Here is a 144,179-nt window from a genome sequence, read left to right on the forward strand (position 1 = left end):
ACTCACACAGAGTCGTGCAAGGAAATGCGAATAGAAAAGGTTCTTGTGTGAAATTAAGCAAAACTAGGCACGAGAAAGGGGACCAGACTAACAATTTTGACTGAATTTTGAAGATATTTTGCAAGTTTTAGATAGTTTTGGATAGATTTTTTATTATGTTTACAAGTTTTAGACAAAAAAGCAGGATGGTTTTCAAGTTTTTGGACAGCACTTTGTTTTCAAAAAGAAACTTGTTTTTAGATAGACATGGGAAGCAAGCAGTAGTCACAAAAAATGCAACCGAGGACAAAGCAACTAGGAGGGATGGGGAGTCTTGACATTTTATTTGTTTGATAAATTTGGAAAATTTTAAGACTCAAGAACAAACACACTTTATCCCTAAAACCAAAAATGGTAGAGAAGGCAAAACCTTTGTCTCACAACTTATGTACATGCACGCACCTCACAAAACTGTGTCACCCCAGTAGAGGGCACCTATATTTTTGGTGTATTCTAAGGGCTTAATAACATATACACTAAATGAATACCCTTGTGGTAGGGGTCAAGTGCATATACCACCTTCCAATGCCCATGTGCATGCCTATGGTGAGTATCTACAGGAGAGATTCTTCCCCCTCCTTACACAAAGATTATCCCCCCTTTTGGAGGTGAACTGAGTAGCAACTAAGAGGTTTTTACTTGGCTTCCATTTATATTAACCTCTGGTGGCTTTACTAATGAAGTTGAGGCCAGTAGCCCACACCAGCATCTAAAAGTGCACACACTTGACTAGCAAGACTAGAGCCAGCACTGGCCAGTGCAATAGACAAAGCCTCTTCTTGATATGCAATATCAGAATGAAGAAAAGGAAATTAATATGGCTTTGGAGTCTTTTTCTCTACAAAGCTTCTTTATTATAGTGAGTTGGAATCTCCAATGAAAGGAGTGTGCTCACTTGGGCCATTCTCGGAGGTTGGATCGCTCTGGCAAGTCCTCTAAAGATTGACTTGGAGTGGTGGTTCTGATCTAAGGTTCCAAGTTTTTTATTTCCCTCAAGGAGAAAGAGCATACTCCTCTATTTTATCACCTTACCCAAACACACAAGACATGTTAATCACTAAGTTAGCTTAATTGATCCCAACTTGTCATTTCTCAAGATTTTGACCTCCTAAACAAAAATCATCATCCCTTCATAGAAAAGACTCATATAGGAGAACCACTAACTTGCTTGCTTCCCTTGGGTACTACCTTTTAGAAGCTTCTAGGTTTCTAATTTTCTCTCGGGCATCACTTCCAAGTAGTAAAGAGCATACTCCCTTATTCCCTTATCTTGCACCCTACGAAGTTCACAAGCCCTATTTATACTATGTGTGAAAAAGCAATAAAAGAAGACATGACATTTAAGTGGGTTTGAAATGGGTCTTTAACATGTGTATCTTTGACAAACGTCCTATAATCACATAATCAGTACATGTTTCAAGTGTTTTGATAAGGTGTCTTTGAAAAGCGTCTTGCAAACCACTATTAAGATGTAGAAAAACAAAAATCGAAATGAAAAATGGTTCAAAAAAATACTGTTAGTCAAAATATAATGATAAAAACTAAATTCTAGAAAACTATCTTTTGCATGTGTTTTTGCAAAATTTCACACGAGATCATTCACAGGCTCGCGCAAGCGAATGATGTGCACTACGCAAGAAACTATGCATTTATGCACTTTTTTGTGCAAGGAAGTGCAACTAAAGGGACAAAATCTTCAGTGCTTCGTGTGAAAATGATATTTCTCACGTGAAAATTTGGAAAATGGTATGGATGACCACGATAGAATCATTAAAAATGTAAAAAGTAGAGTAAATAAGGCTAGAAAATTTGATTTCTCAACCCCACAATGGGCACTAGAAATGTATATGTGAAATGTGGACTTCAGATCCTCACATACACTTCAACATGGTCATTACCTGAAAGATCATCCTAGAATGAATATGAGATTATTCATCTGAGTAATCCAATAGGTCAACCTATTGCCTTCTAACAAGAAGGATTTTTCATTTTCTCTTAGAATGAGAAGCCGGCAACTAGACCTCTTAGTACGAAGAATTTTATAAGAACTATATGAGAATGCAATTAATCAATATGAAATGCATTTTAACCTAATAAAAAAAGAAAGGTATTATGCTAAGTGAATGCATTTTAAGCTAATATGAAATTCAAATACAAGAAAAATTTTAATCTAGCAAATGTATGAAACTGAGTGTATATTCCAACATAAATTTGATACACAAGTAATTCAACCTCTGTAATGAGGAATGGGAGGCTCCTTACATAGAATCCCATGATCGATTGAGATTCGAGATCAATTGGAACAAATGGTCAAGATTGAAGATGAGACTCAGTCAGAATGGAAAATTCCTTATGCAGATGAAGTTAATTGTTTTAGATCTAGATGTGATGAAGAGTTAACTGAGTTTCACCTGAGTGTGAGAACAAGTTAACTAAGTTGATTCTATTTTGAGAGATAGTTCACTTAGACTTTCCATTCTAAAACATAAGAGAAGATTTGAAGAGATTATTTAAGTTAATAAAATGAGATATGACCTCATAAATGCATAAACTTTAATTAATTAAATAATTAAATTCAATACATAAAATGAGGACATTATTAAATTAAATAAATTTGCTTCCTTTGTACATTAGCTAAAGAAGTAATTTAATTTAATTAAAGTATGAACACTTATAATTAAATTAAATTTAATCAATAGGTTTAATGTAGCTAATCTGATTCAATACTTAGGAATTAAATAAAGAGTGTGATTAATGCAAATTAGGGTTTTTTGCATTTGAAATTTAACTCAAGTAGCAAGTATCAAAATCAAAATTCCCAAGTGAAATAGGACTTAGGAATCATTGAATAGACTAGAATTGGTTAACATAGCAATGTGCCAATTTCAGGGTATTATAATGTGAAGCAAGGTTATCAACTACTCACTAGATGTCCATACTCCATCGGTTGGCTATGTTGTCAAGAAAGCTTGAATTGATGTCTCTACATGGGGACCACCACTTTCTCCTCAAAGCTCTATTCTTCACAAAAGACAATAGTGCAAATGAATTGAAAATGACCCTTTGGCCTTATATAGGTTTTGACCTAATTGTTCAAAGTGCTCTTATTGGCGTGAAAATCACCTCCTGGCTAATTTGACTGCTTTGAATCAATTTTTGGGATCAAATTCAAAATCTAACACACTTAAATAGCTCAAAATCACATTTTAAAATTTTGGGACTGATGAGATTGAATGCTTGTGATGTCCATTTTTCTGATACTTTGTGCATCTTGACATCTTTTCAAATCGCAATTTCTTTAAATTTTTTAAAATTTCTAGAAAAGGTCAACTCAAGTCAACTCTAGTAAGCTTTAGTCAAACTTAGTCTTCTGGACCTCGAAATCGCTTTAAATTGACTCCTGATGGGAACACAACCCAAGCACAGAATGGACACAACAGGAAAGGGAAAATTCTATTAACTGTGAAAATATGCTAGTACATTCAATATAGAGAAAATAGACTTAAAAATATTCCTTTCCACTTGACCAGATACTCTTCATACTACCTATTTCTGGTACTCCTACCCACACAATGATCTAGAATGTCTTCTATCTCCTCCTTCTTAGAAGTAGGAATTGGACATGGCTCTAATATCAACTCCTCATCTGCACCATCATCATGATACTCTATTAAGTCTGCAATGTTGAAAATAGGAGAAATGTGAATACCATCTGGCAACTCCACCTCATATGGATTTCTTGAGTCATGTTTCTTTAGAATTTTGCAGGGACCAAATTTCTTCATTTTCAGCTTGTTGTAAGTACCAGCTAGAAATCTTTCTTTTCGTAAGCGTACCATGACTAGATCCCCTACTTGGAATTCCTTATTTCTTCTCCTTTGATCAGCCCTAGCTTTATACTCTTGATTCATCTTGGTAATGTGTGCCTAAACCTCCTCATGTAGACGCTTAATATGTTTAGCAAATTCTTCAACTTCAGCACTTGTCCTCTCCCCTTGCTCTATCTTCCTCAATTCTGGTGTAGTCCTTGGGCTACTTCCATATAAAATTTGGAATGGTGATTTTTCAGTACTCCTATTTATAGAGTTATTGTAAGAAAACTCTGCTTGTGGTAGAATCAAATCCCACCCCTTGGGCTTATCCCCAACTAAACATCTCACCAAATTTCCCAGACTTTTGTTTACCGCTTATGTTTGGTCATTAGTTTGTGGGTGATGTGTGGAATTGAATTTCAAGTCTGTTCTCAACTTCTTCCACAATGTCCTCCAGAAATACTCCACAAATTTAGTATCTCTGTCAGAAACTATACTCCATGGAAGACCATGTAGTCTTACCACCTCTCTGAAAAACAAATCTGCAATATGGACAGCATCATGAGTTTTGTGGCATGCGATGAAATGTCCCATTTTGGAGAACCTATCAACCACCACAAATATTGAGTCATTACCCCTTTGTGTCCTCGGCAATCCAAGAACAAAATCCATACTTATGTCCTCCCATGGCTTTGATGGAACAGGCAATGGCTAATATAGTCCAGTATTGTGACTAAATCCCTTGGCAAATTGACAAATCTGACAACTCTGTACAAACTTCTTCACGTTTTGTTAAATTTGAGGCCGAAAATAATGTTCTCTAAGAATGGCAATGGTCTTATCTCGACCAAAATGTCTTGCCATCCCTCCACTGTGTTTCTCCTTAATCAAATTTTCTCTCATGGAACTCCTTGGAATGCAAAATTGACTACTCTTGAATAGCATACCATCCTGAATTAGATAGCCTAACCACTTAGTTCTGTCTACAGCAACAGGTTTTTTACAAGCTTTCCACACTTCAGAAAAATCAAGATCCTTAGGGTATAGATTCTTGAGTTCATCAAACCCAACTACTTCAACCTGCATTACTGTAAGCAACAACTGTCTCCTACTTAGTGCATCTACAACCCTGATAGATTTTCCACTTCTATGCTTCAACACAAATGTATAGCTCTACAAGAACTCTACCATCTTCATATGCCTCTGATTCAATTTACCTTGGCTATTTAGGTACTGTAATGTCTGGTGATCAGTATATAAAATAAATTCCTTTGGCAATAAATAATGCCTCCATTTCTTTAAGGCCTGAACTATTGCATAGAACTCTTGATCAAAAACCGAATACTTCTTTTTTGCACCATTCAATTTTTCACTAAAATATGCAATAGCCTTACCTTCTTGGCTTAATACAGTTCCAATAGCACTGCCACTAGCATCACAATCCACCTAGAACACCTTTCTAAAATCTGGAAGTGCCAACACAAGTTGTTCTATCACCTTCTTCTTCAGCAATTCAAAACTTCTCGCAGCTGCTGCAGTCCATTTGAACTCTTTTCTATCCCCTCTTATTGTGTAAGTCAGGGTGTACATATGCCACTAAAATTCTTAATGAACTTTCTATAAAAACTAACCAGACCATGAAATAATCTTACCTCAGTAACAGACCTTGGAGTAGGCCATTCCGAGATGGATTTTACCTTCTCCGGATCCATTTTGAGACCTTCAGGTGATATAACAAACCCCAAGTAGACTAACTCCCTTTTTGCAAAGATACACTTCTTCAACTTAATTAATAGTTTCTCTTCCCTTAACCTTTCAAGGACACTACGAATATGCAATAAATTTTCTTCCAAAGTCTTGCTAAAAATTAAAATATCATCCAAATAGACAATAACAAATTTTCCCAAGAACTTCTTAAATACCTCATTCATAAGCCGCGTGAAGGTGATTGGGGCGTTTGTCAATCCAAAGGGCATGACTAACCACTCATAAAGACCCTCCTTGGTCTTGAAGGTTGTTTTCCACTCATCTCCTTCTCGTATCTGTATCTGATGATAGCCACTCTTGAGATCTATCTTTGTGAAGTACTGAGCTCCACTCAAGCAATTCATAAGATCATCCATTCTTGGCAAAGGAAACTGATACTTGATGGTTATCCTATTTATAGCTTGACAGTTTGTACACATCCTCCACTCTCCATCCTTCTTTGGTGTTAGTACTGCAGGTGTTGCATATGGACTCAGGCTCTCCCGAATCAAACCCTTCCTTAATAACTCCTGAACCTATCTATTTAGCTCCTCAGTTTCAGTAGGAGTCATCCTGTGAGTAGCCTTGTTAGGAAAACTAGCTCCTGGGATTAAATCTATCTAATGACTGATTTGCCTTACTGGTGGAAATCCTTCTGGAACATTATTAGAAATGACATCTCCAAACTCTCCTAGTAAATCTGAAACTTCAAGTGGTATTTCACTACTACCTTCTTTGTCTTTATTAGGAATCAAAGCATACCACATACGCTAATGTTTCATGCCATCTAAAAACTTCCTTCCATCAACAAGACAAATCTTAGCACTGCTACATACCTTTTCGCCTTCCTTTTTCATGGGCTTCAGTTTGTGGCAAACTCCATCCTTTTTTAGAGAGTGTGTGTTTGCATGACCATCATGTACTGCATGCCTATCAAACTGCCATGGTCTTCCCAACAATAGATGGCAAACATCCATTGGAATAACATCATAGAGAACTTCATCTTGGTAACTCCCAATTTTGAATTTCACTAAACATTGTTCACTTACTAGAACCTTATGATCATCCTTCACCCAAGCAATCCGATAGGGCTGGGGGTGTTTCTCCCTCTTGAGCTTCAGCTTAGAGACCATCTCCTCTGATACCAAGTTAGCAGTGCTACCACCATCAATGATCACATCACAACATTTATCCTCACATTTGCATCTGGTACGGAATAAACTCCTCCTTTGTCCAGGTTCAATCTCACCACTTAGTAGGACCCTTTCATTTACTAAAGTCTCTCCTCTTTCTACATCCTCTGAATGTGATGATTATGCATCCTCATCCACATGAGCAACCCTAGCTTGACCCTCAACTCTCCTATTTGTCCTTCCTTATCGTTGAGGGCATTCAAAGGCACGATGACCTTCTTCATTGCAATGGAAACAGGTACGATGGAAGCCTCCTCTTCCTTGTCCATGTCCTCTACCTCTTCCTCTCTGATTTCAAAAGTCTTGATCATCGGAGCGGTTGAAACCCTCGTTCCTCTAGTTCCTGCTAGTACCCACATTTTCATTTTTCTTTTGCATTTCATTTCGACCTCCAAATGACCTACCACAACCCCTTCCTCCTTGACCGCACCCTCTTTGTCTCCTTTCAAACCTTTTATTTAGCTTTTATTCAACTTGTAGGGCAAACTAGTATGCTTCTTCAACGCTAGTCATTCTTACCAAACTTAATTCCTCCTAGATGTTAGGTTGCAACCCACTAATATAACGAGCAACCTTCTCCTTATTTTCTTCTGCATGCCCTACTCTAATCAGAAGTCGATAAAACTCCTCTGTATATTCTTGGACTGATTTTTCTACTTGCTTTAACCCATGCATCTTCTTAAACAAATCAAGCTCGTAGTAACCAGGAATGAATTGCTTATTCAATTTGTCCACCATACGATCCCACCTTGTGATCTTCTCCTTTCCTCTTCTGTTTCTTTCCAATTGAACCTCTTGCCACCATATTTTGGCATGGCCTTTCAGTTTGGCCTTTGCAAACTTAACCCTGTCTAGATTCCTGATATCCTCATACTCAAATACCTCTTCCAGTTCATTGATCCAGTCGATCAACTCATCTGGTTTCAGATTTCCTGAAAATACACCCACATCAATCGTAGGTCTTTTCCCAAACTTAGTAATGGCCCTAAAAAGCCTTTCCTCTGCCTGATTCAGAACCTCCTCGTCAAATTTCCCTTCTGGTCCAATTTCTTCTTCTTCATTTTCATCCTCACTTTCGTTGCCTATGGAAACATTTGTTCCTCTACGGAACTCCTCTTGCAATGCTTGTACTTACCTTTGGAGGGCGGTAAAAGCACAAACCTGTGTCACCCTTTTATAAAGAAACATGATATCAAAATGTGACAATTCAACATTAATGACAAAATAATTGGTATTTGTGTTTAAAATATGAAGATGATGTAAACTGATGAAATGAGTAGAATTATATGAATTTTATGCCTATAATTTTTATAATTTTATTGACTAAGAATTTATTCATTTTATTTTATTTTGAAGTCCCTTTTTTAACTATAAAAAATATAGGATGTAGTTCCCGTAAAACAAGTATGTGCAAATCATCTTTTTTTGTTTTGATTTGAAAATATTTTATAGATGACATATATAGCTAGTGAACAAAAAAAGAAATAATTATTTTTTATGTATATTTTCTTTGTTATAAGTGCTCAAGTTCGACCTTGTTAGAATCTAACAATTTTTTCCTCCCGTCAAAACTTCCCTATCAAATCTATACCTTTTTGAAAAAAAATTACATATTCATGAAGAGGATTCTCTCCTCTAGTGATATATATAATTTTTTTATTTTTTTAATATGATTTACTATTTTTTTCATTTTTTGAGAGAGCATCATCTGAAATGTTGAAATATCGACTTATAATATTTTGAGATTATAACATATTATAACTAATCAAAATACTCAAAAATTTATATAATGATGATATTGAATGTAAGATCTAAGAGGGTACTTTAGTTTTTGAAAAAAATTAAGTTTTAATAGAGAAATGAGATTTGACAAAAACAGGTTTTTGTATCACAAACGGTGACACAGATCTGTGCTTTTACCCAGTGTGGTCCTTCCACCATGCTCTCTTCATGGAGGCATCTTCCTAATTAAAATCCAAAACCACATAGTCCTAGTGCAAATTGCCTCACAGTCGGCGCTCTGTCTACACACTCAGGAAAACTAGCTCTGATACCACTGATGGAGGTATGCTCTGCTACCACTAACAAAGGTATGCTCTGATACCACTTGATGGGAACACAACCCAAGCACAGAATAGACACAACAAGAAATGGAAAATTTTATTAACTGCGAAAATATACTAGTACATTCAGAACAGAGAAAATAGACTTCAAAACATGCCCTAAGGGCTTACAACATTATAAGTCTGGAGATAATTTCTCCTTTTAGTACCTCCTCTCAAACTCCACTCCGAACTGCCTTTTACAATGCCAAAAATGTTCTTAAATAGACCCCGAAGGTTTAAGGATTAGGAGTACATTCTAGAAAGTGCTAGTTGGCATCCACCAACCAAATAGAAGGCTCCAGAAGCTAAGTTAGAAGTCGAAGCAAATCTAGAAAAATCTAGAAATGGTAACTGAACTTTCAGGAGGCATAACTTTTGAACCGTAGCTCCGATTGAAAAACCGTTTACATTTCTAGAAAGCTCTCAAAGTGCTCTATAGCCCTGTGGACTAGCTTTGCTCGTCCCCCATTTTTTGGCCCTTTTTGAGGTCATTTAATGCCCCTAACCTAACTTTGAAGCATTCTTAGGAGGTCCCCAAAAACTAAAAAACTGCAATAACTTTCAAACCGTGGGGCCTTTTGACCTGATTCTTTTTCTAGAATGCTCTAAATTACAATTACATTCATCTGGCCAATTTACACCTTCTAGTTCACCAAAATGATGTCTCAATTACATACTCCTATTTTTTCGGCATTTACACGTATCCCAAGGTGATTAAAAATTCTAACCCAGAACACTAATAGTGGAACTGTGAGAGTTGGAACCTTTATTTGACCCAAATGGGTATCCAAAAATGAAAACACATGAAACAGAAACTAAGTCTAAGTACATTTTTTTGGTTGACATAGGATTGCCCTTATACCTCTGCATGCTCCTGCATCAACTCCAAATTTACTTTAGATCATTCTGATCTCTTCTACATTCTCCTCAATCTCCACTTTATTTAGTGTATCTTAACATACTGCTCTACATCACTATTTTGGTGTATCATCTTTCAATTTCGCTCCTAAGGGGGGAGGATGATTACATCATTAAATCTTTCAAAATTGGTTGCAACTCAACTTGAATCGTATGTCCTCATCACTCAGGGCATGTCATCACTTGGGGCATCTTCTTCCCCTCTATCTGGCATCTATTTTAGCTATTTCATCTTTTGATCAACTGACCACATCTTATAACATTTTTGGTCAGAGTTCGATGGACGAGTATGAAGACAATCTAAACCCTAACTCCATAGGATCAAGCCTCATTTTGGGAATGATTCTATGACCCATGATTGGATCTTGTTATCTTTTGTGCACCAGTATTCATATGTTCTATTTGGACTCTAAGGGATTAAGCTCCATTAAAGAGATAATTCCAAATTCTCATTGATTATTAAGCTTCGTTCTAGAGATAACCCTATCTTTTGTTGAGAATTAAGCCTCGTTCTAGGGATAATTCTATGAATTTTGAATAATCATGTCATTTTCTAATGGATAGGTATCGAGACAGTCTAAACATCGACTCCTAAGAATTGAGCCTCATTCTAGGAACAATTCTATGAAATTTGACAATCTTTATGATGTCAATCTTGGTATCTAGGTGTTCTATCTAGATCTCCTAAGGTTAAGTTCCATTATGGAGATAACCTTTAAAAGTTTATCATCTTGAAATCTAGGTGTTCTATCTAGATCCCCTAAGCTTAAGATCCATTATGGAGATAACCTTTAAAAGGTTATCATCTCAGTATCTAGGTGTTCTATTTGGATTCCCTAAGGTTAAGCTCCATTTTGGAGATAACACTTAAAAGCTCATTACATCTTGGTATCTAGGTGTTTTATCTAGATTCCCTAAGGTTAAGCTTCATTCTGGAGATAACCTTTAAAAGCTTAGCATCTCGATATCTAGATTCCATAAGGTTAAGCTTCATTTTGGAGATAACCTTTGAAAGCTTATCACATCTCAGTATCTAGGTGTTCTATCTGGATTCCCTAAGGTTAAGCTCATTTTTGGAGATAACTTTTAAAAACTTATTATCTCAGTATCTAGGTGTTCTATTTGGATTCGCTAAGGTTAAGCTTCATTCTGGATATAACCTTTAAAATCTTATCACATCTCAGTATCTAGGTGTTCTATCTAGATTCCCTAAGGTTAAGCTTCATTCTAGAGATAACCTTTAAAATCTTATCAATTGGTCTTCATATCATCAAATTTTGGAACCAATCTCATTTCTTGATCTATGCATCATACTTATGATTTCTTTGAATCGAACGTCATGCTCACACATTCATTCAAAGAGGGGAAATTGTAATACCCCAAAATTGGAGCATTGCCATGTTCATCAACTCCGGTCTATTCAATCATTCCTATGTCTGCTTTCACTATGCAATTCTAATTTTGATACTCACTACTTGACCTAAGTGTCAAATGCAGAAAACCCTAATCTACATTAATCACATTCTTTATTTAATTCATAAGTATTGACTAAAATTAGTGACATTAAACCTATTGATTTAATTTAATTTAATTATAAGTGTTCATACTTTAATTTAATTAAATTACTTCTTTAGCTAACTTACAAAGAAATTGAAATGTATTTAATTTAATAATGACCTCATTTTTGTTATTGAATTTAATTATTCAATTAATTAAAGTTTATGCATTTGAGAGGTCATAATTCATTTTATTAAATTAAAAACTCTCTCCAAATCTTCTCTTCAGTTCCATAATGGAAAGTCTAAGTGAACTATCTCTCAAAATAGAACCAACTTAGTTAACTTGTTCTCACAATCAAGTGAAACTCAGTTAACTCTTGATCACATCTAGTTCTGAAACAATTAATTTCATCTACACAAGGAATTTTCTATTATGACCGAGTCTCATCTTCAATCTTAACCTGATGGGGACACAACCCACGCACAAAATGGGCACAACAAGAAAGGGAAATTTTATTAACTTTGTAAATAAGCTAATACATTCAATACAGAGAAAATAGACTTCAAAACATGCCCTAAGGGCTTACAATAACATAAATCTGGAGATAATTTCTCCTTTCAGTACCTCCTCTCAAACTCCACTCTGAACTGCCTTTTACAATGTCAGAAATGTCCTTAAATAGACCCTGGAGGGTTAAGGACTAGGACTACATTCTAGAAAGTGCTAGTAGGCATCCACCGACCAAATAGAAGGCTCCAGAAGCTACGTTAGAAGTCGACGCAAATCTAGAAGAATCCAAAAACGATAACCAAACTTTCGGGAGGCATAACTTTTGAACCGTAGCACCGATTGACGAACCGTTTACATTTTTGGAAAGCTCTCGAATCGCTCTATAGCCCTATGGAAAGCATTGCTCGTCCTCCATATTTTAACCCTTTTCGAGGTCCTTTAATGCCCCTAACCTAACTTTGAAGCATTCTTAGGAGGTCTCAAACTCAAAAAATTGCGATAACTTTCAAACTATGGGGCCTTTTGACCTGATTCTTTTTCTGGAATGTTCTAAATTACAATTACATTCATCTGGCCAATTTACACCTCCTAGTTAACCAAAATGATGGCTCAATTACATACTCCTATTTTTTCGGCATTTACATGTATCCCAAGGTGTTCAAATACTCTATCCTAGAACACTGTGTCATGCCCAAAACACACACAAGTTTTTTTTTAATCTTTAAAAGTGATAATATGATTAAATGTATTAAACAAGTATTCAAATAAATTCAATTAACTTCCTCATGCACATGTATAATTATAAAATTTAAGCACAACTCAAATGCAAATTTTCTTAACATACTTTAAACTTAAAATTGCATAGCTAAGTATATATCAACATGCTATCTGATTAATCTTATTTAAACGAATGTGATTACCAATCATAAAAATGTGCAGTACGGTAACACCATCACATCTAATTGTTTTAAGTTACATATGCAAAACTAAAAAAACAAAGCTATAAGACTCAATGCAAGCATATATACTCAAACACCATTTTATTGGCAAACCTAATTCAAAGGCTCAGCCGGGAAAGAACCAGGAAGAAAACCCGGCGTCGTTGCCATTACAACAAAGTGATAAATACAATTTTCATAGGATTTCAATCCCAAATTTTCAACAATCAAATAATTTCCTTCATGTCCCTCATCAAGGATCCATATCATTTTGTGCAATACATTGCTAAGATCGTGGAGAGAACAAAATCTGATCAGGTGACAAACAAGCATGACCAAGAGACAAAACCAAACATGCATATTCATACTAAGTTTTCACAACAAGATTCACAATGGATCAAAACTAGGGAAAGGTGGATTCTTCCAACCAGGAGAAGTCAAGCACAACACCAAATAGATGCCCAATCGGGGCTATATACCAAGAACTTCCGTTCTTCCATTTCAACATACCAAAATCGTACCAGGTTTGTGCTGACAGGTAGGGGCCCATAACACCCTACCCTTTCTCCCTCTTCTCATCTTGAGAAGAGACTCTACACTGGATGGAGTCCGACTAAACAGACCTCTCCCAAAATTGGTCACGTCTGCCCTCTCCAAGGGTGAGTAATACCAAAACACCCATGCAAGAAAAAAAACTCAAAAATTGCAAACATAAACAAGAAAGGAAACAACCAAAAATGACATGGTTTTCAAATCTTCCCACATACCCACAAACATACAATAGTGAAACAACAACAAGGTAACATGAACATGGAACCAAACATAAAAACTGAATAAGGGAGATGAGAATTTCCTACCTTCACAAAGAGGTAATGGCAATGAACAAGTTTGAGTAGAGTATCCCTTTCCTTCCTTCAAGCTTCAAGAAATCTTCTCTAAATGTAGAGCTTGGGTAACAACCTCCACACGACCAAGAAAGGCCTCTAAAATAAGCCTCAAGCTCAACCACCCAAGGGATCAATAACTATTTCCACCCACTAGCAATTTTAGAAACTCCTAACTCCACCTACACCATGGTTAAACCCTAAGTGGAGATGAGGTGAGGTAACACAAGATAACCATGGTCAATTTTTGCACAAAGGCAAAAAGGGACTTTTTGAGTGACCTCAAAAGTCAACAAAAGGGGCTTAGGGGTTGGAAAAGACCCCTAACCCATACCCATACCCTTTGGGTATAATAATTTCATGATTTAAAGCCTTAGGAATATGTTTAGAGCCAAACAAAAGCTAGGAAATAAAATAGGACCAACTAACAACTCTAAAATGAAATTTAAGCACTAATCCAGATTAAGGGTGTCTAAACTCAATTAAGAACCAAATTAGCAAAAGACACCAACCTAATCCGACTTAGGTCCAAAAGTTACAGAGCTAACCCTAACTAGCACATTGAAGAACATAAACAATTCACGAGTGTCAAGCGACACTAAAAGAACATAGTTACAAACATTAACATTTACTAAACATGAAAGATACTTACATACATCTCACAATTAATTTAATTACAAACAACAAGGTTTCCACAATTAACACATAGGGATCAGTTTTGTTCCTCCATCAGGTTTCTCGGCTAAAATATCCTGCACACTCATTGCACACATCAGTAGTCTTGTAAAATCACATGTACATATGTATATACATATCAGAAATTCACATAAATTGAAACATAATTCAATTAGGGTTTCTTTCATCCTACTTATATCCTTAATCATAAAGATTCCAAAATCAAAGTATCAATCCTACGTTTACTAATTTCATCAACATACATATACATAACACATTAAATGATGAACATCAAATACCTGGAAGTCACATCACACAGCATGAAATAATATAATATGTTCTAAGCATCAGATAATGTCTCGACATCTCGAGTTGTGAGTATCAATAGCCCCAAAAATCACACATATATTCAAAGCTTATTTGGATCGTTACATAAATCAAAACATGAATCTCTCACATAATTAACTATTTGATTGATTTCTACTCACATTTAATCATCAAAAATCACATAATCAATAAAACATAACTTATTCATTTATTTAGATTAAAATGCTAGAAAATCATTGTTAGCCATGCATATACCTAACATCATAAGCATTGCCATTTAAGGAATACTGAACTATTGCGACATAAAACTTAATCGTCAGGATGTCAAAATCAACACCCTTATCATCAGGTGAAAATGCCTCGTATCATCTTTAGTAAAATTTTAATGTTTAAATAGTCAAGATAATGTAGTTTGTTCTTGCATTACTTAATTATTTAAAACATGAATGTATTAGGATCTCAATTCTTATTAGGACATCTAAACCATAAAACATTATTCCACTTCCATTCTAATCACCTACAAAAAATTGAACAAGGAAGTTCATATTTAATAAGTACATGTGAGGAGGGGCCTTACACACTGATAGTGGAACTGTGAGAGTTGGAACCTTTATTTGACCCAAATGGGTATCCAAAAATGAAAACACATGAAACAGAAACTAGGTCTAGGTACATTTTTTTTTATGACACAGGATTGCCCTTATACCTCTGGATGCTCCTGCATCAGACACCCAGGGTAGATTGAAAAGTGACCCTGCCACTTTATGAATGGTAGAGGAAATCCCAAATGGGAAACCTCAGCTGCTGAAATCCAAGTTGAGTCCTCTATCGGCCATCCTTTCCACTTGACCAAATACTCTTCATACTGCCTATTTTTGGTACTTCTACCCACATGATGATTTTGAATGTCTTCTATCTCCTCCTTCTTAGAAGCAAGAATTGGACATTGCTCTAACACCAGCTCCTCATCTGCACCATCATCATGATACTCTGTTATGTCTGCAATGTTAAAAATAGGAGAAATGTGAACACAATCTGGCAGCTCCACCTCATATGCATTTCCTGAGTCATGTTTCTTAAGAATTTTGCAGGGGCCAAATTTTTTCATTTTTAGCTTGTTGTAAGTACCAGCTGGAAATCTTTCTTTTCATAAGTGCACCATGACTAGATCCCCTACTTGGAATTCCTTATGTCTTCTCCTTTGATCAGCCCTAGCTTTATACTCTTGATTCATCTTGGTAATGTGTGCCTGAACCTCCTCATGTAGACGCTTGATATGTTCAGCAAATTCTTCAGCTCCAGCACTTGTCCTCTCCCCTTGCTCTATCTTCCTCAATTCTGGTGCAGTCCTTGGGCTACTTCCATATACAATTTGGAATGGTGATTTTCGAGCACTCCTATTCATAGAGTTATTGTAAGCAAACTCTTCTTGTGGTAGAATCAAATCCCATCCTTTGGGCTTATCCCCAACTAAACATCTCAACAAATTGCCCAGACTTTTATTCACCACTTCTGTTTGGCCGTCAGTCTATGGGTGATGCGTGGAACTGAATTTCAAGTCTGTTCTCAACTTCTTCCACAATGTCCTCCAAAAATACCCCACAAATTTAGTATCTCTGTCTGAAACTATACTCCTTGGAAGACCATGTAGTCTTACCACCTCTCTGAAAAACAAGTCTACAATATGGACAACATCATGAGTCTTGTGACATGGAATGAAATGTGTCATTTCAGAGAACATATCAACCACCACAAATACTGAGTCATTACCCCTTTGTGTCCTTGGAAATCCAAGAACAAAATCCATACTTATGTCCTCCCATGGCCTTGATGGAATAGGAAATGGCTGATATAGTCCAGTATTATGACTAAATCCCTTGGCAACTTGACAAACCTAGCAACTTTGTACAAACATGTTCACATCCTGTGAAATCTGAGGCCAAAAATAATGTTCTCTAAGAATGGCAATGGTCTTATCTCGACCAAAATGTCCTACCATCCCTCTGATGTGTTTCTCCTTAATCAAATTTTCCCTCATAGAGCTCCTTGGAATGCACAATTGACTACCCTTGAACAACATGCCATCCCGAATCAAATAGTCTAACCACTTGGTTCTATCTACAGCAACAGGCTCTTTACAAGCTTTCCATGGTTCAACAAAATCAGGATCCTCAGGGTACAAATTCTTGAGTTCATCAAACCCAACTACTTCAACCTGTATTACTGTGAGCAACAAATGTCTCCTACTTAGTGCATCTGCAACACTGTTAGATTTTCCACTTCTATGTTTCAACACAAATGTATAACTCTGCAAGAATTCTACCCACTTCATATGCCTCTGATTCAATTTACCTTGGCTATTTAGGTACTGTAATGCATGATGATCAGTCTACAAAACAAATTCCTTTGGCAATAAATAATGCCTCCATTTCTTTAAGGCTGAACTATTGCATATAACTCTTGATCATAAACAAAATACTTCTTTGCATCATTCAATTTTTCACTAAAATATGTAATAGGCTTACCTTCTTGGCTTAATACAGCCCCAATAGCACTGCCACTAGCATCACAATCCACCTGGAACATCTTTCCAAAATTTGGAAGTGCCAACACAGATTGTTTTGTCATCTTCTTCTTCAGCAATTCAAAACTTCTCGCAGCTGTTGCAGTCCATTTGAACTCTTTTCTATCCCCTCTTATTGTGTCAGTTAGGGGTGCACATATGCCACTAAAATTCTTAATAAACTTCCTGTAAAAACTAACCAGACCATGAAATGATCTTACCTCAGTAGCAGACCTTGGAGTAGGCCATTCCAAGATGGCTTTTACCTTCTCTAGATCCATTTTAAGACCTTCAGGTGATATAACAAACCCCAAGTAGACTAACTCCCTTTTAGCAACGATACACTTCTTCAAGTTAATTAATAGTTTCTCTTCCCTCAACCTCTCAAGAACACTACGAATATGCAATAAATGTTCTTCCAAAGTCTTGCTGAAAATTAAAATACCATCCAAATAAACAATAACAAATTTTTGCAAGAACTTCTTAAGTACCTCATTCATGAGCCGAATGAAGGTGCTTGTGGCATTTGTCAATCCAAAGGGCCTGACTAACCACTCATAAAGACCCTCCTTGGTCTTGACGGCCGTTTTCTACTCATCTCCTTCTCGAATCCATATCTGGGGATAACCACTCTTGAGATCTATCTTTGTGAAGTACTGAGCTCCACTCAAGCAGTCCATAAGATCATCCATCCTTGGCAAAGGAAACCAATATTTGATGGTTATCCTATTTATAGCTTGAGAATCTGTACACATCCTCCTCTCTCCATCCTTCTTTGGTGCCAATACTGCGGGTACTACACATGGACTCAGGCTCTCTCGAATCAAGCCCTTACTCAATAGCTCATAAACCTATCTATTTAGCTCCTCTGTTTCAGTAGGAGTCATCCTATGAGCAGCCTTGTTAGGAAAACTTGCTCCTGGAATCAGATCTATCTGATGACTAATTTGCCTTACTGGTGGCAATCCTTCTAGAACATTATCAGAGATAATATCTCCAAATTCACTTAGTAAATCTGAAACTTCAAGTGGTGTTTCACTACTACCTTCTTTATCTTTCCTAGGAATCAAAGCATAGCACAAACGCTGATGTTTCATTCCATCTAAAAACTTCCTTCCATCAACAAGACAAATCCTAGCACTGCTACATACCTTTTGACCTTCCCTTTTCATGGCTTCAATTTGTGGCGAACTCCATCCTTGTTAGAGAATATGTGTTTGCATGACCATCATGTACTGCATGTCTATCAAACTGCCATGGTCTACCCAACAATAGATGGCAAACATCCATTGGAATAACATCACAAAGAACTTCATCATGGTAACTCCTGATTTTAAATTTTACTAAACATTGTTCAATTACCAGGACCTATTATCATCTTTTACCCAAGCAATCTGATAGGTCTAGGGATGTCTCTCCCTCTTGAGCTTTAGCTTAGAAACAATATCTTCTGATACCAAGTTATCAGTGCTACCACCATCAATGATCACGTCACAACATTTATCCTCACACTTACATCTAGTACGAAACAAACTCCTCCTTTGTCCTAGTTCAATCTCACCACTTAGTAGGACCCTTTCATTCACCAAGGTCTCTCCTCTTTCTGCATCCTCTGAATGTGATGATTGTGCATCCTCATCCACATGAGCAACCCTAGCTTGGCCCTCAGTTCTCCTATCTGTCCTTCCTTGTCATTGAGGGCATTCAAAGGCACGATGACCTTCTTCATTGCAATGGAAATAGGTACCATGGAAGCCTCCTCTTCCTTGTCCACGTCCTCTACCTCTTCCTCTCTGATTTCCAAAGTCTTGATCACAGGAGTAGTTGAAACCCTCATTCCTTTGGTTCCTGCTAGTACCCACATCTTCATTTTTCTTTTGGATTTCATTTCAACCTCCAGATGACCTACCCCTTCCCCTTCCTCCTTGACCATGCCCTCTTTGTCTCCCTTCAAACCTCTTATTCAGCTTCTCTTCAACTCGTAGGGCAAATTGGTATGCCTCTTCAACACTTGTCATTCTTACCAGACTTAATTCTTCCTGGATGCTAGGTCGCAACCCACTGATATAATGAGCAACCTTCTCCTTATTTGCTTCTGCATGCCCTACTCTAATCAAAAGTCAATAAAACTCTTCTGTATATTCTTGGACTGATCTTCCTGCTTGCTTTAGCCCATGCATCTTCTTAAACAAATCAAGCTCGTAGTCCATAGGAATGAACTGCTTCTTCAATTTGTCCACCATGCGATCCCACCTTGTGATCTTCTCCTTTCCTCTTCTATTTATTTCCAATTGAACCTCTTGCCACCGGATTTTGGCATGGCCTTTCAATTTGGCCTTTGCAAATTTAACCCTATCTGGGTCCCTGATATCCTCATAGTCAAAGTATTCTTCCAGTTCATTGATCCAGTCGATCAACTCATCTGGTTTCAGATTTCCTAACAATACATCCACATCAATTGTAGGTCTTTTCCCAAATTTAGTAATGGCCCTAAAAAGCCTTTCCTCTGCCTGATTCAGAACTTCCCCGTCAAATTCCCCTTCTGGTTCAATTTCTTCTTCTCCATTGTCATCCTCACTATCATCACTTGCGGCAACATTTGTTCCTCTACAGAGCTCCTCCTGCAATGCTTGTACTGCCTTTGGAGGGCTCTAACCTCCTCAGGATTAACAACTCCAGCCCTTCCACCACGCTCTCTTCGTGGAGGCATCTTCTTTACTCAAACCCACAACCACATAGTCCTGGTGCAAACTACCTCATAGTCGGCGCTCTGTCTACACACTCAAGAAAACCAGCTCTGGTACCACTTGATGGGGACACAACCCATGCACAAAATGGGCACAACAAGAAAGGCAAATTTTATTAACTTTGTAGATAAGCTAATACATTCAGTACAGAGAAAATAGACTTCAAAACATGCCCTAAGGGCTTACAATAACATAAATCTGGAGATAATTTCTCCTTTTAGTATCTCCTCTCAAACTCCACTCCAAACTACCTTTTACAATGCTAGAAATGTCCTTAAATAGACCCTGGAGGGTTAAGGACTAGGAATACATTCTAGAAAGTGCTAGTAGGCATCCAATGACCAAATAGAAGGCTCCAAAAGCTGCATTAGAAGTCGATGCAAATCTAGAAGAATCCAAAAATGGTAACCGAACTTTCAGGAGGCATAACTTTTGAACCGTAGCTTCGATTGATGAACCGTTTACATTTTCGAAAAGCTCTCGAAGCGCTCTATAGCTCTATGGACCAGTGTCGCTCATCCCCCATTTTTTGACCCTTTTTAAGGTCATTTAATGCCCCTAATTTGACTTTCAAGCATTCTTAGGAGGTCTCCAAAACCCGAAAAATTGCGATAACTTTCAAACTGTGGGGCCTTTTGACCTAATTCTCTTTCTGGAATGTTTTAAATTACAATTACATTCATCTAGCCAATTTACACCTCCTAGTTAACCAAAATGATGGCTCAATTACATACTCCTATTTTTTCGGCATTTACACGTATCTCAAGGTGTTCAAATACTCTATCCTAGAACACTGATAGTGGAACTGTGAGAGTTCAAACCTTTATTTGACCCAAATGGGTATCCAGAAATGAAAACACATGAAACAGAAACTAGGTCTAAGTACATTTTTTTTGGTGAGACAGAATTGCCCTTATACCTCTGGATGCTCCTGCATCATAACCGTTCATTCCAATTGATCTTGACCATCAATCAATCATGGGATTCTATTTAAGGAGCGTTCCATTTCTCATTACAGAGGTTTAATTAATTGTGTATCAAATTAATGTTGGAATATGCATCATTTCATACATTTGCTAGATTAAATTTTCTTGTATTTGGATTTCATATTAGCTTAAAATGTATTCATTTAACACAATATCTTTCTTTTGTTATTACATTAAAATGCATTTCATATAAATTAATTCCATTCTCATATAGTTCTTATAAAATCCTTCGTACTAAGAGGTCTGGTTGTCCACTTGTCATTCTAAGAGCAAGGGAAAAATCTTTCGAATTAGATGGCAACAAGTCAAACTATTGGATTACTCAGATGAATAATCTCATATTCATTCTAAGGTGATTTTTATAGTAATGACCATGTTGAAGTGTATGTGAGGATCTAAGGCCCACATTTCACATATACAAGAAGTATGTTAGACACATTTCACATATACAAGAAGTATATTAGAAATTCTATATTTAGAGGTGAGTAAACTTACCAAATGTTAGAGAGACTTCTTAAGATTGTGCACATTCTTACACGTCTAGCTATGTGATAACTTTAGATGCTCTAGACATAGCATTGGAGTAGAGCCTTTTTAGAGTGTATTCTTCCAATAGTAGATATTTAGCAGTTCAAATACACCTTGTATTATAGATTGATATTCTATTGGATGTGAGGAGATGAGATAGTATGGAGACGATACCTCCATATGGTGGAGTTCTTGAGATAGCATACCGGATGAGATATTAATAGAAGGGGAAACTCCTAGAGGCATGGAAGAGTCATGTTATGATGTCGTACTACTACCAGTATGTACTGTCTCAATTCTAATCTATAGTAGGACATCCCTAGCCTGATATCATAGTATATGCATCCCATTAGGTATATCCAAAGGCTTGGAGCCATCCCTAGACCTTTAGTAGCTGATATCTTCCCTAGTGATACAAAGGAGGAAGAGGATATTCTTGTAGAAGCAGAAGAATATGATTGTTGCACTACAAAATAAATCTACTACTAGACAAAAAAGGGACTAAGACTCATCTTCCTAATAGACTATCCCATAGGTGATCAATGTCCATTCTATAGAAGTTAGAAATGATCTAACGAAGAGGAGGATGAGGGAGTGAGAGAGGATAAGGTGATGTAGGATAGGGACTAGCCGAATGATGATGTAATAGATGAGGAGATCATGGGGATGGAGTAGAAAGTTGGTAAGGAAGAACACCCCCAACATAGGAAGAAATGAGAGAGAGAGAGAGAGAGAGAGAGAGAGAGAGAGAGAGAGAGAGAGAGAGTAGAATAGATTCCCCTAGTAGGCCATGCAATTGATAAGGAGCCAATATTTATTGTACTTGCTATACCACATCAAGAATGGTGGTCATGCTCATAGAATGATGCACCACTACCATGATCAAGGTATTGAGTGCATGGAGAGATTATTCATTTCATTCCCCCACCCACATCATCAGAGAGAGACATAGAGCATTAGGAGGGAGATCTAAGTATGGTAATTTTACATATGGTTGGATGCATTGTGAAAGAGTGAAGGAGATTTATTACTGAGGTCCTTAAGGACTTGACTATAGCATTGAGGATACCATCTACCTGGCAACACAATTTTATAGGATAGAGAGATCCATGTAGACATGATGATATCTTTACATCTATTGCATTAGAGTTGAGATTGAGACAGGAGAATGAGGAGAGACTCAAGCGACACATAGAAGAGTAGGAGACAAAGATTTGAGTGCTTATATGAGCACAACTCATCCAAGATCCATTCTCACAACACTACATCATATGAGCCAACCTCCTCACACTAGAGAACAGAGAGGTTTGGGAGCCATTACCCGATGGAGCATATAGAGGAAGATAGATATGATGATATATTAAAGGAACATGTATAATGCCTTCATGTACTAGAACTTGTGATGATACATACATATATACATATTATAGTATATATATATATGTAATATGTATATATAATATTTATATAGATGTATGTGTATATATATGTATATCACATGTATATACATATATATGTATATATTTAATATATGTGTGTGTCTATGTGTGTCTTTATATATGCGATGAATTATTAATTAATGACATAAAATAACAATAAAAGAGGAAATACTAAGGTTTCTAGAGTAATATCTTATTTACATAAAACATTATAGAATGATAAAATATAATAAAATGTTTTAATTAGGAGAAAATTAGTATATGAAGAAAGAAATATGTTCGACACAATTTAATGCTAAAGATGCATAATATTAATGGGTTTCTTATGATGAATGACATCCATATCATCAATCTTATAAGCATGTGAACCATATACTTCAGTAACAACAAAGGGTCTTAACCAATTAGGACTACATTTCCCTTTTTGCTAGGTAAAGCATTCACATTCCTTTTGTTCTCATACAAAACAAGATCACAAACAGAAAAATAGCATTCAAGAAACTTGTTATTATAATTATTTTGAAGAGATTTATGATAGGCTCCTATATGTTCTAATGCTAGTTCATTGTTCATCTAGCATTTCTAATTCTTGTAAACATTTTTACCTAAAAGTGTCATTTCCAATTATCCCATGAAACAATACTTAGAGAGAAAAAATCTCAAATTCCAAAGGCATAAAAGCATTGGTTATCCCCAATTGATAATGTTAGTAATGTTTGTGAAATAATCATATTAGTTATTATGTTATCATTGATGTCAAGCCTGATTGGTAAGACATAATGCTAATTCTTTAAAGTGCCATATTATTTAATTTGTGAAGAGGATTCAAAGAAAGTATAATGATGAAGAAAGTGTCGATAAGTGTATGGATTTCAAAAGGCACTTGATGAATTAGAACTTTATAGAATAGTATTGATATGATTGTTTTACATGATTTGATTAAGTGTTGAGATCATGTATAAGCAAGTTATGAAGTCATGAAGTGAGAAAACAATGAAACAGTAAGCTGCACCAAGCTATTCAATAAGGTCGGTGAATGAAGAAATCAGTGGTTAGCAAGCTATTACAGTTGTCACCGAGAAAGCAAGAACATTGTTGTTAGAGTGGGTTTTCCAACCACTCAACTCATAGTACACAAGAGGTAGTTAATCCCTTGTCATGAATCTCAAGGAGAGTACTCAAAATTTTTCCAACAATCTCCCCCTCATAATTACTCGAGGATCTAAGAATTTGAACTTGTGACCAAGCTCTAATAGCACATGTTAGAGTGGGGTTTCCAACCACTCAACTCAAAGTACATAGGAGATGATTATGCTATTATCACAAATTCTAAGGGGAACATTGAACATTTTTCTACCAAGCTTAGTATTGACCAAGCGAAGTGTAGTAGTAACTAAGAAAGGAAAAGGAAGAGAAATTTGGAAGAGAATTGATTTGAGGGATATTTTATAGAAATATATATTGTTCAATAAGTTTTGAAGATAAGGACAAAGTTAGTTATGAGATCTTCAACTAGAGAAATTCAAAGAAGGTCTAATGAAGGATATTTAATGATTTGAAAAGAAGTGCACATTTTAAGATGAATGTGTGACACCTTAGTGTTTCTAGATTCCATGAATTTGAGCTATATGAAGACTAGATGATAGTGATTAAGCAGAAAAACAAGGAAGAATTTGGTGAAGTGGCAATAAGTTGTCTATTTAATGGATGAACAAGATGTTCATTGTTGCTAATCAAGTTATATGTGAAGAAGAAGATAGAATGTGAAACCAGATAGAGCAATATTATGAGATCTAGCAAGTTAAGTCTGAAGTTCATGTGTATGTGAGAAGCTTAGTCAGAAGGAAGAAAGATGATGGACAAAAGTGATGAAGGGTCCTCCCACTAAAACCATAAACTCATAATAGAAACATAGAAACAACAACAAATGCAAGACAAAATATGGACTTCTTATTTGTGCTAAAAATGTGGTATTACAAAATTCACAAGTAAAATATGCCAACCCACATGGGCACCTTCATTATAATAATCTGCAAGACAAGCTGCAAACTATCACCCAAAGTTGTCCTAGACAATGTTCGGGCCTTTCTTAAATAGGCAAATTTGTGCTGCCTAGGAAAGTTCTAGACAATGAAACTTAATACCTAGGGTAGACAAACCCTAACAATACATATAAACTCGGCCAAATACATCTTTGACAATTATTTTAGATATCTCAGATAGCCCAACTTCGAAAGGCCATAACTCACGAATCATTGTTCTGATTGGCTATTATAACAGTTTTTAAAAATGCCAGCTCTTGATCTACAAGCTCGAAATAGTGTAAGTGCCCTTCCATCAAGTTTTTAGACCTCATTCGGGCACTCTAAAGCCTCCATCAGTGAACCTAAAAAAAATTCTACTAAAAATCTATAATAGCTTCTCCGATACTTATGCTTGAGTAATGAAATTTTTATTGTAGGCTTACAACTCTAAAATGAACATTCATGTAGAAAAAAAGAATATTTCGAGCTCATATGAAAAACTTACTAAAAAGAGCAAGTTCCCATAAATAGTAACCACCCTATCCACTAGTCCTTATTAAAATAAAAAATAGTGAAATGAAAAATACTTTTGGGTGATATAAGATTGCTCTTACACCTAGGATGCTCCTACATCAAACACCCGAGGTAATTTGAGAAGTGACCCTGTCACATCTCAGGTGTTCAAAGGAAAACAAATATAGTTAACATCCTTCTTTACTAACCATGATGAATCCTCAAATGAACTCCCTTTTCCATTTGACCAGATATTCCTCATAAGTTATGTTTCTGGTACTTTTACCAACACGATTGTTCAATATCTCTGCAATCTCCTTTGTAGCCAAACTAGTCGCTGGAATGCTCCACTATGCTTCTACAACTTCATCTCCATCACCTCCTTCATAATACTCTGTCAAATCTGAAATATTCAATACTGGTGAAATATACAATTCAGTAGGCAACTCCACTTCATATGCATTTCCAAAATCATGCCTTTTCACTATCTTGCACGGTCCAAACTTCTTCAACTTCAACTTATTATATGTACCCCATGTAAAATGCACTTTTCTCAAATGAACCATGACTTCGTCTCCAATCTGAAATTCCTTATAACTTATTTTCACATTTTCCTTAGCCTTATATTGTGTATTCATCTTTATGATGTGATTCCTCACCTCCTCATGGATGTTTTTCAAATGTTCAGCAAAATCCTCTGCTTCAATACTACTTATCTCTCCTTTATCCAACTACCTCAATTTAGAAGCATTTATGGGACTACTCGCAAATAAAATCTAGAATGGTGATTTACCAGTACTCCTATTGACAAAATTATTATATGCAAATTCTGCCTATGTTAAAATCATATCCCATCCTCTTGGCTTGTCTCCAACCAAACATCTTAGCAAGTTTCCCAAACTATGATTCACAACTTCTATCTATCCATCAATTTGTCAATGATGTGATGAACTAAACTTCAAATCTATGTTAAACTTCTTCCACAATGTATGCCAAAAATACTGAACAAATTTGGTATCTCAATCTGAAATTATACTTTTTGGCAGACCATGTAGTCTCACCAATTCTCTAAAAAACAATTCTACTACATATAGTTTTTTGCAATTGTCCTAGATGTCATCACAATACCAATGTTGGCATCATAATTGCAATGTTAGCATGATTATAAAAAGTAAAAATAAAAATAAAATGACTTTGATCATTCTAATTTGATCAATTGTGGAGAGTTGCATGTGAAATATTGTGGAGAGCTCTAAATGAGGGTATAGAGAAGTTGCAAAAAAGTGTGGAGATCTATGATTTCATTACCTAGTTGTGCCCTTGCTCTACATTTTGTTTCCCTTGCTCTACATTTTGTTGTCATGTCATGCCCTTGCTCTGTGATTGTGTTGTCCTATCATGTCCTTGTGACCTTCGTCCCCTTTCTTTGCATTCTCCGAACACAAGACATTATCAGTGAGTATTATTGTAGTCTTGGTCTACATTATCAGTCTCATTTAGTTCAACATGAACTATCTTATATGGCATGTCTGCTAGTTCTTTGTGGTTAATATGAGCAATGGATTAGGTTTAGGGCTTCAAAACTACATGATGAATTATAGGGACAAATTTTGACTAGCAAACAATAAGAAGCGTGCAAATTTCACTTTCCATAATACTATCCTGACAGTAATATAGCCAACTTCAAATATAATAGTTGTTTTATATAATCATTAATGCAATCATAGCATAACAATTTCATGCTTGGTTATCAATTTGATCATCAATCATTTTGTTTGAAAAATATCTTCTCCTTATAGCATTGATTTGACTTTCCCAATTATATGTAGCCAAACCATTGAAATAGCCATTGGAGTAGCAGCTCCACAACACTAGACGCTCTACATTAAGTTGAAGCTAATTTAATGGTGACAGATGCTACTTTGAGCTTGTTGAGATCAGATTCATGGATGGTAGTATTGTAGATCATATCCACTTCCATCACTTTGTAGAGGGAAAAATCAATCTGTAAAATCACCATTATGGACTTTGCCTTGCAATTTATTGATTTTTGTACTCCATAACAATAAAGTTAAAACCATGATTCATGGGATGCCCCCTATGATAGTGCATAGATCATAGTTTAGAATCTGATGTACATTAACCTGTAATGAAAATATATGAGAATAAGATATTTAGAATGCATATTCCTACAGGACAAAATTAAATTAAATCTTGTAAAGAAAATATTTTAGGTTTACAATAGCTATAAACAAATCCTCTTTTATTTACTTATAGTGTAGTGAGAATAAAATTTGGACTTGATAAAGGCATAAAAAATAATACATTTCTTAAAACTTATTTTTAATTTGTCACGATATTATTTAATATAATTTTGAAATATTCAATCCATCACGAAGGAGAATAAGTGCTTCAAATGTATTTAATGATCAATTAAAAAATTCAGATTGGAAAAATATTTAAGCGTTCATCAAATGAGTATCCTTATTGCTTTGGAAAAATATATACAAAATCATACAATTTGGAACTCTTTGCATTGTGATAAGGTTATGCACAAAGAAATCGGTAGATAATCACTTTAATAAAGTTTTTCATTTCTAATCTAAAGTAATTAATGAAATATATATTCCTCAACTTTAGAAAAAAAAAGGCAAAGATATTTTATTATGTATTAATTATAGTGAGGTAAATGAAATCAAATATGAAAATTTATGGTTCAGAAACACATACTTGAGATGCTTCAATATACATACCTGAGGAATCTTCAAACATATTTCCTTCTAAACATGTATCTCTTTATATATACAAATAGATCTTTGTAAGGTTCTTATTACATCTTAGCACAATAGAAAATTTGATCCAGTTGCATACATATTCCAAAATCCAAATAATAGAACAATAAAACTCTCTCAACCCATGCTAAGAGACTTGACTCAAGATCCTGCACAAAAATAATGTACACCAGGAAAAATGGGTAGAGTTCGCAAGAAATTTTACAAAAACATATCATAGAAGATATTTTTAAAAAGAAACAAGCCATAACCCAATTATATTGGTCTAGTTGTTGATTAGCTGGGCTGATTACAAATTCATGTAGAACCTTCATCAAATTACATACAATAAAGCAAACAAGCAATTGTTCCTAGCTAGTAGGATCAAATACAATTTTCCAAGGTGACAAAATTGCATATGCAGATGCACTACTTGCATGCCAAGCATGAAGCTCATTCCCCAACTTATAATGAATGGTTAGATATAAAGGCTCCATATGTTGGCATAGTCTTCCTATGAGGATCTCAAGTATCTATTGTTGTTTTTAATTTGGGCATTACTATATGATCCAAAATGTTAAGAAGTTTTAAAGCCAATAGCAACTTCTCGCATGTCTCCAAAAAATGTAGCATAGGTTCAAGGTCCCTTAGCTCCCAGGAATTTGTAGCAACTATTCTCATTGCTAGAAGAATAACTTTAGTGAATAGTTGAGTGTAAGGAGTTGAAGAAGCAAGTTCTTCTATGTAAATACCATAATCACCAGGCTCATTCCCTTGTAGTAGTCTCTGCCACAATGAAATTACCTCTAAACCATGCAAAGGATATTGAAGTGGTTCCCAACCTTGAAACACTTTTATAAGTAATGGCAAAGCAATTGCAAATGCAAGACATGACAAATTGCACAACTTGTAGTCCCCCTGATATTTGGACTATAAATTCTCAAAGACACTTACAAGTGATTCCAATGTCATAGTACCTATCGCAATATTTTCAGGATTCTATCACATGCTCCCATAATATCCTCTATGTTGTCTAGTTGTTGTTTCAGTCATGTAGTCTCTTTCTAAAGTTGCTCGTCCTTCTGGTATATTGTCATAAACTCTCTCTTGTGCCTTAAATTTTTATCAAACTTCTAAATATTTACCTCTACCATATCTAAAATCAACTTCACATTGTGTTGTAACTCTAGCATAGGTTCTTGATCCTCAATATATTTCATTTCTATTTTCACAATTTAAGTAAATAGGGAAGAGAATGAGTATGGCTTGTGATCATTTGGATCATTTGGGTTTCTTTTGAGATATGTCACTTGTATTGACTTCAGTATTGAATTTAATAGAGAAAAATAGCTAAATTTCTTTTGAGATATGTCACTTCAATTTTAATATCGATTTTAATAAAAATAATAGTTGGTTAATAGAAAGGAAAATTAATAAATAAAGATTAATGATAAATAAATTTATTAATAGAAGTAGTAATATAAAATCGTTACATATAGATTTTAGTATGCTTTTAATTGAATAAATTCCTCGTGTAATGGGTAGGAAAATTAATAAGTTATTTCATATAGATATAAATTTTTTTTAAAATTATCTATTATTTTATAATAATAATCAATGTATATGATATATGTGAGCACATGTTAATATGTATATATGTGTGTGCATGTACATTTATTATATGCATTTTCTTAATGGCCCACAATCTATTAATATTTCTATGATTTGTCATCGGAGATAGCCGCAAAGGCACTTCATTGAGAACCTTCCATCCATCTAGATGATTTAGAGCTACATATCATTATTATTCATTAGATGTTAACCGCAAAGTTTACTAGTCCAATAATCAACATACAATTAAGAGTTATCATTTATCATTTCATTGAAAGGTTAAAACAAAGAAAAATAAACATTAAAAATGTCGTCAAATACTCTCTCAAGGGGAAATGGAGATTAAAAAGTCAAGTGTAAGTTCTAAAATCTCTTGTACCAACTACTATTTTGGAAGATTTAAATGGAGTTCACAAAGATCCAAATTTAGACAAGAGTAGACCTACTTGAATAACTTGATTTGGTGAGAGGGGAATGTGGATATTAATGTGAGGGTAGTGATTAAATTATAGAAAAAAAAGAACTAAATAGAATAGTACTCACATAGTCCCATCAAGGGAGGCAAACTTGCAAGCTTTGCATAGCTTATGGCCTGTATCAAACATGGAAGATAAATACATTTAGCATACTGAAATTGAGAAACACAAACACTAGAGACTCACAAATATTCCAACTCAAAAATCTTTGATGATTCTATGATATCGTATGGTCAAATTGTATTTATGTGTCTGGTGCCCTGCAACCCGTAGGCACATTTTAATGCAATTCACTAAAGAAATACATGGTGATTTAATGCAACTCAGTGAAGAAATACATTGTTCAATAATTGTACCATCTTCAAAACCATATGTGCGGCTATAAACATTAAGTGCAAAATGTCCAATATTTTTGCAAATATACACATTAATTACACCAAATTTTTTCTTTCAAAACCATATGTTTAGATATAAACATTAAGTACAACATGTCCAATATTTTTGCAGATATACACATTAATTACACCAAATTTTTCTTTCAAAACCATATGTGTAGATATAAACATTAAGTATAACATGTCTAATATTTTCTCATATATACACATTAATTACACCAATTTTTCTTTCAAAACCATATGTGTAGATATAAACATTAAGTACAACATGTCCAATATTTTTGTATATAAACACATTAATTAAACCAAATTTTTCTTTCAAAACCATATGTGTAGGTATAAACATAAAGTAAAACCAACTCAATAAGGGTACAAGAATAAGTTATTCCTATGAAGAAGGATCATGTTAGATAATACAAGGAATTTGATCAAAATAGGGAGACAATCACTAGATTGTTGTTTAACTTTCAAAGAGAATACAATGACAAATGTTATTGTCCTTGCAAGAGTTGTAATGACTTAAAGGCAAGAAGAATCAAAATAAAAAAAGTTAAGAGATATTGTAGGGAGAATGATCACATTGAAGGGGAGTTTGATTATCATCCATTGGTAAGTTGTTTGTTATATTGTTTTCCCAATTAATATACATATGAACCATGGAATGGGGGTTTGATTATCATCGTTTTTTTATACTTCGATCTCCCTAGGATAGTACATGATATGGACCACCACATCTCAGAGGAACATGCAGATGTGAGTATTAAAGAAGAAGATCATGATCCCATGGAAGATGATAATCATATGCTAGAAAATACATTTGAAGATGATGGTACAAATGCATTGATCCATGACACATTTGGTATTGGTGTTGTTGTTGTTGTTGATGATGATGATGATGAGGATGAGGATGAGGATGATATTAAGGCCATCCATGATATACCTCTCCTTAAGAAGGAAAATATGACCCTTTATAATCAATCCCAATCAACTTTTCTCTCTATTGTATTGTTGTTGGTGAATTTGAAGGTTATGAATGGTTTATCCAACATAACAATGTCACATTTTCTTATATACATTTTAACATAAATACCCTTATCTTTGATGGAGACACAACCAAATACCAGAATGAACACATAGGAAAAGGGAAATATTATTATCAATGAAAAATGCCCTATGGGCTTACAATAGTAAGATTCTGGAGAAAGAAATCCTCCACACAATACCTTCTCTCTAACTCCACTAGGAACTACCTTTACAATGCTAGAAATGTTCTTAAATAGACCCCAATTTGTTTAGGATTAGGAATTCATTCTTGAATACACCGATTGGCATCCATTGCCAAAACAGAAGGTTCTAGAAGTCACGTTAGAAGTTGGTGTAAAATTAGAAAAATCCAAAAATGGTAGTCCAACTTCCGAGAGGCATAACTTTTGAACCGGGACTCCAATTGACAAACCATTTACATTTTCGGAAAGCTCTCGAAGCACTCTACAGCCCAATGGACTAGCTTTTCTTGTCCCCCATCTTTCAGCCCCGTACAAGGCTATTTAGCAACCCATATCTGACTTTGAAGCACTCTTAGGAGGTCAGCAGGAAACTTAAAACTGCAATAACTTTCTAACCGTAAAGTCTTTTGACTTGATTCTTTTTCTACAACACTTTAAATTAAAAGAATAATCATTCCTCCAAATTACACTCTCTAACTCATCATAATTTTGACTCTATTACAAAATAACCTATTTTCTACATTTACACATATCCCAAGGTGCCTAAAAACTCTAACCCATAAAACTAATAGTGGAACTCTGAGAGTTGGAACCTTTATTTGACTCAAATGGGTATCCAGAAATAAAAACACATTAAATATAAACTATATCTAAGCATATTTTGGGTGATACAAGATTGCCCTTACGCCACTGGATGCTCTTGCATTAGTCTTACAAGAAGTTGACTGTGGCACAACCACTTGGCAGGGAAGAATTACTTTGCAAGCTTCCACTCCCAATCCCACCAATCTATTAGTTCCACATGCACCTACCACACCATCCACTTTGTAGAGACCCACTTCTCACTATGATGTCCTATCTCAATTAGGGAAGACTACTGCACAAATATTCATTCTAGACCTTCTCACCACCTCACCTATCCACAAATAAATCTTTGATACTTCTCCTTTAGAGTCTCATGTCCCTAAAAACATCAATGCATCCTAATTCACTACCATGATCGAAAATCTTGCTACACAACAACACCTTGTCTTCATAGACAAAGATTTTCAAGGTCTTGATCACCACCACAATTTTTTGCTCCATATTGAAGTCCTTATATACAGACAAAAAATAAAATGATTCCTTGTAGATAATGGATCTAGTTTAAACCTCTATACATTGAAGATGATCTACTTCTTGGGGATTCCAAAAGACCTCCTAGATATCAAAAAAAGGATAACCATTAAAGCATCTGATGAGAGAGAAAGAGAATCAAAAGGGGTTATCATGCTACCACTACAAGTCAGACCGGTTTTAATCAACACTAAATGTCATGTCCTAGATTTGGACTTACCATATAGCATTTTACTCAATCGACCCTAGATACATACACTGAAAGTGGTCCCATCTACTTATCATCAATGCTTAAAATTTCCCCACTAGGGAAGAGAGGTCACAATTCTAGGAGATCCTTTTCCTTTTGCTTTTTGTAAGAGATTGGAAGGTGCCCCAATGAATTTTTGTCTAGTCAGTGAGTTTGCTAAGGTTATACCTATATCTCTCACCATAACAGAAACACCTTCCACAATAATTCCAGAGTCATCCAATATTGATTCTAGTTCCCGTAAAGGAAAAGAGAAGGTTGAAGCTATCAATGTCAATACTGCAATCAAGATGGTTACCTTTACCAATTGAGAAATGTGAGAGTATAAGTTTGAGAATGCCTTGTGTGTTGGACAACTACCACTCTCCACATGATCCTTTGGTAAGCCTTCCCAAATACCTTCCTCTACAAATAAGGATATTATGCATGTTAATAAAACAACCTTTAAACATTTGGGTTCATTTAGTGATGAACACATGGAGTCTAATATCTTAGATTGGCTATATTATGACACAAAAGATGATCCTGTGGAATTCCCTAAAGATAAGTATGTCAAGGCTCCTCCCATCATTGAGAACATGGGGTATCACGGTACAAGCCTTGGACCTAAAGAAGATGCAACTAGAAAACCCCTTGAGGCTACTATATATCCTAAAGGACGAGGTTTGGGCTACATTAAACCCAAGGTATCCTTTGCTAACAACTATTGTATGGTTGAACCTGATTTTGAGATGGAAGAGGAGGAATTCTTTGATGTTCCTTTCTAATACATTGAGGATGACCTAGATAACTATGTCCATGCCATCACCATAGTTGGCCTCTCATCCACCAACCTACCCCTCACTAACCCTAACATCAAGAAACACCACCACCTCTCAATATCTATAACTTTGATGAAGCAGTGATGTCTCATTTTGGCCTCAAGAATATCCAAGATTATGAGCATGGAATACAATACAATGAGAAAGCCTACTTTGGTAGCCAAGTCAATTATCTTAGTCACAAAAGTGAAAAAGAAAACAAAAATAAAAAAATAGAAGAAACATCCTTTAGTGAAAAATATTTTGGACCACTCTTGGATCAAGAAAAGGATAAAATAAAGGATGCATCTTCTGGTGAAAACCTCCTAGAGGCACCAAAAGAGGGAGAGGTTGACTTTCCATTTAGAACTCTACCACCAAAAAATTCATCAATATTGAATGAAGACACAATTCTAGTTAACTTGGGTATTATAGATAATTAAAAAATCACCTACATTGTTGCTACCCTAAATACAGAAGAACCAGAAGTGATGACTCAATTCTTACAAAAAAGAAAAATTAATTTAGCATGGACATACAAAGACATGCCTGGCTTAGAAATAGACTTAGTCATTCATCACCTAGCAGTGGATCCAAAGATTAGACCTGTTAAGAAAAATCTATGTAAGATGCATTCTAAGGTGGCACTCTTGGTAAAAATGCAATTGCAAAAAAAATTAAAAGAAAGGTTCATCTGACCTATTGATTATCATGAGTGGGTTCCCGACATTGTTCCTATAGGAAAAGCCTCTAGGAGCAAAAGCATATGTTCATATTTTCAAAACTTGAATGTCACATGTCCTAAGGATGATTTTTCACTACCCAACATAGACATTATAGTGGATTTGACTACTAGACATAAAGTGTTATCTCTAATGGATAGTTTCTCCGATTGCAATCAAATTAAAATTGTAGAAGAAGACCAACACCAAAATGACATTTACTACCCCATGAGGAAATTTTTTTACCTAGTCATGCTTTTTGGTTTAAAGAATGTTGCTGTGACCTATCAACATGTAATGACCACAATGTTCCATGATCTTTTACACGTAATAGTGGAAGACTATGTTGATGACATCCTAGAAAAATGTAAGACATGTGATTCACACATTGTTGTTCTTACCACCATATTTGAAAGGTTGGATGAATACAAAGTTTTCCTTAACCCCGAGAAGTGTGTTTTTGGGGTGCAATTAGGAAAGTTGTTAAGTTACATAGTGTCAAGAAGAAGCATTGAGGTAGACCCTCTAAAAGTAAAAGCCATCATGGAAATGCCTCCACCTACTACATTGAAACAACTCTGCAACTTTCAACGGTGGTTACAATCCATTAGATGGTTTGTGTGTTGGTTAGTAGATAAAGTTCATCCACTCACACACTTTCTTTGAAAAGACACCAAGTTTCAATGTGATTGCCTACGTTAGAAACAATTTGAGCAAGTTAAGGTATACCTAGCTAATCCACCAGTACTAGTCCCTCCAATCATAGGTCAACCATTAATTCTCTACATTTTTGTCACTTTAGTTGCACTAGGTTCTCTTTTACCACAGTTAGATGACAATGGTAATGAGAAAGCTATCTACTATCTCAATTGAACATTAGTTGGCTATGAGTTGAACTGCACTACTATCAAGCGATTTTGTTTAGCTATAGTCTTTCGCACACAAAAACTACACCATCATATGCTTAATCATACTACACACCTCATTGTTAAGATAGACCCTCTCAAGTACTTTCTATCAAAAGATTCCCTCATTGGTTGTGCCGCAAAATGGGTTTTGATTTTAGGTGAATTTGACATTTCCTATAAAGACCACAAGGCCATAAAGGGACAAGCCATTCTCGATCAACTTGTAGAAGCTCCTCTTGAAGGAGACAATCCTATCATACCATATTTTCCAAATGGCGACACATTTATGACTATTACCACTAGTATACAATGGAAACTATATTTTGATGGTTCTTTCACATAGAAAGGATTGGGGGTAGGTATTTTATTTGTTACACTACAAGGAAACCTTATCCATAGGTCTTAAAAAAATTCATTTCCTTGTACAAACAACATAGCTGAGTATGACAGACTAGTAATAGGGCTATATCAAGCTATCTGATGGAGTATCAAGAGCCTACTTGCCTTTGGGTATTGCCAATTGGTCATTAGACAAGTTATAGATGAATATCAAACAAAGGATGAAAAGTTGTTGCCATATCACTAGATAGTATAAGATCTTAAACAATATTTCATTGAGATAGTCTTTCAATAGATATCAAGGACAAATAAAAAAGTAGTAGATGCTATGACCACCATATCCTTAATGATCACCACACCTAAATATAGTCCTAAGTTTGAATTTCTTGTTGAGAATCATTTTCTTCCTACCTATGAGCAATTGAAATCAGAGCTAGTGTGTGAGATTTTTGTTCCTAAGTCTCCATAGTACTCTAAAAATTTTGCTCACCTTCATCATAAAACAATCCCCATATCCCTTTCCAAAAACTAAACTAAAATCTCCATCTGTCACACTACCCAATACACTATCCTAAGTGACACACTTTTCTGAAAACACTTTGATGGAACCCTCTCCAATGTCTCAATACAGATGAAGCCATAGTGGTGTTAGAAGAGGTTCACCAAGGAATTTGTGGTTCCCATTCTAGTGGACTTACATTAGCAAACAAACTTCTCACAATAGGTTATTATTGGCCTACTGTGGAAGTTGATTCCTATCATTTTGTGAAATAATGTGTTCCTTGTCAACAACATGGAGATTCGATACACGCTCCCACCCAAGACCTTCAATCTACCACCACACCATGGCCCTTTTCCTACTGGGGTTTTGATCTTATTGGTCAAATATATCCAAATTTTGCAAATGACCACAAGTATATTATTGTCACCACCAAGTACTTCACAAATGTCAGTCAAGGCTATCCATTTAAGCTACACCATTGGAAAATAGGTTTTGAAGTTCATCTTGAACTACATCATCTATCATTTCGACATCCCCCAAGACATCATAATTGATAATGGGACTTCTTTCAAAAATTAGGAGGCCGCCATATTGTGTATGAGATTCAAAATCACCCAACATTTCTCCACCAAATACTTCCCCCAAGGCAATGGCCAAGTTGAAGCCACTAATAAAACCAGTTTGAAAATCCTAAAGAAAATCGTTGATGCAACTGGCCGTGACTAGCACCTCCAAATTTCTCCCACCCTTTGGGCTTATCGCACCTCCATCCATACCCCCATAGGAGCCACTCAATTTTCCCTTTTTTATGGCTCTAAGGTTGTATTGCCCATCAAAATTGAGCTCCCTTCCCTTAGAATCTCTCTTAAGAATCTGATGTGCGAAGACGAATATCGAGTTACTCACTCACAAGAGCTGCAACTCCTCAATGAGAGACACCTCATTACCTTAAACCACCTCAGTGTGTATCCAAATAGCCGTCAACTCCAGTTTCACAAAAAAGTCAGATCTCAGGAATTTGAGATGGGTGCCTAGTGTTGCAGCATAACATGAGGAATCTCTAGAACCAAGAAAAGAAAGGAAATTTTGAAGCCAATCGACTTCGGTCCATTTATCATTACAGCCAAGTATGGTTCTGGAGTATATCTGATTGCCACTTTATAGGGAGATCCACTCCCTAAGCTTGTAAATATTCAACACCTCAAGCAATTCTATGCTCGAGTTCTACAATTCCTATATAGTTTTGATAAAGTTCTACGAAAATCCAAAAAAATCAAAAAATTAGAATCTCCAAAAACATTTGTAAAACGTTCCTGAGGAAAAGACTACAAAAAGAAAAGAAAAAAAAATTGTTGTAAAGTCAATAAGGTCCATTATCTGAAAGACTCATCTCACTTAACTACATTTTCTCTAATTCATCCCATGTTTGTGCAAAAGACCTATATGGCTTGCGCCTTTCATGCATCCAATAAAAGACCTCTTGTATGTGAGGCCTTCATCCACTTTCATTTTTCAAAAGACCTCTAGTCTATGAGGCACTTTCCCATTGAATGGTCACCCTACTCCCATTATCTTGATATTTTTCCCACAATAGTGACTGCAACAGAACCCAAACAAATCACCATTGAGACTTAATGATTCGAGAAACTAATTCTTTCTACAGGTTTTGGCTACAAACACTCACAACAACGAGTTAGACAAATAAACTTTCATAGGAAGACTCCTTTCTACACATGGCACCACAACCTTCAATCTCGAACTAACAATCCTAGCAAGAACTATGGATTGAATGACTACTTGGTCATGCAATCTCTTTTGGTTGATTTCATCTTTGTGTGTTAGTAGTAGCCTTCTACAGTGTGCCTCGATCTTCTATATCTTGGTATCACCTAAATGGTTCCAACTGACTACACGTGTCATTTTACGTATGATCTATTATTAATGCTTTAGTACATCTATGTTAGTTTTAGAGTTATGACTATCCACTACTCACTGGGAGCATCAGGTTAGCACACTTTCCACCAAGATCCCTAAAAATAATTTAGGTGTGCCTAGACCTCTCTAGTGCGTATATGTCATTTGTTCCCACATGACTATGAAAACTACATCTATTGTCCTAAAATCTCTATTCTTTTTAGAGTCTAGTCCACGAAAAGTAATCTTGTCATCTACGCTACTATAGAATTTGATGCATAACTACTTTTGCAAAATCAAACTAGGGTGTGCTCTCCCATATAAACACAAATGAATCCCATGATATCATGTAGTTAGGTTTCATGTAGTATAGGGATTCATTATGCTCTAGTTAGACAAGGGTTTTTTTTATCCCACCCCCTCCTATGTTAGGCTACTTGATTCCTATGAGCTATAGTCTGACACAAGTTCATCCTTTAGGTCTCATTCATATTGCATTTTCATGTCTCACATTTACACTCTGTGTTGGAATCCTTTTATTTTGCAATTTTTTATCTCATTTATGATTACTGTGACTTGCTATGTTACTAACATTTACCTTTAGGACACATTCATTGCATTCCTTAAACCTATAGTATGCATCTCATCATTAGGTTACATTATCTATTCATGATATTAATCCATTAGGTATCATCATTATAATCACTACAATTAGTCACATACATCTTTTTAATTAACACAAATCATATAGTGAGCCCATACATATAAAACAACAAAATGCATACATCTCATACATTGCCATCATATAGGACCTACATCATCCACAAGTTAGGCATTGTATATGCATCATCGAAGTACTACATCACATCACACATATGCTACATCGCAATGCCAATAGCCATATCATAACATCATGCATCACATATAGTACTCATAAAACCTCATAAACATAAACATCTAAGAATCCATAAAACACCATCATACATACATATTTAGGATCATCAAATCATGTCATCATATATATCAAAAAACAAGTGTCCATGTATAGTCCATATACAAAAAAATCATGTAGTACATCATACACAATACATCATCAAAAACTTGCTACATCTACATAGACATCACTGCATCAAAAATTGATCACTTTAGGGATCATATGTCTAGCTATGAGGGCCCTGCTCCTCCTATACTTCCTCCTTGCAACGGCCTCCCTTGTCCAACTAACGACTCTGATCTCTGTCGAACACCTATGGTCCACAAGATGGATGCCTCTTGGAACTCTAGTTTTCACTACTCTACTGGCACAACATCATGATACAATGTCTGATAGTAGCATGCCTCTCATAGAGCTCATACCTCATCATTGTGTGTAGTTAGGGCCTCCTACATCATAGTGACCATTACCATATCCTATGTCATCAACATCATTATGTCTCACTAGCCACGATAATCATCCACCCGACGCTACAAGGTCTCTCTGTTAGACTAAATGGATGCCACATCCTATCACACAACATCTAGCTCTACCAGCTCCTTCGCATCTGTGTGCATTGTAATATGGTTGAACTCGCTAGTGTTTATCCTCACCTGTAATGCTTCCACGGCCTCCTACACACTATCTGCCCTGGCCCGCTCTACTTGTACCTCTCCCTGTAGTTGAGCCACCTCTATCTAGATGCTATCCTGCTCTACCCTGACTATATCCACAACATTCTGTTATGCTAGAGGTGGTCCCTTTGGTAGCTATATGTGTACTCTTTGTGCCCCTTGTCCCTGTACCTATGGACCCTGTTGTGTTCCCTACGTTGGTGGTGGCTGTGTTGTTAATTGTCCTCCTCACTGAAAAACTTATCATCCTTGTGGCCTTGGTAGTTGGGGTTCATATCCCTCCTCTCCTCCTCAACCACATATCCCCCACCTTGTGCCTACTCTGTTGGTGGCGGTGCCCCTAGTACTGTCAGTCTCAGCGGCTGATACTTTTCCCACCACTGTGTGTAAGTTTCATCCCAGCATCTCCCTCATCCTGTCCATGAATCAATGGTACTAGTAGCATAACATGCCATGAAGCCCTAACCAATATGATCATGGTCCCAAATCCACACAATCGACCCACCTCTCGAGACACCACTGGATACATAAACCTATTTTCCACAACATCTTGAACCCATCTAAATTGTTTGTGCACCCTAGAGGGCATATAGCACATCACAACGTATATGGTCTAGTCGATCAACCAGCAATCTAATTGTACATACTGCAAGTAGAGATGATCCTCTGAATCATCCTCTCCATCTATAGGAAGTATGCCCTGTCACACTTGCAATCTACATATGGTGTCCAATCAAACATGATAATCTCATCCAAACACTGTCACTAAAATCCTATTGACTCAGTGGATGTATACTAGATGGGTGACTTGTATCGACATGTGTATGGCTCTATGGGCTATCATGTCTTACATTGAGTAATAGTTTATGTCATGCCTATATGCTCCCATGACCATACCATGAGTAGTGTCAATCATGGGCCTATGGTCATTTATGTCTTGTAGGTGCACATGTACAAGTCATAATATAGGTGGGCCAAGATGGTATGGCCCCAGCAGAAAACTATTTTATCATCATGTAGTAGAGTGCTCAGCAATTGCGCCCATCAAATTGGAAATCCATGCCCAGGATGGTCCGGTACCATCCTCCATATCAAAGAGGACAAATAAAGGGCTAGCCATGACAGTCACTGGTCTAGAGCCTCTCTCCATGTCAGCCATGACCGCTAGATAGGGATTCGGTGTCTTGTTTGCCTAAAGAACTCCCACAAATATGGATCTACTCCCTCCAAAATGTACTCTAGGTATCTTTTGTGGATCAAAACTCAAAGTATCCACCACACGTCCAACAAAGTAATCATTGCTTCTCCTATTAGCAGATGGAAGCTCGAAGTAGGTGTATGCCATCACTCCACTAATGTTGATAGTTGCACTAAATGTGCCATCAAATCTAGCCATTCGTGGACATACTCAAGTCCAGAAAGCCACACATGTCCCCACTATATATATGTCAATCTATCACCTAAGACCATAGTCATTGGATAGTGCTCTTGTGACCAAAATGTCACTGTTGGCTTCTACAACACAGACATGCAATAGTCAACCTCCCATTTTTTCAATCTTCATATTCTTTATCTAAGCATGGGGCATCTTAATCTATCAACCCCCGACCATCTCTATTTCCTGAGTCCATTGATACGTCCATATCAGTGAAGACGCTAATCCATGCAGACATGAATTTGTAGAGACACCAAATTATAAATATGTCAATCAAGCATCTCTGATGGCTTTGCAGAAGTTGGTTTTCTTGCCAACAACTATAGTTTTGTTGTCTTTGGAGATGATGACATGAAGATTTTCATCTCCACCCTGTTGATCACCTTGTTCTTTTGTCTGTTCAAATGACATGATGTAAACTATCATCTTCAAAGATGATAGGATGTATCCAATTGTCTTCACTACGATGATTTCCCTGATTCGTCGTTTATGGAGACGAAAAAGTAGAGACCCGTCATCTCCACCCCGACCCCAATTTTACTTGGTTTCACTCCCTAAAAATGCATCATTTAACTGCAAAAGAAAAAAATTGACAAGTTGGATTAGTCGACTAACTGGTAGTCCCATGTTGTTTGATCTCTAGTGCACTAGAATGCGCTCTCCAAATTTTAATCTCTCGATAGGATCCATTCTTCGCTCAGGTTCTCTTCTCTCTAGGTGTGCAAATGACTCTTCCAAGAGCCCCTTGGAGGCTTATATGGGCCTCTTGAGGTCCCCTTTTGAGCTTGTCACCATTCCTTGGCCCTATCTACCCTAGTTTATACCCAAGTCATGCAAAATGTTCATCTATGTCTTCTCCCTTCGCTTTCTTTTCTTCTTAGATCTTTTTTCGTGAAAATTGTGCAAAATTTGATTTTTGCTCTATTTTTGCAAAGGGGCACCCTCCTCCCACGTCCGTGTTATGACGCAACTCTTAGGACTTCTCTCCTCTATGGGGAAACCTATTTTTTTCTTTGATATAATGTCGTCCTAACATCACATCAAAGAGGGACTAAATGTGGATGCTTAAAATCGTCCACAAATAATATATTAATTTATTATTATTTCCCTTGACAATATAATTTATTATTTATTAATTAATTATATTTTTCATGTTCTTTTTATTATTTAATTACATTTATTTAATTAAATAGGTTCACTTCCCTAATGTACTTAAATTTATTTAATGCATAGTGCTCCATTAACCCCATTTTAAATAAATTTCAAGTTATTTAATTTCCCTCCACTTTATTAAATTCTATAAACCTATGATTAAATTAAATCATATTTAATTTAATCTTAATCCCCCCTAAAACCTAGCCTACCACCCATCACTCTCATCCTTCTAAGCCTACCCACTAGTTAATCTCGCTTTTATATCCTAAATACCCTCTTAAGCACATTTTAGCCCCTAAGTGGTTGCTCACACATGTATGAGCAACTCAAAGCCCAAGAAACCCCCCTTTCACTAATTCCTCCAAAAAGCCTCTTACACCCTTGTCCCCACATTCCTTTCCCCAAGGTTGCTCACACATGTGGGAGCACACCTTGAGCCATCTTAATCATAAAAGACTTATGTTGACCTTTGCATGGCGTGTCCCTTAGCCCATGTGTCTCCCTTGTGGCACCTATGTGGATGCCACATGAACGTCACCTCTTCAAGGTCTCCCTCAAGCCTATAAATAGAGCCCTTGCCTCAAGCATTTTTCATCTCCTTCATTGCATTGTTATCATACCAGTTTAAGTTTAGAGAGTTTTAAAGATTATTGCTAACCCTTTGGTAGTTGTTTGATTTATTGCATTGTTCTTGCATTTTCATTTAGCATTTCATCATTAGATTTACTTGTTGCCATCACCTTCACATCCTTGAATGCTTTCAAGTATGGTTTCTTCCCTAACCATTGTTTGAAGTGTTCTTCACTCATTTTAGCATAGGTTCATCATCTCATTTTCATACTTTCATTATCGTGGGATTCATTTATATTTGTGTTTGAGGAGAGCACATCCACATCCCTCATTATTGAGCACACCAACAATGTCTCTTATGGGCACCCTTGTTGAGTTGTTCCGACGTTGCATGAGACTCTTGTATTTCGGTTGCATTTGTTTTGAAACTCAAGCAAATTAGTTATATTTTGATTTTACTTGAATTTTGATATACATGTACAACTAACCCTTTCATGTTTATGCTTGTTCCCGACATATTAGGTTTTCATGTATAGACACGTATGCTAAGGTTTATCATATACATCATTATAGTCTATACAAGGTGAAACATGTATCATTAAGATTGTTTACACTACCAACTTATATTTTTAATCCTCAAAATAAATATGTGGCAATTCATCTATTTACTTGTGTATAGTTGTTAAAGAGTGGGATGCAATACATTTTTTTATTACAAACAATCAATGATTAGATGATGGTATGAATTGAACTATGTCAACATTTTGGTCAGAGATTAAAACAAGAAATTGTTTCCACATTGGTTATACAAACTCATTGTAATGGAGATCCCAATGTTACACAAAAGGAAATAGATTTACCATATGGTTTAAGAGATCTCCAATTACTTATAAGTTTGTTAATAAACCGTATGTTTTTGAACTCGTGATGCAATCATTTATACATGTTTGACATTATTGTAGGTGAAACACCACAAGGCTATGTTATGCGATGGTTATAAATTTTGTATCAAATATTTTGATGACATGAAGATAACTTGTGATTATGGGATAAGTGCAATCTTCTAGGTGACCAATATTTCATCTAGAAATGACTTACATCCTCCAGAATCTCAAATCGATATCATGGCTTTTTGGTTGATATACTTGATTGTGACTTTAATTCCTTCAAATTAGGTCTCTTTGTTGTCAAATGGTATCGAATACAAGTTAATAGAAATGATCCTAGTATGGAATACAAGTTAGGTCTCTTATTTTGTGGAGTGTAGGTACTAGCAAATAAGTATTTGTCAGATTTGTCTTCCTCAAGTGGGGAAACTATAGGAATGGAAGAAGAAAGTGAGATATTTAGTATGTCTAAATCAAGGAGATCAACTTGAGGTCAAAATATCATAAAAAAATTCAATAAGTGCATGAAATTTTTCCTTGCTCAAGGGGGGTCATCTTCTCATGATGATGAGAGTGAAGGAATATTTGATGTGCCCTTTAGGTACAAACATCTACAAAAACAAGGGGTCCCTGATGAACTTCCTCCAATAAACATTAATTTTTGTGTTGGACAGAGAGCGTATTGCATAGCACTGTCCTCATTACATGGTTTGGGCCTATTTTCCATCGATGGCATAAAGGTCTATTACAAAAAGGTTGTTGAATTGATGGAGTATGTCAGACCTTGCTATGATTACAGTAGTTGGATGCAGATTGTTAGATATATAAAAAATATGTGTAGGTATGCACTTGCGGAAAATTATATACAACAAAAAGTTAGTGAACAAAGTAATAGTAGCTATATACATTGATAAAAGGCCAAAAGCATTAAGAAATATTATAGGTTTTATAAATAGTACGCAACCTGCATCATCTAAGAAGAGACCTAATTGCATATTTGAGGCATGCGAGGGAAATCATGTATTTGTATGTGCAATAAAATCAATACATGGAGGAGAAGAGCTTCTTATTTATTACAATTTGAATTTCATAGATACAAACAAAGACACTATCATGGGCAAGGTAGTATGTACTATGCACATTTAAATTCAACTCCAATCAATTAATCCAACACACAATTAATTTTTTATGTTGTTTTTTCTTACTTAGAATAATAAATGTGTTTTAACATGTCTCAATAATTTTTTTTAAATATAGGGCTATAGTATGGATCAACATCCATAGGATATGCATGGCGGCGATGGTTCTCATGTGACTTCTTCTTCCCGACATGTAAAACTCATTGTTGTAGTACAAATTAGATACAAGAAATATGTTAATACATATTTTTTATTATGTTTTATTCTTCACTACTATTTTGGATTGATTATAAATATAACACTAATAATATTGTTCTCACAAATGAGTGTTGATCATGAACAGGGAATAACTACAGTGCACTATCAAATACACTAACCTCATGTGCAATCCCTTGCAATAACTACTAATCCCATTATTATTTTGTAGGGAATAATCCATTTTATGAAAAACTTAATAATGAATGCTTGCATCTATTTGGGCCGACCATATTTATAGGGTATGGTATTTTGAATTCATTGCTAGATCATGTTTCCCTTGATCAATTTCTTCAAATAAATTAAAAGGTAGCTTCAATTCATTTGTGAATCTAATAGCTTTTTTCTTTTCTTAAAAGGAAAAATTTGCAAACTAAAGAGTTAAAGGATAAACTCATTGATGTCATGATAACACTTTTTGGACCCAACTATCATGCCAAAAATATTGATGCAAAAACACACGATTTTTTAATAAAAATGTTAAATAACACCATGTTTAACACATACAAATTTGAACAAGTTACATAGAGTTTAAAAGGACTAAAAGTGAGTACCTATTGTGATTCAAAATGATGCAGAGTCGACAACCTGGTTAAAGTGTGAATTTGAGCAAAGCCCTTAGTTCTTGGGTTATAGTTGACTTGATATGCTCGACTAATCACTTGAGTCACATTAGGTTTCGACATGATGCTATATATTCATTTTACAAGTTAAAATTATAGTTATACTGAACTATTTACATATGATTGAAAGGATCATTTGAGTAAGAGAACTGAGAATTGTTGAGGAAATGTTTTTCAATCATTGCTTTGTTACTGATGTCAAACCTGCTACATGTTGGTAAGACAATTGCTTATATGTTTCAAGCACTATTACTTAGTTGATTGATGAGGAGGATCTGATCAACAAGATGTAGCAAAAGTACCTAGAGGAAAGGTTGAGTTATGATTATGTATTGAAGTGCAAGGATCAATTAAGACAGTGATAACATAATGTATTGACGTTCTACTTGAGGTTACAAAATGATTGGCTACACTTAGAAAGTTTGGAAGAAAAAGGTTGGACAAAGTTCATTTGCTAAGCTTGACCAAGTTGATAGAAGGTGTCGAGCAAAGTTAGTGCAAGCCGAGCAAAAATTAAGTTTGAGTTGAGTGAAAGCAATTTCGAGTGGATGTCCAGCAAACTAATAGGTGTCGAGCAAGGATGCCAAGTGATTTTTAGTTGATGTCGTGCACTAGTAAAATCTAGTTGATGTCGAGTGATTTTACAATAGAAGCCGAGTAATACAGTATGTGTCGAGCATCAGTAAATTGATAATGTCGAGCTGCTGCATTATAATAAAGATCAAAGATTCGCCAACTAAAAGCCGACAAGTTTTTTTTCTTGCAACTAGTAAATTAGGAGGAAGATAAGATTGATGAGCTAGAGGCACAAAATCTTATGCAAACCATTTTGGAAGCGATTTCAAATGGATTCTAGGAGAAGTTTTTGGAGAAGACAAGATATGGGGCAGATACATTATATCTTACCTAATCCATCGAAAACCCTAATTTTTGAGATGGATAATGAGTAGGAAAAAGAGTTCTAATTCCATATATGTAGGGATGTCTGGTCATGAAGCAAAGTTGGTTGGAGATCAAAGAGTTTTTGAAAGAAAAAATCTAACAAGGTGAAGGAAGAGGGTTTTCTTCATCAAGTGACCAGAGTGAAGAAGTATACAATGGTGAGCTAAGCAAGAAGGCTAGAAGAGAATGAATGCTTCAACGGTGAACAAGCTGCCAGAACTGCAAAGATAGGAAGCCAAGCAGAGTTGAGGATTGAATAGTGATCTGTAATCTGCAAGTAAGTTTGTAAGTTGTATCAGATCAAAACTCTATTGTTACTTTCCAACAATTGTATCAAATTAGGGTAAATCCTTTGGAGAAAGATTGACTTAGCAGACATTGGAAAATCCTTTAAAAGGGTGGCATTCCAAGTGAATGGCCTAAAGTCCTCTAACAAAGCTCACTCTTAATAGGGTAATTGAAATCCCTTAACTGGATCACATTTAATAATGTGTGTTGTAACCTTTAATAGGGTTGGCCTTTAACAGGACATCACTTCAGAAGAGTGAAAAAGGAGTAGCATGTTACTAGTGGTTTTTCCCAAATTGGGTTTCCACGTTAAATCATAGTGTCAAGTGTACTAATGGATGTGTTGTGTTTTATGTTTTACATTCCTACATGTTGATTTAACAATAACATATCAGTTTTGGTTAACACACAATGAATGCATGCATGCTTAAGTATGTTATATGGGTTCACTAAATTGTGAAAAGTTTTATTTTATACACGTGGACTCCACAAGAAGCAAAGCTTATAAGTGTTTAATCACTAACACTAACAAAATTGTGGAAAGTGCAAATGTGAATTTCGATGAGTTTACAGAACCACATGAGGCTGAAACTACAAAACAACCAGAAGACTACAAGACATTTGCATACTTTTATGAAGGAATTCCTATTGAAGAAGATTCTACAAATCATGCAGCAAGTCAACAACTGCGAGGTCACATCTTGTGAAAGTCGAGTTTCATTCAGATGTCGAGTTACAAAATGAGGAAAATGCACAATTTGACTCTGAGATTAGCACACATGAAAGAGATGTTGAAATACCTGACAAAGATGCACATAGTGATACTGAAGTTGAGAGACAAAATGCAGCAACAAGAATAGAGCCTAGACTATCCAAATATGTCAAAAGACATCATCTTGCAAATCAAATCATTAGAGATAAAGATGCAAGGCCAATGACAAGAAATAGGTTGAGAGGTGAAGCATGTTTATTAAGTATGAAGGAACCTAAGATAGTGAGAGATGCATTAGAAGATGATGATTGGTACAAGGCTATGGAAGAAGAAATTCAATAGATAGAAAAGAACAAGACCTAGAGCCTAGTTCCTAGACTAGAAGACAAGTATGTGATTGGCACAAAATGGGTATTCAAGAACAGAAGTTAGATGAGAATGGTGAAGTGACAAGAAACAAAACAAGACTAGTTTGAAAAAGGTATGCACAAGAAGAAGGAATTGACTATGGCGAAACATTTTCTCTTGTTGCAAGAATGGAAGGAGTAAAAATTCGGCTTGCTTATGTTGCATACAAAGGTTCTAAAGTCTATCAGATGGATGTTAAGTCTACATTTCTGAATGGAATATTAGAAGAAGAGGTCTACATAGAATAGCTAGAAGGATTTGTGGATAAAACCAATAAGAACATGGTATGTAAACTGCACAAAGCTCTATATGGATTGAAACAAGCACCAAGAGCATGGTATGAGACACTTCACACTTATCTTGTTAAGATTGGATTTGAAAGGAAAGATGATAACAGCAATTTGTACATGAAGACAGATGAAGAAAAAGGTATACTGTTATCTAAAATATTTGTTGATGACATTATATTTGGAGGACAAGATGCTCTGTGTAAAGATTTTGCAAATTAGATGAAACGGGAGTTTGAAATGTCAATGTTTGGTGAGATCAAATTCATTGTGGGATTACAAGTCTATCAAATGAAGCATGGTGTATATATCACTCAGTGAAAATATGTGAAGGAGATATTGAAGACATTTAGACTTGAGGATTCAAAACTAGTAAGTACACCTATGGTAACAACAATCAAGCTATCAAAGAATGATGAATCAGCTGAAGTCAATCAAACATTATACATATCCATGATTGGCAAATTGCAATATGTAGTACACAACAGACCTGATATTGCATTAGTTGTGGGGATAGTTACTAGATTCTCTATTAACCCTAGAGAGAATCACTTGATGGTAGTAAAAAGAATAATGAGATACTTGAAAGGAACAGAAGAGTATGGCTTATACTATCAGAAGAATGAAAAGTTTAAATTAAAAGCCTACACTGATGCTTATTGTGCTAGAAATATTGATAATAGAAAGAGCACCGATGGAGCGGCATTTTTCTTAGGTAGAAGACTTGTTACATGGACAAGCAAGAAGCAGAGTTGTACTTCCTAATCCATTGTTGAAGCAGAGTATGTTGATGTTGTTATTAATTGCACAAATATTGTGTGGATCAAACACCTACTAAAGGGAATAAAGGAAGAGATCACTGAACCAGTTACACTTTATTGTGATAATACAAGTGTTATAAATATATGAAAGAATCATGTTATGCATACAAAGACAAAACACATTGCAATAAAGTATCATTATGTAAGGGAGTTGGTTCAAGACAAAGAGGTGAAGATGGAATATATTAACACAAAGGAGCAAATTGTTGATATCTTCACCAAAGCATTACCTAAGGATGCTTATGAGTATCTAAGAGGTAAATTAGGGGTGATAACCCTATCAAAGGCTATGTAAAAGACAGAGGGAGTACTCTACGTCAAACAAGTTGATATTCATTTCATACAAAGTGATGCAGTGAACCTTACTTTAGGAAGTTGCCTAAAGTAATCACAAGAGCTAGAATTTCAAATCAGTCACAAGCAAGGTGACAGAGGGAGCAAATTGAAGAGCCTGCAAAAGCTTATATCTGCATATAACATGATGCCAAGTGTTCAGTATTTATCTTTGGCATTGTTGTCAAAGAGGGAGAACGTACAGTAAATTGATCAAGTGCATACTAATCAAAAGGGAGATGATCAAAAGAAAATAATTAAGGGAGAAAGAAGAATTCATCATTAGAAGATCAAAAGATTGAAAGCAATAAAGAGGGAGCATGCAGAAAGAAAAAGAGAGAGATATTCTGATATTTTTTTGATCCATGACAGAAGAGAATAAGATAATAAGGATATTTTGTAACCCAAGAAGGAGTTGTTGATAGAGGGAGAAGTGTTATTCACAGATTTCTTTTTGGTATTGCCTTATTGTTTTAACCTAGATAGTTTCATAGAATAAGATGTTCATCAGATTGTTTGACTAGTTGATCAGTTTGGTTTGCCATCAATGCCAAAGAGGGAGATTGTTGACATATGAATGAAAGGATCATTTGAGTATGAGAACTGAGAATTGTTGAAGAAGTGTTTTTCAATCATTGTTTTGTCACTGATGTCAAGCCTGCTACATGTTGGTAAGACAATTTCTTATATGTTTCAAGCACTATTACTTAGTTGATTGATGAGGAGGATTTGATCAACAAGATGTAACAAAACTACCTATAGGAAAGGTTGAGTTATGATTATGTATTGAAGTGCAAGAATCAGTTAAGACAATGATAACATAATGTATTGATGATCTACTTGAGGCTACAAAATGATTGGCTACACTTAGAAAGTTTAGAAGAAAAAGGTTGGACAAAATTCATTTGCTAAGCTTGACCAAGTTGATAGAAGGTGCTGAGAAAAGTTAGTGCAAGCCGAGCAAAAAGTCAGTTGGAGCCGAGTGAAAGCAATTTCTAGTGGATGTCAAGCAAACTAATAGGTGCCAAGCAAGTTAGTAGATGTCGAGTGATTTTCAATTGATGTCATGCACTAGTAAAATCCAGTTGATGTCGAGTGATTTTACAGTAGAAGCCAAGTAACATAGTATGTGTCGAGCATTAGTAAATTGATAATGTCGAGCCATTGCATTATGATAAAGATCAAAGATTTGTCAAATAAAAGCCAACAAGTTTGTTTTCTTGGAACTTGTAAATCAAGAGGAAGATAAGATTGATGAGCTGGAGGCACAGAATATTATGAAAAACATTTTGCAGTTGAATTCAAATGGATTCTAGGAGAAGTTTCTGGAGAAGACAAGATATGGGGTAGATACATTGTATCTTACCTAATCCATTGAAAACCCTAATTTTTGAGATGGATAATGAGTAGGAAAAAGAGTTTTAATTCCCTATATGTAAGGATGTCCGGTCATGAAGCAAAGTTGGTTGGAGGTCAGAGAGTTTTTTAAAGCAAAAATCTTACAACGTGAAGGAAGAGGGTTTGTTTAATCAAGTGACCCAAGTGAAGAAGTCTGCAATGGCGAGCTAAGCAAGAAGGCTAGAAGAGGATGAATGCTTGAAGGGTAAACAAGATGTCAGAACTACAAAGATAGGAAGCCAAGTAGAGTTGAGGACTGAATAGTGATCTATAATCTGCAAGTAAGGTTGTAAGTTGTATCAGATCAAAACTCTATTCTTACTTTCTAACAATTGTATCAAATTAGGGTAAATCCTTTAGAGAAAGCTTGGCTTAATAGTCATTGGAATATCCTTTAACAAGGTGGCATTCCAAGTGAATGGCCTAAAGTCCTCTAACAAGGCTCACTTTAAACAAGGTGACTAAAATCCCTTAACTGGGTCACATTTAACAATCTGTATTGTAACCTTTGACAGGGTTGGCCTTTAATAGGGCATCACTTCAAAAGAGTGAAAAAGGAGTAGCATGTTATTGGTAGTTTTTCTCAAATTGGGTTTCCATGTTAAATCATTGTGTCAAGTGTACTAAGGGATATGTTGTGTTTTATGTTTTACATTCTTGCATGTTAATTTAACAATAACATATCAATTTTGGTTAACACACAATGAATGCATGCATGATTAAGGATGTTATATGGGTTCACTAAATTGTGAAAAGTTTTATTTTGTACATCGGCACCTTGAATAACTGATTCACCCCACCCCCCTCTCAGTTATTCTAAAAGAATTCAAATATGAACTATGTATACTGTTTTCCCTAGCAATACCTTAACACTTTGTCCTGATTTATATCTAATCATGTAGGATTAATTAAATATTCATTATGAAATCAATTTTGACATCCATTCATATTGCAATAAAAATCTATACCACTACCACTTGTAAAATATGACCCTTTAATACATTATTAATCTACCACTTATCTTAATACTTTACCGAGAGGTTTATTACTTAAGAAAACTTTAATGTTTTCACTAAATCAAATAAATGAGTAAATAAAAATTTCTATTATCAACCTTAATTAAGCAATTATCTACTATACAGCACTTAATGTATTACTTCAATCCTTAAGACAATATAATACTAACCCATTTAACTATCTAACTCCTACAAATTTCATTTTAAAATAATTAAATATTTAAAATGAAAACAACTTTTTTAATAAAACCTATTACTAATACTAATTTCACTAATTACTAAATTCATAATCCAATTATCATAAAAAGAAGATACATTAACTATCACTAATTTATCATCCCAACTAAGTAATCCTAACTAACAAACTCATTTCACTTTCATTTTGAAATAATTAAGTATTTAAAATGAAACAAACATTTACAAATTTATTAAATAATAACTAAACATTTAACAAAAATACAATCCTACTAAATAAAATCATTTAACTGCTAACTACCAACCCAAACTAACCCCTTCACTTTTTAAACACCTAACTCCAAACTAACTCTATCCCTTACTTCCCACTTGCCATGGGCGGCTTCCCACATGGGCACACTATCTTAAGCATTCTCCATGATGCTCAAGCCTTGGCAAGCATTCCAAGGCTCGACCTAGACAGGGTATGATGAGAATGGGAAAGCAAGTAATGTAAACAGGCAAGGGGGTAATGGTTAGACATAAGTTTTAACTCCCATCTTTGTCCAAGTAAATGCCAAGTCAACTAGGTCTATAGTACGCATGGGAAGAGGTGCATATGACATCAACATGTCTGCCAGCACCTCACGTGGGGTTTGAGGGAGAATAAAGTGCAAAGCCCAACGCATGTAAGGGGAGTAAAGAGTGTTTGGAGGAAATTTTCATTTATTACATTTGTCTTTATGCCAAGACATCATGACCACTCCACACTCTGTCTTGCATCCAAGATCACGTGGGGGGGAACTTAGGAGTTATTGGGGGGAGTAAAGATTTAAAGTTTTATAGGTGGGTGGGGATAAGATAAGGGTATGATAGAATAGGTTTATTTTTATTTATTATTTTTATTTTATAATTATATATTTCTTATTTAATAACGTGTCAAAAAGATTTAAAAAGGAATCTTACAAGAATATTCTTTGTTACTAGAAGAGAACTAAAAATTTTTCATACATAATCTAGAGAGTATTTTGGCTTTCAAATAGATCAAAATTATGTAATTCCTTTCTCTTCTAAGGTGTTAGGTTTCCCATAGAAATTTTAGTAGTGGCCTAGTGCAATAATGATTAGTTCATTTTGTTGAATGGATTTGTAGGATTAGTTTTGATGTTAAATATTGTATTTAAATTATGATTAATTTTTAAATAGTTTATAAACAATGCAATATAAGGTAACATTCATTGAATTAATGAGATTTATATTAACTAAGTTTCCAATATGCAAGGAAGATAAACATATCTAATTTGAACATTGATTTACTTTATTTTTTGAATCTAATGGTTTCAAAGCACCATGAAGTTTTCGAATGAAACTTATATAATTTTCAATACACTTAAGGGTAAGATTAAGTCTCAAAACTCATGAAAGGTCTATTGATCGCATACTTTGTTTAATACAATAACCCATATTTGCATTGCCAGATTTAAAATGTTCAACAATTGATCTATTACATATGTAATCATCAAATTACATACTTTTTAATTTCAAATTTTACAATGTGTAGGGAGAAGATATCAAAGTGGAGAAGTCTCCATGACAAAAAAACTCAATGACACCATGACGATTCTTAATCGAGTTTTTCTCCACTACAAGTTATACTCCAAGAAATCTAGAAAAACATAAAGACAACCATGGAGAGCTCGCCTCCCAACCAAGGTCTCGATGTGAGGGCACACCCCGAGCTAGGAGAACCAATAATTAACCAAATGGCATTCAAATAAAACCACAATGACACACTCAACAAATAAATCTCGTCCAAGGTATGCACAACAAGTTCCATATTGAACCAAGACTATGGAGAATGTTGATTTTTCCAAGTAGGAGATGTCAATCATGAACACAAATAATATGCATCTTTCAAGGCTACCAAATCACAATAAGCTTTCATTTATTTCTCTCCTTATTTCCTCAAATAAAATTTGTTTGTATTGACAAGTAAGAGCCCATAACACCTTACTTTCTCCCTCTCCTCAACATGAGGAGAGACTCTGCACTAACTTGGAGTCCAACTAAAGCCCTTCTCTCGTATATGGCCACTTCTTCCCTATCCAAGGGTGAGTAATGCCAACACACTGTTCAAAGATTTTCCAAAAAAAAAAAAAAAAAATGAAAAGAAAGCAAATAGAAAACTCATAAACACTCATCCCTCACATGTTACAACACAAACATGAAATACACACATGCAAGAGATCTACATAAGCAAGCAATGAATATTGAATGAAGAACATGGCAATGGAGAATGCTATGTTCACAAAGGTTATGGTAATGGATTTTTGAGATGAATTAAATCCTTCTTCCTGTTCATTTCCAAACTTGACTTCTCTAAATGTAGAGAATGGGTGAACAACCTTCAACTCTCAAAATGACCATTAAATAGGCTTCTAAACTTATCTACCCCAAATAACAATAACTCTAGACTTTGCTTAAGCCTTCTATGGTCATCCCACTTGTTCATACCATGAAGAAAACCTTTTAAGAGAGCTCTAAACTTGACTAACCTCATGGAAATGGTCCATTTTCGCACAAAGGGAAAATTGGGATATTTTAGGGATCATAAATGCTATTAGGAAATTCTAGAAGGGTGGAAAAGGTCCCCAAACCATATACAAACCAATTGGGAACTTGAATAACATTAGATTTGGCCTCTAGGATCAATTTATGACCTATACAAGTGGCTTGAATTATTTGATCTCCAAAAACCCGAAGGATGTAACATTTCAACTAAACTCTAATTAGGGTAATTAATCTAGGTTACCAACTTACTCAATCTTTGAGTAACAAGTTATATTGTTAATCCTAATTAACATGTTGATACACATACATATTATGAGTGTCAAGTGACACCATAAGATTCATTGTTACATAGCATTTGACACCTTACAAAATACAGAATGATACACACATATTAAAATTATGACACAAATTAAATACTAAACAATGAGGTCTGCATCTCTTCATTAGACTTGACCTTGGTTTCACAGATTATACATAGGGTCAATTCCTAATTATTCTATTACTTCCATGGTTAATTACCCATCTTTTTCCACCTTAGCGAAAACTGAATGAGCATGTTAGACTTGACATCTATAGACAGTATGTTATCACGACATGGAAGAATCCCCTAGGTGGGCTCTGTCCATGCATGGCCTTCTATGCTGAGCACTTTCTTGATATCCAAGACGAGATCATCTTACATCCCTATTACCTCACTCGTCGTTGGACTCATGTTCTTCACATCTCCTTGGGATCTTTTAGGGTGGGATCCCACTAGCTACATATTCAGACTGATCACCAGATTTGTAGGGAGTAAAGGATCTATTGGCTTTGTCTCCTCAAGGAGGTCGAGACCGAGTCTCACTTTATTTTTTGTTGTCCCATTTACTATGGGATCTTAAGGAGATTCTATTGTTTGTTTAGAGAGTCTTGGACTCTTCCCTCATTCTTTAGATATATTGACCAGCACTATCTTGCACTCTACCTTTAGGAGACCATGCAGCTTCACGAGCATACTATATAGCTCCAACTTTGCTCGACTTCAACCCCTACATAGCTCATCACCTCTTTCTTTAGTCCTACAATTCTTGCCTAAGGATCAAAGCAGCCTCTTTGCACTATCTCAGTTTACACCAGATCTCTGAGACCCTGCAGAGATTATACTTGGCAACGTCCCTCTAGTAGACCTTAGACGCGACTTTCCAGAGTGTCTAATTGCCCTAATGTCCACCTTTCCATTCTGGGCTACTTCTCACCTGTGAGAAGTTCTTAGCTGTTGTTATTTCCTTTTCTTAGTTCTTTTGTTGTTTTGCTTCCACATTCTTTCTACGGACACCATTTGGTGCTCTCCCTGCTAGTGTTTGCCCTTTGTACTATTTCCAGTCCCTTAGACACTCATTGGTCTCTTTGTGGACATTAATAAATTTATCTTATCTTACTTATCAACTGAATATTAGTAGCTTGAGAAAAATCACATGTATATATTTAAAGCACATTTAAATAATCAAATTGATCAAAACATTATAACTTCCATTTAAATACCTTTTTCTCATTTCTATACACAGACTTATCATTGCATAAATAAAATATTGATATATTCTGAATTCTGAATTATTTATTGAATTACATCATCATAATGCTTGTCTACACATAAAACATCAAATAACCTAATTAATCATTTTTAAAGTAAAGTACCATATAAAATAATATAAATATTGTTCAATTAATCAATAATGTCTCAACATATTGATTCATAATGTATTAAAATAAAATGTATCAGATGTGTTAGGATGGATTGGGGTGAGGCCTCACATTCTCCCCCACTAGGCATGCACTTTCTCCAAGAGTTTATTGAAAAGGTATAGGTAGACCTCATCTGTGTTTCATCCTCCCATGAAGTTATGACCTCATCATAACAATCCCACTAGAGCCTAACCTACTCCATTTCTCTCCCTTGAAGAGCTAGCATCCGTTGAGCAATAATATGAATAGACTCCAGTGCTAATTGTGTGTTCAACTCCACCTGCAAGACAACTCAATCTATAATGTGAGCCTCATTATATATATATATATATATATATATATATATATATATATATATATATATATATATATATATATATATATATTCTCTAAGTACAAAAACATGGAACATATCGTGGATGTGTGATAGGGTAGGTGGCAAGACTAGATAGTAAGCAACTGGTCCTATCCTCTCCAAAATCTCAAATGATCCAAGGAACTAAGGTGTCAACATAGAGTCCTTTTTCGAATCAGATAAGACTCTTATGTGATCACACTCTTAAGAAGACTCTGTCTCTGACTCTATACTCTAAATCAATCCTCTTCACATCAACATACTTTTTTTGTCTATCATATGCCTCTCTAAGGTGTTGTTAAATCAAAGTCACTTGTTGCTCCATCTCTTTGACTATCTAAGGACCAATAGATACTCTATCTTCAATCATGTCCCAACTTAGGGATGTCCTGCAAGGTCTTTTATATAAGACCTGATAAGGTGTTATACCTATAGAGGAATGGTATCTATTGTTATAGGAAAACTTGACAAGATGCAAGTATTCCTCCCATTTGACCTGATGGTCCATTATGTACATGCACAACATATCTTCCAATACCTTATTCACTCTCTCAGTCTAACCATCGGTTTGAGGATGATACATTGTACTAAAATTGAGCGTAGTGCTCAAAGCTACTTGTAACTCTCTCTGTAAGGATGATGTGAACAGTAAGTCTCTATCTGAGATGATCTTACGAGGGATGCCATGAAGTCTAACAATGCCCCATAAAAATACTTGAGCTATGTCTCGTGTTGTGAAAGTAGTACACATGGGTGAGAAATGGGCAACCTTAGTCAACATGTCAACCATCAATAAAATGGCATCATAACGGCAAGAAGACAAGGGAAGACCAATAATAAAATTCATATATATAGTATCTCACTTCCACTATGGAATCTCATGAGGCTGAAGAAACCCACCGGGAAGATGGTGTTCTGCCTTCACCCTCTAACACTTGATGCATCTCACAATAATACTAGCAATCTACACTCGTATGCCTAACCAATGATATAACTGCCTCAGATCTGCATATAGCTTCTTAACACTGGGGTGCGCTGCATAAGGTGCTTTGTGAGCCTCAAATACAATGAACTTGTGCAAATCCCCAATGGAAGGTACATAAATGCATCCTCTATGATGCAAAAGTCCATCAGACTCTAATGAATACTCTGAGTACTTCTCTTTTAAGGGTCTTTGAGAATGCACCAATTGACTAACCTCTGCATATAGCTCATCTTTAGAAATGATGTAGGATACACTCTCTCAAATTGATGCAAGTAGTTACAAATGAAAGGTCATGGTGCATTCTACTTAAGCCATCTGCAACTACATTCTCTTTTCCCTTGATGTAATGAGCACCAAAATCATACTCACAAAGGAACTCCATCCACCTTATTTTCCTAGTATTAAGGTTTGAATATGTAAATATGTACTTCAAGCTCTGATTGTTAGAATGAAGGCCAAATCTATGACCTAGAAGGAAGTGTCACTACCTCAGTAAAGCATGAGCAATTACTAAAAGCTCTAGGTTGTGAGTAGCGTAATTAAGTTCATGATTCTTCAACTTCCTAGACTTATAGGAAATAGGTCATCCATTGTGCATAAGGACTCCCCCTATACCATCTAAAGATGCATTTATGCACACCACAAAATCTGCAAAAGGATTTGGCACTATAAGGATTGGTGCACTCGTGAGGGCACTCTTCGGTTCCTGGAAACCTCTCTCACACTTCTATGTCCATTCATTGTTCTTCCCCTTTCTTTGAAGAGATGTAATTGGGTTACCCAATTTAGAGAATCTTGTAATAAAGCATTAGTAATATCCTCCTAATCTCATAAAACTCCTCACCTCTGTGACACTAGTAGGTGATGGCCAATCCATGATGGCCCTAATCTTTGATAGATCTACTAAGACCCCATTTCCTGATATAACATGACCAAAATAATATATCTCAGGTCGATAGAATGCACACTTCGACAAGTTTCCATACAACTGGTTTTCTCTCAACTTCTGCAACACTTGTCTTGGGTGCTCTTCATACTCCTCATCACAAGAATATATCAAAATATCATCTAGAAATAGGATTAAAAACTTATTCAAAAATGTATGGAATACTCCATTCATAAGGCTCATGAATATAGCTAGAGCATTAGTGAGGCCAAATGGTACCACTGTGAACTCGTAGTGACCATACCTCGTACATAATGCAGCCTTGTGGATATCACTCTCCACAATCCTCAACTAATGATAATCTGACTTTAGATTTATCTTTGAGAATACTTAGGTACCCTATAACTAGTTGAAGAGATTATCAATCCTAAGAAGTGGGTATTGGTTCTCAATGGTTGGTTTGTTTAATTATCGATAAACAATGCACAAATTAAGTGATCCATCATTCTTCTTCACAAAGATCATTGCTACACCCCAAGGTGATACACTATGTCGAATATACCCTTTCTTTAAGAGTTCCTCCAACTAAGTCTTTATCTCACCAAGCTCATGAGTAGTCATCCTATAAGGTGCTCTCGATACCAGCTCAGCTCCTGGCACAAGATCTATGTAGAAATCCACTACTCTAGGTAGAGGCATACCAAGGAGCTCTGAAAGAAAAACATTTGCAAACTCTTGAAGGATAGGAAAATCATCGAGGGATGGCTCTCCCTCTAAATCCTCCTCTCTATTACTAATGGTGATAGCAAAAAACTGACATCCCTTTCACATGCACCATCTAAGCTGCATAGCAAAAATCATATGAAGAGATACTGGTCCCTTCACTTTGAAGATCACTCTACAGATCTCATATTCATCTACACACTCTACCCTCATTTGTCAACAATTCATCTTGGTGTTGTGGGCATAAAGCCAATCGATGCCAAGGAAAACATCATGTGAACCCCGAGGGGTAATGTGTAGATCAAACATCATGGTCATGTCTCCAATCTAAAGCTGACAAATCTAAATCATGGGACTGACTGACACTCTGGCTCCTAAGGCTAACTCTACATCCTAAATAACATCATGTCTAACTGTCACTAGCCTGCAATGCTCCACTATAAATGGAGATATAAAGGATTCAGTAGCTCCAAAATCAAATAAAACAATAACCATAGTACCTTGTATTATACATGTGGCCTCAATAATTGTGGCCTAATGTTACTCTGGCACCACTACAAACATTGTAGGATCTACCAATACAAAAAATTGTAGGCTCTGAGGTAGCCCCTCTTTGACCATCGATTGTCTGTCCCAATGGACACTCTTTAGCTAGGTGACCCATGCCACCACAAGTGTAACACGGTCCTTAGGTATAAGCATGTACGCCATATGATTTGAACTGTTGTAGACCTCCAAACCTACTAGAACCACTGTAACCACCCTTGGAAGACTCTTAAGTCTTCATTGGTTGTGACTATGGGGCCTATGCCTTCTGATCCTGTTTAGGACCTTATGACTATCACTACTTGGTTTAAGAGACCTAATACTCCTATGATAGTTTTTTCCGAAAGTCTTCTTATGGTTTGGTTTCTACTGCTAGGACTATTGGCCCTTAGAGGACCCAGCTAAGTAGTTTTGATTCCCTTTCCAAGGGGGTTTTTGTTGCCCTAACTATTGGGTAGAATTTCAATTATGAGACCGATCCTAAGACTCATGTCTACCTCGAGTATCCTTAGTAACTAGTGTTATCTCAACCACCTATCCAAAAGTAATAGGGAAAACCAAGTGAACTACACCTTGGAGAGATAAATTAAGGCCCATGATGAAATGGTGAATTTGCAATTTCTCTTCCTTCATGTATTCAACATAAGGAAGGAGCTTGAGAAATTGACTCTCATACTAGGGCACTGTGAGGCCCTTTTGTTGTAGAGAATGGAACTCCTCTATCTGCTTTTGTTTAAGGTGCTCAGGAAGATACCTCTCAGAATCTTGCCAAAAATGTTTCTCATGTGAGGGTGTCAATCCTCACTCCTCTTATAGATTCTTACTATTGCCACTAGTTAGAAGCATTCTCCTGCAATAAATGGACTGCAAGTTTTTCCTTTAGATTACTCTCATAAGGATCTAATCCAAAGTACCTCTATAGCTCTATAACCAAGCTGTTAGGAATAAGGTGTCTCAACCTTGTATAATTCCTATTCTTATTATTTGTTTTGTAAAATGTATTTCTTGCAAATAATGTTCATGTGTCGACATCTTGAATTGTGTGTAAGGAGATCATGACTAAAATGGTTATGACAGATTCCTATGACATGTAAGAGCTATGTTAGGAAGATTCAATGATAGGTGAAGACATGTGGCAACTAAGATATTTGAGTGAAGTGCATGTTATAAGTGTTTTTAGGATTGCAAAGAGATGTGATGCAAAAAGGGTGTATTGTTGGTACTGCGAGTAGCTACTGGAGTCTTATGTTGTTGATGTTGAACTTGCATTGAAAGTGTATTGTAACCTTGTGTTAAAGATAATAGATTGTGCAGGTTCTGAAGGGGTGGGGTTGTTTTACCGAAAGGTTTTTCCCCACCGGCAAATCTTTGTGTTATGTGTTCCTTTCTCTGTCTATTTTCTATATGCATGGTTGGCTGCAATATTGTTATTTACATGATATTGAATCTGTAAGTGTAGAAGATTTTAATAGGATTTGCATCATACTTTCCTTATGAGATTAGTGTAGGAAGTTGTTTCCGCACCTAAGTTTCCTTACACAAGCCTCTACTACTGCCCTGTCTGTGAAACCCAGAAACAATAGTGGTTGGTGTCATATCAACTCCCTAGTCTCATCTCCTACATGTCTACAAAGTCTATTGGGTGGTGGCTCTAACTGATGCACCGACTTGCCCTCGTGATCGCCCTATCCCTCAACTTGCCTCGATGGGGAACTCCTACTTCTCTCTCTATCATCTGCTCTACCTCCTTTGGGTTCATGTGCTTCCCCTTTGAGAATTTATTGCTCGAGTTGTACTATGGGTGGTAGCCTCTACTGGACTACTCCAATTAGGTTTTGGAGGGCATTCAAAATATCCTAATTAGGGTTGGTGATGGTGGTGGTGGAGGTGGTCGTTGAGGTGGTGGTTCCTCCTGTTCTACTGCAACACCTACAGCTCTATGACCTCTACCTCATCGGACATTTCATGTGATGGGAGACATCCTACAAAAAATTGAAGTTTAAATAAGTTCTAATGCAATGGGTATAGGTTCCTACAGTTGAAACTGGGCTCTGATACCAAAATGTCATGCCCAAAATATCAAGGCAAAAACACACTTTTTTTTTCTAAGTTAAATAACACCATGTTTAACACATACAAATTTGAACAAGTTACGAAGGGTTTAAAAGGAGTAGAAGTGAGTACCAGTTGTGATTCAAAATGATGCATAGTTGACAACTCAGTTAAAGTGTGACATCATAAATTTGGGAAAAGCATTAGGGTTCCTTAGTTCTTGGGTTATAGTTGAATTGATATGCTTGACTAATTACCTAACTCACATTAAGTTTTGACATGATTTTATATATATTCATTTTACAAGTTAAAACTATAGGTGTACTAAACTGCATACATAGGTTGCCCTAGCAATACCTTAACACTTAATCCCAATTTATAACTAATCATGTAGGATTAAATTGTTACATTTAAATTTTCATTATTAAATCGATTTCCATAACAATTTGTATTGCAATAAAAGCCTATACCACTACCACTTATTAAATGCAACCCTTCAATGTATTATTACTCTACCACTTATCTTTATACTTTACCTAGAGATTTATTACTTAAGAAAAATTTAATGTTTTCACTAAATCAAATAAATGAGTAAATAAAAAATTATATTATCAACCTTAATTAAGCAATTATCTACTATACATCACGTGATGAATTACTTCAATCCTTAAGACAATATAATACTAACTCATTTAACTATCTAACTCCTACCACTTTCATTTTAGAATAATTAAATATTTTTAATGAAAACTTTTTTAATAAAACCTATTATTAACACTAATTTCACCTAATTACTAAATTCATAATCCAATTATCATAAAAAGAAGATACATTAACTATCACTAATTTAACATCCCAACTAACTAATCCGAACTAACCAACTAATTTCACTTTCATTTTAAAAGAATTTAATATTTAAAATGAAACAAACATTTACAACTTTATTAAATAATAACTAAACATTTAACAAAAATACAATCCTAGTAACTAAAAATCATTTAACTACTAACTACTAACCCTTTCTCTGTTTAAACACCTAACTCCTAACTAACTCTATCCCTTACTCCCCACTTGCCATGGGTGGCTTCCTGCGTGGGCACACTATCCTAAGCATTCTCCACACTGCCTTGCATTGGCAAGCATTACAAGGCTCGACCTGGATAGGGTACAATGAGAATGGAAAGCAATTTGTGTAAATGGGAAAGGGGGTAATGGTTAGACATAAGTTTTAACTCCCATCTCTACCCAACTAAATGCCAAGTCAACCAAGTCTATAGTACGCATGGGAAGAGGTGCATATGACATCATCATGTCTATTAGCACCTCATGTGGGGTTTGAGGGAAAATAAAGTGCAGAGCCCAACACATGTAAGGGGAGGAAATAGTGTTTGGAGGGAAATTATGCCAAGACATCATGACCATTCCACACTCTATCTTGCATCCAAGATAACATGGGGGGGGGGGGACTTAGGATTTAGTGGGCGAGTACAAATTTAATATTTATAGGTGGGGTGGGAATAAGGTAAGGGTAGGATAGACTAGGTTTATTGTAATTGAAATTTGTTATTTTATAATTATATATTTCTTATTTAATAAGGTGTCAAAAATATTTTAAAAGGAATCTTACAAGAATATACTCTATTACTAGAAGAGAATTAAAAAATTTCCATACATAATCCAGAGAGCATATTGGCTCTCAAATAGATGAAAATTATGTGATTTATTTTCTCTTCCAAGGTGCTAGGTTTCAAAAAGAAAATTTTATAATGGCCTAGTGCAATAATGATTAGTTCATTTTCTTGAATGGATTTGTAGGATTAGTTTTGATATTAAATTTTGCATTTAAATTTGGAGTAATTTTTAAATAGTTTATAAACAATGCAATATAAGGTAAAATTTATTGAATTAATGAAATTTATATGAACTGAGTTTCCAATATGAAAGGAAGATTAATATATCTAATTTGAACATTGATTTACATTTTTTTTTTTTGAATCTAATGATTTCAAAGCACTATGAAGTTTTCAAATGAAACCTATACAATTTTCAATATACTTAAGGGTAAGATAAAGTTTGAAAACTCATGAAAGTCGTATCAATCACATACTTCATTTAATACAATAATCCATATTTACATTCTCAGATTTAAAACGTTCAACAATTGATCTATTACATATGAAATCATAAAATTTTACAATTTTACAATGTGTAGGGAAAAGACATCAAAGTGGAGAAGTCTACATGACAACAAAACTCAAGGACAGTATGACGATTATGAATCCAGTTTTGCTTCACTAAGGATTATACTCCATGATGCAGGAGCATCCAGAGGTATAAGGGCAATCATGTGTCACCCAAAAAAAATGTACTTAGACTTAGTTTTTGTTTCATGTCTTTTCATTTTTGGATACCCATTTGGGTCAAATAAAGGTTCCAACTCTCACAGTTCAGCTATCAGTGTGCTAGAAAATCCCGAAAAAATAGGAGCATGCAATTTGGCCATCATTTTGGTGACCTAGAAGGTGTAAATTGGCCAGATGAATGTAATTGTCATTTAGAGCATTCCAGAAAAAGAATCAGGTCAAAAGGCCCCACGGTTTGAAAGTTATTGCAGTTTTTTCGAGTTTTGGAGACCTCCTAAGGATGCTTCAAAGTTAGGTTAGGGGCATTAAATGACCTCGAAAAGGGCCGAAAAATGGGGGACGAGCAAAGCTGGTCTATAGGGCTATAGAGCGCTTTGAGAGCTTTTCAAAAATGTAAACGGTTTGTCAATCGGAGCTACAGTTCAAAAGTTATGCCTTCCGGAAATTCGGTTACCATTTCTGGATTCTTCTAGATTTGCACCGACTTCTAACGCAGCTTCTGGAACCTTCTATTTGGTCGGTGGATGCCTACTAGCACTTTCTAGAATGTACTCCTAGTCCTTAACCCTCCGGGGTCTATTTAAGGAGATTTCTGGCATTGTAAAAGGCAGTTCGGAGTGGAGTTTGAGAGGAGGTACTGAAAGGAGAAATTATCTCCAAATTTATGCCATTGTAAGCCCTTAGGGCATGTTTTGAAGTTTATTTTCTCTATATTGTTTGTACTAGCTTATTTCCTCAGTTAATACAATTTCCCTTTTCTGTTGTGTCCATTCTGTTCTTGGGTTGTGTCCCCATCACTCCAAGAAATCTATAAATACATAAAGAAAACCATGGAGAGCTCACCTCCCAACCAAGGCCTTGATGTGAGGCCACACCCCAAGCTAAGACAACCATAATCGATCGACTAACATTCAGATAAAATCACAATGACACACTCAACAAACAAATCTCATACAAGGTATGCATAATATGTTTCATATTGAGTCGAGACTAGGAGAAGGTGGATTTTTCCAGATAGGAGATGCCAATCACCAACACAAATCATATGCCTTTTCCAAGGCTACCAAATCACAATAATCTTTCATTTCTTTCCCTCCTTATTTTCCTAAACAAAATTGGTTTGTATTGCCAAGTAACGGCCCATAACACCTTACTTTCTGTCTCCCCTCAACATGAGGAGGGACTTTGCATTGACCAGGAGTCCAACTAAAGTCATTCTCCCATACATAGCCACTTCGGCCCTATCCGATGGTGAGTAGTGCCAACACACCCTTCATAGATTTCTGAACAAAACCAAAAGTAAAACATGAAAAGAAAGAAAATAGAAAACTCATAAATACCCATCCCTCACATGTTACAACACAAACACAAAATACACACATGCAAGAGATCTACATAAGCAAGCAATGAACATTGAATGAAGAATATGGTAATGGAGAATCCTATGTTCACAAAGGTTATGACAATGGATTTTTAAGATGAGCTAAATCCTTCTTCCTCTTCGGTTCCAAGCTTGACTTCTCTAAATGTAGAGAATGGGTGAACAACCTTCAACTCTCAAAATGACCACTAAATAGACATCTAAACTTATCTTTTACTTAAGCCTTCTATGGTCTTCCCACTTTTTCCTACCATCAAGACAACCTTTTAGGAGAAGTGTAAACTTGACTATCCTCATAGAAATGGTCCATTTTCGCACAAATGGAAAATTGAGATATTTTAGAGGTCATAAATGCTATTAGGAAGTTCTAGAAGGCTGGAAATGTTCTTCAACCCATATACATACCACTTGGGCACTTGAATAATATTAGATTTGGCCTCTGGGATCAATTTATGACCTATACAAGTGGCTTGAATTATTTGATCTCCAAAATCCCTAAAGATGTAATATTTCCACAAAATTCCAATTAGGGTAATTAATCTAAGTTACCAACTTAATCAATCTTTGGGTAACAAGGTATATTGTCAATCCTAGTTAACATGTTGATAGACATATACATGTTACGAGTGTCATGTGAAACCATAAGATTCACTTTCCATAACATTCGACATCTTATAAAATATAGAATGATGCACACATATTAAGATTACGACACAAATTAAATACTAGACAACAAGGTCTGTGTCTCTTCAGTAGACTTGACCTTGGTTTCACAAATTGTTCATAGGGTCAATTCTTGGATTAATTTCATCATTAATTATCCTATACACTCAATTGAATATAGGTACCTTGAGAAAAATCACATTTATATATTTAAAACACATTTAAATAATCACATTGATCAAAACATTATAACTTCCATTTAAATACCTTTTTCTCATTTTTATACATAGATTTATCATTGCATAACTAAAATATTGACATATTCATAATTCTGAATCATTTACTGAATTACATCATCATAATGCATGTCTACACATAAAACATAAAATAACCTAATTAAGCATTTTTAAAGTAAAGCATCACACGACATAAAATAATATAAATAATGCCCAATCCATCAATAATGTCTCAACATATTGAGTCATAATGTGTCAAAATAAAATGTATCAGATGTGCTATGATGGATCAGAACCTAATCTCATTATTATTTTACATGGAATAATCTATTTTATAAAAAAATTAATAATTGATGTTTGTGTATATTTGGGCCGACCATACACATAGGGTATCATATTTTGATTTCATTGCTAGATCATGTTTCTTTTAATCAATTTCTTCAATTAAATTAAAAGTTAGCTTCAATTCATTTATAAATCAAATATTTTTCTTTTCTTAAAACATGGAATTTGTAAACTAAGGAGTTAAAGGATAAACTCGTTGATGCCATGATGACACTTTTTGGACCCAACGTCTTTCAAAGACTTAGGCTCCTTGAGAAAGTGGACCAAGATTTGAAATATATTAGGTACTACTACATGACCCACATGAAAAACAACCCTTGTTATAAGCGGCCCCCCTATATTCCTATTATTGAGTGGGAGAATCTTAAAATGGATGCCACTGAGGAAAAAGAAATACATGGCGGAGAAATAGTACCACCCAAGGAAAGAAAGTATGTCACAATATTAAGAATAAAATTATGTACTAATTACTCTTAATACTTAGACGATCTAACATATTTCAAACTTTAAATTGGTTGCTTGACACATCAAAGGCAACCGAAGCAAGAAAACAGAAGCACGGGCAGCATAAGCTCACCTCGGGTGGATATTCAGAGCTTGTTGCACAAATTGTAGGTATAAGTAAATGAAAAATTATATGCAAATATTTATAAATTGCAAACAATTTTGTATTTGATGAAATTGATTACAAAAAAAAATTCATGATCTAGGGCAAAAGTGTAGGCCATGGAGTTTTAAAAAGCAACTTCTCAAGAGGACAAGAAATTAGCCTATAGACAAGGTTATACAGTTGTGGTTGAACAACTCAGAGCAATGAGTGCACAAGGTTCTTCTCCTAGATCTATCGATGAGGTAAATAAGTCAATTGATTTTTATTTCAATTGAAGACTTTAACACTTATTGTATTTGATATTAAGTTCAAAAAATATAAGTCATTATATTTGAATTAAAATGAATGATTAACATTTCTAAGTATTTGTCTTGCATTTATATGTATATATTGTTGATAAATGCACTAACTATTTACATTGGATTGAAGCCTGCCAATCTTGATACACTAGCCGACCACCATGGAGGCATCAATTCGAATGTGGATCGTAGTACTAAAGGTATATATTTTCTATTCAATTTTTAATTTTTGAAATATTACTATAAGTAAACATTTTAAATTTAATTTGGTATAGTAATACAAATTTAACTATAATATGTGTTGAGATTAAGGAAACATCTTGTATTGCAGTTGCAATGGATGTAGAGGTTGTTCCTGATGAGTGTGTTGGCATTCAAGCCGACGGACAAGACAATGTGGTTGGACAAGATAAAGAGCACTACAATGTTCTTTAAAATCTTTAAAGGCTCAAATTTTTTTAATTTAACCATTTTATTTGTTATTGCAGAGGACCCACCTTTGTAAAGGACAACAAGATCACATCCATGGGTGAGAAAAAATATCGATGACAACATGGATATGCCTCTACAACAATATAGGGAATGAAAAACAAAAAAGAAAAAGAAAAAAAAAAAAAAAATTCATGTGAGTTTGTGTGACTTATTTCATAATGATTGATGTTTATGTCTAGATGTTTTATTTATGTTCTATTGAATGTTGATGTGAATGTTCTAATGAATCTTATGTTTTAATGTTAATGTGAATGCTCTAATGAAACTTATGTGTTAATGAATGTTATCATGTGATAATTCATCAATGTTACATTTTATTAATAGAATGAATGGATTTTAGATGTTAATTGGGGAATTAAGAGGGGGGGGCAGGGGGAATTTAGATGTTAATGAGCTTCCACCTTCACGTGGTTACCCTTGATTAGGATAGCACTATTAAACTATTCTTGAAACCAAGTGAAGCTCAACATTAACCTATGATTGCATGACAACTAATTGTGTGAATCTCTTGATTTCAGGCAATGCAGAAGGAGGTCATAGTTCAATATGCAATCTCAATTTATATGCATACAACATCAAGTGGAGCTAAAAAAATGTAACAGGTTTGTATTTTTGTTAGAGGTCTTTAATTAGGTATTATAAGTTATAGACCATCACAAACATTCTAATATTCATGATGGTCTATAATTTTAAAAACTTAATACACCTATTAAATAAATTTAAATGTGGTGGGTTTTTTCAGCTCCACCTATTGTCCATGCATATAGAACGCAGTTGCACCTGCATTCTAGATTCAAAGTGGCATTCAGAGTAGGGTGGGCACCTGCAACTTGAGAGATGATTCCTCTATGGGGGAGATGGCATTATCAGTTGAACCTTGTAGCTTGGACACTCTATGGCCTTTTCTCTTTGCAATATGGAGACGTGGAGACCAATTTAAGGATGACCTAAAATAGAAATGATTACGTGTATAAATTTTCTAGAACTTATGTCAATTGTTTTAATTTGAAACTTATGTCAACTTTTGTAATTATGATTGTTTTCTAACATTAGATTTTGCTACTCTAGTGCTTGTTGATGGTGACAAATGCATTGTGCTTGCCGAATATAATGCAAACAAGTTTACTAGGATTGCATCAAAATATGAAGTGAGGCATGTAGTATTTGGTACTTTTCTAATCTATATAGATAATAAAATCTATAGATAGAATTTAAGAGTTCATTATGCCGAAATATGTGTTACCTCAGTTAAGAGATCATAAAGTTATTTCTTTCAAGCAAGGCCTTGAATGTTTTGTAAACCATGCTTATGACTTATGGTATATGTGTATTCTAGTCTAAATAACTTAAGGACTAGAATAAGGGACTAGAATAATCAATTTAATAGAAATAAGGGACTAGAATAATCAATTTATCACATATGAAAAATTCATAAGTTTTAAGACCTCCATCTTTGCATGATATTTATGGAGATTTGTATTTAATTCTGGTCTACCACTGAAAATCAGATTTTTCTACTCCAGTGCTTGTTGATGGGGATAAATGGATTGTGCTTGCCAAATTTAATGCAAACAAGTTTACTAGGATTGCATCAAAATATGTAGTGAGGAATGTAGTACTTAGTACTTTCTTAATCTATATAGATGATGAATTCTATGGATAGAATTTAAGAGTTCATTATGCTAAAAATAAGCAAGATTAGATTCCAGTAATTTATTGAATTAGTGCATGTCATTCTTCTTATCTAATTGGCTTTATCCCCATGGAAGACAGCCTGAACACCTTATAAAGCTTACGAATAACCAAATTGACACAAGGAAAAAACTAAGTGAATCCATCAAGACTAGTATCACTTTCAATTCTTTGATCATAGTTTTGTCCCAACAATGATGATGAAGAAAAATCCAAAGATTTTGAGATCTAAATGGATGAGTTAAAGATATTTTATCAATTAAGAATCTAAGATGTGAGACCTTTTGGCACACTGCTAGAAGTTACATTCCCTGAAGCATACAAATATCATTAAATGCAAGAGGTAAGAAGGTTTTAAATATCAACCAATGCATATGTGATATGCTTAAATTCTTCCTATTTTTTTTATTATCTAAGATGTTCTAATACTATCTACTGTGTACTATTTCAGTGAATGACTTGATGATGTGTTAATGTTACTTGTGAGTCTGAGGTTGCATCTTCTTAAGAAATGACCACTTGAGGCATTGCAATTCTCTTGTAGTTAGTTTCATTTAATTAAGCAATAGTTAGAATTTTTATTTTCTTCCATTAAATACTATTAAACTTATGATTCTTAAGTGATATAATTCAATAATGAAGTTAGTAGTTAGAATTAGCAAATTATTTGAGTGTTATGTCAATATTGTTGTGTAATTAAAAAGTATAACAAATTATTTTATTGTATGTGTAATGTTGGTTCTAAAGTGCACAAAGATCAAACAATTTGAAAATTGAGTCCAAGTTACTACCACTTTGACAAAGAGCTAATTAATGCAGACTATTCAATTTAACACTGAAGAGGATAAGCTATGGAATGTTAGTTTATTTTTAGCCAACTCCAGCATTCACGTTGTGGTAAACCATTTGTGGAAAGAAACTTCAATATCCAATATAACTACAGCTTCTTTGTCTTTTTCATATTTGAATATAAGTGGGTAAGTTTAAGTATAGAAGAGTTAATTATAAATTATACGAGCACTTGGAAATTGTATCACAATCTTTGAACTTGGAGATCATGAACGAAATGTCTTTTCTAATTATTAAGATCTACATGCTAAACCTTTCATTGGCTGCAACAAAATGCATCTAAAAGTTGTTCTTCTTTTAAAGGATAGAGACTTCACCAACTTTGGCAACTACTCAATCTACTCCAAAATTGGCTATGTAGACATCAACTGCAGAATGAGGACTTTTCAGTCATTTTATGCATCTAAATTGGTTGAAGATTCAACTAGGATGGAGAACTTAGACATGTAGTTTCACTTTCCATAGCTTTTTTCAAGAACATACTGAAGATGATGTATTATCAATGCAGTCATCAATGCTTTGTACAACTTTAGTCTTGCAATCATCAACGTTAGTCTTGCAATCATCCATAGCTTTCTCTTTGTCTAACAAAAATGATAAATGTTTGTTGTCTTATAATAAACAAGCCATTTATAAGCCATGTAGGTAGCATTTATGGAGACCTATTATGCATGTTTTTATTTTAATGTACTGCAACAAGAAAATACTGGTATTATTTTTATTTATAAAAAAAAAAAAAATTTAAAAGCTTTGTTGAACTCTTGTCCCTGAGTTCAATCTTTAAGTACACCAATCATGCCTCTTCATTTTATGACATGCCCATTTCTCTATTTCACTTAACAACATAATATACTCCATCTCCCCAAATTAAGAGAATTTTATTTCACAATTTTTTGCACAAACAAGATACATTTCTTCTTGGGTTGTTTTGTCTGTTAATGATATTTTAATAATGATTACTTGGCATAGTATAAAATTCCATAAGATTCATGTGGTAGTCATCTGATAAAAATTGCAGCCTGAACTATGAAATCACATAAGCAAATTTTGTTTTTCTTTGTTGTAACATATATGTACATATATGTATGTACATATATGTACATATATGTACATAATATATGTACATATGTATATGTGTACATAATATGTGTGTGTGTGTGTGTGTGTGTGTCTTTGTTATTTTCCTGGCTCCTTCTATATTGTGACTTATTTCTCTATGTCATTTCTTCATATTAGTGTTCATCGTGGCTTTCATATGTTGACATTTAGTCTCTTATTTACTTTGTCTATTACTAGATTGTGTTGCCCTTGGAGGGCAAGCTAGAAAAGTTGATTGAAGAAGTCAAAATCTAGAGAAAATGCAGTAGCTTTGATTGATCAGAGATGTTTCAATAGAGGAGATTAAATAAATTGTGGAAAAGGTCATGCAAGTACTGACAATCTGGTGTCAGAAACGATGGTCACCAAGTTGAAGCTGAAGAGATAGAAACACCCGCATCCATACCATATTGCTTGGGTGAAAGATGACCACAAGGTTATGGCCAATTAGTAGTGCTCAGTGAAGTTCAAGATTGGAAGCTACCAAAATCAGGTACTTTTTCCACTACATTCAAGTCTGAACAAATGAATTTATCAAAGGATGTCTTTGTTGCAAGACAATCCTCTACCTATTGCTCAATCGTGGTTACCTTTACTGATAGGTGTTCCCTTAAAAGTGAGAACCTTTTGGTGATCCTTTCTTTTTTAACTTCTAATAGACTTATTTCATCATAAGTCTTCCTAACCTGTGTTTCTATTTCTTCAACCTTAACACCAGGTTGGCTGAGTTGATATGCTTGTGCCTTGATTTCATCATGGTTTTTCTTCAGCTCTTCATCAATATCCTTGGTGAAATTAAAGGATATGGAAAATTTAGCATATAGTACCTTGCCTTCAAGTTCAAACCTTCTCAATTCCTTGATGCAAGCATCAAGAGCTCCCAAGTCATTTATGTTGTTTTGACATACAGTATCAAACATCTAAGCATCATGCTTTGATTGCACTTGAGCTACTACTACCTCTAACAACTTTGTGAAATTAGCATCAAATGTTAAATCACATCCTTAGCTCTATCCTCTGAATTAGGATCTAATGATTTTACTATTAGTGTTCCTTGTAACTTTTTAGGTACATCCATAAGAGTTTTTTGTAAACTCTTTACTTGTTTGTTCTTGCTGATAATCTTGTTGAGAGATGATATCAACTCTATTTGATCATCATCATCATATGAACCTGTTAGTGTAGCTAGGGTGAGAGAGGTGTTGTGTGCACTTGCCTTCTCATCCTCCTCTTATTTCTTCTTCCTTTTTTTTTCTTCTTCCTTTTTCTTTTCCTTGTCCTCTTTCTTCTTCTCTTCCTTCCTTTTAATTTCTTCCTCCTCTTTCATCTTCTTCTTCCTTCTTTTTCTTCTCTTCTTCTTTCTTCCTCTTCTTCTCTTCTTCCTCCTCTTTCTTCTCTTCTTCTTCTTTCCTCTTCTTCTCTACTTCCTCCATTTTCTTTTCTTCCTCCTTTTTCTTTTTCTCTTTTCTCCAATTTCTTCTTTCTCTATTCTTCCTCCTCCTTTTTGTCAGTCTCTTCCTTCCTTTTCTTATCTTCTTATTCTTTATTTCTTCTCTCTTCTTCTACATCTTCTTCTTCATTAGAACTAGAGTATCTAGTTGTATTTCCAACAATGTTTGGCCCAAAATCCTTAAAAGGATCTTCTGCAATGTTAACTATAACCTTGGTGGCACCAATTTGCATGGTGTCAGTCGCAATTAAGATCTATAGAAATAAGTTTGTCATCTTGGTGTCCTTGACTTCAATTTTTGTTGATGCTAGTGTAATTTTCTCAATAGACATAGGGATTGATCCGCCTAACTTCACGCTCTTTTCTACAATTCGGGGTATAGAAGTCATGTATTTGGAAATGACTTCCTTTGTTTGTTTATTCACTTCTTCATAGTTTCATCCCATTAATAGAATGGTTCTTCTTCATTATTTCACTCATGTCTTCATCATCATTAACTTTGCAAATTTTCTTTATTAGATTTTCTATGACTTTCTTGTCTTCAACAATTCTTCTTGTTTTGTTAACAAGATTGGACTTTTGAAGTAAAGCCCACAATCAACAATAATTCAGCTGGTATATCACAGTCTCAAAATTGTGTAACAAATGAGGGATTTTGTCTCAAAAAAAAAAATTCTTGTTTTTGAGACAAGAAATTCTTGTTTTTGTGTTTGACGAAATTCTTTGAGCCTTTAATCAGCATTTTACGGTCAAATTTGAGTAGGGTCATTATTTGTATGAGATTATTATCAGAGTGGTCAGTATTTCTATTTCCCAGCCATGGATAGATACAGTAGGTCGATTTCATGAAGTCGACACAGTAGTAGAGGGAATAGAATAGAGTTAGATGCTTTAATGGAAAGTGTCAAGAAATTAAGATTGCATCAGCAGCAACTTGCAGAGAAATTTTCAGATCCGGCTACAATTGATAGGGCAGTGAGATATTTTACTTCTGTTTTTAGTAGGCCGACATCAGGTTCACAGGGGAGAAGACTTGAGTTTTCTTCGGCCGTTGATTGTGATGCTGATGTACCATTATCTAGTTCAGCACCTGCTATTACCATCTGTAGTGTTGATGATAATTTTGTTGCACTAGACTCAGTGGATGTTTCTGTGCCACTAAAGGACAGTAGTGTCGAGCTTCATTGGGTTGAGGCTCAGGAGATAGTGTTATATTCCTATGTTGAGGATGTGAGCATGGAGATTTCTAGTGATGGCACTCAGGATGGGAGTGTTATAGATGTTTTATTTTATGAAACTCCATGTTACAGTATAGCTTATCCATAGGTCGATGTCGAGTTGTGTACGTGGTCAAAGTCGGTAGAGGAGATGCAGTTAGAGGATATATACACTAGCATTCCAGATTCATTTGTTGCTGTGAGTGAGGATGATGAATGTTGTAGTGTATTTGGAATTTTATTTCTGACTTTGGGCATAGATTTAGCATCGACAGTTGTGAAGATGGGTTCCTTCATTTAGTGTTGTCGGAACCCATAAATGAGGATGAGCTAGAGTCTAAGTGGCAGGAGTTTGTTTCAGCTAGGGCTACCTTGTTAGTTGAGGGAGTTACTTTGTCAGTGACCCCTAATGATATTTTTCAAGATCTAGACTCTCAGTTAGTTGCAGAGGATGAGGGAGCTGGACATTGTGATGATGAGATAGTTTCAACAGTAGCTTCTTCGGAGTTAGATGAGGATAAGTCTGATGGTTGCGTTCAAAGTGTGGAGGTGTACTCAGATGTAAGTACACTGAGCATTGGTGATCTTGAGGGGAGTTCATTTGATTTAGCTTTCTCTCATAGTGTGGACAGTGTATTTGAGACAATTCATAAGAGGCCCGTAGTGCAGAGTCACCATGTGACTGGCCAGTTGAGAGTTGGCAACAGAGATATCACTACTGCTCTTGAGCATTTTGATACCGCTTGTCAATTGTTGGTCATTATTGGTTGGGGTGCTTCTATGACAGATGAGTCCAGTGGTGGTTACCTTTCTTTGGCAAAGGTTCATGCCTTACATGAAGCTATCAGGGTTTTGAGATAGGATTACTTACAGTTGGTAACTGACTGTGATCACCTAGTTGAGTGGGGGAGTACAGCATATGAGGCACTCTTGGATTGTGAGGAGGAGGTGAGTGAGCTACCCAAGAGCTCACAGCGACTACTGAGGCTTTGGAGGACACACAATGAGATCTACAGGAGTCATAGTTTCAGTTAGAGGAGGTGACCGTGGAGTTGGAGCATTTGCGGTCTACACCAACCCCGGACCCAGTTAATTTGTATATTGAGGTGGTTGGTGGTGAGCATGCTCCTGCAGTTGTTAGTAAGGAACATGTTGTTGGGGCTGACACACATGTTCAAGATTTGGGAGTACCTGGTCCTAATGACCTTGGGATACCAGTGGAGTCGAGTCTCCAGATTGATTCTTCTCACACAGATGATAGTGTGGTATAGTTGACCGTGCCACCTTTACAGAGGGATCAGTTGTGGTATGTGAGGGAGTATGTTGATGCTTCCTCGTATAATTTTTACTTCATTGAACTGTTCATTGAGTATTTGCTAGATATTGCAGGTGTTCATCTGGACTCACATAAAGTGTCAGAAGGTGTTCTTGTCCGAGGTACTAGTGCTATTCGCAAATTGGTTGGGGAGATTATAGTGAACCTGTCTACTATGCTACCTCATAGGAATTTTGAGGTGGTGTTTGTTGAGCGGATTCCACAGGGTCCTATCCAGCCGATAGCCACTCGGAATCAAAGATTGGAGCCATCTGCTAATTCCCAGTTAAGTGATGGTGAGCTAGTAGCAGAGCTTGGGGGTTCCTACTGGAATTATACGGTGGGGTATGCTCATCATTTTTCTTTTGACTCAAAGATAGAAGATTTGATTTCACGCAGGTGTAGATTGGCTCTAGTTTCTTACCATCCATTGTGGGATGGATTGGCACTATCTTTTGCAAATGGAATTGGCAGTTGCAAGTTACACAGCCTGTAGTATCGACACACCCAAGAAAGTTTATCAGAGATTGGATTTGGTGGCAGTGACTCAGGTACCTATGATTGTTGTCATATCCACAGTGCAGTTGGGTGTGAGTGTCAATTAGACAGGGACTTGAGTTTTGACAAAGTTGATGTTTTAGTTGGCTTGAGTTCCATAGAGTGGTTTCTTCTATCAACATCTATAGTTGGTCTTTAGATGATTTTGTCAATCATGTTAGTTGTTTGGGTGTTGAGTGCAATTTCTCAATTGCTGATTTTTGTACTGTTGATGCTGATGATTTCTTCATAGGAGCTATTTGATGAGGATTGGGACATTACACAAGTCTTCACTTGGGATCCAGGTGGAGGAGAATGGTACTTGTTGCTGAGATTGCTTGGGGACAAGCAATTTCAGGAGGGGTGGACTGTAATGTCCCCATTTTGGAGTTAATTTGATTTAATTAATTTAATTAATTAAGTTGTCCAAAATAATGAATATTTTATAAGGATGACTAATTAATTATTTTAATTAAATAAATAAATGGTATTAAGTTAATTATTTATAAAGTTATCAGATAAATAAATATTAAAAGGTAAGTTTATATTTAATTAATTTAATAAAGTGACTTAAATAAAATAATATATCATAAAGTCACTTAATAAAAATAAAATAATTTCTAGAAGCTTCTAGATTTTGGGCCAACCTCTTGAGGAAAAAGTATAAATAGACATCATAGGCCTCATTCTCATCATCCAGGAATTGATGATTGTTTGATGTGATTATTTGGTGGAGAAACCAGCTAGGGTTTCAGCCATTGGAGGATCTTTGGGGACAAAAACCCTCATTGGTTACACAATTTTGAGGCTGTGAGATACCAACTGAATTATTGTTGATTGTGGACTTTACTTCAGAAGTCCAATCTTGTGCTTCACGGTGGAGATTATTTGAGTACAATAGTTGATGTATTATTGTACTTGCAACAACTCATGTATTGTTGCATTTGATGGAGAAGTTACTTCATTAGCTGATGTATTGCTGAGATTGATTATGTTATTGAGCAGGATCATTACAAACCTTCATAATCTACTATCATGGAGGTTGATCAGTCTATGTGAGTCTCATGTTTTTGCTCATACCTTTCGATTGAGGAGGCCAATCATTTTGGGTATTGTTGCATTCAATTCCTATCGTCGAGAAAATCATTTTAGGGACAAATTGGAAAGGTGTTTGGTGCTTCAATTAATTATCTAAACTTTTGCCAGGCACGAATAAGGGCACCAGCTTGAGTATTTTGATTTGAGCTTGGAAGGTGCCTATCACATTGAATTTTTATTATTTCTTCATCAACAACATTGGGCATCATGATTACTAGGTTCTTCTTGCATTCCCTAAGTAGTTTGCATTGTCATCATAGGCATTTTTAATTGCTACTATAAGTGAATACTCAGAAAATCAAATTTGGCACTATTGTTAAACAATTGTAAGCCAAGAGTCTTGACCAATTCATAGCATCATTGTGGTAGACATTTTATTGCAAAGAAGGAGATATAAATTGTTGGTCAACTACTATTGTAATTGAATATGTTATTGCCATTCATGATCAACTTATTAGTTTCCATGTCAATTGTTTGTCAAAATGTCAATTGGTTGTAGGTTCTCTTTTTTTGGCATAAATAATGTTATAGTTATGCATACTAAATGTTTGTTAAAATACCACTTGCCTGTAAGTGCATAAATGTCATCTTAGGTTGCATCCAAAGTGTTTGTCATAATAAATAGTTATTGTAGCTGCATATTGCAAGTAGTTTCAGTCACATATATGCATTGAATATTGTCAAAATAAGTTGCATATTCGTGTTAGGTCATTGTTTAGTCAATTTAGAGTCATTTTTAAACATTCTCAATGATGCTAATTGAAGAAAAAAATCATTAAAGCAAACTGAAATATTATATCAGTCATATGACCCTTGTATGTGAAGTGTTTGATGAAATTCTTCGAGCCCTCAATCAATATTTTATGGTCAAATTTGAGTAGGGTCATTACACTCTAGGATGATCTCCACATAGCTTTCCATAAGATCTTTACTCATTTCATAGCCCATAGGATCTATGAGCTTAACTCTAGGTTCAACTACTTCCATAAATTGACATCAATTTCAACAATGAAACATATGTGATCATTGTAGTTTTCTACCAGTCATGGAGGGATTCTAAAACTCTTTTTCATTTCAAATTGGAAACTCTTCATCATTTTGGTTATATCTTGATTGATTCTTTCTTTTGATTGTCTCCTGTAATGATAAGTGATCAAGTTCATTGTGCACTTGTTTCCTTTCCATTCATGGTCTGGAATATCTGGAAACTTTCTAATAACTTGAAAGAATAAGCGAGTTATCAATGATTCAAATCTGAAAATTATATTCTTTGTCCTTTTCAATTTCTCAATGTTGTCAAGCAACTGTTGCTTCACAATTTCGAATAGATTAATCTTTTCCCTTTTCACTATCATTAGGTATGTTGCATGGATAAATCCAGTAGGTACAGAATTCAACCTTGAACAAAGGTTCATCTTGTAATCTATAATTTTGTTAATGATTCTTAAATCATCATCCTTAATCAGATCAATTCTCATGTTTCTTCCATATCACTTGGTCTTCATATTGGTTTCAACTAATTTCTTAACATTCTTTTCATTCACTGGATTGGTCCCTTCATTGCTTAATCGAATAAGCCTATGGATCATTTCATTGTCAATCATGGCAGGGATGTTTCCTACCCAAAACGTTCCTTCATGGATTCTACTCAAGATTATTTTGCTTTATGGTTACCAAACTTTGTATTGAACATGTGCCTGATAATGTTCAGTTCTTCTAAATGCTGAAAATCTTGCTTCAAATATAAATTATTCTTACATCCCACATCCAAATCCTTGTGAATATCATTGTCACAAATAGTATCAAACTTGCAGTGAATGTATGCCCTTACATGCTCTACGTACAATACATTCAACGGAACTTGTGAAAATGCTCTCAAAGGATCAAGTGTATTCATTCGAGTGTATCTGAGAGGTATGTGGTAAAAAAAGGTACCTCTTAGCTCCGATGAAATGAATGCTATCATTATGCAATTAAACAATGCTGACATAGATGGTTGTGGTGAGCCACAAGAAGTTCAAGCTATGGGTAGGAAGAGTTCTTATACTAATCATATACCTGCACTCAAATCATCTTCCAGTGACAAAAACAGGTGTTTTTTGAACTTGTACCATGGTCTCTCACTAACATCACTTACAACAAGATTTTTCACCTTAACTAATTCAAAGATTTTGAAAACACAATTGAAAACTTCATAAAATACATGGAATTCGCATAACTAGAGCTTTCTTACTTCCCACTTGTAAATGCTTAAAATTAATCTTTACTTCATTGTCAAATCGCTTTAAATTCCTTCTTAATTCTTCACACAATGAAATAGCATTCACAATCTTGTTTGCATCCTTTAAATCTTTTCAAATCAAACTTCACATTGATTGCACAACTACTTAATCTATAAAAGTTGTTATATGTTATCCTTCAAACTTATTTTCATTCTTATAGCCTCATACAATCTCCAAATGATTTGCACTCTTAACCAGAGCTTCCTTACGATCTAATTTTCCTTCCATTAGCTTTGCAACTTCTAACTCAATCTCTAACCTTTGTTCTATCTTTTTGATATTTTGTCTTTGATAGAAAAGTGCCTAATTCAAATAAGATGAATCACACATGGTGGTTGACTTCAATCTCTCATCAGGTGCATCAAAATATTATTCTTCTAAAACTACATGTGAACTTGATGGATCATTTGCCTTCACAAATACTTCCTTGAATTCATCAATATGCTCTTTGACTGCTTCTTTTTTGTTGTTATTTCTAGTGTCATTCCTTCTGTCACTTATGTTATTGTTTCTTTTGTAGTTTGAGTTCCTATTGATGTTCCTCATATCTATTCTGCAAAATCTTGCAATGTAACCAAAGTTATTGCATAACTGACATACATGTGTACTCCTTCATTGATTAGGTCCAATCTGATTGATTGGTGCTCTACAATTCCTCACAATGTGTCCGAAGTTGCTACACTTGTAACACACAATGTTTCTCCTAATTCCATTAGCTCTTTCTCCTTCATTAGATCTCCTTTCATTTCCTGTAGGGTTAGGATCCATAAACATTATATTATTTCCATTATTACTATCAAACTTAGGTTTCCTACAATCTACTACTTTATGTTCAAAACCATGATAGTTATAACAATAGAAATCAGTAATAGGTTTGAAAGAGTTATTTGTACAATCTCTCTTCATACAACCAACTTCATTACATGTAAAGCATCTACCTTTGAATTCATGTCTTACTTCTTTAGGTGGTTCAACTTGCTTTGTTTTGTTGGCGTTCATCACATTTTTTAAGATTGACTTACTTGCTCAACTTCTTTAGATACTTCTTCAGATTTACTTGGCTCAATTTCATTCGAATCATTCTTCTTAGGTTCAATGGTTTCAACAACTAGATCTAGTTCTTTTATAGCTTCAACTTTCTTTGTTGATTTTTCTCCAATAAGATATCCAAGGCATATGTTATCATAATAAGATCTCTAATAGAAATGTTGTTCATCAATTTTCTCAATAGTGGAATATAACTTCTCTAATTGTTTCTTAGCCTGGGTCAATTCTCCTTTCACAATGATATTGTACTTTTCGAGTTTTGCACGCCCTATTTTGATAAAATCTAGTTCAAATGTCACTTTTGTAAGATAGGATCTCATATCTATATTCTCAAATTTCATATCTGATTCAAATTTGCTATCATCCTAATGAAGGGTGCTCCCCTAAATAACATAAACACATAATAGAAACAAAGAAATAACAACGATTTGCGAGAAAAAAAAATGAGCTTCTTATTATCGCCACAAATGCAGAATTACAATATGTTAAACCACATGGACACCTTCATTACAATAATCTGCAAGACAAAGGTGCAAACTATCACCTAAAGGTTTCCTAGACAATGTTCGGGCATTTCTTAAATAGACAATTTTATGCCACCCGAGAAGGTTCTAGGTACTCAAACTTAATACCTAGGGATGACAGACCCTAACAATGCATATGCAACCAGCCATATACACTTTTGACATTTATTTAGGGAGATTTAGTCAGCCCAATTTCAGAAGGCCATAACTCTCGAACCGTTGCTCTGATTGGCTATTATAACCACTTTTCGAAAACCTTAGCTTTTATTCTAAACACATTGGTATGCACAAGCACCTATCCGTCAAGTTTTTGGGCCTCATCCATGCACATTTAGGCCTTCAACAGTGAGCCTAAAGTTTATATACCAAAATTACAAACCAAAAATCTGCAATAAATCCATAAATACACAGGATATGGTGTTGAGAATCAACTGGTAAGCTGATATATCCAAGATGAATATCCACCTCTAAAATTAGGACATTTTGAGCTCGTATGACTGCCTTACTAAGTAGCAAGCCTCCACAGATTTGCATTATGACAACCCTTATTCCAAACAACTGAAATGAAATATTTTAGGTTGATGTGAGATTACTCTTACACCTAGGATTCTCCTGCATCAAACACCTAGCATAATTTGAGAAGTGACCCTACATGTCTCAGGTATTCAGAGGAAAACCAAGACAGTTAATCTCCTCCCTTGCTAGCCATGGTGAATCTTCTACTAGCCTCCCTTTCCATTTGACCAGGTATTCTTCATAAGTTTTGTTCCTTGTACATTTTTCAACACAACTATCTAATTTCTCCTCAATATCCTTTGTAGCCGAACTAGCTGTTGGAATACTCCACTATGCTTTTGTAGCTTCATCTCCATCACCTCCTTCATAATACTTTTTCAAATCTAACATGTTAAAAAATACTAAAATATTCAATTCAGCAAGCAACTCTAATTCACGTGCATTTCTAGAATCATGCCTTTTCACTATCTTGCACAATCCAAACTTCTTCATTTTTAGCATATTCTATGTACCCAACGGAAAATGCTCCTTTCTCAAATGAACCATGACTTCATCTCCAATTTGATATTCCTTATGTCTCATTTTTACATCTTCGTTAGCCTTGTACTATGTATTCATCTTTGTAATCTATTTCCTCACCTCTTCATGGATATTCTTTAAATATTCAGAAAATTCTTTTTCTTCAGCACCACTTATCTCTCATTTATCCAACTGCCTCAATTCAAAAGCATATCTAGGACTGCTCCCATATATAATCTGGAATGGTGATTTATCAATACTCCTATTGACAGAATTATTATATGTGAATTCTATATGTGGTAAAATCAGATCCCATCCTTTTAGTCTATTACTAACCAAACATCTCAGCAAGTTTCCCAAACTATGGTTCACAACTTTTGTCTGTCCATTAGTTTGTAGATGATATGATGAACTGAACTTCAAATCTATCTTCAATTTCTTCCACAATGTATGCTAGAAATACCTACCAAAATTGGTATCTCGATCTGAAACTAAACTCCTTGGCAGACCATGTAGTCTCACCACTTCTTCGAAAAACAACTCTACCACATGAACAACATCACTAGTCTTCTTGCAGGGAATGAAATGTGTCATCTTTGAAAACTTGTGAACCACCACAAAAATAGAATCATGCCCTCAATAATTCCTTGGTATCCAAGAACAAAATCCATGCTAACATCATCCCATGGCTTCTCTAGTGCAGGTAAGGGTTGATACAACCTTGTATTCTTCTTAACTCATTTTGTCATCTAACATACTCTACAACTTTGTACAAACTTCTTCACATCTTGCTACAACTATGGTCAATAATAGTTCTTAGCAACCAAAGCAATGGTCTTATCTCTCCCAAAATGTCCAAAAAATCCTCTACTATGCTTCTCAATGATGATATTCATTCTCATTGAACTTCATAGAATGCACAACTAGTTTCCTTTGAACAACATACTATCTTGGATCACGAAATCCAACCTTTTCTTCCTATCAAGTGTAACAAGTTTAATGCAAGCCTTCCATGCTTAACCAAAATCAAGATCATCTGAATACAAAGTACTGAGTTCCTTGAATCCAACCACCTCTATTTGCATTTCTATTAGCAAAAGTTGTTTTCTACTAGGAGCATCTGCAACTCTATTAGAATTCTCACTCCTGTATTTCAAAACAAATGTATAACTCTGCAAATACTCAACCCACTTCAAATGTCTTTGGTTCAATTTTCCTTGACTATTCAGATATTGCAAAGCTTGATGATCAGTATACAAAAAAAACTCCTTAGGAAGAAGATAGTGTCTCCACTTCTTCAATGCCTAAACTATAGCATAAAATTCTTGATCATAAACATAAGAATTTTTTTGGCATCATTCAACTTCTCACTGAAATAAGCAACAAGTCTACCTTTGTGGCTCAGAATAGTTCCTATTGTGGTACCACTAGCATCACAATCTACTTGAAACACCTTGTTAAAATCTAGAAGTTGTAAAACAGGCTGCTCTATAACTTTTTGTTTCAACAAATTATAACTCTTATCTACTCCTACAATCCACTTAAATTTTTTCCTATCCCCTCTCATTGTTTTAGTCAAGGGTCCACAAATACTACTAAAACCTCTTCTGACCATTCTATTAAAAGTGGCCTCCATAAAAATAGCTTACCTCTATAACATTCTTTGGAGTAGGTCATTCAGGGATAGCCTTCACATTCTCCAAGTCCATTTTCAGACCTTTTGCTGAGACTACAAATCCTAGGTACACCAACTCCTTCACAAAACGGCACTTCTTTAGGTACACCAAATCCCTCAACTTATCAAACACCTTTCAAATATGAATCAAATGCTCCTCCAATGTCTTACTAAAGATCAAAATATCATCGAGGTAAACAATGACAAACTTTCCTAGAAACTCCTTTAGTACCTCATTCATGAGCCTCATGAAAGTGTTTGGTGCATTGGTTAGCCGAAAAGGCATGACTAACCAATCATACAGTCCTTCCCTTATCTTGAAGGTAGTCTTCCATTCATCACCTTCTCTGATTCAAATCTGATGGTATCCACTCTTTAGATCTATCTTTGTGAAATAAACAGCTCCACTCAAAGAGTCCATAATATAATCCATCCTTAGCAATGGAAATTTGTACTTGATTGTGATCTTGTTAATCGGGTGAGAAACTATGCACATCCTCCATCCTCCATTCTTCTTTGGCACTAATACTGCTAGCACAGCACATGGACTCAAACTCTCTTGAATCAAACCCTTCTACAACAACTCATGAACTTGTTTGTTCAACTCTTCACTTTCTCTCGGTGTCATTATGTGTGTTGCCTTGTTTAGAAAACATACTCCTGGAATCAAATCCATCTGATGATTGATCTTCCTCACTAGGGGTAATCCATCAGGTACATTATCTAACACAATATTAGAAAATTCTCCCAACATATCTGCAACTTTTGCAGGTACCTCTTCTACTTCTTCTTTACCATCTTTTGGAATTATAGAAAAACACATATGCTCACACTTCATACCTTGGAGAAACTCTTTTCCATCAACAAAACATATTCTGGAAGCACTACATACCTTTTCTTCTTTCTCCTTCAACGGCTTTAACTTATGTTTCACTCCATCCTTTGTCAGAGTGTAGGTATATATTCACCCATCATGTGCAACATGCTTGTCAAACTGTCATGGCCTACCCAACAACATATGACATATGTCCATAGGTATGATATCATACAACACCTCATCCTGGTAGCTTCTAATCTTGAACTTCAATTAGCATTACTCACTGGCCATGACCTTGTGGTCATCTTGCACCCAAGCAATACAATATAGACATGGGTGTTTCTACCTATTTAGCTTCAATTTTGTGATCATCATTTCTAACAATAGTTTGTCAGTATTTCCACCATCAATGATCACTTCACTACACTTATCTTTACATTTGCACCTAGTGTGAAACAAAGCTCCTTCTTTGATCAAGTTAATTATTGCCACTTAGCAAAACTCTTCAGTTAACTAGGACTTCTCCTCTTTCAACCTCTTCAGAATGTGATGATCTAGCATCTTCATCAACATGCGCAACTTTAGCTTGGCCTTTTGTTCTTCGATCAGTTCTTTCTTGGCGTTGGGAACATTCGACTTCTCTATGCCCTTCTCCATAGTGAGAGCATTTTCCACGAAAAACCTCCCCTTCCAGATCTTTTCCCTCTTCCTCTTCCTCTTTGATCTCTATCATTTTTGTCATGGAAACGATTGGAATTATTTCACCTCTAGTTATGACTGCTACTTCCAACCTCATCCTTGATCTTTTGATCATCATTTTGGCCTCCATAAGACCATCAGCTAGATCTTCCACCATGACCTCTACCACTATTTTTGTTAACAAACTTCTTGCTTAGCTTCTCATTTCTTAAGGGAAAACTGGTACATCTCCTCAATATTGGTCACTCGAACAAGACTTAGCTCCTCTTGAATACTTTCCCTTAACCCATTAAGATAATGGGCCACTTTCTCCTTATCAACTTCTGCATGGCCGGTTCTAATGAGAACTCAATAGAACTCTTCTGTATATTCTTGAACAGATTTTCCTGCTTGCTTCAACCCTTGCATTTTCTTCAACAAATCAAGCTCAAAGTCGACGGGAATGAACTATCACTTCATTTTAGCTACCCTCTTATTCCATTTGGTGATTTTTTCCTTTCATCTTTTATTCACTCCAACTAGATCTCCTGCCACTAGATCTTTGAATGACCTTTCAATTTGGCCTTCACAAACTTGACCTTATCCGAATCGTCAATATCTTCATATTCAAAGTACTCTTCTAAATCATTGATCTAGTCAATCAATACCACTAGGTTGAGATTTCCCAAAAATGTGGGAACATCAAACTTAGGTCTTTTTCCAATATTAGAAATGGTCTTAAAAAGCTTCACATCCTATGGGTTAAGAACCTCCTCTACTACTGCTTGCTCTACATTCCTTCTTCTTCTCTTTCATTGTCACTTACATCATCTCCTATGGAAAGATTCATTCCTCTGTGCATCTATTCTTGTAATGCTTGCATTTTCCTCTGGAGGGTTCTAAAGTCCTCAGGTGTAACACCTTTGACTCTTCCACCACGCTCTCTTCGTGGGGGCATTTATGTGCTTCTGCTGAAACCCTAGTACAAACTACCTTACAGTCAACAATTTGTCTACACGCACAGCCCAAACCATTATCCTAGTGTGAAATGCTTCAGAATTGTTGATCTATCCACACACTTAAGAACTCCAACTTTGATACCAATTGATGAAGTCTACTCCCCTAAATACAATAAACACATAAGAGAAACAAAAAAATAACAGCAATTTGTGAGAACAAAATATGGGCTTCTTATTATCGCCGCAAATGTGGAATTGCAGAATTCACAATTACACTATACTAACCCACATGGGCGCCTTTGTTACAGTAATTTGCAAGACAATGTTGTGAACTATCACCCAGAGTTGTCCTAGACAATGTTTGGGCATTTCTTAAATAGGCAATTTTATATCACCTGGGAAGGTTCTAGATACTCAAACTTAATACCTAGGGCCGACAAACCCTAACAATACATATAGAGTTAGCCAAATAAACTTTTGACATTTATTTTGGGAGTTTTAGTCTGCTGAACTTCGGAAGGCCATAACTCTTGAACCATTGCTCTGATTGGTTACTATAACAACTCTTCAAAAACCTAAGCTTCTGATCTACAGACTTGGATCTATGCAAGCGACTATTTGTCAAGTTTTCAAGCCTCATCCAAGCACATTTAGGCCTTCAACAGTGAACATGAAGTTTATATACCAAAATTATAAACCAAAAATTCACAATAAATTCATAAATACACATGATATGGTGTTGAGCCTTGACTAGTAGGTTGATATATCCAAGATTAATATCCACTTCTAAAATTAGGACATTCTGAGCTCGTATGACTGACTTACTAAGTAGCAAGCATCCATAGACATCAACTCTTCATTAAGACAATCCTTATTTTAAACAACTGAAATAAAATATTTTTGGTAGATGCATGATTGTTCTTACACCTACGATACTCCTCCATCACATCCTTCTTTAGACTCAGTTTTAGTTAAACAATCTTCAATTCATGTTTCAAAATCTCATTTTCTTTATTTAAGGTTGTTATCTCATCATTATCATTTGTCTGCTCTCAAGGTTCTTTTCTAGATTTGAGACGATCAATCTTATCTTTTAGTTTCCCAGTGTAATCCTTTGCATCTTCATACCTTTCTTTCAGGTTGTCTCTTTCTTCAGTAAGAAGATCAATTTGGTTAAGGGCTTCTTCAAGATTCCTCTTTAATTGTTTCATATTCATAGAGATCTTACTCAAGTTGTTAAGTCTCTTCTAAGTAATTGTACTCTAATTGTTAGAAATAGATAATATAGAGACAGGGGTGAATCAATATTCTACAAATGTTTTCCCACAACTGAATATTGTTAATTACTTTATCACATGCATATGAAAGTAAACCAACAACGTTGAACAGTAAATAAATCCATGCACAAAGAGAACTCATAACACCATATTTAGTTATTTGGGAAACCCTAGCCAAGGGAAAACCCCAATGGGGATGGTACCCACAAAATGATCCACTAAACAAAAGAATCATGTTAAGGATATTGACCATATTAGGAGTGTATGAATTACATATAGTGTCTCAGTCCTTGTTAGAGGAATAGGCCCTATTAAAATCCTCAACCCTGTTAGGAGTTGCTTCAACCTTGTTATGAGTTGGTATTACAAAATGTATGCAAGTTGAGCCCACTGCCCAAACATGCAATTATAAAATGTAGTTCTTATAAGATAGATACAAAAACATCTTTACTGTTGGCTATTGTACTTTGCATATCTCTGATCTTACATCAAAATTCACATCACATAGCCTTCACATAATTTCACATATCACATACATATTTTGCAACACTACACTTTACTTCACAAATTGTAATCTTCCTTTATATCTTATATTTTAACAAAACTCTATAATGTTGGCCTTCAAGCTATCACACGCTTGGCATATTACAAAGATAACTCTTGCTAACATAGGGTTAACATCTAGGATGTCATCCCTAAATAATTAAGTAATTATTTCATAACCAACATAGTTCCTTAACCTGTTATTCACCTTTTACGGTTGCACTCTATTCTACTCTGTTCATTGCCTTTACTGATAAAACTAATATATCTTATGTAGTATTGTCTGTGCCATATTGTGCACTTGGCCACATCATCAAGACACTCTGTACTATATGACCTTAATTGCGGACGTGCCAAATATTTCTATAGACTGTGCATTACCAAAAACTGTCTCTATGTTGTTAGTGAAACTATCTAACACTTAGACAATTTTAACTGTACATTATGATATCTCATCCTAGGATATATGTTTCCATAAATGAAAACCCTAACTTATCCTTCTTAACCATATTGCCAACTCCTTCACCACTAGAAATGCTCCTTGCTCTGCCCTCTAGGCCTCAACTATGGACCTTCAAGTTTGATGGATCCCAAGCCAAGGGTGTAGATGGTGCAAGGGTAGAATTCATCGACCCAAGAGACTGATCTTTAATTGTACATCCTACCATAGACTAATCATAGACTGATCATAGACTGATCTTTAACTATACATTCTGCCATAAACTATCATAGACTGATCTTTAACTGTACATTATGCCATCTCATCCTGAGATATATGTTTCCATAAATGACAAGCCTAACATATCCTTCTTAACCATATTGCCAACACCTTCACCACTAGAAATGCTCCTTACTCTACCCTCTAGGCCTCGACTGTGGACCTTAAAGTTTGATGAATCCCAAGCCAAGGGTGGAGATAGTGCAAGGGGAGAATTGATCGACCCAAGAGAAAGATATTTCCTTGCATCTTACCAACTACAATTTGAATGCATAAATAGAGTGTCAGAGTATGAAGCTTTGGTGTTAGGGCTTCTCTTTTCCCTATTTAAGAGTTGCCCGCCTTTGGGCTATGGGAGACTCTAAATTTATTGGAGCTATGAAGATTTGAAAACATGACACATCATCACACACTATACCACTCAAACCAAGTACCAATCCCTTTCAACAAAGACAATGACTTGTAAACCCTTTGATAGAACCCTTGATTTATTAAGAGGTTCAGAAGCTATTGTTAAGAAGAATAATCCTCCCCATCTGACACACTAGCTAGGTAGCTAATTTGGTCCTGGTATAGAAAAAGACTAGAGAAATTTGATTATGTGTAGATTTTTGGAACTTGAATAGAGCATTGATGAAGGATAACCATCCACTACCCTCACTAGACGAAATTTTGCATCTTGTAAATGGAGCACAAATGATGTCTTTCTTAGAAAAATACTTTAGTTGTAATCAAATTATGGTAAACCAATAAGATCGATTGAAAATGATGTTCACCACAAAGTGGGCATTGTTTGCCTATAGATGCACAATTCAGGCTCATCAATGTTGGTGCTACATTTCAAAAGGCAATATTGATACGAATTTCAAGGGCCTAGTCAATAAATGCATAATCATCTACATGGATGATTTGACAATCTTTTCCCAGGATAGGAATGACCACCCTACTCACCTTAGATTTACAAGAGACACTGATGGTCTGGCATCTCCTTGAACCCTAAGAAATGCATATTCAGGGTAACTGAAGGAAATTTATTAGGACATATCATCTCTGAGAAGGGTATCACCATTCACCCCGAGAGAGTAGAAGCATTATTGACTTTACAAATGCCTGGTAGCAAGAAAGAAATGAAGTCTTTCTTTGGAAAGCTAAACTTTGTCCGATGTTTCAGCATTGGATTTACTGAAGTGTTGAAACCTTTGAACAACATGATGAAAAAGGAAAATAAAATTGAGTGGAGCACAGAGGCAAAACAAGCCTTTGAAAAGAGAAAACAAGCGATCACAAAGGCCCTTATTCTCAGGAACCCTGATTACAACCTCCCATTTTATATTTATTCCTTTGTATCTGTGCAGTCCGTTGCTACAGTTTTAACTCAGAAGGTTGAAGGAGAAGACAAACCTATCGGTTTTATGAGCTCTCCCTTCAACAATGCCTAAGTCTGGTATTCCACCATCGAAAAGTAGGCATTTTGTCTTGTTAGGACAATAAAGAAATTTTGACACTATATAATCAGAAGAAAGGTACACACAATCATTCTAGACCAAGTGGTCAAAGCTAGGTAAATCACTGAAATGTTTAAGGTCTGATAGAGGTGGTGAGTTTATGTCTATTGAATTTACTAACTTTTGTGCTAAGAATGGTATTAAGAGAGTTGTTGACACTAAGGACACCACGCCAAAATGAATTTTTTGAGAGAAGAAATAGATCAATTGGGGATTCTACAAAGGACACTAAAGATTGAAATTAAAAGAGGTTGCACATATATTCTAGAGTGAAGCTATTAGCATTGTTTATTATACTCTCAACTGAGTTCAGTTGAAGAAAGGAACAAATAAGTCACCCTATGAACTATGGTATGATCATACTCCTAATATAAGTTACTTCAAAATATTTGGAAGTAGATGTTACATTCATAAAAATACATGGAATGGTAAATTTAATTTGAAAGGAGATGGTGGTATATACCTTGGCTATTCATCTAAGAGAAAATCTTATAAATATTTGAACAAAGCTACTAACAAAATGATTGGAAGTGCAAATGTGAGAATTGATGAGTTTAAAGAAAGGAATTATATGGAAATCAAAAGGGAACCTAAAGATTATGACAAGTTTGTGTATATTTTTGAAGAGGCACTAGGCACACTACCCAAGTTACAGCCAAGAGTTACTAAGCATCAGACAATATTACCTAAGTCAGGAACTGCTTTACCCTAGCACCAAATAGTACCACTTGAGTAGGAAGTTGAACACCTACTGAGTGAAGAAAATGCTATGAATGAATTATTACAACCTGTGTTAGTCAAATATTTGAGAAAGAATCAATCACCTGAACAAATTATTGGTGACATAGGCACTAGAGTATAGACAAGAAGTAAGGAAAGAGATAGTATCCATTTGATTGTTGATCTTGAACCAAGAACAGTTAAGGCTACATTGGAAAATGATAATTGGATAAAATCTATGAATGAATAAATTGATCAGATAGAGAATAACAACACATTGACGTTAGTATCAAGACCTACAGAGAAGAATGTGATAGGAACAAAATGGATTTTGAGAAATAAGCTAAATGAAAATGGAGAAGCAATAAGAAACAAAGAAAGAGTAATTTGTAAAGGTTATTCTCAAGAAGAAGGAATAGATTATGATGAAACTTTTGCACTATTAGGATCAACCACAGACATAAATAACATTTACATGCAAATATAACCAATATCAAAAAATAAAAAATCACATAGAAGAGAATACAAGAAACAATGATTTAACATGGTTCACCCAATCCTTGGGCTACATCCACTAACAGCAAGTCCAATATTATTATTATCTGGTGATTACAATTCACAATCCTTTACAACTAAATACCACTGCAAGAAGCTACAATCTTATCATACATAATGAAATCCCTAACCCTAATACATTTTATACAAGCTTTTGTCACTTAAAAAAATAGGATTAGAATATGTTGTCCAATAGAAAAATAGCAACCAATGCCATTTACAATAGCAATCATTTTTTGCTTCAGGGGCGCTACCCCCGAAAACCCCATCTTAGGCGAGCTACCCCCGAACCCCCATAGAAATAATCTAGGGGTAAACCATGTTGAATAAACCTCTGAGTTTGATTAGGCTCCACATCACAACAATCTTCCACTTGGAGATTGATCAGACTCCACAATAGTAACCTCCCACTTTGAGACTGATCGTAGCATCGCTAAACCTATAGCTCCCACTAGAATATCAAATCATCCTGGACTCTGATGTTCTTTTATTTTGTTCAGTCTATAAGACCAACCAAAGTTGAGGAGGAGTTCAACTTCTCCCTTGTTAATGCCTTGGTATACATATACTATTGGATAACTATTTATTAGTTAATTTCTAATGAAGATGTTTGTGAACTACTGATTGGCATGCTGATTGAAAAATAGCTATAACTTTTAAACAGTATAACATTTTTGAAATCCAAAAGTTGTCTCACATTCTATGCTTTGCTTAGTATAAGAAAAAAAAGAAAATAATAATTTTGCAAAGTTTTCAATTAGTTAAGGTGGTCAAACACGGGAGATTTTATTCTAAAAAAGTTATCGTAGAAAAATCATGTTTAATTACTTATTTGGAATAGAAATACCCAAAAATATGCATCACATCTGGTCATGAGTCTACTTTTTATATCGGTAATTATTTTTAAAAATATTATCATTTGGTTTTGATTAAGGTGGTTAGACATACACCTACTTTTTATTTTTGCCCTGAAATTTTTGTAATACTGCATCAAAATCCAAAATTTTGACCAATCAAATAATTTTTTCTCCATATAAGGCCTAGTAGTTTAAAACTAAATTCAATTTCCTACAAATTTTTTTCTTAGAACTTTTCAATATAAATCCCATAACTATTTTAAAATTAAGTGTCAAGTTATCATAATCCTGACTTGTTGGTATTTCACTACCACTGAAGGCCATAGTTTGGTTGACCATGATCTTACACATACCCTGGTGCAAAACTATATATCCAATTCAATGGTGGCAGACTCATCAACTGATATAAATTAAGCACCATCAACCATAGACATACAAAGTACAAAGAAGACACTAACAATATCTACGATCTAAAAATCGGTTGTCAAAAGTTAAAACCATATATCACTCAATATCAAATCATTGAATATGAGATGAAAGAGTGAGTAATTAAATTCTACATCTTGTGCACAATATCCTTGTTTGGATATTTTATGTTAGGAAAGATCATCGAGTATCTCAATGATGGAATGAATAAGCGACTAGTATATGCAGCAAACCATCACATAACTATGCACATAATGGGAACAAAGGAATATAGGTAGGAAAATAATAGATATATTATTCAAAGAGGAATAGAGATTGACTCATCACTGGCATAGTGAATATATATGTCAATAGGCATAGTTACTTTACCTTATCGATATGATGCTCAATCAAACTGCCAGCCTAGCATTGAATTCTACTACCCTCCGAGCTGTCCAGATGCTGACTAGGATTCATCACTTGGTCCATTAATTTTGGCTTCCATGTCACTATCTCTAATTCATCAGGACTTAGAGGATTTGATTATTTTTTTAAAATGTCTGATATGCTCTTCATTTTGTGACTTTTGTGGTGCTTGACTAAATCATCACCAAAGCATGGGATGTTGCAACCTCTTGAGATATGTAGAAGATTTGGGTCATTTAAGGAAAATGTTGATATTTTCTTTATATTACTTTTAATTTGGATTGCCATAATAAGGAAAATGTTCAAATAACATGTGACGGGCCCCAATAATCAGGCAAGTACAATAAGGAAAGCAAGAATAAGGACCCATTCCATAACAAAGTGGATCAGTAAATGCAGTACACAGGCCCACGCGGGCAAGGAGGGAATTACACTGAATTGGTACAAGCCTACCTTCTATTGGTAGCATCTCCACATCACCCAACTAGATAGTGACAAGGTAGGATCAAAACTCACACCCATATATGTGTATTGGTAATTAATGAATCCCCAAACGCATATGTCTATCATGTAAGACAAGGTAGAAGGTATGATTATATTTTACTTTTCATACATCATTATATGTTATTTACTATCAAGGTATGTTTAAGTGTTAATATTCAATTCATGGGATATTATAAATCAAAATATAAATGGTAATAAATAATATAAATACAAGATGGAATATGTGTGTGCGCGCGCGCGTGTGTGTGTTCAATGTACATATTTAAATTAGATATCTATCTATATATTGAAATCTCAAAGTATGATGTTTGATAATTATCTATATCCTATTGGAAAAGATCTTATATTAATTCAATAAGTACTATAAGAGCTATTTCTGTTGATTTTTTTTCGAGAATGTACTTGTAGGAAAAGGAAGATTGACTTCAGATTCAAAGGGAGACGTTCGATACTTTTTCAAAGGTATAGGAGCTCAGAAGATTCATGTTTAGAGGGAGTTTGATGCATTTGTCTGAAGGAGCAGATGGAGGATATGATTCAATCAACCTCCAGTGATTTCAATCATATTGATTCAGATGGAGTAAACCATGTTCAAATGGATTCTCCATTAATCAATAAATTATAGCAGTTAAGAGGAGAGTGATTCATGAATATACCTCATGACTATGTGATTTTAATTGGCCTAACCCCCTGTGTACATCATGACGAGGTGACGACTACCAAATGATGTCACTTGTATTTGCAGAAGTTATTGTAAGGTGATGACCTTACAATAGCTTATATCATGAGATTAAACGATTTCAGTATATGGGGAATGTCTTACATCACAACATTCTAGAAGGCCATTACTCAAAGAGTATTATTCTGGGAGGCCAATACTCTTGATATCAGATGCGATATCAAAACCTTTTGAGTACTTGGTGAATACCATTTATATTCTCAGAGGCCAATACTTTTGATATCAGATGTAATATCAAAACCTTTTGAGTACTTGGTGAGTATCGAATGTTGATATTCTGGGAGACCAAGACTTGTGATATCAAACCTTATTTGAGTATTTGGTGAATAAGATGTCTTCCTTATATACACTTCAATCAATAACTACATGACAAGTCGGCTCACATAAAAGTTATCTTCAGAATTATCACATTATATCTTACGTCAGCCAAATATTGATGCTTGGGCAATGTTGTGCACTTGATCTTCTATTGATGCTCGAGCAATACAATGAGCTCAGGTGACACTTTTTATTAGATGCTCGGATAACTCTATGACACTCGAGTGATACAGGAGAAATCTAACTTGAACTAATTAGCTTAGTTCAAATTGAGAACTTGGCTAACACTGTGAAACTTGGTTCACACTAGGAACTTGGTTTTCACTGGCAACTTAGGTAACTCGGTTTATATTGTGAGCTCGGTTAACATAGTATATCCTTCATCTTCTCAGACTACACTAAAATCTGCTTACTGATGAAAAGCTCGGTTAGAGTTTAACCGACCTTCTTGGGTAGCTTAAGTGGTTTGTCACTAATTGACAATATGTCTTGCCATAGGATTAACACTTGAAACCACTTGTGTGATGTTTGTGGAATTCATGTTGATCTGAAAACTATTTCAAATTGTATCAGTTAGGGATAGGTAGTAAAAATCTAGAGTAATTGTGATGAGGAGAAACAATATAAAAGTTAGAATTTGATAGGTAATTGTAAATAGGTGACGAACAAATTTTAAGGTGAGGACTCATCATTTTAGATTATGGAGGGATATTTTAAAACAATCAGCATAATTAATTTATAGGGGGATGTTAGAAGGCATAAATTAATCGTGTTTACATGTGTTATCAAGACAAACAAGAGTCGACTCTAATCAACTAGTTGCCCAACACATTTAATTGTCCACCGCACTGTCCACCATCAATTCTTCAACTAACTTTAGGCTATAGTCTATGTAGAATTTAATATATTTTCTTATAAATACAATGATTGGGTCTATGTTCGATAGATCCCATTTTTTAGTTTCTCCTCTTATTTCTCCTTTGTGCCCTATTTTCCAACTAAATCTACTTAGTAAGTTCTTCAAATCCACATATTTTTCATTTCTCTTTCATTTTAAGCACTTGAAATAGTTTTTCTTCATCCATTTATGATATGTTCATTTACCCTATCCATATTTTCATAGATTAATTTTTAGTTTTTGCATCTTTTCATTCCCATTTTATATTTTTTGTGTACTCTACATATGCAAGATGTTAGCATGTTGCAATCATCTATCAATCATATTGTAGTCCTCTAAGTTGCACATTGTATGAGGTAGTAAGCCAACGAATTTTGTAGTTTATTTATGATTTTGAGTTCTTTTGATTTTGATAATCCAAATACCTTTATCATTTTTATTTTATTTTTAATTCACGATTAAATAAATCACACTCACTCTTAGCTTTAATCAATTAACTTTACATTCTCACAATCATACTTTAAATATACCTTTTGTAACAAACCAAGTCTCTAGCCTTGGAAGAGTCCTGAGGGACTGAAAGCAATTTGTTTGGAAGGCTTGGAAGAAGCCTAGTTATAGAGTTTGGTTATAACAATAACTATCACCACCTCCTCCTTGCATCACTAGCACTCATAGTTGACATTATGAGGTGGTTTGAAGGAAATCGTGTATCATTTGAGGCTTTAACCAGCTTCTAGGCTATTGCATTATTTTTTCCCCACATTTTGGTGAAACTAATGTGAACAACCACTTTTCTAAAAGGACATTGAGAGTGTTACCTTGCATCAATGGTGATCATCACACATATTTCGCCACAAGTCTAGAGGGTTCTCGAAATGAAACTATCCTTCACCCCTTGGACAAGCCCTACAATGTAGAATGTATTCCTCTCTATGTCTTGGCTACCATCAATGGTCCATTTCCATTAGAGGTTTATTGATGGACCCTTCAAGTTAGGTCAATGTTATCATAGAGGATATAGTTTTTGTAAATGGATTAAACTCTTTGTGAATGGCTTAAATTTGTTTTCATTTACATGTACACTGGAATGTCCTTCCCTTGTTTGGGATCTACCAAATTGACCATTGGGTGGGATCCAAGGGTTTCTTCACCACCTTCATTGTGGTCCCTAAACTGAACCTCTTTTAGGTCAAGCTAGATATTCCTTAGTAGGAATCTATGTGTGTCATCCCCCCATTGGTTCACAAGTACTTGAAGTTCTTGCATTAAGGAACTATCCATATAGTCCAAGGCACTAGCTACCATCTATTGGTGTCCCATGGTGGCTTCACCCTCAATCAGTTTTGGCCTAAGGCAATTGGGCCCCTACATCCCTAGTAGGATCTCACATTCTTTGCATATCAAGCATATAAAGTTGGGAAAATGAGTATGTGTGTCATGGCCACCTTAGGCATCCCTCGCTATTGCAAGGCTCAATATACAACCCCAATGAGGTCCCTTCTTCATATGGGGCCCAAGGGAACACATGCCTTGTGGGAAGCCTCCAGGACCACCAAAGGAGTCACAATCCCTAAAAGTGTCTTTCGTTCCTGCATCCATCTCACACATGGACAAAGGAAAGGTATTGATGTTGCCTAAATCCAAGGTGCATTCACCACATGTCATTCCCATTATCCAAACATTCATTGCCCCATTGTTTATGGTCAAGCCATGAAGACCCATTGAATTGCAATGTCACCCTTGGCACCCACCACTCATCTTTCAAGGACTCCTCACGTCCCCCTAGTTACTCACAAGGGAAAAATGGGAAGGTCACCCATGACTACGCCATCATAACCTTGGTCCTTAGTCCTACCCCATCGATGGTACCCTCTACAATGTTATCCATGGCACCACAAGTCTATCCTATGATGCTAGATGACACTACTATACAATCATCTCATCCAGGACCCCACTTACCCGAAACCAACCTGCACATAAGAGTAGCTAACATAGGTGGGACAAGGCCCTAGCTCAAGAGGCCACTACAAGGGCGAATAGTGCATCTTTAGGACCTATATACATACCCACTTTAATATTTACATCTAGCTCCTCCCTTGCACCGCCTCATCCTCCTACAGTTTTTACCTTGCTTCCCTCTACACTAGGAGTGACCATTGAGCCTTGTGCTAAGCAGGTCCAAGTCTTTAACTATCCCTCATATGTGTCACCTCTCATTGCATCCCTATCAAAAATCCCTCTATTTTCCAAACCTTTGAACATGATATGCACACAGTTCATTTTCAATGCATTCATGCCTACTCCTTTCAACCCACCTACACCTTCCAGTCATCACCACACCAACTACCTAGACATCCTGAAGCCAGCCAACAATAGATAGGAGGACCACATCTCTATCTTGTGATAACAAGATCAAGCAAGGTTGAGAATATAGACATTACAAGTCTACATCTGTAGACCATCTTTATGTCTTAGTACTCATTTTGTGGATAAAGCTCTATCTTCTCTTGAGTTTGCATCCTTGTAATGAGCACCTTGGAAATGCCCAAGAACTAACCAATTGATGAAAACAATTTTAATGTCTTTGCATAAGTTTCAATTCACATAACATGAGCAAGAAGGAATTTATACAAATCGAAGATTGAATCGCTGCTAAAATATTATTAGTTCTCAAAATGATAAAATCAAATACATAGCAATGTATTCCAAAGGCCAAACCCCAAGCGAATGATGTCTAGAATGTTACAAGAGAGGATGAATGTCCTCTAATGCCAAGACCAAATCTCTAACTCACACCTCCAAGCTTTTATCAAATACAATTCACAATCCTTCGATGCTAAACAATGAGGCTCTCACCTCTATTTATACTTTCCCTACACCCTTCTAGAAGGAAATAAAATATTAATTAATTACATTCACTAGAAGCTTCCCCCTTCCAATAATTAATGCATTCTATAGAAACTCCTCCCTCACAATACAATAATTAATTGTGCTTCTAGAAAATTAAATTATTAGATGCTTCTCTCTTTCTAATAAGTAATTCACTAGAAGCTTCCCCCTTCCAATAATTAATGCATTCTTTAGAAACTCCTCCCTTACAATACAATAATTAATTGTGCTTCAAGAAAATTAAATTACTAGAGGCTCCTCCCTTTCCAATAATTAATGCACTGTCTAGAAGCTTCTCCTTGCAATACAATAATTAATTAAATTAATTAAATATAAAGTCACCTTTTAATTTTTAATTTATTTAATGACTTTATAAGAAATTAATTTAATTTCCTCTTATGCTTTACTTAGCCTCTAGAGAACATGAAGGCTAAGAACTCCACTTAGTTGCTAAAAAGATGGGGACATTACAATCCGCCCTCCTTGAAATTGTTTGTCCTGAAGCAATCTCAGTCCTATTTGTTGTAGCACCTGCTCACTCTCCCAAGTAGCATCTTCCTCTGACAGATATCTCCATTTGACTAAATATTCTTTAATCAACCTGTTTCAAAAAGTCCTTTCCCTAGTATCTAGAATAGCCGCAAGAATCAATACAAGATTTCCCTCCTCATCTAATGGTGGCAATTCTACAAAAGGCACTACTCTCTTACCGATGGCTTTCTTAAGCCTCAACACGTGAAACACATTCTGCACCTGACTGCCGTCTAGAAGCTCAATCTCACAAGCAACCTCGCCCACCTTGTGAATCACTTTGTAGGGGTCATAAAACCTAGGCCTCAACTTCTCTGCTATGCTCTTCTTGAGTGATCACTGTCTATATGGTTGTAGCCTCAGGTAAACCATATCCCCAACCTCAAAATTTTGCTCTATCTGGTGTTGGTCAGCATACAATTTATGCTGATTTTGGGCTTGTTGTATATTCTCCTTGAGCACCCTCAAAATGTCCTAACTATCCTGCAAGAAGTGTTTTGCTTTGGGCACTCTACTATCCCCCAAAACCAGATCCATGAAACTAGGTGCTTCATAACCGTACAGTGCCATGATTGGAGTCATCTTGATGGATATATGATAAGTGGTGTTATAACAGTGCTCTCCCATATGTAGCCATTTGACCCAAGCCCTCTGTTGTGCAGTCACATAGTTCCTCAGATATCCTTCCACCCATTTATTCACAATCTCTATATGTCCATCTGTCTGTAGAGGATAACTAGTGCTAAGTGTAAGATCTGTACCGCACAACCTAAACAATTCCTACCAAAAAGTACTCATAAATTGATTGTCCCGATCATTGACAATGAAACTAAGTAGCCCATGTAACCTGAATATCTCTGTGAAGAAAAGATCAGCCACCTGTGCTGCTATGTAAGTGGATGGAATAGCAAAGAAGTGAGCAAACTTTGTCAACCGGTCAACTATCACATAGATGCAATCTTTCCCCTCTACTCATGGTAACCCGGTGATGAATTCCATAGAAATACTTTCCCATTTCCTATCCGGAATGGGCAAAGGCTATAAAAACCCTACAGAATATGTGTGCTCTCCCTTATTCTATTGACAAATTGTACACTCCCTGACATGCTTCTGAACATCATCCTTGAGCACTTTCCATGTGAACCACTCACGGATCTGCATGTAGGTCTTAAAGACCCCTAGATGTCCAGTTGTAGGTGCATCATGAAATGCCTTTAGTATTACCTCCCTAAACTATGATGAAGGAATCAAATGTATCCTACCCTAAAACTTAATCAATTTATCCATCACTACATAACGATCATCTTGTATGGTGCCTGCAATCAATCTAGAAGCCAAAGTGTCCCTCGCATACTCTGTTGTAATCTTACTTCTCTAATCTCATGTAATCTCAGCTAGAGCACAAATATGAGGTCTCCTAAATAAAGCATCTGCCACCACATTCTTTTACCTTTGACAAACTCAATGTCAAAGTCATAGGCCTGTAACTTCATAATCCACTTCTATTGTCTATTATTCAAATCATGCTGGCTCATGAAGTATTTGATGTTGTTGTGATCAATTTTGATAACAAACTTTCCCCCAACTAGGTAGGACCGAAACTTAGCCAATGCATGCATAATAGCCAAGATCTCTCGATCATAGATGGAATAGCTCCTCTCCACTCCACGGAGCTTCCTACTCTCAAAAACAATGGGATGCTTCTCCTGCATCAAGACTGCCCCAATCCCATCTCCTGACGCATCAAATGAAGCTCAAATGGCTTTGTGAAATATGGTAGAGCTAGTACTGGACATGATGACATCACCTTCTTGAAATGATCAAAGCTTCTCTGAGTAGCACCTATCCATGCGAAGGCCCCTTTCCTGGTAAGGTCTATCAAGGGTGCTGCGATCTGTGAAAATCCCTTAACAAATCTCCTATAAAACCCACAGAGACCAAGGAATCCCTTAAGCTGTGTAAGATTCATAGGAGTAAGCCAATCAACAATAGCCCTAATCTTTTCAAGATATACCCGAACTCCATCTGCGCTAATGATATGCCCAAGGTATAGTAGCTTAGTCATCCCAAACAAATACTTAGATTCCTTGGCATACAGTGACTCTTTCTCCAAAGTGGACAACACCATCTCAAGATGTTGTAAATGCTCCTCCCAAGTCTTACTGAAGACTAAAATGTCATCAAAGAAAATCAAGACAAATCTCCTAAGCTGCTCCTTGAATACCTAATTCATGCAACTCTGGAACGTAGCAGGGGCATTGGTTAGCCCAAATGGCATAACCAAAAACTCGAAGTGGCCAGAGTGACACCAAAAAGTTGTCTTCTCAATGTCCTCCTCCCTCATCTTGATCTAATGATACCCTGACCATACATCAATCTTTGTAAAAAAGCATGCATCATGTAACTCATCAATCAACTCATCTATTCGTGGGAGGGGATATCTATTCTTAATGGTCTTCTTATTTAATGCCCTGTAATCAATGCACAAACACATCGTCCCATCCTTCTTCTTTACCAACACTACTGCTGAACCAAAGGGGCTCTTATTAGGCCTAATATGCCCTACTTCCAACAACTCCTTAATTGCCTTCTCTATCTCATCCTTATGTTTCTTAGGATGACGATAGGGAGTAATAATGACTGGTTTGGCCCCTCCTCAAGCTCAATAACATGCTCTCTTCCCCTGTCAGGAGGAACCCCATGCGAGATCTTGCCAAATACCTTGTTGTGCCTGTCAAGTATCTCCTGGATATGTGGTGGATGACTCTTCACCTATGGCTCTTGTGAAGTTGGCATAGTGAAACATTCTGCTGCCCACTCTATGTTATTATGACGAAAAAGTCTCTACATTATCTTCAGGGAAACTACTCTACAACTCCCATCTGAAAGTCCTCTAAGCACAACAGTTCTTCCCTCATGTTGAAACCTCATCTCCAATTTTGCTAGGTTAAGTGTGAACTCTACTAGCAAGGCCATCCATATCATGTCGAGGATGACATCATAGTCTCCCATGTCTACCACATAGAACTCATCTTCCAACACATAGCCATCTCCAAACCTGATGTGAAGATTAGATATCTTTTGAGTGCATAATAATTTGTCACCATTAGCTACCACGACTCTAAATCTGGTGTGCTCCTTGGTCTATAGACCTCTCTTGGCTACCAATTGTGCATCTATAAAATTATGTGTAGCCCCAGTGTCAATGAGTGAGATCACTTTTTGCCCTTGGATAGTACCCCTAACCTTAAATGTGATTGCCTTTTGAGCCCCCATTAATCATGCTAATGACTTCTTATCCTTAGGAATATTCCTCTCCTCTATAGTGTTATCCTCATCTAAATCAGAGTGTTGATCCTCCCTCTCTGACTGTGACTCTTCTGCTAAGAAATACTCCATTTGATTTGCCTTAGCCTTGAGAGGACACTTATGAGATAAATTCCAAGACTCTCTGCAATGAAAACATAACTTCTTCTTTCTTAAATCATTCAAGGTGTCATTATCCAACTTATCTATTTTTGGCTGAGCATCCTTGTGAAAAGTTTTTTTTCCTTCTCCTTGTCCCTTTTCATATAAGAATCCCTATGCTGAAATATGCTCCTTAATGAAGAAAGTGCTAAGTCACGAGCCTTTTTAGTGGCCTCCTGCAACATATTGGGTCATGCCCCTTGATCCAACCTCACAAGGGTTTTGAGAGTCCATCCATAAACAACTCTACCAACCTCCTCTCTGAAATATCTATGACCAACACAGCTAACCTCTGAAACTCACTGATATACGTCTCAACTAATCCCCACTGCTTGAGTTGTGCCAACTCCTTAAACTATAATTTGGGATCCCTAGTATCAAATCTCTCTATGAGCTTCTCAGTGAACTCCTCGTAAGATGTGATTTGATTATGTCCCAAGGTTACCATGCCATGGTGTCACCACTCATGTGCCAGTCCATCCAAGTGAATAGCTGCATACTTTATAGCCTCCTCTTCAGGCATAGGATTCAACTACAAGTATGTATCCATCTTTTGCACCCAAGCTCGTGCAGTCACCTTCCCTAAAGCATCATAATAAGGTAAAGAAAGTTTCCCAACTTTCTTTCTCGGCTCAAGGTTTTGACTTCTTCCTCCTGATCTGGGCATGTGTCTCATCCTCAATTCCAAGTAATCTTTAAGAGAAATGTTTGCCTGAAACTCCGGTCTACTAGCCTCCCAATCCCTCCTGAATTGATCCTGTAACTTCGTAATCTACGATTTATTAATCAGTTGAACTGGATCTTTGGGTGGGAAGGTGGGTAGAAGAGGTCTTGAGCTGGCTGTTTGAGCTAGGCATGCAACATATCTAAAGTTATTCACCTCATTGCCATTGTTGTCATATCCATTATTACCATTAATGTTGCCTCGACCTCCATTATCATTACCCCTATTATTGTTGTTTCCATTATTGGCATCACCCAGATTAATATTGATGCCCATTTGTCTAGCCATTAGCTACAACATCATATCCATTTGCCTATTCTGCTCCTATTGCATCATATCCATTTGCCTATTCTGCTCCTCCAATGTATCTTGTAACTTGAACATTACATTTTCTTGATCTGGACTGGTATTCCTATCATCTCGGTCACCCATACTGTTGTCTTGTTCAAAGAATGTCTCCTTTGTATCTATATGATTGGATTGTATGTCCCTATGCACAGATGAACTACCATATTCATTATGCAATTCTGAACTCCTACTTTGTCTTGCTCTGGTATTGCAGAAATTATAAAGCCCTTGTCGCATGCTCAAACATAGATGTTGAAGATCTCCACAAGATGGCAGGACTTATAGTTATGATACCACTGTAATGGGCACCCTAGAAATGCCCAAGAACTAACCAATTGCTGAAAATGATTTTAATGTCTTTGCATAGGGTTCAATTCACATAACATGAGCAAGAAGGAATTTATGCAAATTGAAGATTGAACCACTGCTGAAATATTATTAGTTCTCAAAATGATAGAATCAAATACATAGCAATGTATTCCAAAGGCCAAACCCCAAGGGAATGATGTCCAGAATGTTACAAGAGAGGATGAACGTCCTCTAATGCCATGACCAAATCTCTAACTCACACCTCCAAGCTTTTATCAAATGCAATTCACAATCCTCTGATGCTAAACAATGAGGCTCTGACCTCTATTTATACTTTCCCTACACCTTTCTAGAAGGAATAAAATATTAATTAATTACATTCACTAGAAGCTTCCCCCTTCCAATAATTAATGCATTCTATAGAAACTCCTCTCTTAAAATACAATAATTAATTGTGCTTCTAGAAAATCAAAATACTAGAGGCTTCCCCCTTTTTAATAATTAATGCACTATCTAGAAGCTTCTCCTTGCAATAAAATAATTGATTAAATTAATTAAATATAAAGTCACCTTTTAATTTTTAATTTATTTAATGACTTTATAAGAAATTAATTTAATTTCCTCTTATGCTCCACTTAGCCTTTGGAGAACGTGAAGGCTAAGAACTCTACTTAGTTGCTAAAAAGATAGGGACATTACAATCCTCAATTTTATAGAGGTCGTTCAAGATGGTTCTCTATTGATAATCCCTTGAGAGTTCCATGCGAGCATTGACACTTGTATTTTCAACTCCTTAGAGAATATTCTGGCATTGATGATGATCTTTCCCTAATCCCTCTCACTCACAATGGTAGAGATCTTAGAATGTGGACTTTTTTTAGTTCTTTTTCCCTTGCCCTAGCTACTGATGAGGCATTTGGGACCGTCCTTATAGTCGTTTCATTGTAGTGTTGACCTCCCTCTCGATATGATGAAGATTGGGAGGATGATGATTCATTGATGGATGGTCTGTTCGGTCAAGATCATGCTTACAACTATACATTAGTGTATTTTTGTACATGTTCCCTTGTAGCATGTATGTTATTTTTATTCCCTCTCAGGGGACCCTTGTACTTTTTTGGTACTTGAAAATAGAAGGTTCTCTATCATGATCCTTCTTCTATATGTCATAATTCTTAATTGTTGAATTTGGGGATGATGTAAAGCATCAGGAGCATTTAGCCTCTTCTCCATGTTAACCCATAATTTTATTTTTATTTTTCATGTGTGTTTCTTCAAATTTGTGTTTGGGTGGTAGTGATTATATATCCCCTCAAAGTGGACCTTCATCCACGTTTTTGGATTCTAATGTCAATCTTATCATATCCCCTTGTGTTTTTGTGTAGGATATTGTGGAAACATGTGTTTCCCATGACACTCCATGACAACAGCTCGTATGTTGACATGTCACATCATCCACCCTTCCTTCCTTAGAATTGTCTATACTCGCCTTTGAGCAGCATAGCCCTTCCCAAGGGGGGGCCATATTATCTGCATATCTTTGTCTTCGCTAACATTTTCTCTACACCATTATTTTTTCTTTGTTTTTTAAAAATAAAATCATTTAGAACTTGCCTTAGTGGGGGGTCAAACCATCATCTTGTCTTAGTGGGGGACCAAACCACCATCTTTCCTTAATGGTAGCAAAAGCACCATCCTCTCTTAGTGTGGGTCAATTCATTGTCCTACCTTAGTGAGGGCCAATCCATCGTCTTGCCTTAGTAGGGGCAATCCATTGTCCTACCTTAGTGGGGGACAAACTATTGTCTTACCTTAGTAGGGCCAATCGATCATCTAACCTTAATGGGAACAAAACCACTCTCTTGCCTTTCTAGGGTGTAAGCCATTATCTTTCCTTAATGGGAACCAATTCTTTTTTCACCTAAGTGGGGGCCAAACCATTGTCTTGCCTTAATTGGGTCCAATCTATTGTCATGTCTTAGTGGGGGCTAAAAAATTGATCAATATATCAAGTTGCAATGTCATATGACTTGATATGACACAACTTACCAATTATATCAATGCGCCTAATCGGTTTTCTCTTTCATAGGTGCTTTCACCACCTAGCATGCCTAAGCATCATAGACTCAATTTAACATTGCACCAAGAGTTCTTCACAAAGGGTGAACCCATGTATCGAAATTCCTACAACAAGATAAGAAGTTTCCTTACTTTATCTTTTCTTCCATAATCAATATGCTTGCTAAAGTGGGGAAAAAATGTAATAGCATAAAATTTGCAGCCTTGTGTAAAATCTATTTGCATACATTGTCCTCATCTTAGCCTAAGACACAATTCCACCACCTTATTTATCTGCATCACCATAACACATCAACATGTAGCCAAAATCTATGTGAAGGGGCCCTAGCATCTATGGACAAGTGTGCCTCAAAGACATCCACATGGCACGCTATCATCTGTAAATCTACAAACATGTAGAGAGTTGTTTGAGTGTTACAAACCTTCCACCCTCCAGTTGTAACACCCAAATTGTGGCCTTGCCTACACAAATTTCATTCAAGTTGTTCAAAAAACCTCTCTTGCTTACATTTTAGGTCTTATAGATCATTCAATAGAAGACTCGCATGTCCAAACTTATTTTCTTTCTCTTAACATAATCGCTTTTACATCCCATCATCCATTTTTCTTAAGGGTTCTACCATTGTTGCACTCTCAAGCTCTCATACTCGGCTTCTTTGAGAATCTATCTTCTATATCTTATTTATCTTTCATATTATTGAACATAATCTCCATCATCGAATATCTATCACCATTTTTCTCATGTCTATTGGTTGTCTCTAGAGGTGGAAATGCCAAAATGAGGGTTTGACTGTGGAAAACTTTTAAGTGGTCCCAACTATTTCCTTCTTTTATGTTGTGCAGGTCTTGTTCATTATGAGCTTGAGAGTTTGAAGGACTTATTTGGAACACACTGTCAACCGTCTAATTCAGTTTCATCTCCTTCTCTATGTCTTATTTTCTTCATTTGATAAGTCGATCACATATCTTTCATTTTGGTTAAAATCAACTTAATAAGTGCTTAAAATCCACATATTTAGATTAGCTTCGCTTCATCCATTTACGTTTTGTTCATTTATACTACTTGTATTTGCACAGATTAGTTTTTATTTTGCATCTTTTCATCTTCATTATGTTTTTCCTATAATCTTCATGTGTGGGACGTCAGCGTGTCATGCTACCATACATCAGGTGCATTGTAGTCCTCTAGGTCGCCTGTTTATCCGAGGCAGTGAGCCCACAAATTTCATAGTTTGTCGGTAATTTCAAGTTCTTCCAGTTCCCATAACTTATCATTTTTTTTATTTGTTTAGTTGACAATTAATTAACTTGCAGTCAAACTTAGTTTGAATTAATTATCTTCACATTCTCACAGTCATACTTTAAACAAACCTCTTATCAAACCAAGTAGCTACCTCTATCTCGGGTTTGATATACCTGCCACTCCTAGTAGACGACATTGTGAGATGGCGTGAAGGGAATCATGCATTCCCTTGAGGCTTTCATCGGCTTCTAGACTAGAGTATTATTTTCTTTCCAGAATCGAATTGTTAGATGATAGAGGTTGGAGATATTAGATGCACAGAGCTCTTTATTTACTTTCTAAATATTATGTATTGCACTACTCAACCTTATTACTAATAATAAAATATAACAATTTACCACTAATACAAATATATAAACCTCTAATAGAACTTGTTCTATTATGGAAGAGCTTAGGCATAAGCTAAATTTCTACACTGATCAAAATGGATTTTGTCAATTCATAATGTGGAAATTCATCTCATTCCTCAATATTTAAATTTAAATTTTAAATAATTAAATTATCTCCACAAAAAAATTTTAAAAAAGAACAGTTTAAGTTTGCAGCTACAAATCGAAAGGATAGATGAACCGACGGACAGTTCAAAACCCTAAAAGAAGTCTGTATATGAAATCAAGCTAGGACAAGAAGGTTGAAGTATTTGTTTGGCTTTCATACTTAAATGCATGGGTTTGCACAGTAATATATGTCTACTGAAGAAACTCTTGAATGCCAAAGCTCGGGAGCAAGTGCATGGAACGCAATTTCCACAGTAAAAATTGGTTGGTGACCCTAATCAAAATGGTGAGTGGTGAACATTTGAATTGTAGTAACAAGTTGGAACAGCAGCATCGGTTCGAACTTGGTGTAGAGAATATACCCGCCATCTGCAGTTGAGTTTGTCTTCTCAGGGAGCTTCTGTGCTTATTATTTGTGAAGTTGATTCAGAACTAGGGTTTGAGTTTTTATTTCAGCCCACAAACTTTTAAATGTTGATACTTTATTTCAGCCAACAATCCTTCAGTGAGAATTATTCGAAACATGGACTGAACTAATACATACATAGTTTCTATCAAAAACTTCATACAGTAATCATGCTGACAAGTTTGAGCGCCTAGGGTTATGATTTCCCAAAATTACCCATTCTTGAGAAGGATAAATATCTTCTGGTCTGATTGTAGGGCTTCACATTATTTTGATAATAAGGTTTGCTCTGGGATTTGGTCTCCGTGTTATTTTGATTAAGTTCTTACAAGAGAAAAACTTATCACCTGAGTTCAATTAGGGAGATTTACTGCCTAGTAAAGATAATCAACATATTACTGTTTTACATTATGCGTCTTTAAGGAAACTTTGTTTCCAGAACGGTACATGAAATATGCAGTGATAGCTGAAGAAGTATGGTTAAATTTCCTAGAGATTGAAATGTTGGAAAAGTATGGTTAAGACAGTCCTGGAAGTTTCTGATTAATCTGTTACCGAAGGATCTTAATACACATTTCCCTCAAAATAATGAGATTTAGAGTCCAAACATAACTTCCAGCCTAAAATTATACTCAATTTGTTATTAGCAATGCAAAGCTATTGAATGGAAATCTTCAGAATTTTGTTGTTGAGAGACTTGTTCAGTAATGCGATTAAAGGTTCTCAACTAAAGCTTTTGCAGTTGAATGGAAATTTTAAATCTTGAACTAGAAACAAATCTTACCTCTCGTCAATAATCTTTAAACAGTCTTCACCTTTCCACCAGTAAACTCCAGAGAATAAAATGCGAATTCAAGACAACACTTGTGCGCCGCAGCTGTAATAAAAATTATGAATTTTTATTAAAAACGAATTTGGTACAGCTAATTTTAATTTATCGGTGGACATATTTCATGCTTTTCAATTGAAGTTAACGCTAGGTTTAGGTTAATCGAAAACAAGTCCAGATCTCTAACAACAATCCCTGAAGTATCTTCACATTTTCAACAGTAAACACCAGAGATTCGATCGGTAATCTCTAGAAACCCGAATATGAACTGGTGATGGTAAATCCCTGCGAAATTAGTTTATATTCGTCTCCACAGCAGAATTCCGGTGTAGGAAAAAGTGGTTATTTTTCATTAAAAAAACATAAGCTACAGATTGTTTTAGTTTATCGCTAGATGCATTTTATTCTTTACATTTGAAGTTAAAGCTAGGGTTTGGTGAATCGGAACAAGTCCGAATCTGCAACAATCCATAATCAATATTCACATTTAGGACAGTGAACACCGAAAATTCGAACAAAGATCTACAGAAACTCGAACATGAACTGGTGATGGTAAATCGATACGAATAAAGATTAAATCCTGCGCCGCAGCGGAATTACCGCATAAAAAAAAGTAATATTATTTATTAAAATATATACGCTACAGCTGATTTTAATTTAGGGTTTGGCAAATGACGAACAAGTCCAAATCTCTCACAACAATCTTAAAACAATCCTCACCTTTCCAACAGTGAATTCCACAAGTTCGAACGATAAGCTCCTGAAAATCGAACATGAACCGGCGATGGTAAATCCCTGCGAAATTAGATTAAGGAGGCGAACTTGATTGTTTTCCATTTAACTTCATGATTTTCCTTTGAAAATAAAATGTTACAACTAATATTATTTTATCGCCCTAGCTGTGTAATGCTCTACATTAAAAGTTACATTTAGGGTTAGGGTTAGGTCATTTGCCCATTTACGGTATACACCATCAATCCACACAAAAAATTCTGTCGGTCTAGGGTTTGCTCGTCACGTACAACACAGCCAAGATCCGCCTTTACGCCATGGTACACGTAACTGCATACTGCGAATAAATTCGTTTTAATAAAATATTTGGGATTTTTCTGCAACCCGTTTTTTAAAGTTTTTTCTGTGCAGACGAAAAATGCATAGGTTCAACTACCAATAATAAGGGACGGCGTCTTTATTCTCCCTTTCTAAGGTCTTTTCCTTATTAATTGAAATGTTTTTATTTTTCTTGAATTTGAACATGATCTTCTTCCTTCAAATTTAATGATTTAATTGAATTATAGATTTGAATTTGGTTCATATTGTGGAATATATAGGTCAGAATAAATGATTTTATTTATTCAAATATATAAACATTTGGATTTTTTCTTTTATTTTTTCTAGTCTTTTTTTATCAATTTATGGTGAGCAATGCATTTTGATATATTCCGAGTTTGATTCGTGTGATCTATCATCATTCATCATCATTTTTCTCTTCCATCTCTTCTCATCGTGATGATGGATCACTAAGTGTGATTCAAGCATAAAATTTGGTACACAATCAAAACCATAATAGATATACATCTCTCAAACACAGTGACTTTCATCCTAATGATGGATCATAGAGTAAGACACTCAATGATCCATCATCATTTTTCTCCTCCATCTCTTCTCATGGTGATGATGGATCACTAAATGTGACTCAAACGTAATATTGATAATAATAAAAATTAGATATGCAATCATTTCCATAAATATGACATTGTCATAGATTGTCAAAGTCTGCTATTGAAAATAAATTATACTTCTTTTTTTATTTTTTAAAGTAATTGATTGGAATTTATTTGACTCATATTATATTTACCATTAATTAAATAATGTGTATAAGAATGAGGTTGACATATATTATATTACAATAGAATAAATAAGACTTTAGAAGAACTAAGTCCTTAAAAGACATTGTAACTATAGTGTACAATAAATGATATTTAGATTAGTACTATAAATTTAATAGATAAACTATCCAATTTAATTATAACTTTACATTTTATATATTTCTTTTATTTAAATTATTTTTTTATAAATATATTTTTATAGTATTTTGTTAATATTAATTTATTATAATAAAATGTGTAAATTCACTTGAACTTATTAAAAATATATGAAATTATACAATTATACATCTAAAATTTTGAATCAAAAATTTTATTCTATATTTTATAAATATTATTTTATTAAATACATTTTGTATACTTGATGGTCATGTTATAGAGTGTGTTGTCTATGTTGTAAGTTCAAATGTAGAGATTCAAAAAGAATCCTCTAACATTTGTCTTTGTCATAAACCTAATTCTTTTCATAGATGTTAGTTTTAGTTAATGATTCATTTCTTAAAGTTTAACTCTACATGAATAAATTCAAATTTTAATTATTTAAATTCATATATATCAATAGCGATGAATTTATTTTATTAATTTTTGTAGCTAAACATATCCTATTGTAATGAATTTTGTTAACTACTTATTAAAAAAATTAGTTTCAACTAATTAATAATTTTTAAGATTTTAAAAAAAAAAGTCTAAAGCATTATGTCAAATTGTCAAATAATAAAATTATCAAAATTATTTATAGTAATATTATAATTATAATTGACATGTTAATGGGCTTCCAAGGATTCATCCTTCTATTACAAATCAAGAAATCAAGGAGAAGCATTTAAGGGTGGAGGAAGGATGGTTTAGAGTCCACTTTTGATGGACATGAAATCTTCTAAGTAGGCAATAATGGTACTAGGAGCGAAGGAATTACCAATAATGTGCTTGATTACCAATAATGTGGTTGAATGACAAGGAGAATTTTTCACTCTCAAAGTTTCTAAGAAAACATGGTAGCAAGAAAATCCATCTTTTTGAATGTTACTAGATGGATTTGAGAGCTTTCTAGTTACTTATACTAGACAAGAAGGGAAATGGCTAATGTTGGAGTAAACTTAGGTAGGGATAACTTTAGTGGCTAATATTCACCAATTGGCTAATCTCACTCATCACGGACACCAAATTTGGCTAATTTTTTATGCACTTTTGGGGTGTCAATGTCACCTCCACTTTACCAAAATTGGGTTCCATGCTCAGGCCAATCACCAATAATAATATAGAAGTATTTGTATTTTAGTGATGACTTTGCCCATGTAATTTAATTTTTTTATGCGATAAATTAAATATTTTTGCCTAAAATTTCCAAGGATTATCTTAATTGATGTTCATATTCACCAATATTTAGTATAAAAAAATAAGTCAGATTACAAATTAAGTACATAGATTTAACACGTGTTTCTATTATGAAGACTTTTCATGAAACCTTTTATCCTTTCTCACTTTGGCTTGAAATAGATTTGATTAGGGACACGTGTCTTTATTTTAGGGATTTTCTTTAAAACTTGGTATCCTTTTAAAGTTTGGATCAAAATAGGATTTAAGTCATTAGTTTAGGGTCATCCAATGGTTATAAATAATAGGAGTGTTTCCCCCAAACCACCATTCAATAATTAATTAGGTCCTATATAAGAATAATAATTAAATTATGGTTTCTAGGTATGTGTACTTTTGTCCACGATTTTCATCAATAATGAAAATTTTGGATTTTATAGAATTTTCATAAAATGAAAAAAAATCACCAATTAAATTAAAAATATTCCTACTTTAAAATTAAAAATTCACCAATAGAAAATAATCTTTTTACCTTGAACTAATATCTATGTAATGTCCCTATACTTGTATGGTGAGTAAGAAGAAGTGGCCATATGGTCTCAAGAGGCAAGTCGTACAGTAGCATGAACATGTAATGGATGTATGGTTATAAGGAAAGATGACATACAGTCATTGGAGTGCAATTGTACGGTAAAGAAAGGGGATGGTGTATGGTGGTGGAGTTGGTCACCATGCAGGAGGGAGGAATGAGGGCATACACTTGGCCGTATAGTACTGAGATGCTCATACAGTATTCTAATGACCATACATGGGGTGAAAGTCTAAGGCTATACAAGATGTTTGGAAATGGATGCCTGAAGGGAGGGGTCATACGAGGTGATGCACTGAGTTGAAGGAAAATGGAGAAGGGTGACAATTGGTGTAAGAACAGAGAGTTTAAATGCAAATAAACAAAGAGATTGAATTACCCAATACATACAACAGAGAATTGAACAAATTAAACATAGTATTTCCTCCAATTCACAATATGATGGTGCTCTGATTTGCCAGATCTGAGCAAAAGTAATATAGGCGATGGAATAGGGTGAGGGTTGAATCCCACTAAAATCGTGAGAGCCAAGTAGGGAAGATCTTCCACTTTTAAAATGGCAGACAAAAAAGAACTCCAACAGGAATTCACAATTTAGAGAAATAATCCCAAAATACATACCTAAAACAACCTACAAGAAGGCCTTATAAAGTGCTTTGGGGAAACTTCCTGAAGGATTACAAAATAGCAATAAGCCAACAAGTACTTAAACAAAAATAACCAATGGGCCCGAGAGATTAAAAACATTGATTCTCAGCCACATAACAAAATATTATTATTTAATAATATTGGGCACATTACAGTCCTCCATGCCCAAAAATGTCTTTCCCTCAAGCAATTAAAAACTTGGATGCTCTAGAATTTTCTTGCCTTCCTAGGTGGCATCTTCGATAGGACGATTCTTCCATCACACAAGAAACTCCTTAATTGTACGGGACTTGAGCTTCTTCTCCCAAACATCTATGATCTTTGCTGCTTCTAAAATTAATTTCCCTTCTTCATCAATGGAAGGCAATTCCTTCAACACTATAACATGTTGTCCAATAGCCTTCTTCAATGATGACATGTGAAAAACATTGTGGATTCGACTCCCTTTAGGAAGCTCTAATTCATAGGCAACTTCTCCTACCTTTCGAACCACTTTGTAGGGTCTGTAGATGCATGTTTTTAGTTTCTCCTTACTAGATGAGTTCAAGGAGGATTGTTTATATAGTTGAAGTTGAAGGTATACCAAATCACCCACCTCAAAACTTCTCTCAATTCGATGTCGATCTGCAAATATCTTATGTTGATTTTTGAGCCCTTTGTAGATTTTCCTTGAGAGATCTCATGATATCTAAATTCTCTTATAGCCAATCTTTAGCCCTCGGTGCACAACTATATCCTAATGCCAAATCCATGAATGGTGAAGGTTTTTAACCATACAATGCTTTGAAGGGTGAAGTGCCTATTGACATGTGATAGGTAGTGTTGTAACAATGCTCACCATGATTCAATAAATGCACCCATGTCTTTTGTTGTGCTAAAACATAATTCCTTACATAGCCCTCCAACCATTTGTTCACAATCTCTATCTATCCATCTGACTGTGGATGGTAGCTCGTACTTGGTGACAACTCCATTCCTGCTAGCCTAAATAACTCCATCCAAAAATTGCTAAGGAAATGACTATCTCCGTCACTTAATATATTTCGTGGAAGACCATGTGAATGGAAAACCTCATGAAAGAACAACTCGGCCACTTGTGATGCTTGGTAACCGGTGGAAATGGAAAAGAAATGGGCATACTTGGTCAAGCAATCAACCATGACAAAAATGTAGTCCTTCCCCTAAACTTTGGGTAGCCCAACGATGAAATCCATTGAAATGCTTTCCCATTTTTTATCAAGTATTGGCGATTGTTGGAGAAGTCTTGTAGGTAGTGAATTCTTAGATTTTTTTTCTTGATAGGTAGAGCATTCTTCTACATACTATAAGACATCATTCTTGAGGCCCTTCCATGTAAAACATTCTCAGATTTGCCTATAGGTTTTCAAGTATCCTGGGTGTCCAGCCAACAGTGAATCGTGCATCTCCTTCAAAAATATTTCCTTCATTTTGGACTTGGGTACCAGATAAATCCTACCCTTATAGTAGATAATATCATCAACCACCCTATACCTGTCATCTTATACTTGACCATCCATCAACTGGCAAGCAAATATGTTCTTGGAGTATTCAACCAATAGGCATTCCTTCCAATCTACTGAAATTGTAGACAGTGAACATATTGTAGGCCTCCTTGATAGAGCATCAGCCACTACATTATGTTTTCCCTTCACATACTCAATATCAAATTCAAAAGCTTGGATTTTGCTCACCCACTTCTATTGTCAGTCATTTAAATGTTTCTACTCTAAAAAATATCTTAGGCTATTGTGATCTATTTGCACCACAAATTTTGGCTCAACAAGATGTTGTTGAAACTTTTTTAGTGCATGCATGATTGTGAACATCTCTTTATCATAAATGGAGTACAATCATTCTGCTTCTGAGAGTTTTTGACTCTCGAATAAAATGGGGTAATAGTTTTTCATCAACACCTCTCCAATACCTTCTCCTAAAGCATCACACTCCAAGATGAAGGGCAAATTGAAATCGAGTAGTGCTAACTAGGCATGAACTCATAACTTCCTTCAACTTGTCAAAAGTGTGTTGTGCCTTCATATCTCAATGAAAAGATCCTTTTTTTGTCAGGTCTTTCGGTGGTGCACTAAGTTGTGAGAACACCTTCACGAACCTTCTATAGTAATTGCACAATCCAAGAAATCCACATAGATTAGAGAGAGTCTTGGGAGGCAACCAATCCAAGATGGCTTGAATCATTTCTTGGTGTACCTAAACCCCTTGAGCATTGATTATATGCCCTAGATACAATATCTGTGTCATTCCAAACTCTCATTTAGACCTCTTGGCAAACAATGATTATGACTCCATAATTCTAAGTACTTCATCCAAATGCCTCAAATGTTCCTCCCATGTCTTACTATAAATAAGTATGCCATCAAAAAATACCAATAGGTACTTTCATAGTTGCTTGTTGAATATGTGGTTCATGCATGACTGGAAAGTAGTTGGGGCATTGGTTAGACCAAATGACATAACTAGGAACTCATAATTTCTATAGTGGCAACAGAAGGCGATCTTTTCCACATCTTCATCTCTCATGGATATAATGGTATCCCAAGCGAAGATCTATTTTGGAAAAATTGAGTGCACCATGTAACTCATCCAATAGTTCATCAATCCTAGGGATGGGATACCTATTTTTAATGGTTTTCTTGTTCAATGCATGATATTCCACACACATTCAGAGGGTTCCGTCCTTCTTCTTAACCAAAACTACTGTTGATGCAAAGGTATTGGAACTAGGCCTAATCCATCCTTTCTCTAGGAGTTCTTGGATCATTTTTCTATCTCCTCCTTAAACCCTTTTAGATGGTAGTAGGGTGTAGTGATGATAGGTTTGACTCCTTCCTCCAACTCAATGATGTGCTTAAATCCTTTGTGTGGTGGGATGCTTGGAGGGATGTTGATGAAGACTATAATATGCTTATCCAACACTATGTGAAGGTCATCATCCTAGTAGTCGATCTATTGTCCTTTCATTAGTTTTGTTGATACCAAACATTGTGTTGCCCAAACAATGTCATCATGTGAAAGAATAGCTTCCATTTTTTGTATTGAGATTCCCTTTGACCCTCCATTTGACATTCCCCTAAGGACCACCTTCTTTCCATCCACTTCGAATGAAAACTCCATTTGTTTGAAGCTTTGTGTGTACTCATCCAATGTTTCCATCCACTGGATGCCAAGAATGGATTCCATGTCATCTAGATCTACTACAAAGAAATCTTCATCACCATATGGTTTCCAATGGTAATTCTAAGTTGTGGGACCAAATGGGTACATGATATGAGGTTTCCTCTAGCTACCTTGACTTGGAATCCCACATATGTCTCTATAGTTAAACCTCTTCATTCCATACGTGATGAATTAATGAAATTAAGTGTGGCCCCATTGTCCAACATAACTATGACCTATTGTCCTTGGAGAGGTCCTCGTACCTAAAAAAAAATACACCTCAAAGTGCTCGCAACAGCAATGGTTCCTCCTTGACATACTAGTGCAGCAATCCTCTCTGCATGATTCATGTTTCCCTCTTTCGCAATTTTTTGATCATCTTCTTTGATTTGTGGTTCCTCATCCTCTTCACTATCTGACATCACCTCTATGTAATGGATCTTCCCCTTCCTTAAGCATCGGTGTCTTGGTTCCCATGATTCCTTACAATTAAAACATAGCTTCCTCCTCCTTAACTCTTGTCTCCTAGCTTGATCTATTGACTACTTCTTTGGAGGGAGCTTGTTGTCTTTTTCCTTTGGAACAATGGGTGGCCTAGCAGGTGAATGACTTTTAGAAGAAGTGGGTGTTGCCATGTCTCATGCCTTCTTGATTGTTGCTACAATTGTGTCAGGGTTAAAACCCTTCACCCAACCCTTTAAGGGTTTGGTCAACCCATCCATGAATAAAACAACAAGTCTTCTCTCTAAAATGTCTATCACTAGTACTGATAGCCTCTAAAATTCTACAATGTAACTCTCTATTGATCCAATTTTCTTTAGTTGTGCCAACTCCTTGAAGTTAAGCTATGTATCCCTTCTGTCAAAGTGATCAATAAGTCTCTCTATGAACTCTGCATATGAAGTGATTCAATCATGACCGAGGGTGACCATCTCATGGTGCCACCATTCATGGAAAATTCCCTTCAAGTGAAGTGTTGCATACTTGATTGCCTCTTCTTTAGGCATGGGGTTGAGTTGGAAGTGTGTATCAACCTTTTGAACCCATGCTGGTGCTGATGTATACCCAGATCCATCAAAGTCTAATAAGTTTATCTTTCCAATATTTCATCTAATGTCATCATTGTAATTGCCCTGCCTCCTAGAATATCTCATCCACAAATCCACATAATCCTTGAAGGATAATTCTGCACCAAATCCAGCATCAAACTAGTCTTGATAGAATTGATCTTGCATTTCAAGGAAAGTAGGCTCTTGTTCCCTAGGTTGTTCCAACCGTCGAGGAAATGTCAGCATCATTGGTCATGTGTAGGATCGCTCTATGTGAAGCCTTTCATTGATAAAATTTTCACCATGCCCCTTGTGTCCTCCATTTGACCTTCCTTGTGCCAAAAGTTGGAGGGTCTCGCCAATTTGATCTTGCCCCTTCAACAAGGTCTCACTAAGTTGTTGTTGTCCATTTAACAAGGTTTCACTGAGTTGTTTTTGTCCACTTGTTAGCTCCCTTAGAAGTTGCATCATGTTCGTGCTTGATTCGCCCATTCTTCCTACTGATCAGGATCTTTGTGGCATCCAATATCACCAATAGGATGGCAAGATCACCAGCTCTAATTCCACTAGAATGTCCCTATATTTGTATGGCGAGGGAGAAGAAGTGGTTGTACAATCTCAAGAGGCTAGCCATATAGTAGCATGAACATGTAATGGTTGTATGGTTATAAAGAAAGATGTTGTAAGGTCATTGTAGTGCAATTGTATGATGAAGAAGGGGGATGGTGTACTGTGGTGGAGTTGGTCACCATGCGGGAGGGAGGAATGAGGGCATACACTTGGTCGTACAGTGTTGAGATGGTTGTATGGTATTCTAATGATGACCATAGATGGGGTGAAAGTCTAAGGCCATACGGTATGTTTGGAAAGGGATGCCTAAAGGGAGGGGCCATGTGGGGTGATGCACTAAGTTGAAGGAAAATGAAGAAGGGTGACGATTGGTGTAACAACAGAGAGTTTAAATGCAGATAAACAAAGAGATTGAATTACCCAACACATACAAGAAAGAATTAAACAAACTAAGATGGTGTTTCCTCCAATTCGCAATATGATGGTGCCCCGATTTGCCAGATCTAAACAAAGTAATATAGGCGATGGAATAGTGTGAGGGTTGAATCCCACCAAAATTGTGAGAGCCAAGTAGGGAAGGTCTTTAACTTTCGAAATGGCAAACAATAGAGAACTCTAACAGGAATTCGCAGTATAGAGAAATAATCCCAAAACACATGCCTAAAACAACCTACAAGAAGGCCTTATAAAGGGCTTCAGGGAAACTTCTTGAAGGATTACAAAATAACAATAAGTCGGTAAGTACTTAAACAAAAATAACCAATGGGCCTAAGATATTAAAAAAACATTGATTCTTGACCACATAACAAAATATTATTATTTAATAATATTGGGGACATTACAATTTGATTTGCCAAAATTTTATACTTTTTTCTAAAGGAGGGTTTCTTAAAGTTATCCCTCAACTTAGGAGAGCAACAAGAGGTGGTAGAGGACTATAAATATATTTTATTAACTAAAAATAAAAATATCTTCCCCTTATTTGATTGGTTGTATGAAAGGATACCAACAATGATGGAGTGAATTGGTGGTTAGTTTTTGGTAGTGAGAAGTCCTTAGGCACATGTTGAAGTTGGGGAAGAGGAGTGTCAGATTCATAATGAGTAGGCATCATTCACAGTGACACAAGTGTTTGGTGAACTTTATAGATAAAATTGAATGTTAAATAGAGCCAAATTGCATATGTCATTATCTTTCGACACTAAGTAGAGGTTAAAGTACAAGGGGAAAATGGAGGTATGATCTTTTTAAAGATACCAAATCAAAAAACAAACATTGAGTTTCTGTAGTGAGATCTCACCATGTCGTTTTACAGAGGTGTTTCGCATTGATGAGAAGGAATTCACCAGAATTTTTAGGAAACTATTTGGCAAGGAGTTTATCAAGAAAGACTTTTTCCCAAAGACTAATGTATATCTCCGTTGTGTGTGTGGGCATTCCTCTTGGCTTAGAACAAGGAAGTTGCTAGAATGATTGAATTGTGCCTGAAACTTGGTTGGAATCTAGGTTCCAGAGGTGGCTTGACATGGTAGAAGTGGGAGTTGGATTTTGCACATTCGATGGTACATTGTGATGTGTCAAAGGGTCAAAGGATGGAGTGAAACCTTTCATCATTTTTAGTACTTCAACTCCAATTTCACAAAGGACAAGGGAGGCTTGTTATACCTGGATGGAGTTTCTTCATTTCATGGTCAAATAGGAGGAGGCCTAGAGGCACATGGTAGAAGAAAGGAGAAGGAGGAAGTTAATCCAAGAAAAGTTAGGGAACATGATTCTAGTGAAAGTAGAGGGGGTGTTGCCACCTTTGTTGGGTAGGAAAAAGGGAAAAGTGGACGCAGTCTGCAATGTGATGATCAATTAGTCAAGGAAGGACATGATGGTGCATTGGGGGCATCACAAGTAAGCTTTAGATTGGGTGTCATTCGGCAACCCATTTTCTATAATAAGGCCTAGTTCCTTTTTGTTTGATCTATGTGTGCATCCTTTGCAAATCTTTATGTTAGTGCATGTTAACTTTTCTTTGTCGATGTAGGCTAGTAATGGGGGTGTTCCTACCTATGGGAAGGAGTTTATCAGGAAAGACTTTTTTCCTAAAGACTAATGTAGATATTTTATCTTTGTTGTGTGTGTGGGCATTCCTCTTGGCTTAGAACAAGAAAGTTGCTAGAATGATTGAATTGTGCCTGAAACCTAATTGGAATCTAGGTTTCAAAGGTGGCTCGACATGGTAGAAGTGGGAGTTGGATTTTGCACATTCGATGGTACATGGTGATGTGTTGAAGGGTCAAAGGATGGAGTGCAAGCTTTCATCATTTTTAGTACTTCAACTCCAATTTTGCAAAGGATAAGGGAGGCTTGTTATACCTGGATGGATTTTCTTCATTTCATGGTCAAATGGGAGGAGGGCTAGAGGCACATGGTAGAAGAAAGGAGGAGAAAGAGGAAGTTTAATACAAGAAAAATTAGGGAACATGATTTTGGTGAAAGTGGAGGGGGTGTTGCCACCTATGTTGGGCAAGAAGAAGGGAAAAGTGGATATAGTCTACAATGTGATGATCAATCAGTCAAGGGAGGACATGATGGTGTTTTGGGGACATCATGGGTGAGCTTCAAATTGGGTGTCATTCGGCAACCCATTTACTATAATAAGGCCTACTTCCTCATTGTTTGATCTATGTATGCATCGTCTAAAAATCTTTATGTTAGTGCATGTTAAATTTTCTCTGTTGATGTAGGGTAGTAATGGGGGTGTTCATGCCCATGTTTGAAGGGATTTATTGATGTTTTTTGATGCAATGTAAAGGTGGGATCTTCAAAATTTGGGCTTTGAGACTTGCTATGCTTTCAATGCTATACTTTTAAAAATCAATAAAATATCTTATAAATAAAATTATAGTTATAATTATATTAAATATTATAAGTATAATTAAATTTTTGGAAAATGCTAGCCACTATGGCACTTGTTTAATTTTTTGTCCACATCATTTACTCATTGAGATCAATAAATTAATCTAATTAATTTTCATTGAGTCTCACATATACATAAACCCTCATGAAATTCTAATCATTAATTTTCTTCTATAATATTTCCATCAGTTGAGGATAAATAATAAAGAGTAAAAATATTTCACAATTGACTTTCTCTATAAGTTTAGTTGGAAGATTTGTAGAAAAAAGTGGATAGGAGGAAGTTTGATGGCTTTATACTTGCTTTGAAATGGGTGTAGAAAAGCTAAAGTTTGGTATTAGAAAATCAAGAAAATATTTTCTTGGAATACTCACTATAAGATTAAGGAAAGGATGAAGCTATAAATAATCCAGAAACATCTAATTATAAGTAATTTCAAAATATAGTACCTGATGGAATTCTTTTGGCTAAATCTATAACTTTTCCATTAAAGACATGTATGATAATATGGGTGGTAAGATATTTAAACAAGTGCCACATAGTGGCTAGTACTTGTCGTTATAGTTTTAGTTTTAGTGATAATAACTAACATTTTCATATTTTATAAATAATTAAATAGTTTTGTAGTGGCTTTTAAGAAATTTCCCCATCACTCAAATGCTTATTAAAAAATAAAGTGATTAGAAGATATGTTTGGATTCATTTCTTCATCTATGTTTCTTGTACATATCTTTTTTATTTACGAAATTAATTGTCAATGTATATTCAATTTAATTAAAATATTAAATTTTTTTTATTTAATGAATGGACTACTATTTAAATTTTAATTAAAAATTATATTGATATCACAACAATATATTTCTAACTTTCAACTTTTAGTTTGAGTATTTTAGTATGGCATTTGTTGAATGAAATTTGTGTGTAAGAACATAGTTAAATTAATATAACTTAGATAAAATTTAAAATTTGAGGAAGCTTAATAGAATCTAGTTACTTAAATAATTTAGGTAGATCATAATAATTTTAATTATAATCATAAATATTTTCATCATATCAAATAAATATTGATAAGATAAATATTTTTAAACATTAAAATAGACTAAAATCTTGGAGGAGGATGTAGAAAAATTTAAGGCAATCAAGTAACAATATTTAATATCAATATGTACATATCTTTATTTATACATAAATTTCCTATAATCTTGTCTTGTCGTTAAAATGGAATATGGAGGGAATTTCGTATAACACCCAATGAATTGAACCAATTATAATGAAGATTAATCATTTTTCATAACATATTTAATTGATATAAAATATGAAAGCTTAGGAAAAGTTGAAATCAATTAAAAATAATTGAATTTAATTGGTTGGTATGTTCAAAACTAATTCAAAAATTGTTCAAACTGAATACAATAAGTACATTGCCTATGGAAAGTACAATAAGTTTGGAAGTACTTGCAAGATTGTGATTGGATAATGTAGAACTGCCATTGGGACAAAGGAGATTGGGCATAATAAATGACACTATAATAAAGAGTTTAGCTTGACTAAGAACCATGGTAAAAAGAAAATATTTAGGGACTTCCTATTAAAGGAAAAGAAAATCTATTAGTTTCACTATTATTTGTGAGAGGGCAGGGGAAAGATACCCATGGTAACTTCAAAAGAAAGAGTCTATGCATTCAAGAGTGACCTAGAGACCAAATGAGACTTTATGATAGAATGAAAAACTTTATAAAGATATTCATACTCAATACTAAAAAAGTTGAAAAATTGATTTCATTTTACCATTCATTTGGAAAAAATAAAAAATTTCCAAACCACCACCTTCTTTGCCCAAATTAATAATAAAAGATCTAATAACATAAACATAAACTAGCCATGTTTCTTTGAATCCCTTCAATTTAATAGATATCATTAAATCTTTTCATTTCACATCATTTTTCACTTTACCCATGTAACTCTCATTTTCATATATATACCCTCACTGGTCAAATTCTACATCCACCATGTGTGAGAGTATTCACATCTCATAATCTCACATTTGTATGTGATCTATAAATGTATAAAAGGACTTACATGTATCATTATTCCTCATGTATCATTATTCCTCATGTCCTTTCCTACATTGTAAAGGGCATTTGATCTAAATAATTTAATAATATATCTCAGTACATCTTGTTGATCATGACCCGCTCCAAGTGCACCAATTATGAGGTGTCACTTTGGTACTGCTCTTTTCTTTAAATCTCTCACACAACCCTCCTAATTGATCTCTACACCATACCATGTTAGATTCAACCGAAGGCCATCTTCATCAACATATATTAAATATAATATATAATTTTATTGTGAAACTATCATATTTTAACTATCTGAATTTGTAAAAGAAGTTTGAAATTTGATTGTGAAACTTTTTTGTTTGAAATTTGATTGTCAAATGAACATAAATGAACATTTTAAAAAAGACATCCTATTGTTATTTTCATTATTTCATCATATAATGAGATCCAGAATTCAACATGTTAATGATAAAAGTTCTTACAATCAAATTCAAAATTTCTTTTACAAATAGCATATACCTTCTATCTTTTATATCCAATGTATGAGGAGACGTTTTCTTTTGAGATTTCTTTGTTTTGAATCTTTGTTTCGTACTTCATTTCTCCTCAATCCCTCCAATAATGCAAGACTGCTATTTTTTTAATCAATTAATTTCTATTAAACAATAACAAATAATTCCACTTTACAACAATAGTTTTAGAATAATCTGCTACTTTTTGTACAGTGGCGTCTTAGAATCTTTTGTTTACAGAACTGTACATGAAATATGTAGTCATAGCTGAAGAATGATGTCCGAAGTTGCTGATTAAATCATTTGGAAGATTTTGGCTGATCTCTTCTACAAGGACCTTAACATATACTCAGAATAATGAGATGTAGAGCCGAACATATCATCCAGCTTCAAATTTTACTCGATTTACTGTGAACAATGCCAAGATATTGAATGATGAAAACCTGCACAATTTTGTTGTTGAGACTTCTTCAATCAAAATTCTGAAAGGTTCCGAAACTAAAGCTAATGATGTTGAACGGAAATTTTAAATCTTGAATGGAAAACAAGTCTTACCTTTGAACAATCTTCACCTTTCCAACAGTAAACTCTCGAAAGTCGAATGCGAATCCAAGAAGAAGCTTCTGCACCGCAACGTAATTGCCGTGTCGGCGTAAATTGATGAATTTTTTATTAAAAAATACAGGCAAGCTGATTTTATTTCCTCTGCAGACGTATTTAGGATCTTTACATTTGAAGTTGAAGTTAGGGTTAGGTGAATGGAAAATCAATCCAACTCTCAAACGACGATCCTTAAACAATCTTTACCAACAGCGTGAACTCCCGACTCGAATTCAACATAAATCTTGTACACCGCATCGTAATTGCCGTGTCGGCGAAAACTGATGATTTTTAATCAAATAATTATACGGAAGCTGATTTTATTTCATCTCTGAACGTATTTTAGGTTTTACATTCGAGCTTAAAGTTAGGGTTAAGGGAATGCAAAACCGGTCCAACTCTCTGACGGCGATCCTTCAACAATCCTCACCTTTCCAGCAGTGAACTCCAGAAATTCGAACAGTATTATCCAGAAATCGAACATGAACTGGAGATGTTAAATTCATGCGAATCAAGAGCAGTCTGCTGCACCACAGCGTAATCGGACAACTATCATGCAAGAAAATTTGATGCTTTTCTATCGAAAAAGAATGCTACATCTGATCTGATTCGATTGCCAGAAAAATTTAATACTTCACAATAAAATTTGTGGTTAGGGTTAGGGTTAGGTCATTCACGGTACACGCCATCAACATCTAAGCCAGTTGTCAACTCATACTGAGATATCCTGTTTAGGGCTTGCACGGCACGTACAATAAGGCAGATTTCCCTTTACCCAGTGCTACATAGAATTGCGTAGTGCAATTAAATTCGTTTTAATTAATATTTCGGATTCTTGCGACCCGCTGGTTCAACTACCATTACTCCCTTCCTACCTAAGTTCTTTTTCATTACCCCATGAAACTGAACTACACCTTTTTTTGAACTTTTTAAAACTTTTAATCAAGTAGATAATAAAATTGAATGGAGTAGGGACATATAGTAGAACATATAATATTATATTTACATTAGAATGAGTTATCTGTACATGTACCATATAAAAAATAAAGAATATATTAGTATTTTTTATAAGTAAAGTGGTTGAATTAATTGTATTCATTACAATGCAATGTCATAGGAGAATATAATATATTATTTTATTTGTATAGTGAAATTTAGTTTGGTTTATATTTTGTTTACAATATAATAAATTGTAGAAATTTATTTAATTGTATGTTATTATATTTATAGTAGAATAAAATTGATATTTTTAAAATTAATTTTGAATTAGGTTGTGTTTACAATAGAACAAATAATATTCATAGATATATATTTAATATATTTATATCATAGTGAAATAAATAGTAATTGAATGTTTTTTATATTTATTTTCAAGTGAGTAGTTCTATAATCATGATCTTATATTTATTAGCATTTATTGATCTTTATAATAAATTATTTCTACTTTTTCATCAATCTATTATGACAAAGAGTATGTAATTTCACTCTCATTTAAAAACATTTGTATGAAAGTATTTAATTATACATCTAGGTTTTTAAAAATTAAAAATATAATCAAAAAATATATTTTTCCATTTTTCAAAAAATTATTCTTAAAAGATTAACATATAAAATGTTTCACCTAAATTACAAGCTCATGTGCATCCAAAATCATTCTCTAAAAATTCTCTTGTCACCAACCTAATAATTGTAGCAATTCTAAAACTAAACAATCTTTAATTATTTAACTAATTAAAGTGAGTGTTCTTTTTACATTAATTGAATAAATGAAAGGTACCTTCCAATTAATTAGTTATTTCCTAAAGTGGCTTGAATGAACAAATTTAAAACTCAATAAAATCCACATATATCATCAAACAGCAATCAAATGAATTCTTTCATTTAATTTTATATTTTTCTCACATCATGAATTCACTAGTTGTCATAAATTAATCCAATCAATAATACACACAAATTAAAATTTAATTAATCTTGTCAACTCCATCCCTAATCCATGAAACCCTAGCCCTCCATTTTCTCCTATTACATATCTTCACCATCTATTTTAGCCATTACTTGTCATATGCATCATCATGTGATCATCAATATATGTGAGAGTATTCACATGGCATAATTTCAGTCATCTCTGATTTAGACATATGTGAAAGGTCTATTTGTCATATCATAATTCCTCATTATCCTCCCTCATAGATCTCCAATTTCTACCATTTGATTAAAATAAGTTAATCTTATCCCTCTACATCTTGTTCATCATTGCCTACTCCAAGTACACTAATCACAAAATGTTATTTGGGGAGTTTTACTTTCTCTAAATCTAGAATCCAACCCTAACACTTATTCTCTACATCTAATATGAATCTTTATTACTTATGGCCAATTTTATCAATGTTGTCATGGTTCTTGTGCCTGCCAAATTGTGAAAAATTCATCTCTAATTTGAGTCAAAATAAGTTTGAATGTATCAAACTTCAAGCTTTGAAAGGACCAATTATGCATTGTATTTTTAATGATTTTCTCATCTTGACGCACCTATTTCATCTCCGACTCTGTCCAGCACTTCAAATTTTTTGAATCCGGTTCATGAGTCAAAAGTTCTCGCAGGTTAATGGAAGGAACCAAATTATGTATTTTCAACCAAATCATTAACCATTAACCATTAACCTTTTAAAAGGTTAAGGTTTGGGGTCCAAAATAGGAATCTGGTTCTCGAGTCAAAAGTTCTCACAAGTTAGTGGAAGGAACCAAACTATGTATTTTCAAACAAATCATTAACCATTAACCTTTAAAAAGGTTAAGGTTTGGGGTCCAAAATACGTATTTTGAACCATTAACCTTAACCTCTTAACCTTTAAAAAGGTTAAGGTTCGAGGTCCAAAACATGTGTTTCACTTTGAAATCTTAACCTCTCCATCAAAAAGAGGTTAAGATAAATTTTCAAAACACATATTTTCTACCTGGTCATTAACCTTAACCTCTCATTAAAAAAAGGGTTAAGATAAACTTCCAGAAAATGTATTTTTGAGATGGTTATTAACCTTTTACTTCATAAAAGTAAAGGAAATGAAAGGTAGAGATAATGGGTATAATGTAGAGTCAAAGAAAAAGAAAGTTTTACAAAGCTCTCAAATCGTTGATTGCAAATATATTGAAGAAATCCCACTCTGTAATGGTGCTTTGGCAAGTGACATAAGATAGATAGATCGAGCATGATAATTATCAAACAAAGGAACTTAACTTCTAGCCTGTAGCACATTGGATGGTATTATTAAATCACTTTCAAATGGATTGAATTCACTATTTGAAGAAAGTTTGGAGTTTGTGGCATCTTGATCATGTATGAAGAAGAAGACATGATAACTACTTGATAAAATAACTATTGATTGACCCAATCATAAACAGAATGTGTGGACTATTAGACCAATAATTCATCCAAGCTTTCCAACTCACGTGCAGAGAAGGTCACAGATGATGCATGGGAACGTTTTGGTAAAGGGCTTGCACAATGGTAGTCAATGTGGAGATTTTGAAATAGTAGAAGATGATGTAGGAACTACGATTTCAATTTCTAGCCTGGGCACTTGGAGATCAGAGACTTCATACATTGCAAATAACACCTCTTAACAAATAGTAACTTGTAAGGAATGCATAGGCATGAAACATCATTGGTCCGACAAATATTAACCTTCATGTTTTTCACAATCCATGTTGAGCATCATTTTGTTCATGTAAATATCAACAAAATATGCTAGCCTCGAAATTAAGTCAAAGGACGTGAATTGTGTGATGAAAGGCTGCCAACCTAGAGCATGAAAACATGGGCATTGCACATTATTTGTTTGACAAAATGCCTAAAAGCACTGGAGTGATGAATAGAAAATCTAAACCATATCATATTACAAATAACAAAGGCATAGAAAGGCATGACATTGATCTAATAGAATCACTGGCAGAGAAGGTTATTAATTGTCAACCAAGTCACCCATTGTTGGTCAATCTTCATGACAGCTTTGGTTCTGTAGATTGTGAAAGATGATGGAATAAAAATGGTCAACACATGGCTTTCAAAGGCCACACCACTCTACACCAATATTTGGAAAAGAGAATTGTTCTACTATATTTGACCTTGGACCCAATTGCCCCAACACACTTGATTACAATGCATCTTCACCTTATTTGGAAAGTCTTAAGTTGTGGAGCGTCTCCTTGAAATAGCCATTAGCTTGGAATCCCTTTAGAAAACTTCATACATTGGAAGTGGTTGGTGTTCGTGCACAAGACACTGCTCTTTTATAATATGCTTCTTACATGTTTGATGCTGAAGAACTTGGCTTTACTTGGTTGTCATGGTGCCAAGGTAGTGGACATTGATTTGAAGCATTTAGAACAATGCAGGCTTGATTGCTTTCTCAACATAACTATTCCTAAACTTCAAGATTTTGATGTTCAAGGGGCTACTTGGATATGATTAAGGGGGGATCATTGCTTATGATAGTTGTTAATAGCAAATAATGCTAATCAAAGTGGGGAAATGTGGTTGACTATGTTGATCTATTTTGTCAAATTCGTATGTAGAGTGTGCCATGGAAATCATCAAAGTTCAGAGGAAAGTCTAGAGTGAGATATTAGTATATAGTTAAGGCATAAAGGAATTATGTAAGGATACGACCATATAAAGTGAAATGTTAAAATTGAGAACAAAAGATCATGCTAAATTTGATTCTTCTTCAAACTTCCAAGATCAAAAGGAGAAAATATGATGGCTACCATCAAGATCAACAATTCAATGTTCTTTTCAAAATGTTTATCTCTAGAATCACTTTGGTTAATTTTTAGTGAGGTTAATTAACCTCTCCAAAATTATTTATTTTGGAGGTAGTTATTAACCATGAAGGGGTAGTTCTTAACCTCTATGTCTATATAAGGAGTCATTTTTGGCTTTGTAAAAGGACTTTTTGGACTTTTAGAAAAAGGGAACACTATGCTAAAATTTTGATCAGAAGATAATATTTGGAAAGTGTGTAAAAGTTTTGTCTTTGTAATAAAAAATTCCTCTTAGGTTCTTAGTGCAAGAAAATAAAGGAATGTGCAATTTGAGTTCTCTTCTTCCAAATCAAAATTGTTTGAAATGTTGATTCTCTTTGTAGTGAGCATTCTCACGGTATTGTGCAAATGGTTATGAATCTTTGGATCAACATTGTGCTAATAATAGTTCTCAAGCATAGATCTTGATTGTTGTTATTAGCAGTTTAAAGTTAGTCCAGGAAAGCTTTGGAGTTGTGTGGTGCATTTGTCATCAATGGCTTTCTTTTGATCTTTTGAAGTTTAATTTTACTTTTTAATTTGAAAAACTTCAAAATTATATCATACGAGGGAGTTGCCCCTCTAAATGTAGAGGAAGGCCGCATATTAAGGGCCTATCCAACTGTTGTGAACAATTTGCCACATACACTCCATCAGACCATTTTCAAGTGACAAATCTGTTTACCAACAATTGATAAATTAAATGTACTATTATAATGAACTATTATGTTATTGGTTGTTAAAGAAAATCTATACATTGTAATTACTTGAGCATGCATCTTGGACATATCTATACCATTGATTTATAACAAAGATTTTGAGGAGAAAAATTCCAAGACCTAAATTTTGGGCACTTCTCTTCAAGCATAAAGTGTAAAGAAAGATTGAAGATGAGTGTTTTTCTTTGTATTTGAGCATTTTTAACCCTTTTTTTTTGTGTTTACTAACAAGATATCTATTTATATTAGAATTAAAGTATTTGTAAAATTATCATTAATTTTGAGATTAATTAGACTTCCTAAAAATCATTTTGGAATAATAATTTATAAATGATCTTAACATGCAATTTATATATGAACATTGTCTCAACAAGTTTCTTTAAAAAATACATACTAAGACACTTCCTTAATTGTATTAAAAATAATATATAAATCATTTTTAAATTTACTAAATTAAAAGTTTATTCTATATTACTTGAATTATTTTTTGATTCAAATATACTCAATGTTTTTAACTGATTAATATAATCTTTGTAAATTCTAATTCATATCTAAGCACTTATAATTCTTGTGGTTTGCCTTTAATAAGGTCCCCTTATTTTTCCTCTTTTAAGTTTTTTTTTTTAATACTAATATAATACAATTAACTTTGTAACATCAACAAAATCATAAATATTATCATACACATAATGTTAATAATGAATTTAGTTAATATTTTTTTAAAATTATAATAATTATTGATTTTTATTATAAATACTATTATAATTAAATATCTTAAAGTGAGAATAATTATGTTTGTTAGAAATTATGTCTCTTAGATGTTAATTTGTTTATAAACAAATATATTATAAGATAACCCTTTCACTCTATTTAAATTTCTTTCAATTCATTATTCACTAGAAAGCGTGTCTTGTTATAGATTTTATAAAGAGAATTTGTTAAAAAATATAATAAAAGGTTCACACAACTAATCATTTCTTTTTTAGATTTACCTACTTCTCCACCTAATTTTTTTTTAATATTACCCATATAACTTTTCTCTCAATAAAAATAAATAAATAAATTGTCATGAAACACTATCATGAACATAAGTTTTTAATAATTATTTTTCCTAATTACTCTTTAGTTAATTTCAATAAGATTATTAATTATTTATTTATTTTAATCCAAAAAAATTATCTATAGTTACACACCTAGTTTATCAAACTGATTTTTTCAAAATTCTAACTTTTCAAAACATTTTTTAATCTTATATTTTTTTTAAAAGTTCCGAAAACAATTTACCCATTCATATAATAATATTATAATACATTTAAATTTTTAAATCTTCAAAATCCCATAATATACTAATTAAAATTATAAAATATTAATTACTCACATGTTTAGCTAAGAGATTATATATCATTAAAAATTATTATTAAGATTATTCCATTACAAAGACGTTTAAAACAAGATTAATAATCACTTGGTAGTGTCTAAAAAATTCAAACTAATTCATTAATTCTTTGCATGAGATTTATCACACTTCAATGGCACAAACACCCAAAACACTAACATATCAATCAGCTGCACAATACCTCCCTGCAATATACTCTCGTCCACCCAAAACTTAATGTCATACTAATTATATTAGCAAGAGCCTCCCAAAATTTTGTCTCAGAATGTTCTTATAAGCTTCATCTTCCTGAACATTACTTATTTGTGATCTATGGTTTATCATTCTATTGTTTTCTTTGCATGCAAGTATTTACTGGAAGTTCACCCCCAGTGTCATATCTAGTTCCTGTGATTTCATCCATTCAAGTGTCTAAATCAATGGTTCTAAATATGATTGTGAGATTTGTCCACCACAAAAACTCAAAAGAAAATGGTTAAAACCCTAGAATTCTGACTCTTGTCTTCATTTTCACCTTCAGATTTTGTCAAGATGGCTCTGTAATTCAGTAAGTATTTTTGGGCTGTCTAGCTTAGTCGGAATTTAGAAACTCGATACAACCATGTAGCAAGTTTTTAACTGGGCATAAATAATCACTAATAAACACAACACTGTAGTTTGTGACATGCTCCAACTGAATAAGTTTTCCTTTTTATTCCAGGTTTTAAGTTTTGGAATTAATAACAACCAAAATATATTTGAAACCATGACACTTTTAGGCATTGGCAGTTCAATAACCAAATACAGTGCCCTGGCCTCCAAAACATGAAATTTATACAAAATGGTCAACCAACAAAAGAAGGAAACAAAAATGAATAGAACATCAAGAGAAAAACATTTTTTGGCATAACGATCATGTAAAGTTTTGGCATGTCAATGCTGAAACAAGATACAAGAAATATATTACAGGATATACAGTTCTTCATGAATCAGTAACATAAAAAATGTTGGAAAAGACAAATGCATTGAATGCATTGACTTAAAAGGACAAAATGGGCACAATTGTCTACAAGCAAATGGCATTCAAAAATAATTAAAAAATGAAGGAAATACAGAGCCATGTACAGCATCATGCTTGCAGAGGTATCAATCTGCTCTTACTAGTATCCAATCAGCCAATCAGTGGAAGATGAAATCATTAGGCAGAATAAAAAATGACTCTTCATCATCCACTCCTGCATTTGGTTGGCTCAGCATACAATAAGAGAATCAAGTCTTAAATAACCAGATTTTGTTACTTATTAGTACTTATATCTAGTTTTTCAGAACTTCTGTGCCAATATCTCTGTTGGCCAGGTCACTTGCGTGGCCATTCTTGTAACCAATGAATTCTTGTAGACATTTTGTCTTTAAGGCTTTACGTTTTTTTTCTCCATTAGAAACTTGTTTGTTTTTCTTTCCTTTGTTAGGTAAAAGATCCTTGGAAGCAGAAGGAAAATTGTTATAACTAAGGCCATCCATAATTTCCCCATCATCAATAATGATTTCAGCTGGATTCTGGTTCAGTGTGCATATCTCAATATTACAAGGCCTTTTGCTAACAAAGGCAGATTCTCTGTTTCCTTTGTTCAGACTTGACTTTTTTGCTTTCATTGAATCTTCTGCTCTTCTTTGTTTAAGATTCATTCCAGAGATAGATAAGGCTTGGAGATGGTGCCTATTCTGGGAGTACATGTCTGCAGCAGCTGTATGATTTCTATTCAGGTGTACATTAGTAGGTGGTCGCCTATATGATCTGGGGCCTTTGGTAGGGCTTGGTCCTTTGATAGACTCTGTAGTCTGGGACAGTGGAGGAATGGTAGATAAATTTTGTAGATTGCCGTTGTAGCCATTTGCAAAATGCAATCCATTTTTCTGCTGCATTACAAACAATGGTGCACCTTGAAAAGGACTTTGTTTATTTGCAATTGATGATTCCATAGCAACATCTACTTTGTCAGGGACCATGCAAGAAGAGCTAGAAGCTCCAGAGTCCCCATTTGATACCAGACAGACATGACTGAACTTTGGAACAGGAGGTATAGGTGTTTTACAACTCTGAGTATGCTGTTTCACACACGTGCTATCTTGGATCGGTACAGGAATCTTACACATTCTATCTTCGCAAGAAGACCCAGTTGATGCACAGGTTATGGGATGAAACCAAGGGGCATGCTTTAGTGAAGAGGCATGAAGTAGCTCTGAAAACGTTCCATTATTTTTATTTTCTGATATAATATTTTGCTCAGTTCCACAATTAACTGGAACTGAAACACTTTGTCCCATCAGCCTCAGAACAGGCACAGAAGGAACAGAAACGGGGTAATTATGACCAAAGATTGGCCGTGCTTGGGCATTGACCTGCTGCAATAAAGCTGAATTACTTTGTCCCACAAAATAAGCAGGAAAAGAAATTACATCTCTTTTTCCAGAGGGAACTGACATATCCTTTCCTTTATGATTTTGAAATGGAACATTACATTTTGAGCCAGAATTTAAATTGGAATTTCCACTTGTTGGAATTGGCATCACATTCTGTGTGAGATTTGGATTTGAGTTCATTGCTGAACTTGCACCAGTACAATGAAGAGATGATTCAGAGTCGTTGTGGAACTTTGAAACTACTGGCTTTCTACATTCCTGTGGTACATTAGTGTCTTTATTGTACAAAGTTTTCATTTTCATATGCTCACCATCACTTGCTGCTACAATTGGCACTTGTAAAAGGGCTAGTGACATGCCATTTGTACAGAAAGTTCCCTCTTGACTGTTAGGTACCTTGGAGTTCGGGCAATCAACAAGAGATGTCGCTGGATTACAGGTGACATTTGTTCCAGTATAAAAGGGCATAACGAAGTTTGAATGTTTTCCCCACGGATTGAACCATTGAGATGATTGCAATGTCTCTGAATGCTCTTTACGAGAGTCAGATTTGATGGATTCCATATCTGAAAAAGATGAATTGCCTGTTGAAATCACCTGAAAAACATTCATTTGGTTATCAACTCCAGGTGTGTTTCTGCCCAAAAGAGTTCTTAAATAAACCTTGGGACTTACCTGATCAGGTTTTTTTGTCGATGCCAAACTCTTATGCCTTGCTGCTTTCTTCTTAGAATATGTTCTTTCTTTCTGTGTAGGTTTATTGGCATGACTAACATCTAATTCCTTCACCTTAATCTTCACTCTCCTGTCATCCTTCTTGCTTTTGAGTTTCTTCGAAAGATGTTCTGATAAATCTCGTTCACTTTGGTTTTTCGCCATTAATTCTACAACATCCATAGGTACATCATACACTTCAGAACTCCTCGGATTCATCTGTCCATCTGCATGATGAATAGAATTGTCCTGAAGCAACTTATCCCCTGACATCTGTGCCAAGTCTGATGCTCCTTGCGGCATTTGAATAAATTTAGAAATTGCTTGAAATTTTCTTGCATTTGCACAATCCTGAAACAAAACAAAAAAACATTTAGAGATCAATGAGGTTCTGACAAAAAAATGCATAAATTTGTCCCCTAAGAATAGAGGAATATGAGGGCACCCAAATGCATTGGTTATCTTTCAGTTACAAACTACCACATGCAGAGGACTTTGGAAATATGAATGCCTTAAAATGAAACATGACTCATCAAACTAGATTTGTTTGCCTACACCCAAGAGATTACTTTTCTCGAATCTTTCTAAAAGGACACAGCCAAGAACCAAAGTTGCACAGATACATTAAAAATAAAATACAAAGCATTGCCTTGCATGATTTATGTTTATTTCCAAAAAGTAATTTTTTTCCAGCTCTTCTATTAGTAAAGCTCAGACACCATATCATTCACCAACAAAAAAGGGTATCAAACCATAAGATAGTTTTGTGTTTTCTCATTTAAAGAACACAAGCGCCTCTTCTTGATGGCTAATAATTATTTAACATGTACAAGAAATTCAATGTGTAATGAAGTCGCATAAAAGTACAATCAAGTTTAATTCTAGAATTTTTTTAAGATATACAGACTACAGTGTTTACGACAGTATTAAATGAAATAAAACTGACAGTGGATATCAACAAAGAACTAGACTGGAATATATACAATTTAATATACTTGTCAAGATGTTCAGTGCTCTGGCAAGTAACAATTTTTTTTATCAAATAATTTTCATCCAAACTAAAAGCAAGCCAGAGGACAGGCATGTGTCATATCGTAGCAGGATTATTAATGTAATGGAGAGTAATCTGACAAATGCTTTGACCAAAATCAAAACACGCAATCTTTAATGTTAAGAATTATTTAGCATTCATTTCAAAGCAAACCATTATCTATAAGTCTCACCATCAAATTGGGGAAATGGATATGGAGGGTAACAATGGATTTTAAAAAACATACTCAGTAATGATTAAAAATGTCAGCTTAAGTTAAAACTCATTGATTGAAGAATAAAAACTGGTCTAAGTGTCCTTCCAGTTGGAAAACCTTGGCAAAAAGTAAGATATCTAACAACTAAATAAATAATCCGTTTATTTGGCAACTAATATGGCTCTTAGAAACTCCTAATAGAACAATATGAAATAGGTTCTCATATTGTTGCCTATAATTTATTTGCATGCATTTATCCATCCCATCCAGATATCATTGAAAGAGAGAATATATTCTTACAGAAATGTTAGTATTCATTAACTAGGAGACAGGCATCAATGATAAAATTTTGAAAACCCAAGAGGAGTCTGTGCCATGACCATCTTGGAAGGTGTTACAGGAATTAGTTTAGAAAATTACCATGTGCAAGTGTAGAAAATAACTTCATTACTGGAAATTATTGAATTTTTCCATCACTCATAGATTTTTACAGGGGTCATAATACAAGAAGAGCCATGTTTCTATGTAGTTGAACTTTAAGAAAACAGTAAAAACATCCTAGTTGTTTCAACATGATTATCCACCATTTATACAAGAATATGCATCTACAGCACCATGCACACCAGTTCCAACTTAAACGCTAAGGCTGAGGTCCCATGGGCACCCGCTTCCTTAAAAATAGAGTGGGTGCTGCTGAGATTTTTTAGGGATATTTAAAAAGGGAAGCGGTCCTATGAATTTATAAGTGAATCTGCTTCCAAAAAATATAGCGGCTAAATTTAAGGAAGCTTGTGTCTCATGAATTTTTTAAAAATTAAATTAAATTTATTCATAAATTTGTTTGGTGAGAATTCATTTTGGTGGGAAAATGAAGTGTAGATTATTGACAAATGGCATAATTCCTCCCTAAGCTGGTGGGGCTAAATTCAGCCCCACCCCTTTATCACCCGCTCAAATTGAGAGGGCTATAAATTTGGGGCTCCTATTTTATAGGAAAAGATTCCAATTAACCCTTTAGCCCCCCCTAAAAAAGTATGATGGAGCCACCCGCTCCACAAAAATAGAGCCCAAGCCCCTCTCACAGGACCCCTGCCTAACACTACTTCACCCATGAATAAATTTCAGAAAGTTAATACATGCAACACATATACCTTTACTATTCAATAAAAAGAAGGAATTTGGAAACAACACAAATTTATAGGCTATTCACAACACTTTAAAAAACCCAAAGTGGAGCAGTAACATTAATTCTTTAATTTAACGTACAAAATAGTCTTGCAACCAGAAAATTAGTGAGAAGCCAAGAGTACTTGCATGGCAAAAAAATTATGCTTTCTTATTGAAAAAAAGTAACGAGTATTTTTTGCTGACACTAATTTCCTGTTTAGCTTAGTTGAACAAAGTAAATTAAATCTGACAAATATATTAGTAAATGAACATGTGCTTGTAAACCTATTACACATGTCCATAAAAGTATAGAAATCATCATCAAAAAACAAATAAAAATAACCCAATCAGTAAACCAATAAGCCCAATTAATGGTATGATGTACATAATATATCTGGGTCAAACAATTTTTTGGTTTTTGTAAGAGGTAAATACTGTATTATTATCTTTCATTTCCCTTTCAAGTGGTCTCCGCACAAAGGGAAAGCAATTCGTATGAACAAACAAATATGAACTGCGGTTGAAATAAAAGACAATGTTCATGATGATTCAGCTAAGTTGTGTTTCCTTCAGTAATCATTAATCAGTGAATCAAATGTAAATCCTTTTTATTGACAACATAAGGGACTACTTTGTGGTGTTATTTCATACAATGGGTAAAGGCAAGAATTCATAGTCATACACACCTTTAAAGCAAAGCTTGACGAAGCATCCAAAGATTGAGCTCTTTTTCCATGTTTTTTCTTTATTTTAGAGTTTTCTGAATGTCGTCTCTTGTAATTAACATTATTGATATCTGCATCAGGAGGTACTTCAGCTTTGTTATTTGTTTCAATTTGTGATTTTGAAGATGTTTTGGCAGCATCTTTGGGAACTATCATGGAATCGACTGGGACCAGATCTTGTTCATGATTCTCAGCTCTGCATATATTTTCCTCCACTGTATCAGCCAATCTAGACTCTTCTTTCTCTTTATTGCAAACCTCCAAAGCCAGGCAGTCGGAAGCAATTATATCTGCTATTGATCGCTTCTTCTGTGACTTCTTCTTACTTCTAGACTCACCGACCTTCAAACTCTCAGTTTCTTTAGATTTATCAACAGATATCTGCTTCATTGGAAGGTCAACACATTCTTTTCCTTCTGTTATGTTACTTCTATCACTACCTTCAATACCGGAGCATTCAATTTCAGTTATATGCATGACAGCATTCTCTTCATCTGTTCCTCTCAGTGAAAGATCCCTTTTTTTTATGCTTGATTCTACTGTTTGAACTGTCTGCAAATTTATTTCTTCTGAAATTGCTTCTGTATTGTTTTGGCGAGCAAAACTTTGTTGATCGGGTTGAACATTTTCATCCGAACTCAAAGAGACAGGAGGAGCAGTGTCATTGTTCTCTAATGCATTTGCATTCCCACCAGGTTGATCAGCATCGCAAGTTTCAGAAAGCAATGGTAATAGTTGTGAGGTAGCCTGCACTGTCCCAGTTTCTCTTACCTTCTTACTTATCTGCTCAAATATGTTTCTGTTCTTTGAAAAATATTCCCAGGAATTTGTAGAGTGATGAGCATTCTGGAAAGCATTAGTTTTGCTTTCTTTTGAGCCAGCTACATCATCCATTTCACTCATTAATAAGGAAGATAATGGCTGAGTTACTGACTGCCCCATGTCAGTACATGCATTTTTTCTATCATGTTTATTATTACAATGCTTTCCAGTCATATCAGCCTTTCCTACAGACCTAGACAAAGACTGTGGCCTTAAAGTTTTCTCCTCTGCTGCCTTTGGAGTTTCAGATTTACCTTCTTGTAGGTTCACTGGAACTATCCCTTCATTCCAGCAATGCTCCACTGTCTCTTCTGTTACCACCCTTCTGTCTATCTTGTCCTTTTCGTTTTCATGTGCAGATGAACTCAAATCAGAATTTGATTTTAATTCAACTATTGCACACTCTACCACTTCCGTATCACTTGGTGTATATTCCCTACATTTCTCCTGCAGATTGGCATTGGGTGTAGACAATTGTTTTCCAAACTTCTGATGACCAGTAGCAATGTTACCATCACATGCCTGTAAGGAACCACACAAGCTCTTTGTACTGGTTTTCTCACCTAAGATCTCTGAAATGTTGATGTCATCCAAACATTTTCTACAGTTCCACCATTTGTACTGGGGAACTTCAATGGGAGGCAATGCTGCATTAACTTCTTCCTTCAATCTAGTTTCAAGTAACTGCTGAGGAAATGGCCAGCATATATTTCCATTCACTTCACGAGTTCTTGCAACATAGCCACTGTATGAGGCAAAGGGTCCAAAAACCAGATATAATCAGCATAGCATAAAAATTCCACTACCACACATATTGTTAATTGCAGTTCAAATAAGGAAATCTTACAGCAAGAAATTATTAATTGCAAGTATGCCAAAGAAATACTGACATTACTCCAATAAACAGTAGCTAGGAACGATGACCTATACCTAGGATGAGCCTGTATTTGCTGATATATTTCATATATTTTTGCAGTTACTCATATAACAGGAACACAACCCATACTCCTTGGAAAAAGGAATGCTTATAACGACTGCTATTCCTTCCTTGAGTCAACATATATAAATAAATTACTGAATGCAACACTGAACAATTTTCATCTTCTGCATTTTCACTTTTCCAAATGAAGATTGAATTCCAGAAAAAAGGAACAGGACTTTAGAATATACATATGGAATGTATGTGTTTACGCAAATGGGAATGGAAGTACATATTTGTTGGACAGGATTCAATTGAAGAATACATGTTCAAACATCAAAATATGCAAACCATTCTTAAATGCATACATCTAATCTAAGTTGCCGGTGTGGCAATGGTGGGTATGCTGGTATAGTAATTTTTTCCTCCTTGGCTGCAACAATTTTGGGGGTGCGTGTATACATATAGTATAATACTTCATCATTGAACAATGCCAAAAGCCAAAACAAAAGTGATAAAGATAAATATTTGATGCCAATAGATAGTAAACTTTAAAGAAATTCTAATATACAGATTTGTAAAGCTAAATACAGTTCAGTACAAGATTTCATCGGTGATCAATGCCAAATGCCAAAATGGTAGTGATAAAGATAAATATTAAATGCCAATAGATAGTTAACTTTTTATCATTATCAATTGGCATTTAATAATGATATTTCTACTTGTCTAAGTTCTTGTGTAATGAAATTTCTTATATGACAAGAAATCTGGGGGTTCGTAGTGGAGATCCCAAGGGGTTTTGGGGCAGCAATGACAAGCTGCACAAGGTGTCAGATGTGAGAAAAAACCAACAATAGAGGGGACTGTACCCCAATGGAGCGGAAGTGGCAATTTGGGGACTATGCCTCCAACAAAAAAATTAAATGAAAATGAGAAAAATAGAGAGCAACGACTGAAAAATGATCCTATATTGGATGGAATGATGCTTTTAGAGGCATTTTAGGGTTTTTGCCTTTGGATGCAAAAAGGGTCCTAAAGCATTTTTTCTGTTACTTTTTGGCACTCAGTGCCTTTAACTATGCCTGTATACGCCCATATATGCACCCTGGGTGTATCCAGATGCCCGGGTACATACCTTAGGCATACACAGGCATACCCCCTGGGACATGTACCTAGAATGGATGCGAGAGGCCTTAAGGGCATACCTGGTAGCTTTAGCATCTTATAAAAATTTCCTTTTCCAAAAAATGAACTATTGCATTCACAATTTGTTCAAGAACTAGAAGCCATGATAATTATTTCATTATCTCCAAAAGATAGGATATTGTCTTACCGGAGGCTGAAGTGTTGGCATTTTGTGGCTCCAATTTCCATTTTGTTGTCAACTAAATGTTTCCCATCTCTAATGGTCCAGCATAATCCATGCCTGTATGTGTCCATGTCCTGAACAATAAATGAGAATCAGTGGCACTGTGATTTTAGTACATATATTGACTAAAATTTTGCTTCACGATTTATATCACCTTGGTTTTCCCATCGAGATCATGCTGCTTCAAAACTATCATGATTTCTGCAATATTTACTTGTACAGTAAATGCATGCACTTCAAATCACAGCCAATCACCTGCACATATATATTAGTACCTACAATATGGACAGTAATGCAAAACCTAAAAAAAAATATTGATGCATTAGTGAACACTTCAAAACTATGCTCAAGCAGAGAAGCCATTATACACTTACTGGCAATATTTGAATGCAGATAATGGTCAACAAACCAGATGAATCTAATAGACGCTTTTCTTTTAGTTTTTGTTTCAGCAAAATGATACAGAAATCTGAGTACAAATTTCCTGTGTTTGGTATGATATTAGCAGCACATGTTTCACATTTAATAATCAATCTAATGCCCATATGTTGCATGTACAAACTGACCGCAGGAGTAGTCCCTAGATGAAATTTCAAAGATTTGGCACAACATATTTCCCTTACAACCTATTATCTAAATATCAAATTAATTTCATAATAACTGGCACTTATCAACAAAAGTCATATCTCTCAGCATGCAACTCTAGCTATAAAACTTAAACTTCAAGTTCACTCATGCAACTGAATTGTTTGACCATTGGGATCTCTACTTCCACCTCATTTATTCTTTATTTATTGTTCCATGTTAGGATGTCATATATAATTTCATTCACATTTGTAAATATTACTGTTAAACACTACAAAATTGCAAATAAAGCAGCTAGAAAACTTGCCATGTCTAAACAAAAACTAAAAATATGAAAATAGAGAAAAAAAAAATTATCAGTCAATATCAGGAGGGGATGGAAATGGGATATCAAGTGGTTTTATAATTTATTTTGAATCTTGGCGACTTACCTTTCTTTCAGTCATTATGACTGATATTTGGAAATTCTGGGATGCGCCTATAAGGTACTCAAATCAGTATGGGTATGGATGTGGCATACAGCACAGTTCCCAGCAACACAATCCTTGAATTGTAATACTGTACATGCCTGTAATTGAGTAAGATTCGATGCATATACTAATTATGTAGTAGAATAGAATATGAGACCTCAAACTGCTCTGGTGTTGCACGGTATTGAGGCACAGATTAAATTACTGAGAATTCACAAGCAAGCGTTGTTAAATATCTAATTCTGAAGATGAAAAACGAAAATATCAAGTAAAAGTTTAAGGTGCAACATGCCAAGGTTTCCAAAGTCATTGAGTATTTATTGTTATCCCTACTTTACCTTGATAAGGTTGTTTAATTTAATCAAATTGATATTCAATCACTTTTACAAGGGTAATAATGCAACACAAATATAGGAGTTTCAAAGTCTAGAGTCTTTATTAGAACTTATTGTGCAGTTATGAATGCCATTGCATTATGGTCAGAAAAAGAAGCATTACGTGCATACTAATAAGAAAATAGAAATATAGATAAAATTTCTAAACCCAGTTCTTGGCGACCCTTATGCCATATAGATAGACATCAACCAGTTCTGACAGTCTTGATTAAGACATGCTCATAGCCACTCTACTCATGTTGCCACATATTTTTGCAATCATTTGGAATTGAATAAGTCGTATCATTCATTCTGAAAATCATCACATAGTAACTTCTGCTTCTTGTACTGCGAGCAATAAAGCCATTGCAGCTGTTAAAAACGAAATTGCAGACGTTTCAACTACATTGGAACCAAAACTATCCCGCTTGATTCCTAAATGTACATAAGTACCCAGGACTGTAGTGCATTGCAAATAAAAGAAGGCCTACTTACAGCAATTACCGTCTTGATGAATCCCCTCGTTGCTTATATGGTGGAATTACATGAAAACTGACCTTAACAAGGTCGTTTATTTTTGTGGGCATATTCTTTCTTTATCCTAATACAATACATTCCCGTTATTCTCACAATGCGGTGCCCGTGTTCCCCGTTACAACAATTCTTGGACTGACATGCCGCCCGTTTCAAGTGCTTTCGATGCTGACAAGCACCCATTTACAAAGTTTCTCGGCCAGTTTTAAAACTCCACTGTAAAGAACTTTCCAAAGCCAAGAAACCCTGATTAAGACTGAACCCAACGTGGTGAACGTAAGAGTAAAATATCTAAGTGACATTTTTAACATTAACTCTATAACTACAATTGCATGCCAACAAAAAGTGCAAGTAAAGATCTCGAAAACTCAATCAATAGTTTTTATTGAAATTCAGACTGTCAGTGAAACTCATAGGTTGTGTGATCCAATCTAGCAAATTACAGCCAACGAATTCTGAGCTGAACGAGCGAAGCAAGTAAACAACAAATGTGCATTTTAAGTCAACACAGCATAAATGAATGACAATTATTCCAGTCCTAATTTTTTTAAAATTCAAAGATCTCGAAAGTCAACGGGGTGATCGAAACTCACAGACTCAAATCATCAAAATCATATCTGCATTCAGCGCGTTTGGACGTCAATCTCTCCATATAATTGAATTAATTGTAACAACAGTCGATAGAATACATAGATCTCCGGAAATACGGAATTTTCAACAGCG

The 144,179-nt window shown here is 35.1% G+C and overlaps 2 protein-coding genes and 1 long non-coding RNA gene across 12 annotated transcripts in view; all 3 read right to left on the reverse strand.

The window, feature by feature from the left end:
* Nucleotides 1-27,121: 27,121 nt before the first annotated feature.
* Nucleotides 27,122-111,057, reverse strand: LOC149551164 (uncharacterized). Of its 5 annotated transcripts, XR_016352698.1 has the most exons (5): nt 110,809-111,057; nt 110,602-110,676; nt 109,837-109,929; nt 30,373-30,421; nt 28,221-28,388 (listed from the first exon to the last, which is right to left on the reverse strand). It is a non-coding gene; the product is annotated as an uncharacterized LOC149551164 (long non-coding RNA). The 5 variants fall into 5 exon arrangements; XR_016352694.1 differs by lacking the exons at nt 28,221-28,388; nt 110,809-111,057 and adding an exon at nt 27,122-27,591 and having other exon boundaries at nt 110,602-110,802; XR_016352693.1 differs by lacking the exon at nt 110,809-111,057 and having other exon boundaries at nt 110,602-110,802.
* A 13,869-nt stretch (nt 111,058-124,926) lies between these two features.
* LOC149551165 (uncharacterized) lies at nt 124,927-125,721 on the reverse strand. The gene is made up of 4 exons (XM_089790064.1): nt 125,646-125,721; nt 125,469-125,496; nt 125,171-125,416; nt 124,927-125,058 (listed from the first exon to the last, which is right to left on the reverse strand). The coding sequence occupies exons 1-4, from the start codon at nt 125,719-125,721 to the stop codon at nt 124,995-124,997; spliced, it is 414 nt and encodes a 137-aa protein (XP_089646190.1). The 3' UTR covers nt 124,927-124,994.
* Nucleotides 125,722-132,987: 7,266 nt separating this feature from the next.
* The window catches only part of LOC149551166 (uncharacterized), an 11,328-nt gene continuing 136 nt past the window's right edge, over nt 132,988-144,179 (reverse strand). The window contains exons 1-6 of one of the 6 annotated variants that reach the window (XM_089786750.1): nt 144,050-144,179; nt 141,648-141,748; nt 141,458-141,567; nt 138,345-139,950; nt 135,206-135,595; nt 132,988-135,127 (exon numbers count right to left, since the gene is read on the reverse strand). The exon at nt 144,050-144,179 is cut by the window's right edge and continues 136 nt beyond it. In XM_089786750.1, the coding sequence (XP_089642876.1) occupies nt 133,424-135,127; nt 135,206-135,595; nt 138,345-139,950; nt 141,458-141,567; nt 141,648-141,689 (3,852 nt within the window). In that variant the 5' untranslated portion in view covers nt 141,690-141,748; nt 144,050-144,179 and the 3' untranslated portion in view covers nt 132,988-133,423. Of the gene's footprint in view, nt 135,596-138,344; nt 139,951-141,457; nt 141,568-141,647; nt 144,019-144,049 lie in introns of those variants that run through there. The other 5 variants (XM_089786745.1, XM_089786748.1, XM_089786747.1 and 2 more) reach the window with 5 other exon arrangements.

The sequence above is a fragment of the Cupressus sempervirens genome, chromosome 6 (assembly GCF_028749045.1).
Source record: "Cupressus sempervirens isolate cs-2001-9-10 chromosome 6, ASM2874904v1, whole genome shotgun sequence".
In the NCBI taxonomy this organism is placed as follows: Eukaryota; Viridiplantae; Streptophyta; class Pinopsida; order Cupressales; family Cupressaceae; genus Cupressus; species Cupressus sempervirens.

What these genes read in the sequence shown, in the direction of transcription:
- LOC149551165 (XM_089790064.1), bottom strand. Translation starts at nt 125,721, where the DNA reads ATGAATTTAACATCTCCAGTTCATGTTCGATTTCTGGATAATACTGTT. An exon ending in TGGAGTTCACTGCTGGAAAG is followed by an intron (nt 125,497 to 125,645) that starts GTGAGGATTGTT and finishes AAAAATCATCAG; the next exon opens with TTTTCGCCGACACGGCAATT. An exon ending in AAGGTGAAGATTGTTCAAAG is followed by an intron (nt 125,059 to 125,170) that starts GTAAGACTTGTT and finishes AAAATTGTGCAG; the next exon opens with GTTTTCATCATTCAATATCT.